This window comes from Thermobia domestica, chromosome 16 (assembly GCF_964235325.1).
Source record: "Thermobia domestica chromosome 16, izTheDome1.hap1.1, whole genome shotgun sequence".
NCBI classification, from domain to species: domain Eukaryota; kingdom Metazoa; phylum Arthropoda; class Insecta; order Zygentoma; family Lepismatidae; genus Thermobia; species Thermobia domestica.
The window spans coordinates 65,001,114-65,145,292 of NC_137469.1; the positions used below are offsets into that span (position 1 = coordinate 65,001,114).

Genomic DNA, 144,179 nt, shown 5'->3' on the forward strand with positions numbered 1-144,179 from the left:
TACGTACTCACGCAACGGCAAATATCATATGGCACCACTTTTTCTATGAAACAGTAATACATACAAAACCTTTACCAGGGTGTCCACATTCTGAAAAATAAGTGAAAGTCAGAGAAAGGTCAGGGAAGTAAAAATGTATCAGATGAAGTCAGGGAAATGGCAGATTGGCCACGGAAAGTCAGGAAAAAATCGATTTAGGTCCATTGTTAAATTACTGAATTTATGAAATAGGGTTGATTTCTTTACTGTTACTGGATGCAAAATGTGGCGTGCTTAATAAATGATATTCAGGGAGGCAGTGTTCTCTGATATAGTTGTTGAAACTAATTTTCTGCGAAAAACACATATCTAACTGCATCCTGGCATATTTGCTCAAAACGGTAGACGCATGGTGCCAAGAGGATATCTGGACAAATGGCTGAGAACGCGAAGAAATTGTATCTCCAGCTCACAGTGAAAGCTCAGACTGAAGAATTTAAGGAACACTCGAATGAATTCATAGCCAATGATAGAGATGGTATTGGACTTGATGAGTTTTTTACTTAGTCTTAGGAAATGGGAAGAACTTCGTTGACTTATGGTCAGTTTTGAAATTGTGTTTTATCTTCTTTCACGGAAACGCATTTTTTGAAAGTGGTTTCACAATAAATAAAATTCTCATTGTTGACAACTTACAAGAAGAATCTCTGATGGCTCAACGGATCATATATGATTCTGTGATGAGAATAGGTGGATCATCAGGATTAATAATTACAAGAAGTATGATAAATTCAGTGAGAAGTTCAATGGGACAATATCAGGTGTATTTGGAAAACGAGAAGAGGAGAGAGAAACGGAAGATTCAGCAACAACTAAATGAGCTGGAGGAAGAAGAAGAAAAAATTAAACTGCGGAGACAATAAGAAGGATATTCAAATCCATGAGAAGACAACTATGCGAGAAAGGATGAAAACAAATTTCTAAATGGGTTGCATTTTACAACTGCACCAGCAAAAGTGTGTGTTACATAATGTGTGTGTGTGTGTTTTTTTTTTTTTAATAATCAGTAAAATCATGTATGAACTGTTTATTACTATAGGCAATATTATGATGCTGTGTAATTGGTGTTATAATGTGTAAACATATATTGTGTAATTTCTTTTTTCATATCTTAAGTACTCTGTATACTGCACACTTTCGTTTGTAACTTTACATTTTGTGTAATATGTAGGCCTAATCAATATCGGCCTAATGCATATGTTTGTAAATTTACATTCCTGTGGAAAGAAAATTGAAAAAAAGAAAGAAACAGAAGAGGAAGAGAACAAGGCCAACTATGGGGAGTGTGGAGGCTGGAGGTTTTTTTTTTTTTTTCTATATTTTTAAGTTATTCAGGGGTTAGGGAAATCTGGAACTTTCGTCATGGAAAGTCAGGGAAAAGTCACAGATCTTTTCTCCAAATTGTGATTACACCCTGTTTACATTTCCAAATGAAATTATATAAATTAGGGCGTCACTTCAAAAAAGTAAGGGGGGCAACTGCCGCCTCTTACCCCCTAATCGCCGCCCATATATATATATATATATATATATATATATATATATATATATATATATATATATATATATATATATATATATATATATATATATATCTTCAGAAAATTACTTTTCTTATGCTTTCAGATAATGTACTATGTTAACATTAAGAATTTCGTCATATTACTCCTCGCACTTGCACATTTATAATAGTGCTACACAAAGGTAGGGGAGCGAGAGGGGTAAAACCGAACGGCGGGTAATTCCGAATACTGCAATTTCCAGGAACTGGCAGCGCTGCGAAGTGGACTGATGTGTTCATTTGTTTCTTCACGTGACGGATTTGTACGAGAAGTAGTTAAGTATGGGGACGCTTTGTACGTGTAGAAAAAAAAATTACAGTGGAGTAGGCGTAGATAAGTCAACAGTGAAGTACAAAGTCTGCACAATTGTAAATCTACTTGGACCTGTGCTGCTAAAAGAAATATATGTAGTAGTATCAGGGTAGGGCTACAGTGAACTAAAAGGTTTTCATACTTTGTCTGTTACAAACATTAGGGCAGCAGATATAGGCTTTTGTCAGTCATATTCATATTTTGTCAGTGGTATTTTGTCAATGTCATATTCTATACAGTCTCATTGTACAGCGTATAGTGTCATTTTCGGTAAATTACATTACTGTAAGTAGGTCGTACGGGACTTACCCGACTAGTGGGGTAAATCCGAATTTTGGTATGTCTTCTATAACTACTCATGTACTCTCTACTATTTAGAATAATGAACTAATATTATATGCGTTTAAAGCACAAGACATCATTATTTCATTTAACCTACAAAATTTTTGTTCGTGTTATACGGTCTTCCAGAAAAAGGTCGAAATTCTTAAGTGTTCGGTTTTCCCCCTCTCTCCCCTAATGATGGTATATGTACTGTTTTACATAAAATCAACTCGTAATATCTTTTATATTATTTTATTTGCGACTTTCCCTTTACTTAGTATTCCTGTACAACGAAAGGACCCTGCACTTTTCTTATATAAAAAAAAAGCTTCTGTTAAATTTCTTAAATGTACGATATTTCGATTCTTTCATATCTTTCTGAATGGGTACAATAACAAGAAAGCCCTTATTAAGGTCCAACTTTAATATGGTCGTTTCTAATTAAATTGCACTTTCACGGTATTCTATGGGGCAACAGTTCTAGGGGGCTGCTCCTCTTCACCCTCCAGTTATGCAATGGATCTATTTTTAATCGGAGTCTCGGATCACAAATTCAGTTTGTGTTGGAAGCTATGGTTTGTTAACAGATATGAGTCAAACGACATACAAGATTACGTCATTGAGAACTGCACAATCTGGTAGTCATATTGAATATGATATTCTCCATGTGTAACTAAGACAGGAAATTAAAGCAAACTAAGTAAAAGTTAGGGAAGCAGCAGATGGATACGTAGAGCGACAGCGAATGCACGATAAGATTCATTGTATGGCAACTGCTGGAATTTTCTTTTGGTGAGTCATGAGTTTGAACGTTTGCCATTGGTTTTCTTTGCAAATAAAGTATCTCGCTGGTCACTGACAAATAATACAGTTATTAATAAAATTAGTACCTCAATGGTCTGCGTGGTGTTACTAACAACAAAGGGTGTATGCTGAAAGAATAGCATAACGCTGTTCTTTTATCCACCGTTCCTTCGCTCTGTCACATATAGTTGTGTAACACCACTCAACACTGGCTCTGTCGAATTGAAGAAAGAAAAAAAAAAAAGGCTTGTGTTAACCTCAATAGAAAATTCTTATTTTTTTCTTAACATCCCACAATTATGCTCTGCAGCTAAGGGAGACGAAGATGATGATGATGAACGAAATGATGGCGTGAAAAAATAGAGGAAACAGGAAAAACACAAGCACATGGTGCTTGTCCAGCACAAAGCTCACTTGGTGTGAGCTGGAGTCGAACCATAAATTCTACGCACCACAGATGAGCGTTCTATCATTGAGCCACCGCTGCCCCTTGGATCCTACTAACACGCTAAAGTGGTAGTCATGCTAGGGCTACTGACCTGCGTTAAAATGGAGGTGTTTTAACACTATCATCTTTTGCCGTGGTCTTTCAAAATTTTTAATGACCCTTTTGTTTCAGGAGGGATACGTGGCTGAAAACGCTTCGTGCATGCAAGTCAACAATTTGATTCCATGTTCTTTTTTCTTTTTTTAAAAAAAAAGATCTACGTGAAATGCATATATTCTTTCTTCTTGAAATCGTATAAAAATACAACATATTTTCGCTCCATTTCCTAACTACATCTATCTGTATTCACCCAACCAAGTACTGCCCAATTTCTATATCCTTCCATAATTTGTACAAGGTCACCAAAAAAATTCTTGCCGTTTTAGACGTCCCATTATTCATGCGCTCATAGAGAGGAAACGAAATGATGTACGTGCCTGCCAAGCGATTGGGTGTTAGTCTCACCATAGACCTTCAGTAATTCAAGCACTTTGCACACACACAGCACTCATAACTCGTCCAGTGTCGAAGAGAAATGTAGGTATCAAAGCAACTTCTTCGCGTGTTCGTTGTTTCATCAAGTCGCCGCATATGCCAGGCATTTGTGGAGAATACCGTGAACGAATGTACTGCCAGACATTGGTTCCACAAATTCCATTCGAGAGATAATAAACTTTCGGATGAACCTCGCAGTGGACGATCACATATGTTGGATGACTAGGCCCTGAAAGCAGCCATCGAGGAGGACAGTGGTCTAATGTGTGATGAACCTGCGGAAAGATTCCATGTTTCCACTGAAACAGCCAGACTACACCTGGATGAGATAGGGAAGTCATACAAGCTAAGCATGTGGGTACCCCAACATTGTCGGCAACCAAGGAGCAACGACTGACAGTCTATTTGTCCTTGCTCATTCGGCACTTGAATACAACCATCTTTGATCGCTTACTCACCGGTGACGAAAAGTGGGTCCTCCATGACACTCCCAAGAGTACCATACATTAATTGTCGTCACGTGACCCTGTTCCTCACACCTGACGACTACCTCTGCACCCACAAGAGGTTATGCTCTCTATATGGTTGAACTGTTGGCAAGTAGTGAATTACGAGCTCCTTCCATCTGGTCAGAGCTCTACTCTCGACAGTTGCAAAGGATACACCGTGCATTGGGGCACAAGGAGCTGGAATTGGTGAATCGCAAGGGTGTGCTATTCCTGTGCGACAATGACCGTATGAGGCAAAGAGGACCCGGAAGATCTTTCAGCAACTTGGCTGGGAAACACTTTGCCAAGCACCATATTCATCGGACATTGTGCCAACAGATTACTACCTGTTTCATTTCCTTGACAACCACCTTTGTGGGAAATCTTTCGCAAATGAAGGAGACCTGCAGAACGCACTCACAGAAGTCTTTGCATCACGACCGCCGAGTTTTATCACCAGGATATTGTACAACTGTAGAAACGTTGGCAAAAGTGTTGGATGCTGATGGAGATTACTTCGAAACCTAAAGGTACGTACCATCCCACTGTATTGCTCTTTGTTTATCATTGCTCTAGAACGGCAAGAACTTTCTTGTTAACCTTGTAAAGCCATTTCTATAATGATCATGAAGTAATTACTGAAGTGAGGGAGAGAGTTTCCTTGGCGCCAAATCTTCGAATTTCTACGGAGCTGGTGAGATATATGCTGCCATTTTATGTGGATGTGGAAAAGATAGATGGAATTTGAGATCCTTAGCACATCTGTTCCGTATTCAGGGTAAAAATTCTTCGCTTTCTCTTGCACATATATATATATCCGCATTTTAATTCACTATGTCCATTTTTGGCGCTTTTACTTTTTTTAATCATATATTACTAAGTACAGATGGCTTATCAGTGTATACATCTCTCACGGAGCTAAACCTACTAGTTTCAAAGTTGTTACAGTTGTAAAAAGGCGGGTATCCGCTAAGAAGTTCAGAACTAGATTTTATCACAACCGCTCTTAGTGAACTAAGGTGTGGATATGTAAGAGGAGAGAGAGGGAGTTCAGAAAGCAGAAGGTTTTTAGAAGAAAATACTTATAATTAAAAAAAAAAGAAGTTATAGCTTTTTTGATGAAGGAAAGAAGGGAACACCAAAAGCAGATTGATTAAATACATAAAACTGAACAAAGCAGCGAGGGAGAAAATAAGAGTGTCCGTAAAAAGAATAGAATATAATCGTCGAAAATATAAACTTAAAGAGAACCGAGCAACAACTGATCATAGGAAAAACCAAATAGAAACGATTGAAGATGGAACTGAACATAATATCAGGTAGTCTTACACTATTGACCTTTTTGCGTACGAGATGGCGTTACTATCTCAAATCCTAAATGTTAGGGTATATGAGTTGCAGCAGGCCAGCCTTAACACATTTGATAGCTGAAAGGTGATAGATGTGTAAAACATATATTGGGAATCAAATATAAAGTATTGTGCCATGAAGATGAGTGAATTTTCCGCAAACCTACGCTACATTTTACAATTTTATTTCGATAAAGACACAAATAATACGCAGCCTCGTGAAGAAATTCATGCTGTTTATGGGCAAGACACATCAAAAGCAACACTCAAAAGATGGTTCAGTCGCTTTTGTTCAGGATGGCCAAGATGTTCCTCGAAGTAGACGATTAATCACAGAAAAAAAGTCAAGAAAGACCAGCATGGAAGCAACCACGACGTCACCAAGCACCTAACCATCCATGGCTAAACAGTGTTCAACTATTTGGATAAAGTTAGCTACAAAAAGAAGTTTGACGTTTGGGTGCCGCATGATCTTACTCAAAAACATTTACTCGATTGAATTTCTATCTGCGAATCTCTACTGAAACAACTAACTTGAGCCATTTCTGAAGTGATCGATCACGAGTAATGAAAAGTGGATAACCTAGAACAACAATGTGCAAAAACAAACGTGATCGAAGTGGGAAGAGGTTCTACAGTCTGTGGCAAAGCCCACATTGGCATTCAGAAAGATTAATAATGAGTTTGATAGACTCGGACTTGTATTGTCAATAATTAGTACAAGTAGCAGTTCATTACAAGTAGTTTGCAGTTATGTAACTCAGTTTCGGTAAAATTGATAGATGGTGAAGCCTGTCATGTATTACTGTATTACGCAATTAATTGTTTCTGCAAAGAATTGTTCGATTAATTGGTTGGAGTTTAGCATTCCTTTTCAGCACCGAGGTTATATGAGACGTGAACCTACAGTATAAAGTGAAATCCAAATCACCATGAAGCGTTCAATCCTTTCCCACCGGCAATCGAACCCCGGGACTTCGTGCACTAAAGGCACGCATCCTAGCCACTAGACAAGCGGAGAGGGTTAAACAAGAGAATTATTCGAACAATTATTCAAAGTTTCAATGTGCTAATTTTACCAACACTACTGTAAACAAGCCTTAACGCAGCGAAATACAAAATGCATGTTCAAGACAAGCTTAATACGGATCAACCAGCGGCGAAAACTACAACGAACACAAAACACATTAAGTTCTAAATGAGGGAGTGGTCAATCCACAAATCAGGTGCGTGTACAGGGTGTCTACTAAAATTCCAAAATGGAATTTCGTGACTATTTCGTGACTTTTTCGTGACCTTTTCTTCACCAAATCATAAAATTTCCTAACATTTTCAAGAGCAAATTTGGGTGCGAACTAGGCCAAATTTTCATCCATGCGATAGAAACGTACTTTGCTTGCGATTTGGTAGCGCCTAAAGCCAACCATAGACATTTTTGGTGGTGAATTTTGACGTTTTACAGAACGAAATTTTCCAATCTGTACTTCATTTGTACAGTAAAAAAAAAAAAAAAAAAAAAAAAAAAAAAAAAAAAAAAAAAAAACCAAAAGCTAAATTTCGTGTCTTTTTCGTGACTTTCATGACCGTGATTTCGTGACCGATAGACACCCTGGTGTACTACTAGTTATACACGCGAAGACGCTATACACACTTCTATACCAATATACAATAAAGCGAAAATTATATTTACTACGAAAAAGAATATTAATAACTAAGTTCGTACCGAATTTTAAAGTCCGGAATTTTCTACACATCAAGATATGGAACTAGATAAATTTAGGAATTCGCAACATTGTACGAATAACACTAAAGTTTAAAAATATTGGTATTCCTTCTAAAAAGATATTGGTGTTTCTAATTATATTTTATAATTTTTATTGTTTCTTCGTCATTATGTTAGAGCTTTACAACACTGAGTATAATAAGAGATAAAAGACCTGTTAGTGTATTTAAAAAGAACCAAGGCGCCAACACAGAATTGAAACATAAAAGAAGTTTTGGAAAAACACATTGATACAGTGATGACCGTAGCAACTGGAAATTTCTATGAATTTACTTGCCCAGATGATTGGATCAATTGAGTTCGATACTGAAATATAAGATACGAGTCAATCACAACGCATTAGTAGGTAAATATAATTTTCAGTTAATCATACCCAAACACAATTTTTGAAAACACAATTACTCAATAAGAAAAAGCCAAATAACGGTCCTTTCATCCAGTGGTGTTATTCTAGTTTTTTTAACAATCAATTTTATATATATATATATATATATATATAGAGAGAGAGAGAGAGAGAGAGAGAGAGAGAGAGAGAGAGGGGGGGGGGAGTAAGTAAATAGATATAACTCATATAACTCTCTTAGGAAACAAAGAAACAAACCATCCACGGTTGACAAAGAGCAAATTTTTTACTGGATACCACAAGTGACAAGTTGAGATCTACACAGTATCCTAAAACAAGGTGTTGTGACCAAATTAGGTATCAATGCGAATATCTTGGAAACGAATTATCCAAGATAGGTGGTTGTCGAAAAAATATCGGAAAGACCTTAATCCAGCAATGGATCGACAATTGTTGATAATGTATTGTATGTTGCCTTTCATCACTACACTCGTGTGACTGATATCTGAGCATTTGGGATTAAGAAATAAACGCTTATACCTTGTTCTGAGAGATCATATGTTTAACCCTGAAGCTGTGAGAACTTCAAAAACAAAGATAGTTAAACTAAAATTTACTGTTCCTGGGTATAACTGAGTAAAATTTACTGTTATGTTTGGATATAACAAACGGTTCTTCAAATTCGAAATATTTAAACCGGTGCGAACCGGCTGAATATCACCATTGCTTTTACCTAGCCAAAAGTACACGACTTTTCTTTTTTTCCTTTCTTTTAAACAAAACAAAAAAAAAAAGTTTTCTTTCTTTCATCTTTTTTCTTTCATTGGAAGTGGTGATAGCGCAGGTTGAAAACAATGGAAACTACACTTCAAACACTTCTGTATCTAGAAAAGTTACTTTATAAAATTGAAGTATCACATTCAAAACTCTCCATTTAAAAACATACGTCATGTAGTACGGATTGGTCGTTCTTGCTCTGAGCTATTCCCGTTAATATTAGCCAACAAAATTTTCAATTTTAGAACCATCGGTACAAAACTGGTTTCCATTGCAAGCACTTGTAAATAAATCAGTCAAATCACCAATTTAAAGAATCAATTTATTGTTAATATTGAACAATGTTTTTTCATGAAAAAATGTATTGGTTTTTAAAAACACCTTAAGAAAAAATGTCTTTCAGTAGTGAACAACACCAGATTTCAATTATCATTTGGAGTGAAAACCATATTTCAACACATATACGTTCCCAATCAATTGTTGTATTCCCAAAGCACGTCCAACCTGTAGATAGTTATAATTGGTCAAACACCATATAATCATAAGTCAATAATAAGATATATCCGTGCAATGACAGTACATGTAACACTTAATTCTTCTTTAAAATGGTCAATAAAGATTAAAACAAAAGGAATGGACACAATGAATGTACTTTCAGTTGAAAAACTAAGACCTAAAATAATTATATTGCGTAATATCTAAGTAAATATAAATATCTGAATATAACTTTACAGCTATTTAAAAAAAAAATTAAAAAAAACTTTTACATGATCACAGTTCTTTCCACATACGCGATTTGAACAGAGCATACGCAATTTATTGCCCCCATTTATATATCATTAACAATTAATTATACATCGTATAAGATATACAGCTTAAGAGCAACTAGTTTAAGTATTGCAAATTTAATCATTTAAATAATCGACACCTAATCATTTTTTGGTGTTAATTCAATGCTAAAATATATGTATTTTGTTCTTTAAAGTATCCCTTGAGTTTTGGCACAAGACACAATAAGGACAGGCAACAATCACAATTATCTCTGCCTTAAATTACTTGATAAAAATATTTTAAAAATACTTTTTTCTTCTTTTTGTAATATATATGTGCTATGTTGAACTAAGAAACATATTAAATACAGAATATGTATAAACAAAGTATATATGCAACAAAAACCTACGCGCGGAGTTTCACTAGGTGCACATGTAAGAACTACTTTCTGAAGCAACTTATCTTTGGCAAGCACTGAACTTCAGCTCACTTTCGACTAAAAATTCACAATCAAAGATTAACATTTCTTGAGAGAATCTAAAGCTGAAATTATCTATCAATGTGAATACTATATGTTTGAAAAACTCAAGAGTGGTCCATAAATCACGACAAAAGCTTTAAATCATTACAATTTATTTATTTACTTATTGCAACAGTTGGGACATTGAGAATTAAAAATTTCGTTACTGCAAATTTATTTGTAACTTACAACTGGTAATAAATCACAAAACTGAGTCGCAATGTCATATCACATTTAATATGATGTAGCTCTACTTTACACTGTTAAGAGCCATTTAGTGACAAAGCATCTTCGGTGGCATGGAATGTGAAATACATTATCATGTTCTTCTGACCTCGTCCTCATATGGAATTACCTTAGTGAAATATACACAATTATTAGCCTGAAACATTTCCTGAAAAACAATATCCGAATAGATGTTATGCCGATTAGAACAGAAGTAATAACAGTTATTATGGAAAACATGGGGAACAAACAGCATGAGACTTTGTGAGGCTGAAATTGAAAGGAATTTGTGTTGATTTTTCACATACACAGTAACATAACACCCCAGTTTTGTTGTCTGTTACATCGACAAAAAAATACCTACTTATAAATGTTATTAAAAGTTCAAATCCTTCCGTTACTTATGGACCACCCTGTATAATTGAATTTACATAATATACTAGTTTTGACTTATAGTGTGTTATAATTAATAATAATAATAATTTATTATATACATATATTCACATATAATAGTTTTCTCAAGATTCTACAACTCATTCTAAATCATTACAATATATCTTGATAATAATAATTTCAGAAAAATATCTGGAAAAAGACGTAACAACTACGCAGTAAAATATAATCAAAATGCAAGGACGTTTGACTCAAGACATTCCTTCATTAAAAACACAAAAGGAAAATATTCCACCTATTGAAACATTATTTATTTCTGAAAGTTTTTATAGTTCCCAAAGCCCATAGTTATGGGTGATAGTGAATAAAAATACTCTGTGCGGGAAAGATATATAAAAGAAATAAAAGACCAACGAAAATATGTATTTATCTGCGTCAGTATCTCATTAACAATACCGCAACGTACAATAATACAATCACTAGTTGTCGGTTTAAAAATCACACAGTATTATTCCTGAGGTGTCACAGACTGAAATCACCGTATGCTCAGGGCATTCCATTGGTTGGATTAACAGACGAGCTCAACCGCTCTGCGAAGCTTGGATCTGCAAATTAATTAAAGAACGAATATCAATAAAATTAAGAAAAATATACCTATTCGATCGGTATAAAAGTTTAAATTACTACAATTTACAAGAGGAGGCTGGAAAGTTCCTGGCTTTGTTTCCTTTAAACTGAGATAGACAAATAAAATTGTTGGCATATGAAAGCCTTATGTCTTAATATGTAATTGTGTCAAAATCAACTAAATCCTAATTGTACATCTGTCATTGCAGGTAGAGGGGGAGATGGAAGAGGCACGAGGAAGTTTCACGTCGTCGGAGCTGAGGACCGTTATGAAGTTCTTATGGATCCAGGGAAAGTGCAAAGGAAATTCATACGAAGAATTGTCAAACACTAGGGAAGAAATGTCCTTCATACAGCTGTGTAAAAACCTAGATATCACGTTTTAAGACTAGCCATTTCACGGTGGAAGATAAGCCCCGCAACGGACGCCTGTCAACCAACAGACCATCAAATATGCGATGCTGTCTATGCGCTGATTCTTGAAGACCGTCGAATATCCGCCAAAAAGATTGCCGGCTAGACTAATGACAGAGTATGAAACCTGGTTCCATATTTATGATCCCAAAGCCAAGGAACAGTCAAAGGAATGGCGCCATAGTGGTTCCCCACATCCCAAAAGGTCCGTACCCAGAAATCGGTTTAAAAAGTCCTGGCGTCCGTTTTCTGGGACAAAGATGGCATTATAATGGCATACTACCTACCGAATGGCGCCTTTATCACCGGAGAATATTATACTAACCTTCTCGACCAGCTGAGAGGCAATTGAGAGGAAACGCCGTGGAAAGCTCACAAAAAGGATCATGATGTTGCACGATAATGCACCCATCCACAAGTCCAACAATGCTGCTGTCGAATTGGGCACCCTGAGATTCCAATTGGTCCACCACCCTACTCATCAGACCTGGCCCCTTCTGACTTTTTTTATTTCCCAACTGAGAAAACACGTGACGGGTCACCCTTTTGAGGACATTTCTGACGTCACACAGGCTCCTGAGAGCTGGTTTGAGTTTTTTTTTTTTTCATGTGTTAGAAAAGCTTCAACAACGCTGTCGAAAGTGCATTGATCTCAATGGGGAATACATTGAATCAGGGGCGGATCCGGGGTTGTCCCCCCAGAAGAGGAAGCTTTCTTATTTTATACATATAAATAAAATCCATCCCAAAGTTTGGAGCCCTTAAAAGTAGCAGTATGACAACCCCCCCCCCCTTCCCAGAAGTCGGTCCTGGATCCGCTCCTGCGTTGCATAAATATGTAATTTCGGACTTCTGACACTTGTTTTCTTGGCAAAGCCAGGAACCTTTCAACATTCCCTCGTATATCTCATAAATTCAACAAAATCTTCATCTGATGATTTAACATAAATTATAGAGCTTTCATATGATTAAACATGATTTGTCTCATGCCACAAAATTGTATTTAGTTCTTTAATTTATGATTATTTTTAATCTGTTGCACATTTTTTTTACGAAAAACGAAACTCACAAGTCCACAGACACAACATTTTAACAACTAGCTTGTCATGAAGCTCTGAATATGATAATCGAAGTAAATATTTCAATAAATAAGATTTTTGGTATTAAATCTATAGTAAGACTGTCCATGGCTTTGGATTGATTATTTTACCAAAAGAAACACTGACCAAAGCTTAAAACATACTTTAAAAAATTAAAAGTCTGTATTTTCATTTATTTTCGACATTGTCTGAAGAAGGATATGTTAGATATCCGAAACCGTTATTATTATTATTTTTAAGTGTGTTTTAAGCTTTGGTCAATGTTTCTTTTGTTAAATTAAATCTATGTTTCATTTTTATTCGACTTAATGTTTCAAAGGCATCTGACTACCTTAATGATCAAAATTGTACTGCGAGGCTTGTCAGAAAAGTAGATACAAACACATTTGTACCTTAAGAGGAAAGTGTGTATCAAAGTTAGTAACCTGGCAGTAAACTTGATCCATACAACGAGGACTAGGAGTTATAAGTCAGTGCTGCGCTAAAATGAAAATGAAATTTTTGAGTTTAACGTTCCACGATTATGCTGGTTAGGTTAAGGGAGACGATGATTAAAGCAAGTGAATGATGATGGAATAAGTGGTGGAATGAGAAAATGGGAGGAAACGGGAGTACCTTGAGAAAACTCACGAGCACGATGTCGTCCACCACAAACTTACTTGGCCGAGGATCGAACCAGGGACCCCCATGCACCAGAGGTAAGCGCTCTACCACTGAGCTACCATGCCCCCAGTGCTGCGTTGAATCTTGTGCGAAGAACATGCGTTGAGAATGGCAGCAGTAATACCGAATCCCGCTAGGTATGTAATATGCAGCATTATCTACCCGTAAGTAGTATGCTGCAGGTTTCTGCCAGCACAAGGAAAACATTCGATCAGCCATACAGCCTTTACCTCGCATCCAGCGATTCTGTTCCTGTACCTAAAGAAACATCTTTGTGAAAAACACTTTCAAGACGTCGATGACGCCAGGAAATAAGTCACAACGAGGTTTCAAATGCAGGCGTCGCATTTTTACGATTCTGGGATGTAAAACCTAGTTCGGTTTTTTGAACAAACGTACGGACAATAGTGGTATTTATGTGGAGAAATAGCTTCTATACCGGTGTATCCAATGTAGATTTCTTTGCGTCCAACACATTTCCAGTACATCTTATTTTTCGCTTGTATCTTTACTTTCTTGACAAACCTTGTAATTTAGAGAACTGTTGATAATTATTCCATTTTGCTGCACCATTCTTCTGCTAAGTTGACCGAAGCGTACTGTTTGAGTGATATACTTCTAGCTCTGCATCTTCTCCAGCAATTGAAAAGTGCATTAAGAAGGACAGTGGCTGTGCAGAAAACTGATATATGTGGATATGTATGATGTACCTTAATAAAGTGATTATTTAACCTTACTTATTGTATTGTCCTCGTATAAAAATGTATTTGTCTCCATTTGAGAATGCTACTATTTTTTTTCAATATGTACTTCACAAATACTGAGAAAAGTAATGATACTCTGTTGATGACATGTCACAAAGTAACCGTGCCACGTCAAAGCAACTTTTAAAACTCTTCTCACTTCTGTAATTGTTATACTAACTGGCTTATTTCAATCGGCATGCAAATTTCACACAAAATAATGTTTAATGGACAGAATGAATACAGCATTCCCATACATCTATTCAGAATCCACTTCTACTTATAATACACACAATTAAAATGACATAAAAATCTTACCTTCCGGTGAAGACGTGTGTAAAGCTTCTGCAGGTATACTTGACTTCTCTGTACTGCTGGTTTCAGAAAAACTATTGACTGGCAAGGATTGAGTTGCATGAAGACTATGATTCAATTTTTCTACAAGTTCCATAATTTCAGTTTCATTCTTTTTTAACTCGTCGTAATGAGCTTCCAGCTGAGCTAACTGGAGATGAAGGTCATTCACTTGAGCATTTGTGCCTTCAACCTTAAAACAAAAAGAAAGATACAAAATATTCTATAAATCCAATACTTTGTTAAATAAATTATAAGACTTTTGCATTTTTGAAAATCATAAATATCTTTTAACATTTTAGAACTTTCCTTAGAAAATATTATATCAAATTGTACGTTTAGTGCTGATAGTAAGACTATTCATGGCTTTGGATTGACTATTTTAACAAAAGAGACACTGACCAAAGCTTAAAACCCATATATATATATTTTTTTAACTGTTTCGGACATCGTCTGTATTTTCATTTATTTTCGATAGTGTCTGAAGAAGGGTATGCTAGATATCCGAAACAGTTAAATATATATATATATATATATATATATATATATATATATATATATATATATATATATATATATAATTTAAAATAAAATGGGTTTTAAGCTTTGGTCAGTGTCTCTTTTGTTAAATTAGTGCTGATATATATAAATTATTTACTTTATAGTATATTTTTTGTTAAAAAACAGAAATAACACCTTAGCCCGAGAATTTTAGACCAAAAAAGTCGAATCGACCGAACAAGTTAGAAGGAAGTAGAGATTTGGTATATTTGTTTAGTAGCTCATACTAATGAAAATACTAAAAGTCCCCTAGAATCCAACTTGTGCTCCGGCCGCCGTCTTGGAAAATGGCGGCCAAATTTATATTTTTTAGGAGTTACTTGAAAACCGTTACAGATATCAAAAAATTCAAGAGACAAAAAATATTCTTCATGAAGAAACAAACATTTTTATATATAACATTTTTCTGTAGGATGAAAAATAAAAAAGTTACACAAGATTGAAGATCACCAATTTTGAATGTTATTGAGGATATGCAAAATTCAAATAGATTTTTCTAGTAGAATTATTATTATAAAATATATTTTTCTTATAAGGATAATTTAATCCTCAAAGGTATTAAATAACATTTCCAGTGATGAATTCTCACAATTTGTTCGTTGAAACTATCCACATATCGCTGAGCACAACAATCCTGAGTGTACACACTTGCGTCTTTTTGTGACTAACAGAATGTCATTTCAGGACTTCGATAGACTTATAACACAAGGTTACTTTTCCATAAGGCGGCCTGAGAGATTTTGGTCTGGAATTTCAACGAACATGTGCATTGAACAGATCTCAATGCGTGACTTTAAGGCTATTGGTGGACTTACACATGGCCGAGGAATCACAGATTCTACTCGTCAGAGATGGGTTTCATCAACTCCAGCCTGTACTGAAATAGCTGAAGCCTTAACATATTTCACTGGAATTAATGTAACAAGTATACATCATAACACATATTTAAAAAAATTTTGTCAGTTAAGTGATTCCAAAGATTTTCTGCAATTTTTAAGCTGGTTACGAGAATGTAACCCATTCGGTCGACCCACAGAACACTTGGTGAATCTTTCAAATGGGCTGGTAGCAGACTCATGGATAGGGCACTGGAGATTGGGACAAACACAATGAAATCACTTGTAGGAAGCAATGTTTGCGATATCTGTATGCAACAGAAGAAGAAAAAAAGTTCCTTTGTTGACACTGACACCAGGTACAAAAAAGCCATGAGACTATTATATTGAAATCCTCACGAGAACTCTTCCACAGAGTGGTATGTCTGGACAAAAGCAAAACAGAATGGAGAGTTTACTTTGAGTATGAAATGACAAGCTTGCCTGCATCATTATTCACTCTTACGAAAAGTCAACCACTCTTCCATTGTAAATGCTTTTCATGCACAAACTGAAACCTCAACTTTATCATGCAATTCCTTCTACGTTTTGATGGAGGAAATCTACATTGTGCGGTTTGGCCAAAACCAGCTACGTTTGGTGAAATATTTGACTTGTATGTAACATTATGCGCCATTATGGTAAAAATGTACAGTGGCGTTTAATGGCTATCCAGATAAAGAAACAACAAAAAGAGCAGAGCAAGACCGACGAGCAGCTAAACGATTTTCTCGAGATATCATTTTTGATGAACATACACCAACCAGTATATCACAGACAGAGTTTCTTGCAAACAAACAACAAACGAGCTCTCATTCAATTTGTGATGCATGCCTTGAAAGCCAAAGGCTACACTGTTCTACAGGCAGAGAATGATGCAGATACTCTCATTTTTAGGACTGCTCTGAATCAAGTCCATAGTAAAAAGACAACAGTTATTATTTGAGAGAATACAATCCACTTGTCCTTTTAACTGCTTTAGCGCCTGAAGATTTTGAAGAGCTATGGTTTCTTAAGGCAGGAAAATCCAACAACTTACCAAGTATCTTAACATCTCAATACAGAAGAGGAAAATTGGGGAGGATTGTGAAGTTCTACTGTTTGCTCATGTCATGACTGGATGCGACATAACATCAGCAATATATAATAAAAGTAAAGTTAGAGGACTCAGACTTCTTCAGAAGCATGAAGAATTAAGAAAAGCGATGAAAATACTCAACGAAGGAAATGTCAAAAAACAAGCTATCAAAACTGCTGGAGAAAAGTATTTAATAAAATTTTATGGATCAAAATCAAATACACTAGACGAGTTGCGATACTTCAGGTACAATCGTACCGCGGCAAAAAAAGCTAGATACATCTTTTCAACTGTCATGGTTTCCTCCAACAACGGAGCTGTAGAGCAACATTCCTACAGAGTATACTTACAGGATGGGGAACTATTTGGAACCGATCGATCAGGGTTGGAAAATGATAAGCGGATCACTCGGACCTATCCCTCCTAGAAAGAAAGCAGCTCCATTAGAACTGCTCAACCTCATTTCGTGCAACTGCAAGGTAGGATGTACAAAAGATGCAAGTGTGTACACTCAGGATTGTTGTGCTCAGCGATGTGTGGACAGTATCAGGGAACAAATTGTTAGAATTCATCACTGGAAACGCTATTTGATACCAAGCCGTTCCGTGGAAAATGAGCGCCCGGGGCGAGAATATACAACGGTGCCCCCGTACATATAAGTGAGGTCGACAGACCAGCCGCGAAGTGTCACTATGGCTGGCGCGAAGCGTAAGAAAATTTTCAAAAGTAAACCCTGCTCTTCCTTGATTTTGAGTACTTTTTATTACTCTTTTCCTTCTATTTTATAATTATGCACATGCATTTTCCTAACATGAGTAACATTATAGGATCGCTTCCTAAAGCAGGAAGAGGATTTAAATACATACTAGTTTGATACCGCTCTTGATCTAATTTCAAGTAATTTTTCCTCTCTCTTTTTTCTTTCCTTTTTCCTCCCGAATTTTGCGCCCCCATTACTTCGGCACCCTGGGCCGTCCACCCGCTCGCCTTCCCCCTTTCACGGCATGGCATTGTTTGATACCTCTAAGGACTAAATTATCCTGGCAGAAGAAGAAAGAGCTACCATCAACACCAAATAGCTTGCGTAGTTTTATTTATATATATTGTGGAATTGCTTGACTTTATGCAAGAATATACTTTATGTATATACAGCAGCTTATAAATACGTGGTGATTTGGAGAAACATTCTGGCAGTGCCCTTGTGTTGTGTAGTTTTCGAACAGTGCAAAATTCAGTTTCCAGTGAAATGTGACTTTCAGTTCGTTGTGCTTGAACGTAAGATTTACTCACCTGATAAGTTTAAATGTAGAAGTTTTTAACTGAACTCAAGATATGTGTGTTTCTATTTTTTATAGACGTACCGTAATAGTAGTTATCAAACTATTTAGTCACATTTCGTCACATTCGAATCTTATGCATGATTAGAGATACAATTTATTTTTTTGTGTTTGGATGTCCTTCTTTTACTGGACGAGAGCACCGCCATATTTCCTTCTTGTTGGTGCAGTATGGATAAAAATGTTGCCAGACATGCAAGTGTTGTTAGTCAATTCTCCGGAATCCACCAGACTGAACTTTAGAGGTTTCAAAGCACTGTCAAGTTTGATTATATTATTCTTTTATTTTTTCATGGTGCTACTAATTAAACAAATGTTACAGTTTCTGTTGAACGCTAGAAGTTTGGACATAGAAAGCTACTAACTTCAACTTACGGCATGGTAACCGACATCCGGCTTGTGTCCAGACGAAATACTTCAAAATCACTCACAGTTAAGAAATCCATATATCGTATTACCCATGTTCTGGTCTTAGTTGTTCTGAGTGGTGATCCTGGTCCTTTAGAATGCTCCTGTATTCTCGGCGTACTATCAGAGCTTATAAAGCGTTAAAAACAAACTGGCCGATTGCGCAATACATATAGGTGAATTAATTAGTGATGACTGCTTGACTTTTACTGAAACCTGGCTAAATGAAAGTGTTGATAACAGTGAACTTCCCATAATCCCATAATATAATATTTTAACATCTTTAGGAATGATAGAGGAAGTCGTGGTGGTGGTATTATGATTTGTATGAATACTAAATGGGAGTGTAAATTACGCAATGATTTAGCTACAAACTGTGAAATAATATGAGTTGAAATTAAACTTGCAACAGGAAAACAACTTTTGGTTGTTATTATAGACCGCAAAGAAACTCTCCTATTTCTGTGCTTGATCAAGAATTGTAAGGATTCTGTGCTTGCAGCCCTTAATGAATACGATATTGTTCTATTTGGTGATTTTAATTTATCAATAGACTGGATTAACTCCAGGACGGGTATAGGTAAATGTCCTAGTGACGACTGGTTTTTAGGTATGTTTATTCAAGGATTAGGGCTCAGTCAATTTAACCTATTTCCTACTCGACGCGAAAATATTCTTGATTATGTGCTCTACTCCCTTAATGAACGTGACATCACTTCACGTAAAAATTTGTTTCAATCGGATCATGAATCTTTGGACGTCAATATTCCTTTCTCTAGGCCATCATCATCGAAAAGCACAGCTTCGAGTCTAAACAGTTTATTATTTGGCTATGAAAGAAGGCACCGTGGGATAGTATACATCGTGCTCTTGATTTAATTCCCTGGTGTATACTGAATAATGGTAATATTAACGATAGTATCTCACTTTTTACGGATATTGTTTCTGTGGTTGTTAAAGACTTCGTCCCACGAAAACCAATACAGCCCCGTCAGTTTCCTCCGTGGTTTGATGCAGAACGTCGTTTTGTTCTTCGAAATAAACACCACGCTTAGATGTTGTGGAAGCAGTTTCCGAATGAACAAACCTATAGGTCTTTTTCGAACACTAGGGAAATTTGAAATATCTTCTCCGCACGAAATATAAGAAATATGTGGAAAATCTATCATGTCAATTCACTTCTGAACCAAATTGTTTTTGGACTCTCATAAATTTCCGTAGGCAACAACCCTGTATCCCGCAAAGAATGGACTACAACTCAAATAGTGTCGATGGGAAGCACAGATCTGCTGCTTTCAATAAGTACTTCTGCAATAGCTTTTCTAAGCTTGAGACACCCCCTCTTCAATCTGTGTTCACACTCACTGACTACAATTACCACTTCCTCTGATGAAGTGAAATCAACATTTTCCTCACCTATCTCCTCACCGTTCTTCTGGTCCAGACAATATCTGTACTATTTTTCTCTGTAACACAGCGCACTCACTTGCCTATCCTTTATCGTTGTTATTCAACAGATGTTTCTCGGAAGGCATCTTTCCCAATATGTGGAAGGCTGCTAATATTATACCCATCTTCAAATCTGGAGATAGAAAACAAGTTTTGTCTTATAGGCCTATTTCTCTTCTCTCTTCTGTATTGATTCTTTGTGAGAAAAGTTAAAGATAGTGTGTATGGCTTTGTCAGACCTTTTTTAAGTAGTTCTCAGCATGGTTTCCTACCTGAACGCTCGTGTCTTACAAATTTGTCAGTGCTAGTCACTCCTGCGGCGCAAACATTCACGGCTAACTCCCAGCTAGATGTAGTTTATTTTGATATATCAAAGGTATTTGACACCATAAGCACTAAGTTGCTTCTTTACAAACTCTCTAATAGATATAACATTCATGGTACGCTCCTCTCTTTCCTAGATTGTTATCTCTCACGGAGAGAACAACGTGTCACTCTGCCTGGATCCGTGTCTCCAATTAGTCCTGTCACGTCCGGAGTGCCTCAAAGAAGCGTGCTGGGTCCACTTTTGTTTTTATTGTATATGGATGATTTACCTAGCATATTCTCGACCTCTTCATTAAATATATTGCTTTTCGCTGATGACTGTAAACTCTTCAGAGTCATTAACACTGTAGACGATGCTTCTTCACTGCAAACTGACTTAAATATGTTATGTAATTGGCTCACCTGGAATCTGTCTCTAAATCAATATAAATGTACTAGAATCTCTGTTTCCTTAAAAAAGAATGTTCTTATAATGTTAACAATGTACATTCATGTTCAGAATTATTATCCATATCTATAACTGTCTTCTTGTAAGAATATAATAGTTAATGATTTTGCAGGGTACTTTTAATACTGATACTACGTGTATAATCGGGAAATTTATATTTGTGGAAAATTTCATAGAAAAAGAATTATAAATACGAAAATTAGAATGAGTAAAACAAACGTTGCTAAATGGACAAGAAAATTTTATTTTCGTTTTATTGTTCTTATTTACTGCTCTTTTCACATGAAATTTGCCACACACATGTCTTTGCCGATTATACACATACTAACATTATAAGAAATACCGGGCGAATTCGTTATCAAATTATATTCCTACAACAACACATTTATAGGCATGCGACAATAATTTTGGACATGAGTGTACCTATCAAACGCAGTTTCATCTGAAAAAGATTTAGGTATTATCTTTGATGAAAAATTCTCCTTTGCGGATCATGAAATGAATCTTTGAGTTTTACGTCCCACGGGTATGCCGGTTAGGCTAAAGGAGACGGTGATGATGAGTAATGAATGAAATGGTGGAATGACGAAAGTGGGAGGAAACGGGAGAACCCCGAGAAAACCCACGCACACGGTGTTTGTTCACCACAAAGTTCACTTGGCGGGGGCTGGGATCGAACCCGGGACCCCAAGCACCAGAGGTGAACGCTCTACCACTGAGCCACCGCGGCCCCTTCCTTTGCGGATCATATCAGTTGGATCTCATACTTGGCCTACTCTATAGATTTCCGGAAATACAAAGTCTTCCTGCTCTTACAATGTTTTATAAAGCTTTTATTTCTCCCATCACTGAATATTGTTCACCTGTATGGAACATGGCAGTACCTACTAATCTATCTCGCATTGAGTCTGTATTAAACTTTTTTCTTGTCATAGTTAGATTTAGAATTTCCATGTTACGTAATTACTCGAAACAAGAACTAATGTCTTTAATGAACTTACGTTCTCCTGACAAACGACGCCGTAGAGCTGATTTACTTTACTTGCGTCAGATCATCAATGGCAAAATTGATTCTGAATTTTTACTACCGCAGATTAACTTCCGTGTTCCTCAGCGGTGAACTCGCTCTCTCAACTTGCTAACTTATGAGACACCTACGTTATCGATTGTAAAGCGGTCCTCGTTTCACAGGCTAGCGCAAGATTATAATACAACGTCAACAGGATGTAACATTTGTACTTTTGAAAGAAACTTTAAAACTCAATTGATGAGAATTATGTACACTGAGAGTTGAATTTTTTTCTGTATTTTATTTTTTATTTTTGTTGTTGTTTCTCTTTTTGACTTTATGTTGTATAGTTTCAGTTAATAGGTATAGTGCTGTATGAAACTTTGTGAATAAATAAATAATTCTACTAGAGAAATCTATTTGAATTTTGCACAGCCTCACTAACATTCAAAATTGGTGATCTTCATCTGGTGTAACTTTTTTATTTTTCATTCTACAGAAAAATGTTACATATAAAAAATATATGTAACGGTTTTCAAGTAATTAAAAAAAAAAAAAAATTGGCCGCCATCTTCGGAAATGGCGGCCGGAGCACAAGTTGGATTCTAGAGGACTTTTACTATTTTCATTAGTATGAGCTACTAACCAAATATACCAAGTCTCTACTTCCTTCTAATTTGTTAGATCGATTTTCCTAAAATTCCTTGTCTACCTTACCCATTACGAAAATTCTTGTGGTGTACTAAAAATAGCTGGCACAGCTCAAAACCTGCTACAGTATATTTATTATCAAAGCATTGAAACACTCATTTTATCTTTCGGTATTGGTGGATCTATACGATTTTAGTATACAAATACATAATTTAATGTTGTTACTTATTTGACTGACTTCTACACTTTACCAACGGATAAAAATTCCAAGATTTTTAATTAATAACATACCGCTGTAAACGAAGTCACAAATAAAACCTGAGTTAGTAAAAACTCTTTCAAACAATTGTAAATACCTTTTCAGACAATTGGCTAAGATTTCCAAGAATTGCTAATTGCGCTGTAAGTTTCGCGCGCCCATCCTCTAACGTAGTTATTCGCGCACTCACATTCTGTGTCATATCTTGTAAGCTTTCTATTAATTTCTGCAAAGATAAAACATAAATGTCTATTAGCAGTAAACTTTAGATACATAAATGTGAACATTTCAACAATATATTACGCAGTCAGCTAAGTGAAATATAAGCAATGTTACCTATACCATATGTACGTAAAAATAATGTCTTTACCATTTTGACTGAAGAAAATCTACAGCCCTCACTCAAATAGCCTGCCACTACTATTGCTGTTTGTGAGTTCAAACCCCCTTACACTTTTATTTATTTGTAATCCGTTAAAAATATACATAAGTACGTCTCTCAGACAGAAAAAGATAAAGCGTTTTATGGTCACACAAAGAGAGAGGGCGTGCAGGTCTGTACATATTAAGAAACTTAAAAGAGATGAAAACTGCATCATTTGTTAGGTTTGGAATTAAAGGACTTTACTAGTGCTCGGTAAAAAAACTTCAGTGAAGGGAGGAATTTACTAGAAAGAAGCCTTCCTGAGTTATTCAGGGTATCTATGTACTCTCCAGCCCTCTAAGACACTCCAAACTGAGAGCTAATAAACCGCAAATTGATATAAAGTCAAGGTTCAGTTTGAGATAGATGCTCACGTGGGTACATACAACGTTAAACTAGTTCCACATCTCATATAGCGTCACATCTGCAAAAGATCATCAAATTTCACATAAATTGATATAAAGTCAAGGTTCAGTTTGAGATAGATGCTCACGTGGGTACATACAACGTTAAACTAGTTCCACATCTCATATAGCGTCACATCTGCAAAAGATCATCAAATTTCACATAAACTGATAAGATTGAAACCTAAAGCCTGATTTGTCTCCATATTCATAAACTTAGGGTTAATTGCCTGAAAAGTCGATTTTCCGGCAATTAATATCGAGAACCTAAATATTCTCTTGTTGCTCGAGACAGTTCCTAGACGGATCTCAATGGACGAATTATATTTAGTAAAAAAACTGTTGAAACATTAAAAAAGGACAAAAACTCATCCACGCCTGATTTGCTGGCAGGATTAAAATCAAATATTTACAGTGAGTATACTGATAGGAATCATCTGAGCAAACCAATTAAGATAAGAGGCGTAACGAGGAAATTATTAAAAATAACATACATTCTCACTATATATAACATTTAAAAATTTATATATATATATATTGTGTAGTATATGTCTACCGGTTGAACCAAAACAACTGCTGCCAAATATTACCTAACGTAATATTCTGTATTTCCTAGGGAAGTCTATAACAATGTTAACTAAGAAGACCAACTTCCGGAAGAAAACTATGGTGCTGAATTTAGGTATAGAAAACAATGTATTTTTTAATAAAATTGTTAATTAAAAAATTATATTTTTTAACTAAGTTTCCCTTGTCCAAATTCAGTGAAAAATTTCTGGTTCTTGTATAAAACGATTATTACACGCTTCTTTCTATGGAAGACGTCGTTTTATAAAAATACTAATTAATTAATTTTGTATTTACAAATACACAGATATTTATAAAATTCTAAGAGCTTTGCCTCCATCCCAGTATCCGTTAGATATTCGTTAATTTTAGTCCCTATATATCTATTTATGTAATACCATGACACTCACATTTAATCTTATAAATCATAAAGAAAAGAAATTCACTGAATTTGGACAAGCAGGGCCGAGTTATCATTAGACCCGAGTCTAGGGACGCAATGTTCTTAAGGGCGCATGTTGGGTGAAAACTAATTAAGCAGGACGAATAATATTGCAAAAGTTAAATAATAATAATAAGTTACTTTTGTTAACATCATTTATATATATATATATACACACAGTGAAACCTGTCAACTTGGCCACCTCTCTAAGTTGGCCACCTGTCTATCTTGGAAGTTGGCCACACTGAAGCAATGTTTACCCTATGATGATAATGATAAATTTACCTGCGTATCTTGGCCACGAAAAATACAGTTTTGTTATTTTTCTTAACTCTTTCGAATTCCCATATGAGAGGCAGATGTTCTGTATTTGTGACTGGACACAAAGAAGCATCAATTTGCACGATTTGTTCTTGGAGGTCAATGGCCAGAACACTAACCTCATAAAAGGGTGGTGAAGGAAGATGTGAATAAGAAAAAGCACGTACAGGAATTCAGGAAATGGTTGTGCGTATTTGTTTACCCTGTCTGTTTTGGTAAAACCATTAGCTATACCGGCTCCTTTCATCAGTGGGAAGCTCTAGTAATTCCGGAAAATTCTCAAGGTTAAAGCTCAATTGTCATTTGTTGGCACCTAACTGGATGTCAAAAGGTAGCGGAGGTTTTGAAATATGAATTCCCTCAAGATTTTCTCAAAACATCTTTTGCTCTGAGGGAAACACTTCTAGCTCATTAACAAGAGGTAGTTAACTACAATATTAGAATGTGCATATCTGCCAAAAAGAATAAAGCAAATATGTCTAGAATGAACCACCATTCAGTAACAACTGAAAAGAAGTAATATAAATTGCATATGAATTTCTCTCAATCTGAATAACTCAGTGTGCTATAATAGCAATTTCAATAAACTGCGTACATACACTTCTATTTCATGGTTGTTTGTGTTATTGTGTTTTCAATCCGAATAATCCAATGTACCAGACTAGTTTTCAGGAAGAGTAAGGTATGCATATATATTAAACATACCATACAGAGTGCCGATCCTGGGGGGACCGAGGGGGTCCGGGCCCCCCAAAGCTCATGTGACCCCTATTTTATTTACGAGTATACAATATTTGGTATAATTTGAGTGCAATTTGTCTTAAAATCTTCACATATATACCTTCTGCATCTGAATGCCCCCAAATTTACAGAGAAATCGGCGCTCTTGCATACTATAGTAATATTTTCTAGTACTGTATATTTTTATGATTACTCTATATACATTATTTATAAGTAGCTGTCGTGCCACTGCTTATTAAAATTTTACAATCAAGTAATACTAGAAATCCTACTCTAAAAATACACAAATCACACTTATTTTCTGTAAGTTGGCCACTTTCCGATGGAAATGTTGGTGGCCAACATAGACAGGTTTCACTGTATATATATATATATATATATATATATATATATATATATATATATATATATATCTGCAGTAATTTGGGGTATCTCCAAACCTGTGGTCTATCACGCTCATTGGCACGATAAACTGAATATGTCAATTAACGTTAAACTTCCTTGAGTAACCCCTTAGTGTTTTTCAACATATTAAATATTTAATACTATTTCCGCCTTCTACGAGAAAAATATATATATATATATCTACAAATTCTCCAGATGGGTGGAATGAACTCGGGATTGGCAATTTGCGTTTTACATGAGCAGTCCGCTGCACTCAAACTACTCGGTATATTGTGAGAAATTACAGAAGTTGAAACACTGATGTTACTTTGCAAGTTCGCTCATAACAACTTCAGGGCGCTTGGATGAGCAAATCGACTCACCGGCATTACGGGGACAAGCAGAAATCTGAAGGAGACTGACTGAATAAACGAATTCAATTAATTTAAAAATCAACGTATATTTCATAGACCTTAGGTCAGTAGTTCTCAACTTAATTCCTATTACGACCCATATTTTATCACATTCTATTGTCAGGGACCCCATTATAATTTCTGGTTTGTAATAAGCTTGTGTGGAATTTTTAATATACCTATTGCGGAGATCTCATGATATTCGTCTATTTCTACAATAACAGAATCCATTTTTTGCATATAGTAGATACAGTAACTACTAACTAAAGCGAATCGATTAAAACCAAATTTGGTCAGTTCATTCATATTACAAAACATCGAATCCGATCCGTCATACTATTTCAAAGTGGAAGCCGTTTGAAAATTTTAAAACTTCATAACGCTTAATTTTAGGTCATATGATAAAAAATAAAGTGATTCCCCAATTTTGATTAAAAAACCTCGACAGTTCTTATGACAGTTATTTAATATTTTAAATAACTTGATAATGTGCGTCACGAAGATTGAACAGGACATTGCCACATTAGTGAAATCACACCATGCTCAGGTATCTCATTAGCTTTGAATTTTAATTGTATTTCAGTATGCAGGTTTTGTTGCATTTGTATTTTTCTGGTATTTCAATATGTAGTTCTCATTAGTTTCATACCGTACGTCCTTTCATTTAAATTGATCTTAAACAACTCTGCACCTGTTGAAAATGTTTAGTAAACCTATTTTTTGTTTGTTCTCAACAGTATATATAAAAATAAAAATATGCCTATCAAAACAAAATTCAAAAATATTTTCCGGTATTAGATTCTAATTTTATTTATCTCTTCTGCTTATCTTTGCGGACCCCCAAATTGAGAAACCATGTCTTAGCTGAACGATAAAACTGAAAAAAAAATATAACCAGTGGTTACCTCCGATTGTTCTACGGAAGCTATTAGACATTAGATTTTAGTTTGTAATAGTAAATCCTAGTAGACAATACATGAATAAAAATGCATATTTTCTAAAATTAGCCTTAAAAACAGCAAGACAGCACATGTTAAATAAATAACAGTCATATAAGTTAATACATTACTTACATGATGTTTACTCAAGTCATCCTTAGCCCATTGCAACTTTTTACCAAGAGTTTCATTTGTTCTTGCTAAAGCATCTGAAAGTTGACTTAGCCCTGCTCTCAATGTTTCTCTTTCCGCATTACTTTGCTCTGTTACAATGGTCGGTTGCTGTGACACGTTCACCAACTTGTTAACCGTCTCCTGAAAAATACAAACAAACAAGTGAAATTCTTCAGAAAATAAAATAAAGGTTTGTTTTTAAAATATACACGCACAATATTTAATTTTATTTCTTACCTAGGTACAATGAAGTGAATTGCAAACGGCTTTACACTCTTGACAGTTTACCAGCATTAAAATTTTATTAATCGATCTATCGACCTTCATTAACCTTTACGTATGTCATGACCTATTATGTATTTAAATAACATAAGACGTCTAAATAAATCAGAATTTCCAGTTCTCCCTAGAATATCTTTGATATTACCAACGGGTATTAAGTATTATAGTCGCAGCTATAAAACCATGTCGACTGTATCACTAGAATTGTTCCAGTATGTAAATTAATTTAAAAGTTACAATATGAGCTGTAACCAAAATAGCCCGGCTATAAGGCCGAATAACAGCTTCTAAGTAAAACTGATAACACTGAATATTGCAATAAACAGCGAGGGGTAGTGGCGCCAGACAATTCATAAATTGTTCTAACTTAAAGATGGTATCAAACAAAAAACGCCTAAAAGTAAAAATTGTTTAAAAAGTGAAAAATTGAAAAAAAGTGCGAGTTTTGCACTTATGAGCTTATCTGTCTGAGAGCCATTTTGATACCCTCCTGACATACCAAGAACAAGTAATTACCCCATGCCGTAAGCGTCGGTGGACCACCGATGGGCAACTAGCAACATCTCGCCAAAAACTGGCGCCCTTGCAGCAATGATCCGCGGTGACTCCACTTCCGTTTTGAAAATTATACCACCAGCGGCAGAGATGTGACGAAACGCCAATCAATCACAAAATTATTTCCCCAAAATATGTTAAATCGCCTATATCCGTGATTTGTTTACTTCAAGGTGAATCTAAAAAACACTATTAAAAAAAAAGTACCCCGGGGTGGGCACAAACCACCAATCTTATGATTACTACGCGCGTGTTCTTCCGACTTCGTCACGGAGGCGATCAAGAAAATCTGGCGTAGTGGAATAAATCATTGAGGTCTTTCTAATTTGGTTAATAAGAATGCTTCTTTCGCCGTGTATATTCGACGATAACCGTTTGGGATCAGATAAAATGCGTTCGACATGTAATTTTATAACAAAATGACGCGCGCCTATTTACTTTATTTTATAGTTCTCCCATATTCACTTTCTAATGATCGGCGACAGTTACCATTTAAATTCATACAACTATATATATATATATATATATATATATATATATATATATATATATATATATATATATATATATATATAAAGCGAAAACATGCCTTGTTACATGATAGATCATCTCCCACTCGATTTCTCAACAATATTCTACTACCTGCTGAGACAAAAACTTACCTTAATACTAGTTACATTTTGTATTAGGGACTTCGATATTTCTTCTAACTTTTTAAGACTATTAACAGTTGCTGATAGATCTGTAATTTTGCTGCCAAATGCTGCTACAGAATCTTGGAGAGCCTTGAGATCTTGCGGTATATTGACTAGTTCAGGAGATGCCTTTAATCTTTCTTGAACACCTTGAAGTCCAGATCTTACACCTGTTAACTGTAAAAAAATACATACATTTTAAGCAGACTGGTAATCTGATTAGCGGTAAAATATTCTTAAACTAACTGCTGAATGTCTGTATTAATTAATGTTAATTTGAATTAACATAACAAGGGTACGGTGGCTCAGTGGTAGAACGATTGCCTCTGGTGCAAAATTTATTCTTTTGTCCAGATCATGTTACTTAATATACACTGGTTATACCAGTTAAGTAACAACCATTAAATGAAGGAATTATTTGCTTAACAGGGTACTGGACTGCTCTTGGCATTAAAAATATAGTTTTAATTCTCTTCGAAATGGACGGTTACAAATACTAGATGATGATTAGAAGAAGATTAACGCGTTCTTCATGCAGAAAATCTTCTAGGTTAGTGAGAGATTTTGATAGTAATGCCCTTTCTTTCTACTGTAAAAGAAAGCATTGGCTTATGAATAGTGTGTAATTTTGTTCTCATACTTGTTTGGAATTACTGTCTTGAAAGATGTAATCTCTTGCAAAAATGTCTGTGCCATTAAATGACCATGGTACCAGTTATCTTTTCTTTCAATGTGATAACAGAAACTAATATAAGACTATCTAATTACATTACTAACATCCACAACACTACAAGTAAAAAAGTCTAGATTGAATTGTACGTTTCAGTGGGTATTTGTAAACATATTCCACGGAGTTTGATATAGCTAATCTTTTATATATTTTCTTTTGATCAGTACCCTAAGCTTTGGGCGTGTACTACTATTATTGCCTTCGCCCTTTATGTTAATCTGGGTTGAGTTACACAAGATTACACCATGCAACTCTGCAATAAATATTTTGTTAATGCATTGTTTAAACTGAATCTCTGAATTCAAAACGTCTCTTGCCCACTTTTTTGGGGGAATGTTTCTTTTTTTTTCATTGCTTATGATTTCTTAACATCTAATGTTATCTAATTTATCCCATTTAATGTGTTCAGATATTTATTTTACATTTTACAAGACTTGTTTTGCTTATCTTTCAGATGCAGAAATTAAGATGGTAAAACAAACATGATTTCCCGAAAGTTTTATAAAGTGAACTAGATACGTTTTCCAGTTGAGAAACTCCACTGAAACTGGCTGGTTAGTGCGTTATATAGAAACAGTTGTAATTCCGTAGTGGTCACTGCCATCTTTAACAGTTTCCAGTATTCGTCGGAGTTGTGTTTCATCTTATTGACACCACTGTTTTTAATAGCCGATATTTTCCTTACAACACTATATACTGTCTTAACATTAGACAGTATCCGTCAGATACCTACAATAATCTTATAAATTATAGTACGACATCATGGCACGAAACATCGTATTATAGTACTACGATTTCCTATTGAGAAAAACATTCAGTCCTCGTTGATTTCCTAAGACCTTCATTAGAAATACACACTCCAATTACAACATTGGTAATCAATCATCTCATTACTTTCTTCACTCAAATTAACGTTTAACAAGAGATTTACTCCATATATTTTTTGTTCAAAATAGCAAATTTTCCCCTGAAAACTTTACTAAACATGAATTCTAATTTCTATGGCCCATAATTCAGGATCAAAATGCTGAATACCGTAGTACTGGTTGTGCTTACTAAGCTTGTTAACATGACAAGATCGGTCAAGCTTGGATGAGTTTTACCGATCGCGTAGTCTTAAATATATACAGGGTGTTTCAAAATAACATCAACGTTTGGGAGGTAATTCCTGACACCAAGATAAGACAAAAGTATAGACCCACCTGGGTGCACAAGCGTTTCCTTTCGGAGTTATAGGCTGCGAAAAACATGAAAAAATGAATTTTAAAGGTCCATAGCTCTAAAGCTAAGAGACCTATCGCAGCCGGGTCAATACTTCACTTTGGCATTAGTATGTGCCCTATCCAAAAATCCATATTTCAGAATCCTGCCATACTTCCGCAACAATTTTATAGAGGTAGTTGGTGAATACTTCAAATTATATGCCCCTAGCCAAACTCCCTCTATAAAAATTGTTTCGTGAGTATCTTAGGATTCTGAAACATGTATTTTTGGATAGCACATATACTAGTTCCTAAGTAAAGTCTTGACCCGACTACGGTAGGTCTCACTGTCTGAGAGCTATAGACCTTTAAAATTCATTTTTTCATGTTTTCGGCAGCCTATAACTCCGAAAGGAAGCATTTGTGCACCCAGGTTGGTCTGTTGGTCTATACTTTTCGTCTTATCTTGGTGTCAGGAATCACCTCTCAAACGTTGTCGATGTTGTTTTGAAACACCCTATATATATATATATATATATATATATATATATATATATATATATATATATATATACGAGGTTGGTTAAATAATTATTGTCCCTGACCTATAAGTATTATTATTTTTCCAAAAAGTTTCCTTTCATAGTAATGCACTTCTTCCACCTATGCTGTAAAGCCACTATGCCAGCTTCAAAGAAAGTCTCTGGCTGAGCCGTGAGCCATTCCTCCACAGCTTCAATAACAGCTGCATTTGAGTGAAACTTCTTTCCCTTGAGGTGTTCCTTTAACTTTGGGAACAAATGAAAGTAACTAGGGGCAAGGCCGGGTGAGTAGGGAGGATGTTCCAACACATCAAAACCAGCAGCATGGATTGCGGCACCAGTAAGATGGCTTTTGTGGGCCGGAGCATTATCTTGGTGAAACAGAACTGTTCGCTGCAACATCCCGCGCCGTTTTTCCTTGATTGCTTCGCGTAACTTAGGGATTAGGGCTGTATAATAGGCCCCCGTGATAGTATGTCCAACCTCCAGGTAGTCAATAAGGAGCACACCCTTCGCATCCCAAAAAATTGTGGCTATAACCTTGCATGCTGATCCTTGCACCCTGAACTGCTGTGCCGCCACTCCATGCTATGTCGTTTGGACTCGGGATCATAGTGGTGGAGCCACGTCTCATCCACTGTCACAAATCTATCACAGAACTGTTTCAGGTCTGCCCCCAACACCTCCAAACCAGCCCTTGAACATCGAACTCTGTCTTTCTGATGTTCACGAGATAACATTTTGGGTACCCATCGCGCTGACACCTTTCTGAATCCCAAATGTTCATGCACAATGGTTTCCACTGAGCCTACAGAGATGTGCATGATGTCTGCTAACTGTTGCACCGTGATTCGTCTGTCTGCTATAATCGTATCATGCACAGAACCAATGTTTTCTGGGGTGCATGCTGTTGTTGGAGGACCAGCACCAGGGGCCTGTTGACAGCTTTCCCTGCCGCAACGGAAGTCGCGGCACCAGTTCTTTACCATCTGGTAGGAAGGAGCCCCATCACCCAACACACTGATCATGTCCTCATGAATCTCCTTTGGGCTTAACCCCCTTTTCTGGATAAACATGATGACAGCTCGTTGTTCGGTTTTCTCCATTTTTCAAGCTAGTTGCCACCTTTCACCCCTGAAACGACAAAAAAGAATATTAATATAGCAGCTACGGTTCTGAAATTTAGCATATAGGAATCTAAGACATTAGGCTACAATATCCCCCATCAGCCATCTCAGCTCAAGCATTTTAAATATGCCGGGGACAATAATTATTGAACCTCCCTCGTGTATGTATATATGTCAAAACTTTTTAAATTCGATGGCCCAGAATTTTTCGGGAACCAAACGTCTGCTGCACACCGTAATATTTTGCAATCTTATATAGCAGGTCAAGGACTACCAACACACCAAGTTTGAATCAGAATGGGTATGTTCGTTTGAATTTGCACGATATATAATGTCCTTGTCATTAATCAAAAAGAAATAAAGAAAATGCACGCAAGAATGCGACAAGAACGTGCCATCTGAAAGAAAAATACGAATGGTAAGTAGAAGCCGTCCACATGATTTTGTCCAATCCAAAAATACATGTTTCAGAATCCTAAGGTACTCACGCAACAATTTTTATGAGTACTTCAAATTAAATATCCGTAGCCAAATTCCCTCTATAAAAATTGTTGTGTGAGTACCTTAGGATTCTGAAACATGTACCTTTGGATAGGGCACATATTACTTCCTAAGCTAAATCTTGACCCGACTACAATAGTTCCCATCGTTTTGGATCTATGGGTCCTTAAAGTTTATTTTTAATGTTTTAGGCAGCCTATAACTCCGAAAGAAAGCATTTGTACACCCAGGTTGGTCTATACTTTTTGTCTTACTTTGGTGTCGGGAATCACCTCCCAAACGTTGTCGGTGTTGTTTTGAAACACCCTGTATAAATTTATATTCGAAACTACAGATGGTGATCAGAAAAATGGAAACACCTGTAGTTGGCAACACGCCAGATGTATGGGTTGGCAGTGGTGTCGTGGCGCCCGCAGCGCCGGACCGCTGATGGTGATGTGTTAGGTCGGTCTCCATACTACGTCAGGCGCAGTGGAACAGCAGTGTCCAGTGGCTGCAGCAGACGGAGGTAGTGTAAAATGGGAGACCTCTCAGATTTTCAAAGAGGGCAAATTGTTGGTGCGCGGTTATGTGGAGTGAGTGTGACGGCAGTGCCTACTATGTTAGGTGTGTCGCGTGGGACAGTGTCGAAGGTGATGACGGCCTACACAACACACAGGAAAAACACATCGGGGAAGCGGAACAGTGGGCGGAAGAAAATCATGAGTGACAGGTCACGCCGGGTATTAAAACGCATTGTCACGCAGAACCGTCGTGCCACTGCGGAGCAAGTGACGGAGGAACTCAATCAGCACCTCCCCCATCCTGTTTCGACAATCACAGTCCGCCGCGAATTACATGACATGAACTTACGGGGTCGTGTTGCACGGGCCAAACCGCTCATCAGGGACCATAACGCTTTCGCACGCCGCAAATGGTGCCGCGACCATGTAACTTGGATCGTTGAGGACTGGAAACGTGTGATATGGTCGGATGAGTGATCCTTCACCCTATTCCCAACCACGGGCCGTGTTTATGTGTGGAGAACGCCCAAAGAAGCTTATGATCTGCAATGTCTCCGCCCAATTGTGAAACATGGCGGCAGCTCGGTGATGCTGTGGGCCGCCATATCATGGTTTTCATTGGGTCCTGTGGTCACACTTAGCGGACGAATCACTGCCAACGATTATGTCGCAATTTTAGGAGGCCACTTGCATCCTATGGTCCGGATGTTGTTCCCGGACAATGACGCCATCTTCCAGGATGATAATGCACCCATTTACACAGCTGGCGTTGTTGCAGCGTGGTTTGAGGAACATTGGGATGAAGTTCAACACTTCCCCTGGCCCGTCCAATCCCCAGATCTCAACATAATTGAACATCTGTGGTCCGTCTTGAAAACACGACTCCGGCGACGATTTCCACCTCCATCCTCTCTCACAGAACTGGCCGATGCCCTGCACGAGGAATGGTGTAAAATTCCACTTGCTACCATTCACGACCTCTATGCCTCCATCCCACGTCGCATCAAGGCTGTTCTGAAGGCGAAAGGTGGCCCGACACCATATTAATCTGATAAGTTGCAATTTCGTTCAGGTGTTTCCATTTTTCTGATCACCATCTATATGTTTTACATAATTTTAAGAACTACGTTAACGAAGAAATAAATTAACGATAGTGTGTACTGTATGTGTGTAAATACTCACCTCTTCGCTAAAATTACTAAGTTGTGATGTAAGATCGGCTAGCTGCTTAAATACTGAGCTCTGATTTCGTTGAAGATCCTGTAGTAAAGAATGATATTCATGAAGTGTTGACGGCATTCCTTCGCTTCCCGCTACCACTGAAAGTAAATAAAACAAAGACACATGAAACAGATAATATCCCTTCATTTCACTTCATTTCTGAAAAAAAAAAATGTAAACTGTCTGAACTGAACGAAAATAGTCGAAAGTTTACAAATGCTTATTATTGAAACTAGCACATTTTTTATTTCAAATCTTGTATACTCCATTTTTCATGAAACTCAGAATACTAAATTTTCACATATTTTAAAAGCAGAAATGAGCCCTGTCAAATTTACTTGGGAAAATATAATTTCTGATCTGAAAGCTAGAACGAAATAGGCTGGAACACTAGCATACAGCCTAAACAACAAAGTTCGTATGTTTCTGTTTCTGGCACCTAATTCGTCGTCAAAAGAATATATGACATAATTTGGTAACTTTTTCGCACTTCCAACAGAATTAGCGTGGATTGAATTAACATTATTGTTCATTAAAACAGATGTCTGATTCACCTAAACCTTGAAACCTCCAATATTTTCTAAGATTTGTTCTTTCGTCGGAACCATTTAGCTATTGGCGATTTCCCAAAATTTAGACTTTTGAACATAAAGATTCTGCTTTTAGCCCTATCTTTACAACAGCATAATCCATCACCCTGATTTAATATTAAATTCATGCATGAAGTCTTTATAAAACCATACAATATTTTTTTCCCCTTATATTTGTGTTGATGATGCATGTCTTTTCTCAAATCGACATTTAAGAGTCACAAATCCCTGTTTACACATACGCAAATCAACAAGTATTCTTCTAGAGACGAGGTTACTGCACTGAAAAATTTCACATTAATCAAATAATCACGCAATCACACTTCACCTTGAGAGTTTATATAGGATTGGTGTTTTCTTTGCAAATTTACTGACAGAAACGGAGAATATATATATATAACTAGGAAGCAACGATTGAAATACACTAGGGACCACACACTGTTGCCAGATGTAGCCGAAGGTTTTTTTTTTTTTTTTGCAAAACATGTAAATTGACTCAGAATTCATACGCATGGATGTTCTGTCGTTAATTTTCAGTTTGTTTAGTTAGAGTAGCTTGGAAACTGGAGCAGAAAAAAAGAATTTTTCATTTCCATCGATAACTAATCGGTTGAGGCGTCTGTAAGGAGGAACTACGGAAATCGTAGTTTTCATAAATTAACACTCTGAATTGGCACTATTGCTGATGTTTCAGTGCATCAAAAGGTGTGTTAAGGATCTATCTACATTATGCAGTTCCTGAAAACAATGAAAAAGAAACTTTGAAATTACCATGATAAAAGTTTTACTTATATGCACCCGGCAACACTGCTATTAATTTCTATGGGGCTACTTAAAGCAAAAGGTATACAAGAGCAATTCTCAAACTACACAAGACCTGGAAACGAACATTCGCAATGCCATTGAGAATATTAACACTTCTACTCTTCGAAAAGTTGCTGCCAACATGGTGAAACGTGTGAACTAGTGTGTGAATCAAAACAGAGGACACTACCAGCATCTGCTGTAGAGCTGATAACTCATTGCATGGTAGTAGCAGTGTTGCCGGGTGCATGTAAGTAAAAGTTTTATCATGATAATTTCAAAGTTTCTTTTTCATTGTTTTCAGGAATTGCATTTTACATTTTGTCCTAACGCTTGCGATAAACAAACAATAGGGTTGTCCGTCGGCGTTGTTTTTTAGAAAAGCTCATTCATATGTAATTGTTTGTCATACATATTTTATTTTTATTTTCCCTTAGGCCTATACATGTTAAGTTTTAAGTGTGAGTTACAAGAACAGTGTAATTTAGTGTACGATCAGGATCTTCCGAAACATTATATATAAGTAGCCTTACGTACGGTATTGTAATTACTGTATGTACTGTATAACCACTGTATCGATAAAAGAGCATACTGTACAGTATAATTAAGCCTAAATGGCATTTTCTTGGTCATTTTCGAAAATCCGAACAATTTGAAAATCCAAACTACCTGTTGTACCAATTAGTTCGGATTTTCAACTTCCTACTGTAGTGCGTTCAAGTCACCTTTATCTGTGAAGATATTAAAGGATTGACTACGTTAAGGGACATTCCATGTCAAAACAACAAGTCATCAGACTTGACCATCTCAGATTTTTGTAAAAATTGGTGCACAGCTTTATTACAATGGGAGGTGAAAAAATCCCAAATATTACCTCTCTCCTCCTGAAAGTGTCCCCATACAGGGTGTTCAAAAATGTCAAAAGAAAGGGCATTTTTCAGTTACAGTGATTATTAAAAATTGTCATAAAATGGTTAATATGTGCACTAGAGACATGAAACAAACACCATTTGAAAGCTTAAAGATTGCTCTACAAGTTGTATTATATTTAAAAAAAACTGTCAAATAAAAAATAACACTTCGAAAATTCAAATTCAAATTTGAATTTTGAATTTTGCATAGAAATGTCCCAAATGTCCCTCTGAATTTGTTCAAAATTGTTCAGATTCTAGCCTCATATGTGTGCCAAAACACCACAAAGTTTCGTTTTGGGAACTCAATGGGATCCGATTCAAAATTCAACATAAACCAAACATTGTGCGATATTTACCATGTGAATATTTGGGTTCAGATCGATAACCATTTGTCTGTAACTATTTACTTGCAGCATCAAAGGAATTTATATTCAATTCCATTTGTTTCTTGATGTATTCATTTGAATTTACACAATTATCCACCTTTCGAGTTATTTAGAGAGGTATTACGCTTCCGAACAGTACTCAATACAAGTCATTATTCTTGTTAGTCAGTGTGGATGTTTCTAAATTTATATTGGCTACATTGATACCTGTTATTTTCATTCATTTGTTTCAGGACTGCTGTCAAAGACATGTGAAAGTGCATAATTGAAATAGGAAAAGGAATTTATTGACTAATTGTTTGTGCTGAAAGTGTATGATGTGATTGTAAACAGTGTCACTGTGTTTCACAACGTATTTAACGCAAATATTGTGAAAGGGAGGGAAATATATTCCTCCCTTTCATAATAAGTTCTGTAACAGCAATCCTGAAACAAATGAATGCAAATAACATATATCAATGTAGCCAATATAAATTTAGAAACATCCATACTGACTAACAAGAATAATGACCTGTACTGAGTACTGTTCAGAAGCGTGATATCTCTCTAAATAACTCGAAGGGTGGATAATTGTGTAAATTCAAATGAATACATAAACAAAAAAATGAAACTGAATATAAATTCCTTTGATGCTGCAAGTAAATAGTTACAGACAAATGGTTATCGATCTGAACCCAGATATTTACATGATCAATGTCGTGCAATGCTTGGTTTATGTTGAATTTTGAATCGGACCCCACTGAGTGCCCAAAACGAAACTTTGTGGTGTTTTAGTACACATACGAGACTACGATCTGAACAATTTTAAACAAATTCAGAGGGATATTTCTATTCGAAATTCAAAATTCAAATTTGAATTTGAATTTTCGGTGTTATTTTTTATTTGACAGGTTTTTCTTTTTAATATAATACAACTTGTAGAGCAATCTTTAAGCTTTCTAATGGCGTTTGTTTCATGTCTCTAGTGCACATATTAACCATTTTGTGACAATTTTCAATAATCACTGTAACTGAAAAAATGCCCTTTCTTTTGACATTTTTGAACACCCTGTATGGGGGACACTTTCAGGAGGACAGAGGTAATATTTGGGACTTTTTCATCTCCCGTTATAATAAAGCTGTGCATCAATTTTTACAAAAATCTAAGATCGTCAGGTCAGATTTTGTCATTTCGTTGGTTGATTTCACATGGAATGTCCTTTAACAAACTCAGCCAAGATAATCGCTCTAGTTATCTATTGCAAAGAAAAGAAAAGAAAAAATAAAAAGAAACAATAAAAACACACTACAAAAATTAGCTTTCGTTCAACTTATCGTGTGAAGTAACGATCGGATAGATGGACAATCACGGACATACTAACATTACAATCGTGTAAAGTTCACTTATAATGATCCTAATAAATGGCAGCTAAATTTAGTCAACTGAGGGAAGTAACTTGTTATGATGGAAAATACCTGATAATAACAGCAACGGAAATACGCTAGTCGCCCGGGCAAGAACTCGCCTTAGCGCCCCCCTGACCAACCAAACCAAAACGCTCTCCGAAAAATTTGCCTAATTTTGCGCCCTTCCAATTCGGCGCCCGGGGCACAAGTCCCATTTGTCCTACTCTAGTTATGTCACTGAATAATAATGACGATGATATTCTAGTCAAAAATAAATTATAATCCGTAGATTACAACTATTCGTGTCACAATACGAATGTAAGTGAAAACTTACAGGGAAGGGAAGAAGGAAAAGCATAAAAAATTAACAGTAAATTAATTGTAGGTCATTTTCTTAGCTCCTATCCGCTTATTTCTTTACGAAGTATTCGATTATGAATAAATTAAATATGGATACATGGTAAGATGTATTGTTGCGCAGGACACATGGCTAGTTGTACTGTTGCGCATGAACTTCATTTCAAGCAAAATACACCTTATCAAAAGTAAATCAATTTTACCTTGGCCGCTTTTATGCAAGAGATTTACGCCGTCGTGTTTTTATGTCATTTACTGCATGCGACATTTGCCATTGAAACAGAAAAGCACAGAGAAGTATTGCCGTGCTCGTTTAGCAGACTCGAATATGGATTCGTGCATGCTGTATGTATATAACTACTAATGGCACAGAAGGGAGTGAAAAATGAACTGCGCATCCTACAAATGCTGTAAATAATATATATATATGGGGTATTTCGTAACCTGTATATAAAGTTAATGTACGACTGCTTCAAATTCTTTTTAACTACTTTATAATAGCAATACCATTGTTAAATGAGTCGGCGCTGAAATCCCAACGAATGATTCAAGTTATGCCAGGGTTTGGAAATCACTAGCCAAGATCAAATAATAAATCAATGAACTACAGATTTTGATTTTCTTTGCGGTGGTATGACTCTTCAATTCATTGAAGTTTCTTTCAATTTCTGTTGTTTGATGACAGACTCCAAATCTTTTTCTCTATCTTTTTTTTCTTTAATCTCATTTATAAACTGTTCGGTGTGTACGAAACCTATCTCCTGGCCTGACCAAAAATGTCCAAAGTTGCGATCCGAGGGATGGCAAGTCCTACTAAAGATAATATAACGAACGCAAGCCCACGAGCAATATTAAGGATAGCGGCTCGATGCAAAATGAACGTCTTTGTTACTTACTTCTCGTAGTATTTTTCTAATATCCTCATTATGAATTAAAAGTTTTGTTCCTTCGCTAGGAATCATTTTTGCATCGCTTGTAAACGCACCTTCAGCAATTAGGAGCCGATATATTCTAATAAATTAATACGGTATTCACTTCCATAGGAGATATAATTCATTAATTTTCCTCATTCAGAGACACTAGCATAAATCCATCCCTATTTCCCTTATAGATGATTTTTAATCGCTTGGAATCCTTTGTGTAATATTCTGCACGCATTTATCTTTTGTTAACAGGAACAAAGAAGATTGTATTTTATATTTTCATCCAACACTTTGCACACTTCGAGAGACCTCTCACGGCTATACACGCCTTAATCACGGACGACCAAGAGTTCGATCCCAATTGATTACCTGTCTCTTACTTAGGTAATATTACGTGCTGCTGGCGCCCTGGATTTTCTAGGGCACCATTACAAAACATCTGCAAAACTGAATGAAGTACCCCATTCGTTTAGCTGCTTTTAAAAATATCATGGCTCCTGCTGATGAGAGAACATCAGGAAAAAGTTTTAGTAATGGGATCTCACAAGGGAACCTTCCGAAAATGATAGTTGCAGTGAAAGATGTGACCTATGTCAATTGAAAGAGCTGTAACAGAGGTGTTCATTCCCCAAAAAATAGCTGCCCATAGCAATAGGTTCAAGAAATATAAGGGGTGGAAGTTCGGGAAACAGCAAGGTTGGACAAGGGGGAAAAGTGCAAATTCCGAAAAAAAGGGGGGCACGGCAAAATACAATGGTGACAAGTGATGTATAGAAAGAGGCTTGCCACAATAGGGAACAAATGAAGGCCACCAGTGGGTTAACAGTGTTGCCAACTGCAGCGAAAAGTACATGCTTTGCAAAGAGCACTATATGAAGTGAGTGCAATATTCAGTGTCAATCTGTCATGTAGAACATAAGATATGACGTGTATAATCAGTGGTACAATCTAACAAAAGAAAATATAAAAAACAGAAGTACGAAAAATACGGAAAAGACAGAGTTGGCCATAATGCGCCACATTTGATCACGAGCTGTGCATATTAGAATGAACAAAACAAGAAGCATCGACTATGCAGGAAACCGACGTATTTAGAGTCGAAAAGAAAAACGAGTTCCAAAGTTGGCAACACTGGCCATGAACATCCAGATAATTTTAATATAGTTAGGCCACTCGCTTCACAAAAGGAAAATTCCGACAACAGGCATCACTCGGAATGCATCAATGCTAGAGTGATTGAGGCAATGTCAAGTCGGGGAACATGAAATGGGTGGGTTGAGCCAACAACCGATAATAGAAGTAGTGAACATTATGTCATGGTTGCGTCGTATGTGGGAATATACAGGGTGTTCCACCAAACTTTGTGACCTGAAAGATTTGCGAAACGAACAAAAATGTGACGGATCCAGTTGTGCAGGAATGTACCAATGTCAGTGTTTGATAAAAGTCTGTGAGAAGCAAGTGCCCCCAGGATCCGCATCATAGGGCCCCAGGAACGAACTTCAAACTTTCAAATGGCAACAGGGACCGAGTGGTACCTCTCTCGATAGATCATGGAATGTGTAACAACACCTATAGGAAACATTTGCTATATGAAGCATGTTTTTTCAAAATGGCCACCACAAATATATGTTGTGTCTTAACATGGCATCGAACATTGTGATCTCAAATTGCTGCGAAGCGAAAAGAGATGTTTCAAATCCAATTGCACACGAATGTACTCATGTCGAGGGCCAAGAAAACTTTGTAAGAAGCATGTCGCCCAGGGCCCCCATCATAAGGCTCGAGGGGTCAACCGCAACATTTCAAATGGGAACAAGGGCGGATGATATTTCTCTGGATAGATACAACACCGCCTATAAGAAACATTTGCTATATGAAGCACGGGTTTCAAAATGGCAGCCGAAAGTGCACGCTGTTCTTGTCACCGTGCAGATATTTTTGGTGGCCATTTTGAAATCCCATGTAGTAAATATTACTGATATGCGTTGTTGCATATTCCAAGATTTATCGAAAGAAATATAACTCGACCGATGGTGCTATTTGAAATTTTGAAGTTGGCCCATGGGACCCTCTGATGGGGGACTTGGGGGCACTTGCGTCTCACAGAAGTTTGTCGCCCGCTGACATGGGTACATTCTTGCACAACTGGATGTGTCACATTATTTTCGCTTTGAAACTATTTCAGTCGCAGAGTTATGTGGGACACTCTGGATATATCATATAGGCGGTGATAGTACTGCAGACAGCAACACACAGCAGATCAAGCCTTTGATTATGTTTGCTTTCTACAGGTGTGGATATGTGATAGAAAGACCACCAAAGGTTCCGACACCTCTAGAGTACTGTTTCGAGACATTCACTGGCGATCATTTTACCATGTGTGACGGATTGGTAGTATTCCGCTGTGCTCACTGCTAAATGTATCTTCTGTTTGGACGATTGTCTCATCGAACAATTGCACGTACAATGTGGACGAGCATGTACAAATGATGCGAAGGCTAATGCCTGTTGCCGGAATTTTCTTTTTGTGAAGCGAGTGGCCTAACTATGTTAGAATTGTCTGGATTTTCATGGCCAGTGTTGCCAACTTTGGAACTCGTTTTTCTTTTCGACTCTAGGTACGTCGGTTTCCTGCATAGTTGGTGCTTTCTTGTTTTGTTCATTCTAATATGCACAGCTCGTGATCAAATGTGGCGCATTATGACCAACTTCGTCTTTTTTTTTCGTATTTTTCGTACTTCTGTTTATTTTTATTCTCTTTTGTTAGATTGTACCACTGATTATACACGTCATATCTTATGTTCTACATGACAGATTGACACTGAATATTGCACTCACTTCATATAGTGCTCTTTGCAAAACATGTACTTTTCATTGCAGTTGGCAACACTGTTAACCCACTGGTGGCCTTCATTTGTTCCCTATTGTGGCAAGCCTCTTTCTATACATCACTTGTCAGCATTGTACTTTGCCGTGCCCCCTAATTTTTGAGGAATTTGCACTTTTCCCCCCTTGTCCAACCTTGCTGTTTCCCGAACTTCCACCCCTTATATTTCTTGAACCTATTGCTATGGGCAGCTATTTTTTTGGGAATGAACACCTCTGTTACAGCTCTTTCAATTGGCATAGGTCACATCTTTCACTGCAACTATCATTTTCGGAAGGTTCCCTTGTCAGTTGCAAAACTTTTTCATTGGGTTTAGGATGTGGCGCGGCTATTTCAAGAATAATTATGATACACCTTGCATTACTAAAGTCCTTGATATAGGGCCGAGATATTTGGAATTTTGTAAAAGGTGACAGCGTTACAAACTTCTACAGCGCAAAATTCTCAGCTCAAAAATATATATAACTTATGATTGGACTCGCAGTTATGCTCCCGAAGAAGTGAGCGTTATATCACTATACTATCGCAGCTTCATTCCACGATCAAACCTGTTATCATTGTGGATTGCAAGTTATCATTTGAACTACTTTAACTACAACTTAAGTTCATAAACTAGATTTCACTAAAAATATTCTTTATTCTAATTTTTTCTCCTTGAACAAGCAAGAGTTCAGAATAATCCTGTAAAATCCAACGTTTCGCATCTGACTCGTATGACAATAACAATGGAAACTTACTCGAAGATATACAGTAAAGTAAATAGTTGATTGAACGAAGATATTGTATGCATTGATGTACCACTATCTACATTCTGATAGCTTCTGTACACAAACTTACAAACGATTTCAACACATCTTCGCGATCTGAGATAAGTCATCCATTTTAAGACAGATAAGGACACTTGTATAATTTTAAAAGTCGTATCTATTTTATATTTCTATCTACGTACAAAGATCCTGCAAACAATAGAACATTTCGGTCAAGATAGAGTCCAATCAACATTTTCTTAGTTCAGTAATTTCCGAGTCAAAGTGCAATTCCACAAACATTCCTTATCGCCAATTCCCAACACTTCCATGTTCGTAGCATCCTAACGAAGAGAAGAATGTTGGGTACTCTACGTTACAATACGAGGAGGTGTTGGAAAGTCTTTAGCTTTGCTCCTTTCTCATTGTATGATTTCAATAAATTTCGTTTTGTTTGAAAGCCACATGTGTATATATATGCGTCCCAAAATCAAAGCACTGGAACTAACGGACCTACAGGGGTTGGACAAAGAAATCTAAAACGTTTGTAAAAGCATGAAAATCATATCTAGTATGGTGTGGAGCCTTTTTTTGCATCCAAAACAGCTTGGATCCGACGTGGAAGGGACATATACAGCTCCTGAATCGTGGTCTGTGGAAATTTGTACCATTGTTCCTTCAAAACATGCTCCAGTTCCTTAACGGAAGCTGGTGGAGGGTAATGAGACCGAACACGCCTTTCTAACTCAGACCACAATGGCTCAATGATGTTCAGATCTAGTGATTGTGGGACCAGGGGAGGTGTGATAGCTCCTGGTCATGCTACTCAAACCATGATTTCACCGTTTTTGCAGCGTGACAGGGTGCCAAATTATCTTGGTAAATGCCATCACCATCAGGGAACAATATTTGGGCCATGGTTAGAACCTGGACCCCCAAAATGGCCTCATACGCCTTAGCATTCATCATTCCATGCAGGACTATGATGGGACCTGCAGCAAACCACGATATCACCCCCATGCTTTACAGTTGGGAGCAGACAGTCTGCATCATAGGCCTGCGACGGTGTTCTACATACATAACATGACCGGTTGTTGGAAACAAGAAGAAGGTCGATTCATCGGACCACATTACTTGTTTCCACTGCTCGTGAGTCTACGCCTTGCGGTCCTTGCACCACTGGATACACCTCTTCGCATTCCCTGCTGTGACCAGGGGTTTGGCGATAGCGGCCCTGCCATGAATTTTCATTTAATGAAATTCCCGTCGCACTGTTTTCGATGAAACCGGGTTGTGTAGACCGGAATTGAGTTCAGACTAATTTTCATTGCAGTGGTCTTTTTAGCTGCTACAATCCGTTTTAATGCCCTCCGGTCCCTATCTGACAGGATTGCCTTTCCACCACTGTTGTGCTTTGCAGACGTTGTTTGCCCATGAATTGTGTATTCCCTCGTGACATTGGACACAGTGCCTTTCGATACCCCCCCTCCCCAAATGTTCGCTACTGTTGCTACTGAAGCTCCAACCAGACGGGCACCATCGATCATGCCTGTTTATAAGTCTTTGTCAGGTCGCCCATTTTACCGCACCACTTTCACACCATGTCACTCACAGGTGAAACGGTTACTGCTGACGGAAGAGGGAAGTCCACATGACACATTGAAAACAAAAAACGATCGACAATCACAACACGTGTTGTACAGTGGAGGGCCAAACTTAGGTGTCCTGTATGAAGTGTTTATATATATATATATATATATATATATATATATATATATTTCTATCCCCTGTAGTTTTGTTACAGATGAGAAGCGAAGATGGCGGGTCAGCAAGTGGAATTCAATAATGTTGAAAACTAGAAATCATCAATTTTCTCTTACTTCTGCAAAGACCATCTATGATGAGAAGTGACAAACCCCGTGTTATGTCGCTGTTAAGAACTAAGCTATTAAATTTAGGACAGGATATTTTGTCACTGAAGATGAGCTACGTCCTGGAAGTCATTGTAATTGTGTCCGAAACAATTGAAATGGTGCCTGACATTATTCTGCGAGACCGATACTCCACTTTTTGAAAAAGAAAGAAAAGAAAAGAAAAAAGAGGAAATGAAATGAAATCTTTAAGTTTTACGTCCCACGGTTATGCCGGTTAGGCTAAAGGAGACGGTGATAATGAGAGATGAGTGAAATGGTGGAATGAAGAAAGTGGGAGGAAACGGGAGATCCCCGAGAAAACCCACGAGCGCGGTGTTTGTCCACCACAAAGTTCACTTGGCGGGGGCTGGGATCGAACCCGGGACCCCAAGCACCAGAGGTGAACGCTCTACCACTGAGCCACCGCGCCCCCCAAGAAAAAAGAGGATCTGCGCATCTCCCGCAAGAGACGATTTTGACAAAATTTTATGAGTGGGGGTTGACGACCAAGATACACTTTCACGTTCTATTGGGTGCTGACATTGGTAGATCTAGGTCAAGCTTCACGATCCGTTGTGATCACTTTAGTTTTCGTATCACAACAACACATTACTCTACACTGTACGAGGTTGTCATCTTATGTGACATATTTCTTGCCTGATAGCTAAAACAAAAATTTTAGAGTTACTGAGTTCAATGAACCACCATATATCAATTATTGTATGTACGTGTATCCTACCCGGAGTTATTAACGTTTATAATAACTTTATTGTGGTCCATGCTGTACAAGTTTGGGTATGCTGATGTTAAGTTTAACGTCCCGTTCAGCAGCGAGGCTATGTGAGAGGTGCATCTACTGATTAACTTGGAATCCAAACCACATGAGCTCCCGCCGGGAATCGAACTCGGGTCTCCCACGCCAAAGGCGTGTACGCTAACCGCTTAGCCACGGAGGAACTCTAAAATTTGAGTATGAGGAAGCGGTGATCTGCACATGTTCGTTAAATGTGTCTCGCTTTAGGCTTACTAAAAAAATGACAACCCTAATCAAGTGGGAGAAACTGTTTGATATACTCTGCAATATCATATCACCAGATTAACAGTGTTTTCAACCCGATATCATATCACCAGATTAACAGTGTTCTCAATCCGATAAAGTTTTTTTTTTTTTTTTTTTTAAAAAAAAGCACTACGTCTTATTACAAACACTAGTGTATGTAATAAGAAATCACATAAACTAGTGTTTCATTTGGGTCATCTGCAAATTGCCTGCAAGCTAGCAGCATATCTTGGCGTCAGGTAGCGACAACTAATAACCTGACTGAACTCATGGGCGTCATTTAGGGGGGCACGGAGGGGCAATTGCCTCCCTGTTTCACACATACACACACATACAATATATATATATATATATATATATATATATATATATATATATATATATATATATATATATATATATATATATATATATATATATATATATATATATACTGTATATACAATATGACAGATAAAATTTGTTGGAGAGAAAGAATATAATGGTCAACTTGAAATTCAAGAAATTTCTTGAGGTTTGTGGCAACTATTGCCCTCAAACCTATTTATCTCTATAGTTTTGCAGTTTCGTACTTAATACAATAGAACAAAAGTTCCTAGAATTGATAAATATGTTTTTGTCATGTTTTTTCGTATTATTTTTCTTATTTTCAATTATATTGCAATTATTTTGAATTCCATTGTTTCATAATTGAAACCTTTCATTATATATTTGAGATGGGTAATATTATTAGAAAACATATGGGGAAACATGGAAACAGTAAATATAGGCATACACTTCTATGATTTTCCATTTGTGCTCCACAATATGAATCATGGATGATATAATACACTTTAATGAATATATAGCCAATGCACGGATATAGCTTTAAAATGATTTGAAAATGTACAGCACTCAAAGATCAGAATGCAGATGAACTTAATATAAGAAAATATAAGAAATAATAAATATAAGAAAAGAAGTTTACAGTCATATGAATGGTGCAAGTGTTTTCTTCAAATATTTATTGTATCTAAATATTAGGTTAAATGATGTCTAGAGTATATATAAACGCTATAGGAACAAACGATCTAACAATTGTAGCATTCAATGTTCCCCTATTGGGGATCTATCGGAACCTTGTGCACGCGTGTACACTAGACTAATGGAGACGTACATCTATTTATCCATTTATCCCTCTCTCTCTCTCTCTCTCTCTCTAATCTTGCCCGACCCCAAGAAAAATCTGAAATGACATCCCTGACTAAACTATCTGGAGCATGAGTGAAGACTAAGCGTCTTGCTTTTATAATAAGGGTAATTATGTAACTGCAAAAATGTATAATTACGCGTATCAAAAACTATTGCTGTAATATTATGGATGTAAGGAAAAGAAACATTTTTTAAAAATCTTACAAATACATTATTTTAAGCAGTATACTACTCTAAATTCGTGTTTTTCATGTCTCTGGAACTGTTCGAGATATTACAGCGTTGTAAACGGTAACTTGATCTTTTAGTGTATTTAGAAAGCATCTACATTATTGGATGTGTTGCTTCCCTAAGCATTTATTCGAAATAAAACCCTTTGAAACGAGCCAAATTGTTACAATATAACTTTGTTCATATTTGTTCGAAGTACGTCACACTACTTTGGATGTATGTTGCTCCGTCTATCTCACTTGAATTATTACCGTTATAGAGGCCCAACGACGCAATTACGCTAGTTGTCGCCCGGGGTAAAAACTCACCTTAGCGCCTCCTGGCCATCCAAACAAAAACGCTCCCCAAATAATTGCCCAATTTTGCGCCCTCCCAATCGGCCGCCCGGGGCACAAGCCTCGTTTACCCCTCTAGTTACGTTACTGTAGGGGCCTCCAAAATTTGTATCTTTCTGATACTGTATCGTCTTTGGTTTGTAACATAAATGGATAATAAATGTAGTACTGTAAGTTTTTGTTTGATATGTAATAACCTGACATTATGCAATTTGAAAAATATTTTATGCTAGGTTGGCAATATTGTGGTATTGCAGAGTATGTTAAACGATTTTCTCACGTCGATATTTGAAACGTACTACAGCGTTTTTTATCTACTACTTAAAAAATTACAAGGATGTTAGAAGGTAAATGATCCGCCCTGTATATTCTAAGTACGGAAAATTATTAAGGATATACAAGAGTCGATAAATACATTTTATCGCATGAGAATAGGTATGTTTCTCTCTAGGGAGAATAAAACACGCTTCAATGACAAAAATATTTTCAGAACATTGCAGCACTGAGACCATTTTTGTTATACATAAATCATTGAAATAAAAGCTTGTAATGGTAGAAAACGTTAGACTGAAGTCGTAAAACGTCGCTGAATTACGAAATGCACTAACTCTGCTTTGTTAGTCGTTAAGTTCTGCTAGCATTCTTGTGATAAAATCCACGTCGTTACTAACACAAGCTACAGTATATAAATAACGGAAACGCTGAAGATCGTCATGTTTGAAGGGCTACTGCAGAAGAAATAAAATGTGCAGGTCACTCACTAAAGTCTGTCACTCCCACTTTTTAATTTGCATAAAAAACAACGTCATATCATAGTTATTACCAAAATATATAAACGCGGACTAAATTCTTGTAAGATTTTAGGAAAAAGTCTGTCCGAACGAAATTCAGCCATCAGTTAATTTTATTTATTTATTCTATTTTTTTTAGGTCCATATGCAACGCCAAAGTAGTGAAAGTAAAGACATATTATCAACATGGGCTCAGATTGTTTAACCCATTAGCTGCCGTAGTCCTCATGTGGGGATCACATACTTTAACCTGCCTAGTAACGTCATCTCTGTACCTAGGAGAAAACTAGCACGTTCACGTCTTTCACAGGATGTGGTGTGTAGCAGCGAACCTAAAATGATCACGTGTGTGCTTTCTGTTGAGGACACTTGCTCATTTTCCTGCTTCACTCACTTCATATCACAAACATGAAACGTGAATTTTAAAGGCAGATCAGGCGTTGCAGATCGAGTCTGGAAAACAATGTTCTAAATGCGATGTGGAACTACACATGGAATGTTTTGAGCATTAAAAATAGATGGTGTATGTCAAATTTGAAATTTCTCGGTGCTGCTGCAGTACTTGAAAATAGATGTTTTTTTTACTATTTGGATGTAAATGAATAGTAATAAAAGATTTTAAAAAAACTGTAATTAATGGGTTAAGTTTAGCGTCCTTTTTCAGCATCGAGCTATACGAGACATGAATTTACAATGTTAATATGGAATCCGAACTACCGTAAGGCATTCAGTGTTCACTCACCGGGAACTGAACCCGGGATCAAGTGCACCGAAGGTGAGCGCGCTAGCGTTTAAACCAGCACGGAATAGGGCTATGGGTTCCGAACGACGACGGAAGCTTACTTGAATACGGTGCGGTTGGTGGGTATACAGGCCATACAGGATTAACACGTCCTGTATAGGTCGTTTCCCCTACACTACCTCACCTCCATGAACTGGATTACAGAACCAAGCCACCGATTTCGGATCCATCAATCAAAGTACTTTTTTCCCATATTTTTTTAGTTTGTTGCGCCCAGCCTTACACCCGAAGTACATAAGTTAAAAATGTGCTTAATTAAAAGCTCTTATAGTTCACATTTAACAAATTTATTATTAATACCTGAACCTGCGCTCTCTATACAGGCATCACTCACATATGAGTATGAATCTCCTTGTTATTCTTCACAACATCTGTACACTCATGTCCAAAATTATCGTAGCATGTCTATAGATATGTTGTTGTAGGAATATAATTTGATAACGAATTCGCCCGGTACTTCTTATAATGTTAGTATGTGTGTAATCCGCAAAGACAAGTATGTGGAAAATTTCATGTCAAAAGAGCAGTAAATAAGAACAATAAAACTTTCTTGTCCATTTAGCAACATTTGTTTTAGTCATTCTAATTTTCGTATTTAAAATTCTTTCTCTATGAAATTTACCACAAATATACATTTCCCGATTATACACATAGTATCAGTATTTAAAGTACCCAGCAAAATCATTATCAAATTATATTCTTACAAGACGACAGTTATAGATATGCGACAATCATTTTGGACATGAGTGTGCATGTCTCTTTACAGATACAAGTAAAGGACGTCTTGATAAAAATCGGCAACGGGTATCATAAAGGGGAGACTTTTTCGATTATTTTTTTCAATATCTCGCACGGTTTGCAAGATTTAAGCCTACTTCCGGTTGGAGTTTCTACTTCATGTAGACCTATGATCAGTGTTCTCTTTCTTCTTGCATGCAGTATGTAATAAGCGAATACATTATACATACAATTAATTATACTATCGTGATATATGATGTTCATTGGGCAAAACACTCCAAACTATAAAAATTCATCTTAGACTGGAGAAATGGTTACCCTTCGTTGTTCGTTATCATTTGGCCATGAAACAAACGCCTGAGAGATATACAAGCCCTGTATACAAATGTGGAGTTGGAATGTATAATTCGTAGGATATGATTCTTTCCTTTTTTTTTAATTTCAACACTTCCACTGTGCCCCTATAACGTCTATGTTTTTTGAATATTCAATTAGAACTGAACAATCTACACAAAATTTGCAATCGATCAGTGAAAACAGCATCATTCTAGAGCCTATGGTATCCGAGAACTCACTGTCGAAAGGATGGGCCACAAACATATAAACGTCCACAAGCATGTAAACTTTTCTAGCATTTTAATATATAGGCTACTGAACCTGCGCTCTCTACACAGCGCATCATTCACATATGAGCATGAATCTCCTTGTTATTCCTCACAACATCTGTACCGTCTCCTTACAGACACAAGTGAAAGACGTCTTGGTAAAAAATAGGCAAGAGATACCGTAAGGGGAATTTTTTCGATTACTTTTTTCAATATCTCGCACCGTTTGCAAGATTTGAGCCTACTTCCGATCGGGGCTTTTAATTCATGTATGATCACTGTTTTCTTTCTTCTTGCATGCAGTACGTAATAAGCAAATACATTACACACACAATTAATTATAATGTCAGTGATATATGGCGTTTATTGGGCAAAACCTTCAAAAAATAAAGATTCATCTTAGACTGGAGAAATGGTTATCCATAATTTTTCATTAGTATAATTTAGCCACTCAACAAAACGCCTGACAGATATGCAACTCCTGTATGCAATTATGTGGTGTTGGAATGTATAATGAGTAGGATATGATGCTTTAGTTTGTTTTTAATTTCAACACTTCCAGTGTACCCGTAAAAATGTAATAAAGAAATAATGGTCATTTTTTTTAAATATTCAATTAGAACTGGACAAACTGCGCAAAATTTGCAATCGATCAGTGAAAACGTCATCTTTCTAGAGCCTGTAGTTTCCGAGATCTCATTGTCGAAAGGATTGATCACAAACATATAAACGTTCACAAACGTATAGTTTAAATGAACTTTAAAGATGGTGGCACAGCTCATTTGCATTGATTTTGAAGAAGGCTTATTAAAATACAGAGGCTTTAAACAATAGTTTTAAAACATGAACTTTATATATATAAAAAGATGTGTTTAAATAATTGATTTGAATTGAAGTACACATGCTTTAAAATATTGTCTTTTTTAAACGCGAAATCACAAATAACCGTAAATCAAAGGTTTGAAATCCAAAGTTAGAGGTTGGAGTTCATCCATTTTTATAGTGTTTGTAGCATTTTAATACATAGATTATTTTGAAATTCGTCACCAACCACTCCTGGCGTCTCTGGCGTGTAAAATTGGGGGGGGGGGGCATCAAAGAAAGTGATTTAAATGGCACTACCTAGCCCAATCTGTTTATTAACTTCGATTCCGTTTGTTACGTTTCTGCTTACCTTCACGGACCCCCTAAGGTACATCAAGAACTCGATTACAATCGTTTCACAGCCTGAATACTACATTCCAAATAAATATAATAATTATTATTTATGATATTCAGTCGTTAGTAAATAAATTAAATTAGAATAAAATATTGAATATTTTGTACTTCAAAATATTGGGGGACGCGTTCCCCCCCCCCCGTCAGAGACGCCCGTGCCAACCACTATAAACTCCATACCACATTATTTTTAACTATGCAATAAATCAAGGATTACGTTATTCATAATTCCGCAGGTAACAATTCATCTATCTGCGTGAGGCAGGCAAGTGATAACGTAGTAACAACGTCTACTAGATTGACTATTTACTATTAAAAATCAGTGTAACACACTAAGACGTTTGCCGCTTATTATGATACTAGCTGATGTGCCTGTTTTTCACATGGGAAAATAGGTTTATGAAACATCTTTGAATCCTTCCTCCTTCCTTATTTCTTATTATTGTAAATTATTATTGTAAACGCATTTCTGTCAATGAAACTGAAATTATAAAAATCCATAAGGTACTCCAGTTTCGTCATAAATTTTGAAACACCCTACCCTTTAAAATATGTCTTTTAATTTAAAGGGTGTTTCAAAAAAGAGACACGATAAAAACTCAGCTTGAGGTGAATAATAAGTTCCAAAAGTCATTTCAAACGAGTCAAACGGCTCGGCTCGACTTTGTATGTGGTACGTTATCTCTCGGTAACTACTGGCCGGATCTGAACCAAATTAAATATCGCTATATTTGATGGCTGGGCTCGGAAAGGGGAGGCTAAGCTCCGCTTCTTTGAGGGGGTCCCAAAAGAAACCGGACTGAAAGCGCGCGGCCGTTCCTAGGCGTAGTAGAGAGTATTCTCGCTACGTGAGTCTAATAAAGGTTTTCCCAAATCAGGTGCCCAAGCAACGTTTGCATAGGAGGCTAACATGTGATTGTAGTGTTGTTTCTCTCAACTGTTGTTGTTTGCCGCCTGCGAAATCGTTATGGCAAATTTAATGAAACAAAGAGTGTGTGACATTTTGTTTCCTCTTGAAAAATCGGCAACGGAAGCTTACCAAATACTTCAATAGGTTTTCAAGAAGAATACTATGAGCCGCACAAAAGTTTTCGAGTGGTCTGGGCGCTTTAAACGTGGTGAGATGAGTGTTGAACATCATACTCCTTCTGGATGCCCTTCATCGTCTCGAAAACAGAAAGAATCCGCCAAAAAAATAAATAAATAAATAAATAAATAAATAAATAAATAAAATAACGAGGATCGTCGTTTCACAATCGACGAAATTTCAGAACAGACGGGAGTGAGTTGGAGGACTTTGTGTCAGCGGATTTTGACTGAGGATTTGCAAATGAGACTTGTTGCCGCTAAGTTGTTCCTCGCCTGCTCACACAGGATTTTTTTTTAAAGTTTGAATTTGAGAAAGGGCTTGAAAAATCCTACTGAAAGTGGCCCAAACTTTTCAACGAAGGGATTTTTGACTTCTTTTTCCCCCCTTGGAATGAAGAGAAAAAAAGATGGAAGTGCTTTGTCGATGTAAAAAAAAAAAAAAAAAAAAAGCAGCTTCGCAGAGGGCACTGGACGATATCAAAGTTGAAGAGATCCAGAGGTAGTTTAAACAGTGGGAAAGAAGACTGGAGAAGTTCATCGCATCTAATGGAGAGTACTCTGAAAAAGACAAAGAATTTCGAAGAAAAGAAAAAAAGAACAAAAGTCTTTTCTTTTGGGATATTTTGTATGTGATTCTTCATTCCTCGGTAACCACTGGCCGGATTTGAACCAAATTTGTTAGGCAAATAGCCCATGGTCTAAGGAATAAAGATCGCTATATTTGATAGCCGACCTCGGCAAGAGACAGCCTGGCCACAGTTCGGCTCGGCTCGCCTTATATATGGTATTTTATTTCTCAGTAAGTACTGGCCGGATCTCAATCTGGTGGGCAAGTAGTCTACGGAACAAAGATCTCTATATTTGGTGGCCGGACTCGGCCAGGGATGAGCTGCGGTCGGCCTCTATGTGATACTTCAGTGCTCGATAACTATTATCTGAATTTGAACGGAACTTGTTGGACATGTACCCCATTCTGAGGAATAAACATCGCTATAATATTAGGTTACTGAACTCGGCCAGGAACAAGTTCGGCCCGGTTTGCATGTCGTATTTCATTTCTAAGTAACTACTGGCAGGATCTGAACCAAGAAAGATCGCTATATTTGGTGGTTGGGCTCGTCTAGGGACGAACTATGCTCAGCTTGTATGTGGTATTTATTTCTTGTTAAATACTGGCTGGATTTGAACCAAATTTCGTGGGCAAAAAGCCCATGGTCTGAGGAATAAACATTGCTATATTTGGTAGCTGAACTCGGCCAGGGACAAGCTCGGCCCAGCTTGCATGTGGCATTTCATTTCTGGGTAACTACTGGCAGGATCTAAACCAAATTTGGTGGGCAAGGAGCCCATTGTCTAAGGAAGAAAGATGGTGATTAGGCTCATCTAGAGACGGGCTATGCTCAGCTTGTATGTTGTATTTATCTCTTGATAACTACTTGTCGGACCTGAACCAAATTTGGTGGGCAAATAGACCATCGTTTGAGGGATAAAGATAGTTACATCTGGTAGTCGACCTCGGCCAAGGATAGGCTTGGCACGGCAACAGAGATTGTGCTCTACAGCTTCGCGCTTCGAGAACTTCTGAGCTCGGTTCACTTCGGCTTGTAGGATCATTCACTTTCAATTTTAATTTTTTCCTTAGCTTACACAGCAAAAGCATGGGGAGTAAAACTATGGATTTTCCTTTCTTTTCGCGACCTGATCAAAATATGGTACGAGACTGGATATTGTCATAAAGCAAAAAGTAAGTCAACCCCATACTACACGCCATTACATAGGATGGATCCATGAGCAAACTTCGAGTGAGACTTTTCAAGCAGTTGTCCGAATACTTTTGACGATATAGTGTATGCATTTAGCTTAGTTTTCCATTACATTTTCAAGGCAATTTTTAGGTTCCATTACATATGCAATGTTATTTTTGGGGGGGTGGGGGTTACGGAAGTACTTGTCTTACTTTAGTGCCCTTGCATACGTTCCGAATCTGAATCACAAAACTGCCACTTGCTATTTTAAAAATTCGATTTCCGGTCTACAGAGACCATTTCTACTCTCTGTTGAAAACTGCAAACGCCACCATTAAATCTGGAACAAGTAAATATGACCTATTATTATTATTATTCCTAATATTCCCTCTGATGTTATTATGGTCCAAAACAGTTTCTTCTGCATTGCAAGTCCCGTTCATTGAGGAGTTTTCTTGCTATCATGCACGCTGATAGTAGTACAGAATTTGCAATTTAACGATGAGAGTATGTTTAATATTTAGTTTGCACAATTTGATCTTTACAGTGCCTGGTAAAGTCCTGTGGCAGACATTAAGAGTTGTTACAGTTTCTTGTTTCCACATGTCATCAATTTCAATTGCTAGATCAGTGTACATTATTTTCCCCATATTTCATCTGCAGATTGTTATCCGGTGACATTGCAATACTATTACGATTGGTTACTAAAACATGCTATAGTTTTCTCTATGAAGATGGATTTGTCCCAGTATAGCTGGCGATATATGTAATATGTTAGTTTCTCTTATATCATTTTGCTTTGTGTTGCTACGGCTTAGTGCACAATTATTGTTCGTTATTGTCTTCCTCTATATTCAGTTGGTACTGGTTCTCACATTCTCCCAGGATATAATTGCTTTATTGTGTTATACTTGTTTCGACATCTTCTGTACATGTCTACTTTCACCATTAAGTCTTTAAGGATTCGTCTACAGTATGATTTTATCCTGGATTGCAACTGTATGTCCTTCTGCTTCAATAAACATCTCGCTGTTGACTTGCCATTTGTTTGTAGATTCCTTATGTACGTTTTGTCGCACGCATTCTGACCATGTGCTCTCCGTAAATAACATTTGTACAACATCTAGTGTTTTCTGTTTGATTGTTTGTACGTTTAAGTTACGCTAGAGCAGCGTGTTGTTAATTTCAACTAGGCCTATTACTCCATGCATTTCAGTTATAACTACTTCACAACTATTTTGATAAAAACATATTCCACACCGAATTATTAGAGATTATTAATGAAATAATATACACATTTATTAAATATGAACATTACCGTTATAACTCTTCTCCAAAAGCCTCTTTAAAAACAGCTTACCCCACTAATAAACTAATACTCCGGATTATTTCAAGACAAATACCGTCCCTATTTGCAGAATTGTAAATAGACCATTTATTCACAAAATATGAACAAAATTGCCTGAGCCCTTTTGGAAATAATCGCCCGAAAATCTCATCCCAGGAGTAAACTACCATTTTAGAATTTTTCCGTGAGGATTCGATGGTGCCATGATATAAGGTTATTAATAGAACATTTACTAACGAAATATAAATAATTATATAATAAGTCTGCCATACACTGGAAATAGTACTAATTTCTAATTCCAAGAAATAAACATTACGTATATATGTACCGTATAAAGAAATTGTATATATACACAGCATGTTCGAAAAAAAATACAACAAACTCTGAGAAATGACTCCACATACAAAAACATATTATATATATATATATATATATATACAGGGGTTGGACAAAAAAATCTAAAACGTTTGCAAAGTATGAAAATCATACCTAGTATGGTCCGGGGCCTCCAAAACAGCTTGGATCCGACGTGGAATGGACGTATACGGATCCTGAATCGTGGTCTGTGGAATTTTGTACCATTGTTCCTTCAAAACATGCTCCAGTTCCTTAAGGGATGCTAGTGGAGGGTAATGAGACCGAACACGCCTTTCTAACTCAGATCACAATGGCTCAATGATGTTCAGATCTGGTGATTGTGGGACCCAGGGGAGGTGTAATAGCTCCTGGTCATGCTACTCAAACGATGATTTCACCGTTTTTGCAGCGTGCCAGGGTGCCAAATCATCTTGCTAGATGCCATCACCATCAGGGAACAATATTTGGGCCATGGGTAGAACCTGGCCCCCCTAAATGGCCTCATACGCCTTAGCATTCATCATTCCATGCAGGGCTATGATGGGACCTGCAGCAAACCACGATATCACTGCCCATAGTGTAACAGAACCACCCCCATGCTTTACAGTTGGGAGCAGACAGTCTGTATCATAGGCCTGCGACGGTCTTCTCCATACATAAACATGACCGGAAGGTCGATTCATCGGACCTCATTACGTGTTTCCACTGCTCATGAGTCCACGCCTTGTGGTCCTTGCACCACTGGATACGCCTCTTCGCATTTACTGCTGTGACCAGGGATTTGGCGATAGCGGCCCTGCCATGAATTGTCATTTTATGAAGTTTTCGATGAAACCGGGTTCCTTAGGCCGGAATTGAGTTCAGAGGTAATTTTCATTGCAGTGGTCTTCTTTTTAGCTGCTACAAACTGTTTTAAAGCCCTCCGCTCCCTATTTGACAGGATTGTCTTTCGACCACCACTGTTGTGCTTTGCAGACGTCGTTTGCACACAGGGTGGAAAAAAATCATGATTTTTTTAATAAAAATCATTTTTGTTGATTTTTTTGATTTAAATCGATTTTTTTGATTTAAATCAAATCTTTCTCCTCGTATAATACAAGTCGCGAACTGGAGAAAAAACATTAGGAATTAATATTAAATGACAATTATGCCATTTAAGTGAAAGTATTTTGGTTTAATTTCGGATTAATCCTCAATCGTTAACCTATTTCAATCCGAAACAATATTTCTTAAGCATTAAGGAAAAAACGTACAGCAACGTTTATCAACATAACACTTTTCTTTTCACGAAAGTTCCTGATATTTGGCAGGAGTATATTTTTTAAAACATCGAAACTATCCAGCGGCACGAAATACATGTAAAGTACATAAATTTCGCCCAAAATTAACTGTATAACTCTATGGCCTATGGAACCCGGAGGTTCAATGCCGCGTTCACGGAAACGCTCCACTGACTTCTATCCTTAGCCAACTGGATCCAGTTTCTATTTTGTATTCCTATTTCTGCTGGATTCATCTTAATATTGTCATCCCATCTGCGCCTAGATCTTTCTAATGGTCGTTTTCCGATTGGTCTTCCAGTTAAGAATTTGAAAGTGTTCCTATTTTCTTCCATCCTGGCTACATGACCTGCCCACCTGAGTCTCCTAGACTTGATGACTCTAGCAATGTTTGATAAACCGTAAAAATTAAGTAATTCCTCGTTATGAAGTTTCCCCCATTCCCGCTTCTCTTGGGTCTGAATATTCGTCTAAATGTCGTCAGGATCTTGTTCTCAAATACTTTCAGTCTACGTTCTTCCCTCATAGTAAGCGACCATGTTTCACAACCATACAGAAGCAGGGTGTCTACCAGTCAGGGAAAGTCAGGGAATTTGCAGGGTCAGGGAAAATGTCAGGGAATTTCATTGTGTATCAGGAAAAAATCTTTCCCAGGCTGTGAGGGGTGAAGAAATGCCACTAAAATAGTCATAAATTACAGGTAAATGAATAGGTTCGTTTGTACGTCTGTACAATATTGTATAAGCATATAAACAATGGTGAAAACTTACAGTTCACTTTAAATATAAGTTGGGGGCGCGGTGGCTCACTGGTAGAGCGTTCACCTCTGGTGCTTGGGTTCCCTGGTTAGATCCCAGCTTGCACCGTGTGAACTTTGTGGTGGACAAACACCGTGGTCGTGGGTTTTCTCGGAGTTCTCCCGTTTCCTCCCGCTTTCTTCATTTCATTCATTACTCATCATCACCGTCTTCTTTAGCCTAACTGTCATAATCGTAGGACGTAAAACTGAAAGATTTCATTTTCATGATTTAAATATAAGTTACTTTTCATGAGTTACTAAGAAAAAAAGAATGACAGAGTCAGGGAAAATTATAATTTTGTCAGGGAAACTCAGGGAATTTGATTATGCTTCCTTCTAGACACCCTGAGAACAACAAGCATATATATTTTAATCTTCAAATTCCTGGACAGAATTCGTGACGACAAGAGATTTTGAACTGAATAATAACACGAATTCTCTGCTTTTAGTCGACATTTAATTTCTTTGTAGATATCGTTTTCGTCTGTTTCAAATATTGATCCTAGATATTTGAAAGAATCCACTTTATCAAAAGTATTATTCGATATTTTAACACATCCACAATTTGCCGTATTACGATCCCGAGGAACTTCGTTCTATGTATTTAGTACATAAATTTCGCCTAAAGTTTTATTTATTTATTTATTTATTGTTTCGGAAAGGGGATCGGGCCCCTCTAAATACGCCCCTATTATCTGGAAACAAACAAATAGACGTGGAAATAAAAGAATTTTTGTCTTAAATGTCGATGATGATTTCTCCGTTGGAATAGTTAACGATTTAAAAACCCTATGTTACGAAGAGAAGAAAGCAGGATTCTCCCGTTACCCGTTCAAAACGGGATTTTCCCTAATCATCCTCTGCATGATACTCGTTTTCATACTGTGTTGTACATACATTGGAGCAGTGGCGTATTTAGGGGGGGCTTCAGGGCTTAATCCCCCCCGAAATCTAATTTACTATAGTAAAGTATATGAAATATCTTGCAGAATATTCACATTTTCAGGCAAAGCCCCCCCAAAAGTTAGCAAAGCCCCTCCCGAAACAAAATCGTAAATACGCCACTGCATTGGAGTCTCATTGTATTATGAATATTATCTTCCATAATCGTAATAACAGAACAGAAACGGGGTTTTACTTATTTTCACTTTAAATTAATTTATTTCGAAATTTGATTTAAATCAACGATTTTTATTTAAAAAATCAAGTGATTTAAATCTTGATTAAAATCGTGATTTAAATCAGACTGATTTAAATCAATCCACCCTGTTTGCACATGAATTGTGTATGTCCTCGTGACATTGGGCACAGTGCCTTTCGATACCCTTACAATGTTCGCCACTGTTGCCACTGAAGCTCCAACCAGACGGGCACCAACTATCATGCCTCTTTGGAAGTCTGTCAGGTCGCCCATTTTACCGCACCACTTTCACACCACGGTACTCATATGTGAACTGGTTACTCCTGACGGAAGAGGAAGGTCCGCATGACACATTGTAAACAAAAAAGGATCGGCAACCGCAACCCGCGTTGTACAGTGGAGGGCCAAACTTACGTGTCCTTTATGAAGTGTTTTTAGATTTTTTTGTCTACCTCTGTATATATATATATATATATATATATATATATATATATATATATATATATATATATATATATATATATATATATATATATATATATACCATATATACGAATGTGGTTGCACAAATGCGAAATATTTTGGAGTTATATCCCACACCGTTGAAAGTTGGTCAGATTGATAAAATAAAAGTCATAATTCGAGATCCAAATGTCGGATCAAGGTCGGGTAATTTGACCCTATTTTATATTAGTAGAAGTGCCCCGCTTCGCACGAGAAGAATAATGTTCATGCGTAATATATGAAAATAAAGAACTGAGTAGAATAAATAAAGACAAGCAACGTCATCGGTGTTGTCCCAGTCAGAAAATAAAGAACTAAAAGGAATAAATAATGATGATCAATGCCTTTGGGGTTGCCCCTGTTAATTCCCGGGCCAGCTCGCAGGCACGTTCTTGACTAAACTTGGGTTTAAATTTCATCTGGAATATCACAAATCAACTTAGCGAACCCTTAAAATTATGAAGCGGTCATTTCAAACTTTTTATTTTCACCCATCTGACCCCCTGTGCCGATGGGAGCTGAACTTGGACCTAGATAGCACAAAAAGCGTCACTATTCATCTCAGCGACCCCCGAATTCGATACTAATATCAGTCATTTTGGATTATTTTTACACGTCACCCCTTCCCAACAGCCATAAATGCTAGGGATGTCTAACCCCCACAATATTTTCTTCCAGATTGTAAGTCATATGTCCACTTGTTTTAAAAATAAGATTACATACCGGGTTTAATCTTCGTAACACGAGGCGCTCATGAGATAATATATATTTTGGCATACATTTTAACTATCACTTCTCCATTGAATCTCCTCCTCCTCCCTTAAAATGTGCATCAGAAAATACTCAATAGCCTACAGCCTCATCAATACAGTTACTTTAAAGTACGCTAAGCAAACGGTGCGGATTTGTATATCGGACAAACACACACAAAAAAACAACATTTTTATCTATCTATCTATCTATCTATCTATCTATCTATCTATATATATATATATATATATATATATATATATATATATATATATATATATATATATATATATATATATATAACAAGAATTTTAGGAATGATAACAAAAATGGATTAAAAGATCCATCTTGACCAATAATTAGTTTTTGGATCAGGGTCCAAAAACTTTTGAACGACCTCTAAATCGAGTTTTCGTATTGTTTACGGAATAAGCACATCATAATGAGTTAAGTGATAATTTGGGTTTGGCTACACTATATGAAGTTCTCCAGATATAAGGTTTACAAGAACTTTTTGATTGAAATATATTGGAACTTTTGATCCAAAAATGAAAGTGACTATGTTTGTGACTTAATAACTCTTGAACCACCCGATTAATCTCGATCATATATTCAACATAGATGAGGTTCGGGTCTCTGAGAAGGTATTATCATTTCAGTTTGATGGTGCAACTTTGGGAGGAGAGAGGAATATATATATATATATATATATATATATATATATATATATATATATATATATATATATATATATATATATATATATATATCGAAAATGACCGATGTTAGTGTCGAATTCATAGTTTTTTTTTTGGGTCCCTCTGTTGTTTGGTGCCCTTTATGTCTAAAATGAAACGTATTCTCTGCTAGTATACACGATAAAATTAATACACCAGCGGATATGGAGTAAGGAATGTGATAAGGCTAGCATAGAAAGAAACTATTCATGAGGTATTTTACAGAGGAACATTGATAAATCAGAAGCTGTAAAATAGTACACACTCCATATCCACTGATAGAGATTGCAATACTGCTCAAAATGACATACTTGTGGGAATTTCTAAAAGTGGTTGTTGTTTCTATAACATTAGAGAAATAGTTTTTATTTGTCGTAATTACAAGTTTTCGCAACTATATAATTATACGCAAGGTTACAAACTTTACAAATCTTTATCATATATCCGGAACTGTTTCAGATATCAAACTCCTGTAAACGACATTATTATCTTTACGCATATTAAAATTACTGAAAACCATCTACGGGATAGGATGTAATATCTATCTATTATCTTTTTTTAAATAGTCTGTTGAAAGTAACTACGAACGAATTTATTCGAAATACATCATATTATAATAAATTATAGTACTCAACGCAAGTGAAATGGAAATGGCAATGCAAAACAAATTTGGATGTTTGTGATAGTGTAGAGTCCCTAGTTTATAAAAAACTGAATAATGAATGTAAAATTGTAAGTTTTCGTTTAACATGTAGATTTGAAATATATAATAACATAATCTAATTTTTAAAAAAATACAACTTTACGTTGGAAAAAATGAAATCTTTTGAGTTTTACGTCCCACGACTATGCCGGTTAGGCTAAAGGAGACGGTGATGATGAGAAATGAATGAAATGATGGAATAAAGAAAATGAGAGGAAACGGGAGAACCCCGAGGAAACCCACGCACACGGTTTGTCCTCCAGAAAGTTCACTTGGCGCGTGCTGGGATCGAAGTAGCGACCCCATGCACCAGAGGTGAACGCTCTACCACTGAGCCACCGCGGCCCCAACTTTACGTTGGGTCGTTGTTAATATGGTGATGTTACGGAGTATGTTGACAGTCCCGCAGTCGATATCCACATCGTACAAAATTTCAGTGTTTTTTTTATTTATTAGTTTAAGAGCTCCAAAAGCATTTCAAGATAAATGGTTCGTCCTGTAAATCGATACTACAATAGAATAATGAAATCTTTTGCTTTCTTTTAGTTTTCCTTCTACAGAAAATCATCCTTCCATCGAGACCATCTTCATCCATAACGATTGTCTCTTCTCTTCCTCTATCCCAGAATACTTTGTTGGAATCAAAGAATCAACCTAAAATCACTCCTACCTTTCCATACCATGCATTTCTTTTTAACCCTAAGTGAAATTGGTCGCTTAATGGATTTTATACAGGAACGCCCCCTCAAAGCTTCATAATTCGATACATATTTGTGCTTTCTAAATAAAATTATACTCGTTAGCAGAGTAATAATTGATGTAAACATAACGATTTGATCTTACACTTCATCTGTACTCTTTCTTTCCTTACAAAAACAATTTAGTTTTATAATTTTCCTGAGAATATGGGTGACAGTACTTAACAATTACTCATCAACTTTTCGGGTGCAGAATAACACAACTCCAAAGGTACATAAACATAGTGCCTTGTAGTGTTGGAGCCCTCCAAACAAAAACTTTATGGGAACGTGCCTGGTTGTATACTTATACAAACATTCATATACTAGTATTAGTTACATCTCTTTTCAATCCTAACAACTTCCAGTTTGGAACTTATAGGCGTGTACGGTAGAGCGTTTTGTGCATTCGAGGGATTCGCTTGAGGAGGGAGTTTCTCACAACGTAACTTTAATGCGACCAACATAAAATCCTCACCCAGGCGATTTGATGCTACGCTGTCTATCAATCAGAAGCTTCTATCAGTCACTTGCTTGCACCATTCATACAAAGAAAATAAGAACGATTTTCTGATTCTTTTCTTAATGGTGACAGAAATTTATTAGTAAGTGGCAATTCTTGAGGGAAGTCATATTGGTAACAAATTTTATCACTTATCAGCTACGGGGGAAAAATCTTTGTGCTGATACAGAAGAATTTATATTAGTTAAGTTTTCTTCCCTTAGCTTCTCGAAATAAAATTTAAACTTTTGTTCATGTAACTTCTCGAGTTTCCAGACATCCGTCTAAGAAGGAGCTGAATGGTGAATCTCCTTTGTTAAGGGAACCGGTTCGTTTTTGATCTTTTAAAGCTTAAAATTGAGCTCCCTCGTTGCTAAGCCGTTAGCATACGCACAGGGGCGTCATTTCAGACTTCGCTTGAGGGGGCAAGAGCATCACCGACATAAGATTTTCATGTTTTGTACTAGTATATTAGTAGACAATCGATTTAAGTATATGTATTCCTCAAACTCTTAGGAGGGCAATTGCCCCTCCTGCCCTCCCCCCTAAATGACGCCCCTGCATACGCACCTTTGGCACACTCGCTCCTGAAAGGGGCGCTAAACTCAAAACCAATTCAAAAACCTTAAAAACAGGAGTGTCCATCCTCCCCAAACGATTGGGCGCAATCTGCCAAGTTTATTTCCCCCCAAAATTACCACTCTGACCATAAATTTATCATTCTGCCCCAAAATACCTTTCTCCCCCCCCACACACACACCAATTTACCATTCTTCAGTTTAATTGTACCAGTTTCAATGAAAAATTATGCCCCCCCAATATCCTCGTGGGCACAATCTTCGTGGGGTAGGTCTGTGGGGTACCTATGTTTAAAAATAATTCAATTTGTGGAAAATTTCAAAATTTCATAGTAGGCCTACTATTTAAGAAAATAGTGTCATCTTCGAAGCTAAAATAAGTTATATCAGACACAGAAAAGCAGTCTCATTTTTAAGGAATACTCTTCTCCTACAAACTTTAAAAATTACAAAATAATGTCTCACATCTTTATACATATATCTGCAACCCTGAATAAGAGACAATATTTTCATTAATAAAATTTCTGACAATAGATACGAGAAACAGAGTCAATGTTGATAAAGTGATAGCAGAACAAAATATGGAATAGTGGTAATGATGATGACAGTCTGTTACACGTTTGCGTGCTACAATGTAGAACGAGTTTTTAAGTAACAAGAAGGTTATAATCGAAGTAGCTCAAAGTAACAAGAAATGACATTAAACTTTCTTTCTTTTGGTGAGTCACAAGTAGAGATAATTCACTCTTTGTAGCCCCGTGTAGCGTAATCGCTAACATTGTTCTCGTCTTTGGTGCAAACGGTCAAGGGTTCGATTTCCGATGGGGACACTCGGTCGAAAAGGTGTACGTTTTTTTCAGTCCAGCCATCCTGAGTGAGTTTTTTTTAAAGATTTTTCTCATTCATACCAGGCAAATGCCGGAATGGTACCTAACATAATGGTCGAAGGCAACTTCCTTCCCCATTCCTTTCTTCCTCTCCAATTCCCCGGCTGTCATCCCTCATATAAGACGGGCTAACATGGCCATAGATGGCAAAAGCCCAGAATTCTAATTCTCTCTTTGTATACATTTTGTTAATAAATAGTTCTTTTGTCTCATGCAATATAGGAACTAGTTACTGTAAACAAACTTAAGTATAGACAATTGCCGAGTGAAGCACTTACCAACTCTAGTGCGTGGAGTCCCTGGTTCGATCCCCGATCAAGTAAGTTTGTGGTGGACAACATCGTGTCTGTGAGTTTTCTCGGGGTACTCCCGTTTCCTTCCACTTTCTCATTCCACCAATTCTTTCATCATCATTCACTTATTTTAATCATCGTCTCTCTCAGCCTGACACGCATAAACATGGGACGTTAAACTCAAAAAAATTAACTTCATTTCAATTCCTGAGTGAAGTGACAGCTTCTGGTTCACATATTTTTGAATTTTACTTTTGCTCTTCGCACTACAATTTCATCTAATCTAAGTGTAACTGTCAAATTAATGGCAATTAAGTGAAAGAATAACACTAATATTTTTACCTTGATCTAGTTGTGTCCTAAGAGAAGTCACTTGATCTTTGATGTCTATAAACAACCACATAACACTTGCTGTGGCCACTATGCACGCAAAAATAAGGCATGCGGTGCATGCTCGAAGCACGGAATTGCAGGCTCGACGCACAAAACCTCGACTCGGTCCGCGTTTTGATAGCGCCACAGAATATTCATCCGGATCCGTCGAATCGGAATTCAAAACGTGAAGAAGATCCTGAGAACTGGAGGGCTTTTTTCGACACTTTCCGTTCGCAACCAATGCGTCTAATTCCTTGCGTTTCTTCATTTTCTTGCCGGTTCGAAGTGGAACATTCACTTGAACTGATTCCATAGTTTGCACGCCCACCCATTCACAATTACCAATCACCTCGTTTGCATACACAAAATAGGCGTGAAACGTGGTTTCATTGCTTTCTTTGCTTTCCAAGCACGATAACAGTAACGATCGGACACAGTTTAATTATTTCCCACCACAAAATACAAAACATTGAGAAAAAAATGTTCACGTCACAATGACGTCAGAATTCCGTACTAGTCATTCCGAAGCATAACTTTAGTTCAATATTTACTTTTGTTTTTTTCATTCTTTGATCGTTTTGGAGATGAACAAAGCAGATGATTTTTTTTTCTCAAAACAACGGTTGTTTTCCTCCCTCACAAAATAATCTGTTTGATACTTGCGTCTTATCTTAACGTTTTTCTGTGTCGTAATAGCCACCTGTCACGCACAGCAACTAACAGCATTGGCCTGATTACAATTCATTCATTGAATACCAATTTATGACGCGTCACTTCACTTAATTCTGTTCAACCAACATTAATGTAATTCCACTTTTTAAGAGCTTCGGAACCACTCAAGTTTTAATTCCATATCAACTGTTCTTTTCTTGCTTTGTATATGCCACACTGGCACTGACTATTTTTTTCTTCTTCAAAAACAATTTATACATAACATATAAAACGTTTATGAGTCATATCTGTATTGACTAATAACAAAAATATATACCACTACAACTACAAACAATCCACAATCACAATATGAATAGGAACTGTAGTGTGCTCGATGTATTTGTATGGCTCAAAGCAAAAATAAAGTCACCGCAACTATTTTCTTCTAGTTATGGATCTTGCATCTGCTGAATTGGCCTTTCGGGCTCGTCTATCTATAAATACAAGGTCACATGTCTGGAAGGTCATTTCTAACTCTAGGTCACACTTTCCTGATCAGCAACCTCTCCCCTCGCCTAAATGCAGACAAGCCCGCTTCACACGCGCTGAATGATCGATCTCAATATTTCACCAAGAGTCCGGTAGATGTCTCCCACCTAGTGTTGCTGTCGTGATCTGTAACTTCTCGCTTCTTTGTTTTCTTTCCTTTAGCCGTGCTTGTTAATGGCATTCAAGGAGAATACACAATACCTATATTATCTCACATGACAAGATTGCGAAGGTCATTATGCGACACAGCTAGACAACGTAAATAAGAACGAATATAATCCTGCTCTGTATTTCTTAACCTATTTGGTTGAGCTATCTCCTTGCTTCCATCTTCGGATATCCAAAGTCAATTAGTAATCCGTATTTTTAGTCTACATGCTATACATGTCTAATAATTACGAACAATCAAACGGAGAGTTCAAAGGCGTAACAAAGGGGGATTCCCAGTTTCAGACCTTTATTCCGTATCATAACGATAAATATTACAAATAACACTCTGGAAACAAAAATATACTTGAAAATTTTATATATATATATATATATATATATATATATATATATATATATATATATATATATATATATATATAGCTACGGCATAGAGCTTTTGAGTTTGTGTATATATGTTTTTTTTTTTTTTTTTTTTTACATTTTTATACAATACTAGGGTTTAGAGCTGCCAACTCTAGAAAATTAAAAAAAAAAAAAAAAACGGTACCCCTTCAAAATTCCCTATGGAGTCAATCCATTCTAAGTGATCAAGCATGTGCCGCTCGACCATCTCCAAAAAATCTAATTTTTTCATGAATGTTTATACTATATCAGTGTACTTCAAAACCATTATCATTGGATTTTTAAAACATCTCCTATAGAGATGCAAAAAAGCCGGCTTTTTTGAATCGATGGTTTTTTGCACATAAAAAGCCGGCTTTTTTTGGGGAAAAAACGAGAATTTAGGAAATTTTAGCTTTTTTCATTTTCATGATTTTTCTATTTGAATAGCTTTCTTATAGTATACTCTAAAGTTAAATAAGATTTCATTACCTAAATACCACATTTCGCTCTGGAATTCACCATCATGAGCACATGTTTTATAAATTAAACATACAGTACGTAGTATTTGAGGGCAATTGTAGAGGATATTTAACTTTATTTTAACTTCTGAGTTATCGACATTTTTTTCTTCTCTACGTCATTTCTGTTTTAGTCATCCGTGTTTTACTTCTTAGAGATTAGTAGGCCTATTCTAGCTTCTCTCACATAAGTTAAGCTATGTTTTTTCAATATATCCGTCAGAGCGTACGTTTGTCAGTATATCTGTCAGAGCGTACTTCCACATTATTGTTATACTGTAGCTGTGTAATGATTTGGCAATAATCTTCCGGATACAACCTTGAATACAGTTTTATGGAAATAATCAGTAGCGGGTGTGATAAGACAGCGAGTCACAACTAGACGAAAGAAACGAGCTTGAGAGCCTTGACTGGACTAACCATTCATCCTACTTTATTTTACTTCACAACGAGTTTCCAGTTGAATTTATGAACAAAACACCTCCTAGAATATGACGTCATTTTTTAATACTTTTAACTCCTGCTCAAAAACACAAAACACGCTGTTGTGTGTGTTATGGTATACTTAAGGAGTAACTATTCCCAAAGTTTCAGATTTTCTTATCCACGCCCATTGAAGATATTGGACAGTGAAATATGCCGAATTGGCATAATTCCCCAACTTTACGATTTTTTTCAGGCCTTTGCGAGCAGCTACAGGTCTGCAATTTTTTGTGTATAAACTTATGACCCCGTATTACATGCACACACAAATTCAGACCTCTACGTCAGTTTTTTCCTCTTCCCAAACGTGTCTTCAATGTCCAAAAATGTTGCTACTGTAGGCCCTAATTTCACCCCATTCAAGTGGTTTTAGGCAAAAATGTTAAGAGATCAAAATTCTAGCTCTGCACAAGTTGGAGAAGCCCAACGATTTTCAATTTGCTAGGACAAATACATGCTAAGATATTCAAAGCAACATAAACACCTAAAATCGAGAAAACGAAAAATGGCGGCAGTCGCTGAGTCGCCATTTAATGTTGTAAACAATAATTAATTGTGGTTTTGAAGTACTCTTATATCGACAACATTTCTGAACAAATTAGATTTTTCTTTGAAAAGATCGAGCGGTAATTTTTATTTTCTCTCGATCACTTAGCATGGATTGACCCTATGATGTAGTTCTAAGTGTGAAGCAGTCTTCCTTTCAGAAAAAAAAATCCGGAGAGGCACATTTAGTATTCGGAGGGGAACATATTTTCACACGGTACTATTCTGTTCATTATTATATTATAGACGTATTATTTTGGTTTCCTCCGGGAGCACTCTCAGAGCTGCAGGGGGAAAGTGTCCCTCCCAAAAAAAACATGTCTGGAAGAAACACTGGTGTGAAGTATCTGTTCGGACTCGGCCCATCCAGGGGAAGAAATGTACTATCGTGAACAAAAGAGCATTAGCACCTGTATTCTGCATATTCTTAGTACATTCACTAATAAGCTTAATAGATACATTGCGCTATGTGAGAAACTGAAATCGGTATTGATGATTTCATTATATTTACCAGTAACTGCCACTTCTTTAAAATTATCGAAACAGATGAACAAAAGTATACTAATCTTTACGTGACACTTTTGGATTTGGAAAATGAAATTTATTCTTTAAACTTATACTTTAACTACAACGAGATCTCGGAAACTACAGGCTTCAGAAAGATGACGTTTTCACTGATCAATTGCAAATTTTGCATAGATTGTCCCGTTCTAATTGAATATTTACAAACCATGGCCATTATTTCTTTATTACATTTTTACGGGTACACTGGAAGTGTTGAAATTTAAAAAAAAAAACCTAAAACATCATATCCTACGCATTATACGCTCCAACACCACATTGTTGTATATAAAGGTTGTATATGTATCAGGCGTTTGTTTCATGGATAAATAATAATGAAGGAAAGATAACCATTTACCCAGTCTAAGATGAATTATTATTTTAGGAGTGTCTTGCCCAATGAACGTCATATATAAGTTACATTATAATTAATTGTGCATGTAATATATTTGCTTATTACACACTGCATGAAAGAAGAAAGAAAACACTGACCATACATGAATTAGAAACTTCAACCGGAAGAAGGCTCAAATCTTGCAAACTGTGCGAAATATTGAAAAAAAATAATCGAAAAAATCTCCCCTTTATAGTACCCTTTGCCGATTTTTATCACGACGTCTTTAACTTTTGTCTGTAAAGGGACATGTATAAATGTTGTGAGGAATGGCAAGGAGAAACATGCTCATATGTGAATGATGCGCTGTGTAGAGAGCGCAGGTTCAGCTATTTATCTATTAAAATGCAACAATATCAATTAAGAGCAACTGAGCTCCAACCTATAACTTTAGTTTTCAAACCTTTGATTTGTTAGCGTACGCTCCTGTGGCATGGGATACCCGGGTTCGATTCCCGGCGGAGTTCATGTGGTTCGGATTCCACGTTAATCAGTAGGTCCACGTCTCATATAGCCTCGCTGCTGAACGGGACGTTAAACTCAAAATCAACTCAACTCAAACCTTTGATTTACGGTTATTTGTGATTTCACGTTTACAACAAAGACAAATATTTTTAAGAAGGTGTACTTTAAATAAATTACATAAAGAGATCTTTTTCACAAAGTTTATCCTTTTAAATTATTGTTCAAAGCCTTTCCATTTTAATAAGCCTTCTAAGAAATAAATGCAAAAGAAGTTGTGCTGCCATCTTTGAAGTTTTTTAAACTATACGTTTGTGGACGTTTATATGTATGTGACAAATCTTTTCGAGAGATCTCGGAAACTACAGGCTCTAGAAAGATGACGTTTTCACTGATCGATTCCAAATTTTGCGTATATTGTCCAGGCCTAACTCAATATTTAAAAAAAAAAAAAAAAAAAAAAAAAACATGGCCATTATTTATTTATTACATTTTTACGGGTACACTGGAAGTGTTGAAATTAAAAAAAAAAAAAACTAGAGCATCATATCCTACCTATTATACATTCCAACATCTTATAATTGTATATAGGGGCTGCATATCTTTCAGGTGTTTGTTTCACGGCTAAATTATAATTAAAAACGAAGGATAACCATTATTCCAGTTTAAGTTGAATCTTTATTGCTTGGAGTGTTTTGCCCAATGAACACCATATATCATTGACATTATAATTGATTGTCTGCGTAATGTATTAGTTTATTTTTAAATGTATAAAACGATAATCATGCCTGTTGTTCTGTATGGTTAAGAAATATGGTCTCTTACTCGGAACGAAGAACATAGATTGAAATGTATTTGAAAACAAGATCCTGAGACGAATATTCGGACCCAAGAGAAACGGGAATAGGGAATGGCGGAATCTTCATAACGAGGAACTACATAATTTATACGGTTTATCCAACATTGTTAGGGTCATCAAATCTAGGAGGCTCAGGTGGGCAGGTCTTGTAGCCAGGATGGAAGAAAGTAGGAACGCTTTCAAAATCTTAACTGGAAGACCAGCCGGAAGACGTAGGCGCAGATGGGAGGACGATATTAAGATGGATCTCGCAGAAATAGGAATACAAAGTAGAAACTGGATCCAATTGGCTAAGGATAAAAGTGAGTGGAGAGCTTTTGTGAACGCAACATTGAACCTCCGGGTTCCATAGGTCATGGAGTTACTTAGTTTATGTATTTGCTTATTACATACTACATGCAAGAAGAAAGAAAACACAGATCATACATGAATTAAAAACTCCAACCGGAAGTAGGCTCAAATCTTGCAAACGGTACGATATTGAAAAAGTAACCGAAAAAATCTCCCATTTACGGTATCTCTTGCCGATTTTTACCAAGACTTCTTTCACTTGTGTCTGTAAAGGAACATGCCCAGATGTGAGGAATAACAAGGAGATTCATGCTCATATATGAATGATACGCTGTGTAAAGAGCACAGGTTTAGCTAGTCTATATATTAAAATGCTAAGTTTATATGTTTGTCTCCAAAGAAAAGTTCATATGTTTGTCTCCAATCCTTTCGACAATGAGATCTCGAAAACCACAAGTGCTAGAAACGTGCCGTTTTCGCTGGTCGATTCCAAATTTTGTGTAGATTGTCCAGTTCTAATTGAATATTTAGAAAAAAAAACATGACCTTTATATCTATATTACATTTTTTTACGGGTACAATGGAAATGTTGAAATTTTAAAGCATCATATCCTACGAGTTATACATTCCAACACACCACAATTGTATACAGGGGTTGTATATCTATCAGGCGTTTTGTTTCATGGCCAAATTATGAAAGAGGAAGGATAACCATTTCTTTAGTATCCTTGACGATTTTTATCAAGACGTCTTTCACTTGTGTCTGTAAAGGGACAAGTACAGATGTTCTGAAGAAACACAAGGAGATTCATGCTCATACGTGAAAGATGCGCTTTTGTATTTTAGAAAGTGCAGGTTCAGCTAGTATAAATTAAAATTTCCTTAATTTTATATTGGTATTAACAGAATATATATATATATATATATATATATATATATATATATATATATATATATATATATATATATATATATATATATATATATATATATATATATATATATATATTCAAAAAATAATTTAGCGTTATTAAGAGTATTTTACCACATAATGGTATATCTATTAGAATTTGTATAATCTTTACCCTATTAAATTATAAATAATCCATTTTTTATATAATTATATTTGTTTGAGATTCTCAACTATAGTCTGTAATATGCAATTCGTTTGATTTTTTCTTTTTTCTTTCTTTTTGGTCTAATGTTCAATTTACGAGACCTCGAGAACAATAGCTGAGTAACGCTGCTTTAGGAGGGTAGTCTTCGAACTAATTTTAAAAAAATACAACTGATGTATGGACGCATAAAATTCCCCCTCTTTTACACACACACACAATAATTCAGCTTATGCTACTGCGAGAGTTCAACTTTAAAAAATCGCCAAATATGCAAAAAGCGTCAAATATGCGAGAACAGCAAAAGTATGCACAAGCAATTTTAAAAGAAAATTCTCATTGACATGACATTTGACAGTAATTTTCGATTGAATGAGTCGATTTAAGCGAATTTATTATTATAAATTAAAGTGAAAGCTATTACAGATAGAGAACTGGTAAACGAAAGAAACAACCTATTTTTCCTACCACTACATCTCAGTTGAGAACTCGGTAAAATTCATAAACTTAACTAGCTCAGTCATAAAAATAAAATCGTACATTTGACTTATTTTCATGTAATTTAGGAACCAAAAGTCGGACGACAATAATGTTCCACAAACTTGTATAGCAGATAAAGGTATCCACTATACCAAGTTTTATCCAGATACATTTGGTGTTTGTCGCATTTATACAATATATAATATTTTTGACTGATTTTTTTCTTTAGAGAAAATCGAATGAAAAGTTTGAGACTGGATCGACATTTTCAGCCTGAATTTCATGTGGATCCCAGGTTAAATTATTCAAGTACTATTGACAATGGTACGTTAAAACCATTTTAAATTACAAAAGTGCTACTTCATAGGCTTTATTTAGTACGGAAGACCGATCAATCTCTGGTTAAAGTATGTTTACTTTGGACCATATGACAAGCGGTCAGATCACGTTTCTTACATTCTTAACGATGTTGGATACATGCGCTATTTTTATTTAGAAGTCTATTGATTTATATAAGAAAATGTTCCTCTTTTTTCTATGGAATTAACTGGAATTTTAATGAAGTGATTTTACTGGTATTTTCTTCAAGTTTCGTTAAATGTCCCTTGCTTTGTAAAAATGAATTTGCTAATATTACTTACGTGAAATTTGACATTTATAACTAACTAAATCTATGGCCTATGGAGCTCAAAGGTTCAATGCCGGGTTCACAAAAACTCTCCATTGACTTCTCTCCTTAACCAACTGGATCTAGTTTCTACTTTGTATTCCTTTTTCTGCGAGATTCATCTTAATATTGTTCTCCCATCTGCGCCTAGGTCTTCCTAATGATCGTTTTCCGATTGGATTTCCAGATAAAACGTTGAAAGCGTTCCTACTTTCTTCCATTCTAGCTACATGACCCGCCCACCTAAGCCTCCTAAGACTTGATGATTCTAATGTTTGGTAAACTGTATAAATTATGTACTTCCTCGTTATGAAGTTTCCACCATTCCCGTTCCTCTTGGGTCCGAATATTAGTCTCAGGATCTTATTCCCAGATACTTTCAATCTACGTTCTTCCCTCCAAATAAGGAAGTATGTTTCGCAACCATACAGGACAAGAGGCATGAATTATCGTTTTATAAATTTTAAGTTTCAAATTTCTCGACAGAATTCGCGACGACAAAAGATTTCGAACTGAATAATAATGAGCATTAACAATAAACTTACATATGAAAGAGATATTTAAATAATTTGAAGGAATCAGTAAAACCAAACTATCAAAATTCCTTTCCTTTTTTTCCCCTAAAACTTCCTCATGTACAGTGTGTTAATCAAGTCCGTATCAACAATTTGGGACAACATCCTCTTCGCTATATGGTTAGCGTGCGTGCATTCGAAGCGGGAAACCCGGGTTCGATTCCCGGTGGGATCTCATGTGGTTCAGATCCCAAGTTATGCTGTAGATTCACGTCTCATAATTTATAGCACCGATGCTACACGCTATATATATATATATATATATATATATATATATATATATATATATATATATATATATTAACAGGACGCATAACTCTAAATCAACCAACCATACACTTGAGAGGCGATTCTGCACACAAAATACGCAAAGAATGTTCATATGAACATACGTCCTAAACCGCATACTTTCGAGCGAGAGGTTTCCGAATATGTGAAAAAAGAAAACATGCACAATGATTTTGCAAGGGATTCCCAAAAAGTCTCTGAAGTTAAAGTGGGTTGAAATAAGTATGGAAGGAAGTAAATATTATTAGGAAATAGGAATTTGTTATCGACAAGTGGATTCTGCAATCAGATTTAACATGGCGGGAGTTTTAGATGTTATGCGTGGTTTCATAATCAGGGGAAAAAATGAAATGAAATGAAATCTTTGAGTTTTACGTCCCACGGTTATACCGGTTAGGGTAAAGGAGACGGTGATAATGAGTAATGAATGAAATGGTGGAATGAAGAGTGGGAGGAAACGGGAGAACCCCGAGAAAACCCACGCACACGGTGTTTGTCCACCACAAAATTCACTTGGCGGGAGCTGAGATCGAACCCGGGACCCCAAGCACCAGAGGTGAGCGCTCTACCACTGAGCCACCGTGGCCCCAACATAATCAGAGGAAGAACTATGTAAAAATTAGTAATGGGCACGAACACCGGTTTGTGGAAAAAACAAAACCGGTCAAAAACCTGGTTTTCAAAGCCAAATCGGTTTCGCTTTTAAATTCGATTTGATATTTCCAGAACTCCTTGTTTCTTCGCTAATTTATTTGGAAATAAACTATAAGAGCAAGACAGGGTACCATTTTTGGCGAAAATCGCACTGATATATAAAGCACACAGTCATATAAAATCACATGAAATTATAGAAAAAAGTCACGTAATTCAGCCGGCATCCAAGCTAATATAAAAATTCTTCCGACAAACCTTTATTCAATAAATAATAATGATAATAATAATTGAAAATATATCGTAGAAAGTTACAAAATAGATTACGCCCTTCCAAATATATTAGGAAGTTCCAAGTTAAACAGACTTCAATCCACTGGAAAAAAATGTAAATAAAAGAATGGAAAAGGAACCATATTATAAGTTACTAAGATTGAGATTACACGTGTACAACGCAGCTGACCCCTACTCAATTGTACAAAATTAGTAGAGGAGATAACTACAAAATTAGTAGAGGAGATTAGTACAAAATTAGTAGAGGATCCTAACTGTTGGTGTAATGAGGCGATTGATAACGTACACCACGTTACATTCTAATGTGACGTGAAAAAATAGTTTGCTAGAACTTCTGCAGAAAGGCTCCTTGCTACGTCATGATGATGAATCTTGTGACATTGTTGATGACGAACAAATGTCTACTTTCGTGCGATTCTTGCATACTGAAAGTAAAACATTTAGGGAAGAATTGCTAGCAATATTGCCGTTTAAGGCATGATTTGTGGAGAAGATACATTCAAGACTTTTGATTACTTCATGACAAAATCAAACATTAGCCTAATTACGATAATGATGTCTCTTCAAATGACGGGGCCCCAGCGATGATCAGCAAAGAAAAGGGACTAGTAAAGAGAATCAAGGATAAAATGCTGAACTACTACCTTATCAGTGCATAATTCACGAGACAGTCCTTCGTGGAAAACTTAGTGCCACTCTGATAGAAGTCATAGACAGCTTGATCAAGTTGATCAATTTTATGAGGTTTCGTTCTGCTCTTCAGGACAGACAGTTCAAAGAATTTCTATCTGAGTGTGATTCGGTGCATTCTGACTTTTGCAATACAACAATATTCGTTGGCTAAGTAAAGGTAAACTGATTGATCGTTTTTGGCAAATAAAAGAAGTGCCTCCTTCTTCCACAACTTGGATACACAAGATATAAGGCAGCATCTGGAGTTCCTAGCAAATAAACGCAGTATGCTAGCTATGACTTTCCTGAAAGACATTCTGAAACATTTGAATGCGTTCAATACCGAGCTACAAGGAAATGGAAAATTCGCACCTAAAGTTACTTACTGACCCCTACTTTAATCAATACTCCATACCAACACGAATGTACGGCTTTTGGAATCGTGTTCGATTACAAACGGGGATTACTGATCCTAAACTGAGAAATACATAACCCGAGATATTTGTGTACTTCATTTGTAATTCTGTTTGTGTTGCTCAAGTATAAGAATGCTACTACATTACAGAGGAACTAAGTTGATAGAATAACTTCGTTTGAAAAAAATATTTCGTCTGCAGTATGTTACTTTCCACTTCTCACACGCTGATTGAACGAGTGAATTCAAGTTGATGCCCCTTCTTATCTCCCAAGTTGGTGGGCGTTTTGGTACTCCAAGTGAATTTCTCCTCAGCTGATAACACTATAATTATTTATTCGATACTGGACATTTTAGCACGAATCAAATACATTTTTATTGTAGGCAAGTTCTGTTACCAGATCGATTTGACTATCTAGTTGGGGATATTGTTTCTTCTAAAGAATTTTTTGAACAAAAAATTTGATCAAGATTTCTAAAGAACAACCATACTGTAGGCCTATATTTATTAAAGTCTGTGTGTGTTTCACTGGATGTGGAAAAGGAATATTGTAGTACTATATATAATAATTTTGCTTCAAGATACTGTATATTGTGTATAAGATAGTCACATACATGTTCCTTTTTTTTGGGGGGGGGGGGATTAAGTCGTAGCAATATTTTAAGAAATGCTGTGGCTTCTATTTCTAAGTATTTTTTCTGTGATTTCAATTTAACCTAGTTAGGACCTAAATATTTAATCATTTTAGATTGATTTCATAATCATTAATTCGTATCAGAATTATATATCATTTCCTTGAAAAGTCTGTAATATTCGTCTCAAGTTATAGATAATCCATTTGTTTTGTATTACAGTTTAAGAAAATGTTTTTTTTTTTTCTTGTCATACTATTTTTGTAGAAATTATGAGGTCATCTGCGTAAATAAGTGTATTAATCTGTATAACATGTAGGCTATATATTGAATAATGTTGGATTAGGAGCAATTTGCTTCCTGTGTAACTCCTCTGGGTGTTTGACGACGATTATTTACTTTGTTTCAAACATAATATATAAATTAAAGCTGTATTAATAAACAAGTAACTATGTAGTTGTTCATTAGGGCGTGTCATTTTTGAGGGTGAAATATACTTTTTGCAATTTTTCATGATGAGGGGTCTTAAAAGTATGTTTTTAGGTATGAGAAATTCAAATCCGTACTTAGTTTTGTGATTAAATAAATTCTAGCTAGGTAAATCAAGATTTGAATATAGCACAAGAGCAGTTTTCGGAATTTCATACTGAAATACTTTCGAGAATGCCATGCAATGCTATAAAATAAATTATTTTTCCGTATGAAACATTTTATTAATTATCAAACATATTAATAATGCTAGAGGTACAGTAAGAAAGAGTATATAACCAATACTTTGAGAAAACACTCAATAAAATTTCTTCATACATAGACCTACGTACTGAAATACTGTATTTAAACTTTATATTATTGCATTGCAGTTACTAAGAACAGAAAGCATTATTTTGGTTACGTACTATTATACTTTATAATTGTTTTAGTAAAAACATGTAACATTCTCCATGTTTGAAGTGTGTAGCTTCTGTTACAAATTTTCAGAAACACATTTTTTCATTGAGTTTAAAAATACCTTACTCAACCACATTGACGAACTACTAATTTTCAATTATAATGAATTATTTTGTAACTGCTGCATCATACAGTTTATACACTTCTTACATACTACTATAGTATTACTATATATACGTATATGCTACGTCTGTGTTACATTTTGTGATAAAGCTGTAATTGTTTTACTTAATATAAATTCAAAAAACAGCAACAAGTGAGCAATACTATTAACGCACAAGTTACTCACAAAACAAGTTTCATTATGTTCTGTTTTGATTCATTTTTGGTCATCATCTGTGGACTTGCTTCTTGAACTATCATGTATCCCTGACGTTTCCCATGCGTATAGACTATTGCTGCTGTCTCTGTGACTTGTTTCATACACCTTTCTATAGATTGAGCGTGATTTAGCCACTGTGGTACTTTCATCGGAACGTCTACAAATTTCTTTACTACTACTGTTGAAAGTTTTCATGTCAAGGCGGGTTCATAAACACCTTTAGACCAGTCGATCATCTCTAGCACGAACGAGGCGTTGGGGTCGATAGCAGGCGTTTTCCTTGGACTTACAGAGAGATTTTCTTGTACTGCCTCATTTCTCAAGTTAAGTATCTTTTGAAGTACAGCATCCACAACAATCTTCTTCTGCATATTAAGTCACTGCAGTTGAAACAAGATGTGGCGTGGCCCTTTTTCCCAGCAATGCTTGACTTTGATGTTGAACACGCAGGATAATAGACACTAACAATCAGTGGCGTGCCGTGACTTTTCTCACAGGGGACTAGGTTCGAAGAGAATGTGTGCTGTAGAGTGGAGGTCCTGAGTAATATTGTTGACACCAAATAACACAATTTATATGTTTCTGTAAACGCTTCTTGAACCAAGCCTCTTTCTTTCAAGAAATGGATAATTTCAGTCACAGTTTTATTTGAAAAATCTAAGAGTCTGTAAACCTATATTATTCACTCCGCAAATTGTTAAAATTAAAATAAAAAAAAAACTCCCGTAAATTGATTTAAGGGCCAAAAACAAGCAATCAGGAAATCGAGATTTCAAGCACTGAAAATTCTTTAAATCTAACAGCTCAAGAAATTGTAACTCACTGAGATCTTGAAATCACAGTATCAATAATGTCATTGAAGAGACGCACGTATTTAATTTCTGAATCTGTTGAGTCATCTACTTTACGTCTTTTATTAGAACGTTCCCATTGTCATCCAATTCTACTTTTCTATAAATCTTAAAAATCGTTTCTTGCATTTCTAAATTGAGATACCATCTTTTGTACTTTCTGGATGCAATATTTCACATCCAAGGTTTTACTTTAAAGAATGTTGAATAGTATATCCGTGTGCGAAAAAAAATGACAAAACTTTTAGTAGAAATGCAAAATCGAAATCCTTCAATGATAACTCACACATTTTTTTCTTTTTTTTCTTTTTTGTAGTCTTGAAAGCTTCGGTGTCGCAATTATCTGAATCTTCTACAATGTTCTTAGAACACCGTAAGAGTTCTATTTGATTTTCATTTACTGCATTCACAATTTTGGAATTGTAATTCCATCTTATAGTGACAACCGTTGGAAATCGCTTAGTTACTTCTGATTCAGCAAGCGCATTACAGCGTTTCGATGAATATTAAAAGAAATTTGGAATGCCACTTATTCTAAAATATATTGGAAAGCATGCTCACTTAGTGCAGTCGCAGTGCAATCATTAGTAACATCTGCAAAACAAACAAATCTTTCATGAATTGCCGTCTTTCACGTACCGATTGAATGTTGAGAGATCTTTGCAATGTCCGTAGTTTTGTCCAACGTTATTGCTGTAAGAAGTGTGTTGTTTATTTCTGACTTAATTTTATCCAGAATTACTCACCAACACATTTAATAATATAATTCTGAATTCTGCTTGATGTTCCTTTAAACACTCCCATGCTGTGAAGATGAGAAGTCAACATGGGCGCCCCAACGAAAGGGCAGGGTGGGGCCCGGACCTTCCTCTGGCTCACGAAAATGTATACGTAATACGGGAAACCACGTACATTAAATACCAGAAACACCAGACGCAACATAGCAACCATGGAGATGGGCCCCTCCCTAGAAAAATTTCTTCAGGCGCCCCTGCAAGTCCATTTAGTGTCGTATTTAGTAAGTAACTGAATTACTTCAATATAATTTCCCTAATTGACAGAATCTTCCTGTTTGTTATGACTTCTAAATGACAGCTCTTGTTTAGCCATAAAACAAGAGGAATAAATCAATCGGTTCATTAGTTCCCGGTTTGAATCAACTTCTGCATTGCTTGCTCAATTGAAAATCAATTCTGGTTTCCCGAAAGTTTTCAATTTAGTTATTGTGGACAGGTATGAATAACATTTTTCTTGGCGCAACTTGGGTTTGTGAAAATTGTTCATGTCACAAAAGCCATCATTCTTCCACACGTCCTTTTCTATGTGGAACAGAATACAAGGCCAGCAATTCAGTTTGTTTCTTGTCTTACATGCAGTTAACTATTTCGAACAAGCAAAATAATCCGTTTTGATATCATGTATATAATCTTTCATTTTTGTCTAAATGGAAATGCTTGGAGTTATTCTACCACTGGTTATTATTTGTTGCTTTTCTTGAAAATTAAGGAATCCAATTGATACCATGAATAATTGGTCCAGAATACAACACTGAAACGGCCGATTCCCACCCCTACTGTCCCCTATACCAATTGAAGTAATATCACTGCTTGCGCCATCGCTTTGCTGCAAGGGACTCGATTTCTCAAACGAGTCCCCTTCCATATTTTATTCTTTGAGTCATTTTCAAAATATATTGATAATCTAAAAAGTTCACACTTCATTAGATCTCTTAAAGTGTCAAGGTTAATACTGTAAATTTAATTGCGTTAAAACTATTAACTGTAAAAAGCAAACGAGCATTAAATTCGCTTACGACAGAACGCCCGTGCTTAGAGCTTAGACAACATAATATGAGGACTAGCTGGCTGGACCCTGTTCCCTTCCCCGAGAAAAGCCGATTAAAACCCGAGCGTTTCCGATCTCTACTTCGCTGTCGCACCCAGCACACGGGCGCTGACTATAGTTGTGCCAGAACAATTGAAATAGTGTTATTTTACGAAAATAGAGAAATACAAACAATGTTTTCGTTTTCTTTGGTATATATTTATCACAAAATACTTTAATTAAAACGCCAGGGGACTAGCCTAGTCCCCTAGTCCCCTTGACGGCACGCCGCTGCTAACAATGTATTTCACTATCTGCCTAAGACTTATGAGATATTTGACGTCCATCTTAAATGACTGACTGGACCAATTTCAAGAAGCCCCAGATCCCATGGAGGTTTTGCAGTGAGTAAGGCCTGTGTAACCTGATATCCGTATGCTTGATCTGTAGATAAATCTTTTACGATATTTTCACTCAGCGCAATAAGAGACTCTTCAATTGGGTTTTTGCTATGAAGGATCGATTTCAAGTCCAGTAACTGCGTCTAGCGTATCTCCAATAGTACCTTTCCACTGATTGCTAGACAAAATTATGCCATCCAATGTTATGATTAAGTGTCGCAAAGGTAAACCGCTGGTGTGAAGAGCACACACTAACCAATTTAGCTTACGACCGAGTTTGACTTCTACCCAATGCATAGTACGACCTTCCCAACCAGTGTTGACGTTAGTAGAATCGCCTCCAATTGCTTGTAAGATTTTATCAATGCCCTTCTAAAATCTTCAAGATTATCAGCAAAAATTTCAGCTTGCTTTTTATTATCACAATCTTTCTGAGGAGTGAAATGATAAAGATAACGTCCACCTGGCTCGCTGTAAACAGAATAGTGTTGTTGTCATATAATCCCAGGAACTGGTGATTTGAATTTTCTGCTACCAACATAATGTTCGTAATATATTCACGGCCGTCAAAGAAGATGCAGTCGATTATACCTTGCTGACAGATCTCATCAAATTCTTGGTCCACGGATTTCATTATTTTTTTCTTGTGCTCTCTTCACTTTATTGTGATCAATCACAAGCCTTTGGTCTTTGTCGGTCATCAAGCCAACATCCATAAGGGCGGCAGTAGATATGGCAGCTGTAGCACGCAAGCCGACATCATACCAAATGCTCTGCATGACAACATAGCTTAATGATGGGAAGTTCAGAGGGTAACAATTCACTGCCGGTTCCAATCAAATTACTCATAAAGTACGGGACAAGAATAAACGTCCAAAAATACCATTAAAACTAATGGCATTTTGGTCGTTTATTCTTGTCCCGTACTTTATGTGTAAATATATTACGTTTTATTTTTGTCTTAGAAGTCATTGTAAAGAAACATCAAGAAACCACGATGTTAATATAAGGACTAGTTGAAAAAGTTTACACACTCAAATTTGAAGCTCTCAAGCTTATACCCTTGGAGTTATTATTATAATAAATGTGAAAACTTTAGCACCCGTTTAAAATTGAAAATGTATCTAATTTAATAATTGTAGAATATAAATTTGACATAATATTAAAACTGTAACTCAGCAATGTGCAAATAGATAAAACTAATCTTAACAAGCATGTATTTCTGCTCAATAAATGAAATACAATGCTGGCGCCATCTATGAACAACAAAAGTAAATTTGTAAAAAAAGAACGAAAATGACAAAACTTTGGACTGATATTTACCTAGCAAAACAACATTATATCGAATTTGTAAATATATGCTTCGAAATACAATGTCAAGTCTCAACTTTTTAGCACCCCTCATTTTAGGATTTTGAAAATTGAAAAAATTGACACGCCCTATTGTTCATTATTGGAAGATAGTTTGCGTGAATGGTTGAAGTTGAAAATTGCTCACTGTATTAAGTACCGGTAATTGATTTTCAAGTGAATGAGAAACACCATGTAACTAGGATTGTGAAACGATGTTTTGTGTATTTATGAAATAAAAATATCTGGTGATAAAGTTACACGTGTATGTGAGAACAAACATGTCTTTATTCTCTAAACAGTTCCAACAAACTATTCCGATGATATTCGTCCTAATTAAAGTTCTGAGACTGAACTGAAAGCAAGGCTAGGGACAAGCGGCATTGATGTATTTGGAGACATAAATCCTAAATACTAAATACAGCATGTACGGCATAAAAATAATTTATTATAGGTAATTTAAACCCATAAATTTGGTTCGTTCCCCGTATATCCGCAGAACAAAATTCAAACCCGGGCAAGAGATCTGGGAAGCTTCGTCCTAATATTTATTTGGTTTATGTTAAGCTTTCGTCTTAAGCACCATCTTAAAGCTCTATAGTAAATCTCTTACATATGAATTTTAGCTAACTTTGAAAATTCATACCACGATGAGATCGAGACAGAAACTGCTTTAAGTGTTATCGCACTTTTTTAAAAGTCAATATTGCACTTGAACTACTGATTAAAAGCAGAGAATTGTAAGTAGTAAGTAACAATGATTCGTTTTCATGTTTCTTAAATATTTTACGGCTACAAAATATCAGGAACGAACGACAAAAAACCGGTAACAGTGTTACAAGTATATACTTTTGTAAACCTGAAATTATAATTGAATCCAAAAAAGACAAAAAGAAACTGCACTGGCGCAAATCCCGAGGGGATAAGGGGGACATGTCCCCTCCAATCTTGGAACTGGAGGGGACTGTCCCCCCAATAATCCGATTTGAATTTTTTTTTTTTTTTGCGGGGGGGATGTGATGATTTGTGTCCGATTGCCACAAAGGAAAGTGACATGACATTGATGTTCCCCCAGAATAAGCCTTAAGTCTACCGGCCTCCCAATGTTGAAGACAACTCTGCTCCCCCTGATCTTCCACAGGACTGTTTTTCACCTTCACAAATATTTTGAGCATCGCTTAACAAAAAAAAAAAAAAAAAAAAAAATACTTGTCCTCCCCAATGTTGAAGACAGATTTGCGCCGCTAAGAAACTGCATTCCATATTATTAGTGCTGGTATTATTATTATTATTATTATTATTATTATTATTATTATTTTAAAAATACGTTTACGTGATAAAAATATACTTGAATGATTAGTGATGTCCTCGTATTTGTAGCAGATTTCTCGATGTTGAGTATCTATAATCTTTATTATTGATCCCGCTAATTTATATAGGGATTTTTTTTCTTTTAAATGAACAGGAATCTGAATGAAGTGATTTTACTCATTTCTCTTTACGTCTGGTTACACGTCTCTTCCTTTTTCAATATGACTTTGCTTTAAACATAAATGTACATCTATCTATTAAAATGCTACAATAGCAATTAAAAGCGCCCGAGCTCCAACGTATAACTATGGCTTTCAAATCTTTCATTTACGGTTATGTGTGATTTCACGTTTAACAGAGGCAAACATTTTAAGTACGAGTACTTTAAATAAATCAGTTAACTAGATCTTTTTTCATAAAGTTTATGATATAAAATTGTTGTTCAAAGCCTTTGTATTTTAATAAGCCTTCTCTAAAATCAATGCACATGAATTGTGCTTCCATCTTCCGAGTTCTTTTAAACTATATGTTGTGGAAATTTATATGTTTGTGGCCAATCCTTTCGACAATGAGATCTCGGAAACTACAGCCTCTAGAAAGATGACGTTTTCACTGATCGATTGGAAACTTTGCATAGATTGTACAGTTCTAATTGAATATTTTAAAAACATGGCCGTTATTTCTTTATTACATATTTTAGGGTACGCATGGAAGCGTTGAAATAAAAAAAATCTAAAGCACCATATCCTACGCGTTATACATTCCAACAACACGCTGTTGTATATAAGGGTTGCATATGTCTCAGGCATTTATTTCATGGCCAAATAATGAAAAAGGAACGATAACCATTTCTCCAGTTTAACCAGTAAGATGAATCTTTATTTTTGGAGTGATTTGCCCAATGATCCCCATATATAACTGCGATTATAATTAATTGCGTATGTAATGTATTTGCTTATTACATACTGCATGGAAGAAGAAAGAAAACACTGGTCATGCATGAATTAGAAACTCCAACCGGAAGTAGACTCAAATCTTGCAAACGGTGTGAAATATTGAGGTCCCCTTTATGATACGCCTTGCCGATTTTTTTTTTCTTTTTAATCAAGACTTTTTTCACTTGTGTCTGTAAAGGAACTGTGAGGAATGAGAAGGGTATTTATGCTCATATGCGAATAATGTGCTGTGTAGAGAGCACTGGTTCAGCTAGTACAAAATTAAATTTTCACGAATTAAGGGACATTTAAGTACACATGGGTGGTTGGTTGGATAGGAGTTTAGTGTCCCTTTTCAGCACTGAGGCTATAAAAGACAAGGACCTGCCTATACTTTAAAATGGCATACGAATCACCATAATGCGTTCAAATTTAAGGTTCTCTTACCGGGAATCGAACCCGGGATCCTATCCATAAAAGGCGCGAGCGCGATAGCTATTACACCAGCGGGTGGGGCTTTAAACAGATTTGAAAAATAAATCAATAAAATGAAATAATTAAAATTCGAGTTAATTTCAAGCAAAACTATAACTCTCCATATAAATCAACGAGCTAAATATCAATGATCGCACAGGTATTCAACACTGTTAAATATATAATAAATCGGGTAACGGTCTCTACTACAGATGGACAAAAACTGGAAACCGATTTGTAGAAAATCCGACATTTCGTTGGTTTCGAAGCTGGTTCGGTTTTTCACCGAAACCAGCTTTTCATCGAAAACCAGACGTTCAACTTCTTTGACAAGAAATAAACAAGAAAGATGCCAATTTTAGGGGCGAGAAAGAAACAGTCCTGCTGGAATATGAAAGACCCAATAAAGAGGGTGGCCTTCATTCGAAAGAACATGAAAACATTTGAACGAGGCTACTGTATAACAGTAGCGCTTGGGGTTACCAGATTTTTCAGAAAGAAGTTAGCGCTTGGAAGTAAAGGGAGTTTTTTAGCGATGTTATATTCGAAATTTACACACAATGAGAAGCTATATGGCTTTACGGGGAAAATAAAACTATCAAATTTACGTGAAAAAATCCTAGCCTCTAATTCTATGAGAAATCTGGTAACCCTATTAGCTCCAAACATTACATTATATTCACAGAATAAATACAAATTATTTCGACACTTTTGTTGAACTGAGCCTTGTTACACAACGTGAGTACTGCTGAAGCGAGAAATAGTGCAATGTGTATAAAATGTTAAACATTAGTTTGGTGCGAATGAAATATCCATTTGATGTGTGATGTGAAACTCAGATCAGCAACACAGCACAGGGATGGACTAAGGTCACTCATCAATATGCAACTCAGTACACATCCAGCAAACAGACCCCAGATGGGGTACCAGGAGGCAGTGCATTGACAGCCAGGAGGCAGTGCGTTGTTCAACACTGTTGTATGATCAGAGCCTCTTTTTCGCTTAGGCACGTGCAAAAGATTAGGGCGCAAAAGATTTGGGAGCACAACAAATTGGAGGACAAAAAAGAGAAAAAAATAAAATACGCTAATGCAGAAAATGTCATTTCCGTTCCGGTTGAGCTACCTTGTTACAAACTAGATCTCAGCGACTATTGTAAATATGATACATATAATTTTACTTTTGTTAACTGAAAATAGAGATTTATATTACTTGACCAACAAGAATACTACAGAACAGTTGTCTGAGGATAACTCGGGGGTGAAAACAAACTATTAACTGTAGTAATATTAGAAAAAAAATACGTGTTTTCTGCTATTCGCAGACAAAAGCCAAGACTATGGAAATGATTTCCTTGTGTACTTTTTAATTATAATAGTAATTATAATTTAATTATACTATTAAATTAATTATAATTTTATTATAGGTAATTTCTTACGAGAAACCTATAAATGCAACCTCCGTCCATTTAAGAAATGAACAAAAGTGGCCAAACCATGATGCCACTATTCTTTCCTTACGGGTGCCCGTTGCCAGTCCGAGACACGGCGGGTCATAGGTGGTGGATAATGGAAAGACTCTCCAAACAGCAAAAACAAAGAAAGGGAAAAGAATAAGAGTTAAGGGAAAACCCCTCCCGAACCAAAACTGGCAAGGTAATAGCTGAAGGAGGGGAATGCTCTGGAAATAGTAAGGGTAACAATTTGAAGTGCCTAGGGCGCCGGGAGGTTAAAAACAGCCCTGTGTATGATACTGTAGAATGGATAGCACACAATTGCGAGTGATTTTTCTTTATGAATTCTAAGACACTTTGCACAACAAACCGGAAAGAAAAACAGTATATTTGGACCATGAACAGCGAACGAACTCACCATCCGTCCTGTGACGACGCCAGAGGGGACAAGAGTGGGTGCCCCCCTTGACAAGTTTTATTTTAATATAGATCAAGTAATATAAAACTATTCTTTTCCGTGTACAAGAAAACAGTTACCCACAAAAATGTATCTCCCCTCCGCTTGCCCCCCCCCAAAAAAAAACTGCAGCTGGTGCATCGTTTTTGTTTGTTGTTCGTTTGTCGAAATCATTCCAGAGATACAGCATTTGAAATGAATCCCATAGGCATGGACCAACATCATGTTCGGATACGCTCCTGAGAAACACCGTAGAAGCAAACTCTCGGAAAAGTGTTCGTGTCATTGCAGAAGAGTTACAGATACATCATACTAGTGAGAATGGGATGACATGTTGGGATGATCTCCCCCAAAAGATTTATAATCCCTCAATTTGAAAAAGTTTACAATCCCCGCCCCAATTTTGAAGATATGCATGTAGAATGTAGATTATGAAAATGCCTCCCCAGCTTTAGATTTCCCCCCGAAGTCGAGAAGACTGGATAAAACTACACATATCACTATCGTTCGGTGAATCCATGCAATAGGTGAGATGAAAAAGTTGGACTCATGATGCCGGACAAGAATTTCCGTCAGGACGTTCTCTGAGTTTAAGGAATAATCGGAATGTTTCCTGTATTGGATTGTCACTTGAAATGAAAATGGATATGCTAAGACATTCGTAAATGGTCATGGCCATGGCCATGTTGGATCATGATCAATGTCCAGACAGTTTCTTAAACCACATCTCCACACACAAGTGTTGTTGCTGGTATGGTTGTCTATGATGGGAATGATACTTCATGACTTTCTCAGGCGAGAAGAAACATCAATGCAAATCAATGATTACATCAGTGCTGAACTCCATTAAATGGAGCGCAAATTTTTAGGCAAACACCCAGCAATGGCCAAGAAATACGGTCTCATGTTGTACGACACTGCTCACCCACTTGCCGCTCAAAGAACGATGCAGCGTCTCCATGAGGTGCAGAATGAAACCCTTTTTCATCTACCGTGTTTTGCTAACATATCTCTCTTTGACTACCACCTCTTTCGGCATCTCGATCACTTCTTGGGAGAACCTTCCCTGGTGATTGAGTGGTGCAATGTGCGATTGAGGATTTCTTCTCATCACAAGTTCCGGGCCAGGGGCGTCATTTAGGGGGGCAGGAGGGGGCAATTGCCCCCCCAAGAGTTTGAAGAATACATATACTGTAATCGATTGTTTACTAATATACTAGTACAATACGTAAAAGTCTTATGTCGATGGTGCTCTTGCCCCCCTCAAGCGAAGTCTGAAATGACGCCTCTGTTCCAGTCTACTTTGCGTGATTGCAGACAGCAACTAGTTTGGTTAACTAGGTATTGCAGTTTTCACTTTTGGAAAACTATGAACACGATGCAAATGGGTATTTCATTTGCATCAATGTTTAAATTTACGTACACGCCTCCAAACACCAATATTTTCCTCACCAAGAATAGATATATTTTAAAACTTACAAAGAAATATCAGACTAATATGTTGCATGTTAAGAAAATCTTTAAGAACAGAAAAAAATCCGGATAGGTTTATTTTATACAAAGAAACAAAGGGAAATATTAGATCATAACTCCCAAAACTATCAATTTTGCATTGGAATAAAACTGCATTTTAGATTTTTGTACGTCCCTTGGTGTTTTGTTCGCTGTCTGTTAATACAATAATCCCATTTGAAAAATTTCTTCTGCTTACAACTCTAAAAGAAATCCTGAACTTTTTAAACTGCAGATTTCCACATACTAACAAAGGAACATAACAAAATATTGAATCACATTAGCAAAACGAAATATCTCTTAGATTCCTTTAAGTCTATCACCCCTTTAATCTAAAAACTATCGCCCATGAAATGAAGTTTAAAATTTTATGATCATGCAACGGCATCCATAAAGTCCATTCACTCGTCGAACTGGCGGAGACATGTCATTAGCAAAGGGAAATTCTACAAATAAAATATGAGGCTAACACGAACAATCCATTTGATATCGATCGGACAATAAAATGCTGTCAATCAACATCCTACGCGCTCTACATGGGATGCATTAATAATTTTATTTTCCAGGTGTTTTATTATAAAATCATTCTTTTAAGTTTAGAAAATAACTAGTAATAATAATAATAATAACATTGTTTCCAAAGCAGTTGTTTATCTAAAACAAACTGAGCTCTAAATATCTTGTACAGTCACTATAAAAAAAATGTATCTATCCCATTGTGTCTGCGAATCAATATTAAAAAAAAAATGTTTCAGGTGTATTGTAGAAACGATAGAAACACGAACACTACTGACCAATGGAATTCCCTCGTGACTATATGGTTAGCGTACCCGGGTTCGATTCCTAGTGGGAGCTCATGTGCTTCGGATTCCACGTTAAATTGTAGGTCCACTGCAGGGCTGGATTAACCATTAAGCAAAATAAACACGTGCTTAGCGCATCAAGAGAAGGTGGAACCATATAAAATTTCCCATTGCCGAATTTGCCACGGTCCTGGGCCATATGATGCAATACTGCAAATAATGAAGCTGAACCAGGATCCACAAAAGGGACACCAACATTATATGAAAATTATATATATGTAACATGAACGCTCAGAGTGTGAAGACCTGAATCAAGAGTCACAAAATCGAAGGGGAAAAACCCTCCCAGCCTAAATAAAAGCAGGAGAACTTTGTATGTAATATGTAGAATTTGTTACTTTCCGTACAACGTCAGTGGAAAACACACATATACTTCGTCAAAAATATAACTTCCTAATAATAATAATAATAATAATAATAATAATAATAATAATAATAATAATAATAATAATAATAATAGATATAATGATTGATAATAGTTATGAACGAAGATCTGATCAAAGACTCTGCAATTAGAAAATAGAGGAAAACTTAAAACATAAATAAAGTGGGAGTATGCATAAATAAACGTTATTTCCATCTTATAAGTTTTGTCTAATTTCAATAAATAAACTTTCATTTTATAGTTTATTATTGTTTATATTTTGAATTTACATATATATAGGTAACCAAGAAAGTTCTGTCGCTTTTTCACCATCACCTTCGAACATCGATATGTCACCTAACACGTACCTGGAAGATCAAAAATAATCCCCATCAGCATCGACGACCTTCTGCTAACGTTCTGGAAGGCCATGGATTCCATCGCGGTAGAACTTGGTGGGCCGTGAAACGAAGAAAGTATCAAGTGAATTTTGCACCTCTACTAAGAATTTGAAGTGGCGTCCTCTAAGGTGACTGTCCAAGGAACAGGTGATAATCGGACGGTGCAATGTCCAGAGAGTATGGCAGATGCAATAGTGTTTCCTATCCAAGGCGTAGAATGGTGTCCCGAGTCATCCTAACCATGTGGGGCTTAGCGTTGTCCTGTAACAGGAGGACCCCATTTGCGATTCAGAAGTGCTGGTTCCAGAGTTCTGATTTTTTCTTGAACACGGCTCAATTGCTGACAGTACACAGTTGCATTGATACTCTGATCAGTTGGTAGCAGTTCCCAACACATGATGTCGCGAGCAGTCCGCCAAACACACAGGAGGAAATTCTTCTGGTACAGTACTGGTTTCGGCTGTTTTGGAACCGGTTCATGGGCTGCTAACCAATGATGATGGTGCCGGCATGGGCTTCGAACAGAACCCACTTCTCATCACATGTTAATACCATGTCCAGAAATGGCTCCTTCCTCACAAGAAACAGCAAAGAAACACAAGGTGTCTGCTCGCGTTGCCCCGAGTCAAATCATGTGGGACCCATCGATCCAATTTGTAGTGCTTTCCAAGTTGATGGAGGTGCTGCCGACTGATTTCTCCACTCAGAGTTCCAGTTCCTCACATGTCTGGCTACTGTTGGCCTCAACTGTTGCCAGATCTTCATTTTATATATGTGCTGATCTTCCGCCACGGGGTGTGTCTTCGAGTGTTTCGTCACCGTCTTTAAGCTTGTGAAACCACCGCTGCATTTCCCGCGTAGTCACGACAACCTCACCAAAGGCTTGGCATATCTTCCGCCCCACTACAGTGGTGTTTGACCCCAGTGTGAACGCGTATAGCGTACATGCTCTTAGGACGCTCTGTGGAGGTCCCACGTTCACTCTATCTTGACGCAAGTTCACAGTGTAACTGAATTGCAACAACTAGGTAATATGTTGGATATACCCACACCAACAACGGACCTTCGCCTTATCTTCATTCGCATTCAACTCACGGTGTGAGGGCCACCACTTGAACAGATCTCCACAAAAAGAGACAGAAGTTTCTTGGTTACCTTTATATAATGAGGGTACCAAATCTTTTAAGTGCTTAGGACCTCTGCGGATCTTAATCCAGCTCTCCTGCCCACGTTTCACATAGCCTCGGTGCTGTACGAGACGTCAAATTTCAAGACAATCAAAAAAAAAAAAACTAACTATGCACAAGCGATAAAAATCCATTTGTCTCAAACAGAGACAAATACCTGAACTTTACTAAAGGTGTATAAACTATCCGCTGTTTGCTCATAGATGGCGCTCGTGCGCGTCTAAAGCTACTATGGGCATACCTTTTGTTTGTATGAGTTGGATATAGAGCAACACGAATCAGTGCACATTGTCAGCAAATGCAGACAACACACAGTGTTCCGTTGGTAAGCATGTCTAGTTTTGTGCCCGACAAAGAGCATATGCGGGAAGATCTGCTTTTCTGCTTCCAGATCGGCTGAAGAAATCGGCTGCCGAATTGCATCGAATGCTTGTGGAGGCCCATGGTGACAGTGCTATATGAGAAACAACGTGCCAAGATTGGTTTCGGCAGTGCAAAGACGGCAATTTGACGTGAGCGACAAGAAGCATGCAAATCGGCCGTAGAAGCTTGAGGACTATCAATTGCAGGCTCTTTTAAACGAGGACGATACCCAATCGCAAAAAAATGTTTGCCCAGCAATTGGGTGTTACTCAAGCATCCATTTCAATGCTTCTCCGTACCATAAGAAAGGTTCGAAAGATCGGAAAGTAGGTGCCGCATGAATTGATCGATCGGCAGCTGAGAGACGCCAAAACACATGCGAAATCTTCCTCGCCAGACAAAAACAGAAAAAATTGCTAATGCATCGGATTGTGACGAATGAAGAAAAGTGGATATCCTAAACGCACGAAATCGTTGGTTGATCATGGCCAACCCTCAACATCTTCCTCGAGACCAAATCGCTTCGGACGGTAAAGATGCTGTATGTTTGCTAGGATCAGCAGAGTAACGTCTACATTGAGCTCTTGAAACTTGGTGAAACTGTCAATGCCCACCCCTACCACCAACAACTGATCAAATTGCATCGTGCTCTGTGTGAAAAAGGGTCGGAGTATCAACAAAGTCATGACAAGCTGGTTGTCTTCCACGACAACATCTCATCGCACACGTCAACAGTGGTCCAAAACTATTTGGAGACACTCAACAGGGAAGTGCTACCGCTTACTCACCAGATATGGCCCCTTGTATCGAGCATACAAAATCATATTCAAATATATCTTTGCATATAAATATTTTCGTTTGCATATTTATATTTTTGTTTTTTGCATATAGGGTAATGACATGATTTGCATATAGATATTTTAATTATAGATATAGGTATTTAAAATAAAGGATTAGTTGTGGAAGCAATAATTTAGATTTAGATTGATTTATGCATGTGTTATTATGTTTTTAATGTATATGATAATTTCGTAAAGGATGTAAATTAGATAATACTTTATTAATGATGAATATTAATCCGAATATAGATTCAATGTAATATAATACGCTAACTAGAAATATTATTTCAAAACGTATATGAAGTTTCGAAACTCTCTCTCTCTCTCTCGTAAAGCGCAGCATAGAAAAAAAAGGAGTTTAGAGACAAGAGTCTTTGTCCTCTGCAAGAACAGTATTCTTGGTTTGAAACATATGGAACATAGTTGCTATCTGTAACAACCAAGTTATAAGTACATATGGCTGCATCTGAGATACATAAAGCAATACAGAAAGAATGGTTGACAATATTACTATGGTAGGAAACATTGTAACGTGGAGACCCGATGTCGCGAGCAGCTATTGTTACAAGAGTAGTGCAGGAACTCATGAATACATGCGAAACTCCTCAATACAAAGAAGTGTCAAAAAGTAAGAAACTGTCCAGTTTTCACACATATATCCACGCTAGCATTGGTTCGTAACGTTTTCTTTCGCCAGCAAGAGCGGATCTATAATTTTGAACTTCCAGGCTGCTTTGTATGAGAGTTGTAGAGAGGGAGCTATTCCTTCTAGAAGCCTTCACTCCTGTTTGTAAATATGCTTCCGCAAATAATTCTTTATTGATGTAAAAATTTTCTTGAATTTCCCGTTGTAGTAGCGAATAGTATAGGTCAGTCGTATTCTGTTATATTTTGATGTGTGCTACTTGTAATATCGACGGATGTCATGCCTAAGCAGACAGTGTCCTGGGTAGAAAACCAGCACTGAACACTATAAAATCATTAATAATTAATTAACGAGCAATGACAGAACTCCATATGATAATAATGTGTGTGTATATGTATATAGTTACTTTTATTAATGTGTCTCATGAAAACAAATGTTTAGTTTACCAAAAAAAACATTGAAAATCTTGGTAACAACTACAAATTACAAAACCCCTCATGCAGGTGAGATACCTTCCCTCACCAGGAGGCAGCACAGGCTAAGCCTGAAGAGAGAGCGCGGTCAACTGAATTACGAGAATTGTACATAGTGTTTTATTTTAATTTCTGTGTGGATATCAGTTAGAGCTACGGTTCAGTTTATTGATCTTGCTGTGTGATCAAGACATTTTCAGTAAAAACATTAAGCAACTTCTTCAGTGTTGTAACATGTGTGCTAAAGCTTAAACAGTTACGAAAGGAAACTGCAAGCGAAATTCGTGATAGTTCCGCTACTAACAAACGATAACAGTGTCACCTTCCTTTTATTATAAAGGGGATGAAGTTAGTTAGACGCATTTAAGCCATTTAACCAGGCTGAAGCGCGGTAGTTAGGACAATACGCGACTCGACTAGCATAACTAGAAAGATGATTTGCACCAAAGTAAAGAGCCTGGGAAAAGCAATAAGTTCCCGAAGTACTAGCTTCTTGCTGCAAGCACGACTCGTTACAGCAGTCAAAAGGCTATATTGCAGTGAAGGAGGTTGTTGTGAGATACCATATATCTAGCTTATGTCTTAATCAACAAGATACGTCTCGTTAACGGGAAGAGACGAGGCCAACGAGGGACACACGTCTCGTTAATGGGAAGAAGCGAGGCCAACGAGGGAAAACAGGAGATGGAATCGACACATTAGCGCTCAGGAACCAGGAAGAACAACCAATGTTGACAGCATCAGTTTATTAACGTGCACGAACATTTGAAAACAGAAAGACCTATATAAAAGATTTTCGGAAGTAATGTTTTAAAATTTCAACACAAAATTAATATATTTTTTTCTCTCTCTCTTACGTGTACAAGAAAGTGTGTAGAATATTAAAGTGTGCTTGAGAGTGAATTAAAGCTGTCAATCCAAATTAAACTCGTCTGAAAAAGTTTTAGTAACATGTTTCTCTTCCAGCTGTTTTTGGAGTTGTTATGAACCGGCAAGATATAATGCACAAAAACGATTATGTTGTTGGGTGTGAGCGATAGTATTGATTCTACAAACCTGAAGTAAAACCACAGGAGGACCCTGTAATTTAGAGTCTCATCTAAAATTTAATACTTTTAGTAAATTCATTTTGTTTTATTTATCAATTTATCACTTGTTTATAATTTTGCTCTACTGAATTTAATTTGCTCTACCGATTTTGCATAAGTCATACTACTATTTTACATAGTATTAAAATTAGTTCATTTGCATATATTATTTATTCATATTTTCTCTCATGCTCTACCACACCCCCACCATTCCATTTACAAAACGTGGCTTTCCCCGCGTGTGGCCACGTTCACTTCAGGTTTCAAAATTTTTCTTAACATTTTAAAGTTAGTAGGAACTCATCTAGAAATGTTAATACTTTTCAAAATTTTGCTTAACTTTGACAGTTGTTTGTTTTGATGAATCTGAGTAGTGAAAAGCTGAGGCAACGTGTAAATTTAAAGTGTTTAGTTCTCTATTGAGTCATATAAATTATAAATGTGTCATTTGAAATAAGCCTTTGCGTGTGTTAGGTTAATAATAATTTTCTTCTCTCGTAAATTCAAGAAAATTTAAAGTGTTTATTTTGGTGTTTTGTTGTTTATTGCTCTGTATACTTGTGGTTATCCCAATATTTGAATTTTGGAGGAGGATAAAAAATTGAATTAGAGTAATTAGGTCATTTATCAATTAGATAGTTAAGACGCGTAGCCAAACGTGAAAGATGGAAGAATTTAGAGGAGAAAATTTTAACCAGTTAGGCGAACTTGAGAACGAATTAGAAAACTACACGCAAGGTCAAGGAACTGAGGGCATGGATGGTTTTGTTGAGGACACACCCAGTGTAACACAAAATGCGTTAGCTGGAAACACTGGTGATATAACATCCAGAGAATCAGGGAGCGAGCGTGCTGTAGACCCAGTTCCGGGAACCTCGGCTCAAATCGCCGGCAATGCAACTGACCCGTGTCTCATCTCGTTATTCTCAATGTTGAAAGAAATGGCGGAAAAGCAAGAACTGGCTAGTCAGAAGTTACTGGAAAGTTTAGAGACTGCAGAGCGCGAAATAACGGTTAGTGTTAGGCAGGAATTAACTAGCAGTATTCAAGAGCTGAATGCACGGTTAGCCGCTACTCCAGAGAATATTAACGAGAAGTTAACTGTGAATTGTCAAGAGTTGAAGAATTCGACACAGATGAGGAAGTCCGTCAACTCGAGATAAGCTCTGGTAATCGGATTGAAAAGATCACTGAAGCATTAGGTTCGGACTTAGCAAAGGTAGACCGGGAAGTGGGTCACATACGAGATGTTGAGAGAGTAGGTGATCATATTACGGAAGTGACGACACAGGTCGAAGGTGTGAAATATAGCGTCGGAGTCCTAGTAGTCCGGTTAGATGGTGTTGAAGGTACTGTAGGTCAACTGTAGAATAACTTGAGACAGGTAGAAATTAATTGGAGGGAGCAGTTGATTCGAGTAAGGCGAGAAATCGGGCAAGAACAACTCGAAGTACGTTTTGAATGTCGTGAAGGAATTCACGAGATTCAAGAAAACGTAAACAACGTATGATCTAAATTAGAACGAGAGCTCGAATCGTTGTGAGAGACTGTTCGAGACAACAAGCGACGTAAACGTATCTGCATCCGTCTCGAACATAAGAGCGGTAGCTGGTCCGAGTCATTCGAGACAGACCTCTGAAGATTCGAGACGAGACGAACATGCAAAGCAGTTGTCCCTCCAATTGAAAATGTACCACAGCCCTGTCAGCTGGCCTCTGAGTTAGGCTTTCTACACCGAGCCCTGACTCTGACCACCTTCAATGGCACATAAAATGAGGTGCAAGCTCACAACTTTTTGATTGAACTGGAGAGCTATTTTGAGTTAACAGGGGTGCCTGAAGATAGAAAACTCGCGTTCAGCACGAGATGCTTTAAGAGTATATCCAGGCTATGGGACCAGGTCACTTCGGTGAAATGTAAGAACTACAAAGAGCTTGTAGGACACTTCCGGGCTACCTATCTGAGTGAAGAGAAGTTAGCGAACCTACATGCATCGATCTTGACCGCGAGATTTGAGCCACGGGGTAACAAGAAGCCGACGGAATATTTGTTGGAACTGCTTCACTGCCACAACAGGTTTTGCTTCGCGTGCTTCCGAGACAACTGCCGTTTTCAATATACAGATGCATTGTCTCGTCGAAGCCACATACCATCGAAGAGCTCCTCGGGATTGTTGGGGAACTTCAGAGTACGTACCAACCCCAGAATAACAATGACAACGGTAGAAGGGGGATAAAAATGCTCTCACTAGAAGAAGTAGGGCAAACGCCTCCTTCCAATAGGAACAATAGGCCGAGTAACCTCTCCCGTGTACGCAGAAGGGCGCACCATAATCGTGCTCCTTCAGTCAGAGGGTCGGAGAGGCAACCAAAATCACCACAACAATGAAAGGGTTGGAAACGCTGAGAACTGGCAACAGCGCAATCGAGGTTGACAAACGCGAGACAGCACGGCGTCTCGAGGATCAAATGGTAGTAAGCGTGGTCAGAGACGAAGGAATTCAGGTCGAAACAGTGAGAACGAATGCACATAGGAGAGAAATGAATTAAGCATGCAGGAGCAGAGGGCAGGTCAGTCGACGAGACCGCAGCTATCTCGTAACCGTTCGAGACCTAATAGCCCGACTAATGCGAGAAACTGAGGTTTTTCCGCGCGTTTTTGGGAAGGCGCAGAGAAAGAGTGTTTACTGAATATTCTGTCAAAGCCTACGAACTTAATAACTGAGAGCGTGCGTTATGAGAATGGAAATTGCAAGACTCATGGAAAAGATTGCGAGACAATTGTGAAAGAAATTGAAGAATCTAGAAAAATAAGTAACAGTAGTTACTGTAAGGAAATTATAGAGAAACACTTTTCCCGTGGAGAAAACAACGTAGTTCTTTAGCAAGAGATTTGTTTACTTTTAAGAAATGGAAAAGAAATTAGATAAAGAGAAATTTGACGAAACGAACGCGATATTTCGAGACCTTTTGGACACTAGTGTGGAAAACTGCCCACAATTAATGTAATCACCTTACCAGAAGTAGAGGTAGTCCTTTTTGGAGAGAAAATTTTAGTGTTACTGGATAGCTGCGCTAAGATCAGTGCTCTGTCTGAGCAGTTGTGGGAAAATGTAAACCAGTGTGAGGCTTTAGAGGCAAACCACTCATCAAGCCATTTGAGGACGTCTGAAAACGAATCGAAGTGCTCCTCAGTGAGTAGCCAATCGACGCAAACAAATTGTAGTCGGAAGAGTGTAAATGGAATGGTGGGGGTGTGGTAGAGCATGAGAAAATATGAATAAATAATATATGCAAATAAACTAATTTTAATACTATGTAAAATAGTAGTATGACTTATGCAAAATCGGTAGAGCAAATTAAATTCGGTACAGCAAAATTATAAACAAGTGATAAATTGATAAATAAAACAAAATGAATTTACTAAAAGTATTAAATTTTAGATGAGACTCTAAATTACAGGGTCCTCCTGTGGTTTTACATCAGGTTTGTAGAATCAATACTATCGCTCACACCCAACAACATAATCGTTATTGTGCATCATATTTTGCCGGTTTATAACAACTTCAAAAACAGCTGGAAGAAAAACACGTTACTAAAACTTTTTACATACCTGACAAGATCTCCTGAAGTAGAAAGAGCGCAGACGAGTTTCATTTGGATTGACAGCTTTAATTCACTCTCAAGCACACTTTAATATTCTACACACTTTCTTGTACACGTAAGAGAGAGAGAGACAAATTATATTAATTTTGTGTTGAAATTTTAAAACATTACTTCCGAAAATCTTTTATATAGGTCTTTTTGTTTTCAAATGTTCGTGCACGTTAATAAACTGATGCTGTCAACATTGGTTGTTCTTCCTGGTTCCTGGGCGCTACTGTGTCGATTCCATCTCCTGTTTTCCCTCGTTGGCCTCGCTTCTTCCCATTAACGAGACGTGTGTCCCTCGTTGGCCTCGTCTCTTCCCGTTAACGAGACGTATCTTGTTGATTAAGACATAAGCTAGATATATGGTATCTCACAACAACCTCCTTCACTGCAATATAGCCTTTTCACTGCTGTAACGAGTCGTCCTTGAAGCAAGAAGCTATTACTTCGGGAACTTATTGCTTTTCCCAGGTTCTTTACTTTGGTGCAAATCATCTTTCTAGTTATGGTAGTCGAGTCGCGTATTGTCCTAACTACCGCGCTCCAGCCTGGTTAAATGGCTTAAATGCGTCTAACTAACTTCATCCCCTTTATAATAAAAGGAAGATGACACTGTTATCGTTTGTTAGTAGCGGAACTATCACGAATTTCGCTTGCAGTTTCCTTTCGTAACTTTTTAAGCTTTAGCACACATGTTACAACACTGAAAAAGCTGCTTAAAGTTTTTACTGAAAATGTCTTGATCACACAGCAAGATCAATACACTGAAGCTATCAGTTAACCGTAGTTCTAACTGATATCCAGCACATAATGGCTGTAGTTACTATAGTTTTGTACACCGAGAACCGAGGACGAAGAGTACCACTTCAAGTCTCGAAGTCACAATAGCGAATCTCCCAGTCATTGTCTTTTTAACACAACACTTGTTGTCGTCAAAGTTTGGGCTCGCCTCAAAGCTGGCTCCTTCCTTACGACGGAGGTGTTTCGGTGAGAGGAGGTTTTCATCACAGGTCGTTGGCCTGCTTGACCTAGTTACAACACTTTGTTCGCTTTACACGTTAATAACATAAAAATGCAACTTTATATTTGAATTTCAACACTTTCACCATTTTCTGAAAGGATTAACCTTTCTATTGATATGCAACATTTCCTATATTTTGATTAAATAAACACAGAAATTAAAATAAAACACTATGTACAATTCTCGTAATTCAGTTGACCGCGCTCTCTCTTCAGGTTTATCCTGTGCTACCTCCTGGTAAGGAAAGGTATCTCACCTGCATGAGGGGTTTTGTAATTTGTAGTTGTTACCAAGATTTTCAATGTTTTTTTGGTAAACTAAACATTTGTTTCCATGAGACACATTAATAAAAGTAACTATATACATATATACACACATTATTATCATATGGAGTTCTGTCATTGCGTCGTTAATTAATTATTAATGATTTTATAGTGTTCAGTGCTGGTTTTCTACCCAGGACACTGTCTGCTTAGGCATGACATCCGTCGATATTACAAGTAGCACACATCAAAATATAACAATACGACTGACCTATACTACTCGCTACTACAACGGGAAATTCAAGAAAATTTTTACATCAATAAAGAATTATTTGCGGAAGCATATTTATAAACAGGAGTGAAGGCTTCTAAAAGGAATAGCTCCCTCCCTACAACTCTCATACAAAGCAGCCTGGAAGTTCAAAATTATAGATCCGCTCTTGCTGGCGAAAGAAAACGTTACGAACCAACGCGAGCGTGGATATGTGTGTGAAAACTGGACAGTTTCTTTACTTTTTGACACTTCTTTGTATTGAGGAGTTTCGCATGTATTCATGAATTCCTGCACTACTCTTGTAACAATAGCTGCTCGCGACATCGGGTCTCCACGTTACAATGTTTCCTACCATAGTAATATTGTCAACCATTCTTGCTGTATTGCTTTATGTATCCCAGATGCAGCCATATGTACTTATAACTTGGTTGTTACAGATAGCAACTATGCTCCATTGTTTCAAACCAAGAATACTGTTCTTGCAGAGGACAAAGACTCTTGTCTTTAAACTCCTTTTTTCTATGCTGCGCTTTCCGAGAGAGAGAGTTTCGAAACTTCATATACGTTTTGAGATAGTATTTCTAGTTAGCGTATTATATTACATTGAATCTATATTCGGATTAATATTCATCATCAATAAAGTTATCTTATTTACATCTTTTACGAAATTATCATATACATTAAAAACATAACACATACATAAATCAACCTAAATCTAAATTATTGCTTCCACAACTAATCCTTTATTTTAAATACCTATATCTATAATTAAAATATCTATATGCAAATTATGTCATTACCCTATATGAAAATAACAAAAATATAAATATGCAAACGAAAATATTTATATGCAAAAATATATTTGAATATGATTTTGTATGCTCGATACAACATCCCCCTCCGAGGAATATGCAATGTTATTTCTATGAGCACTGCATTTTCTTCCTAATTTACTTATATTTAGTAACACACACAATAATAATTCTGAGGAAAAATGAAAGATACATAGGCAAATAGACGCCCAATAATATATAAAATACACTCAAACTATATACACATTAACTCGTTCTGTACTCTCATCTACCTGCTGTGAGGTACGAACCAATTCGGTTTAGAAGGGACCTTTGGACAATATTAACTCTCGCCGCTCGAGTGTAAAAGAGATCACTAGACCGTGTTGTTCTAGCGGGTACGCGAAAATTGATCTGACTTCCTTTCTGCACTTTCGCTATACAATTCATTACATGTACAGAAAACCTGGTTTCTGGTTTGAAATGCAAATTTCCTTTCAGCATCAAGGCTATATGAGAGACGAATTACAGCATAACGTGAAATTCGAACCACATCAGCTCACAGTGACACTTGAATCTTGTTTCCTGCATCGAAGTCACATAATTTGAACATATAACCACGTGAAATTCAATAAGAAATTATAACTACTTCGTACAGCAACTCTTGTAATCGGTTAAATGATCCCTATGTTCCTACCTGTTATAACTTCCACTAGTTCCGAAACATCTAAACAGTTTTTCTTAATGATTAGCGCTACTAAAATATAGAACTACTATCCATTTTGTCACCCAATTTTTTTTTTGGGGGGGGAGGGGGAGCAGAAATCTTTTTAACCTATTTTCTAAAATTTGTGGCGCGCCCCGATCCTTTAATTAAAAATTGAAATTATACTAACTGAAGCACCCAACAACTAACCTCAGTGGCAGAGTCAATTCTGACGTGGGGTTCGTAGTTCGATCCTAGCTCCCCTTAAGTGGGTTTTGTGAAGGGTAAACACTGTCTGTGTGGTTTTCTCGTTTCCTCTCACTCTCGTCATTCCACCACTATTACCCACCTTACCATCATCGTCTCCCTTAGCCTCGGTAACTAATCATATGACGCTAAACTAAACAACACGCAATTAAATCATTTGAAGGTTTCAATTAGTATATGACGTTAAACAAAACAACACGCAATTGAATCATTTGAAAGTTTCAATTAGTATATTTTAATTTTTAAATAGTAATATGCATCTTATTACCCTATTTCACAACCATTTCCCCCATGAAACTCATCTCCACTCTTCTTTTATCTTTTCGAAGTAAATAAACAGTAGTTCATGAAAGAAGAGTCTTCCAAGTTTTAGCCTTTACCTGGAACAGCTGTAGATTCAAAACGCAAGAACATTATGCCACAGCTCGTTTACTGTACACTTTTCTGCGACATGTTATTTTGTTATTTTTTCTGTATATTAATAAATCAAGAATATTAAATGGGTCGTTTCTTATCTTTTTCTGCTGTGACATAAGTCTTAAAACATATTCTATTAAATAAACAAATGTATTTTCCAAAGAAATTAATTCATTTTTATAAGTAAAGGGTATTTTTAAGATTTTTTTTTTTTTTTTTTTTTTTTTTTCGTTTTTCGTCCTTATACCAAAGTTACCAAAGGTAGGACCTACTATTAACGTGGGCTTCCGAACCGTGGCTTAAATTTGGTACTGTTGCTAGGTACACACACCATCATGTAAGATCGACCTTCACAGTATAGGCCGTTTTACACCACATTATTCGCATCTACGGTATCTCCGGATTACACAACCATACCACGGTCCGGGTTTATATTAAAATATACACTATCTAAAAAGAGAAGCTAGCAGTGAAAATAGCAACACTTTCCAAAACTTTCTGCCGTCATATTTCCGTTTGGGGCTTGAAAGAAATTAGAGCTTTACAAAAGCAATAGTTTAAGTCGATTTTCTAAAGGTTGAAGGAAAAGGATTCACCAAGCAAAACAATATAACATTTCTCAAGTATGGAACAAAACAGAAGCCAGGAGGAGAGAACAACATCGTTTTCCTGCATAACACTTGCGACCCTCTTTTAAAATGCTCTTCTCTGTTCTATACATAAGCGTTGTCAAGGGTAAAGAATATTGTCGCATTGCGCTTTGAAGAGTTTCAGTGTGATTAGCTATTTCGGGAATTATTGGTGCACCCTCTCAGACGATCCTGGATCCGACCCATATATTTGTAAAGTAACCAAAATTGAAACATGTATTTTGGAATTTATTTTGGTTATTGTAAAACGAGGAAACGATAATCAAACTATTTGTTTAATAAAATAAAAACAAATATACCACAATTAGGTATAGAAAGTTTTTTTTTTTTTTTTTTTTTCCTCTACGGAAATAAATTAAGGCATTTCATAAGTAAACCTGAGCTAAGCTCTACGCTGCAACCAGGAAGCGTCGAAATCCTGAAAAAGCGTTGTGCTGGTTAAGTACGGAAAGTTAACTGGGAAGTTAGAATTAAGATCAGAAAGTAAAAGCACATCAATTGGAGATCTTCAAAGGTGAATTAATCAGTAAGTATTTCATCTATTTACGATGTTGGATAGCCATAATGGTAAAGTTTCTGTGCCAATATGATTTAGTAAACTTTTATATAATTAAAACCATTTTGAGTCCTGATAGCTTGTGGTGTGACGTCGAAAATATCCAAAAGAAATTGATTTTTCATTTCTTATCCTCAAGAAATTCGTAAAATTCATCCTTGAGTTGCCTTAATATACGGTGTTACAAATTTCAGATCAGCTACACTCTGCCCCTAATCATAAAAATTTCTAAAATACTAACAGGGAACGGACATGAACATGTCATCCGGACATCCGAATCAAACCTAGTTCATTCGATAAACATAAAAAAGATATGTTCATGCGCAAAAAATTAGGTACTATGGACAATGAAGTAAGTCCTTGGGGTCCATTAACCCTGTTAGTGTAAAGAAAATTGTAGACTCGGAGTGAAATAGCTATTGCATCAACACTGTTTATTGGAAAGTCATGGTTTATAGTTCATTCTCTTCAGCATGAAACAAGCTTTCCAGAAGTGCTATGTATTGGGGCCCATAGTGTACTTGAACAGGGGAAATTAGGGGAATGTCGGAAAAATTTCCTCCAGAAATCCCTCCCATCAATTTTGGCCCCGGGCAAAAGCACATAATTCAAATGTATCTCGAAAAATACTATAGGGGATAAGAAATGTGTGTACCAAGGTTTGTTTTGATAGACAGAATAGATATGAGGGGAAAAGTTATGTACCAATACGCTCCGTACATACAAAACTGAACCTATGACGTGACCTATAAAGAGAACATAATGTAAAAAACATAAACGCAGTACTATTTATAATGATATCAAGATTTGTACCATTCTCTGTAATATGAAGCAAGCGTTTCAATAGTTATTACGCATATTGTTCCGTGACATGTGGAGAAGGAAATTGGGAGATAAGTCACAAAGAGTCTTCTTTCAAAACAGCTCTATTGAAATTGTGTGTCCTCTACAGCTACACCGGAGCCGGTAGGAGTCAGTGTGCGAATTAAAGGACATTTTAAGAGGGAATAAAGCGCACATCCAAGAAATTTTACATGGGGAAGTTTAAAACTTCTGGGAGGCATCCAATTCTTCAGAGAGGGATTTCCCCCTCATCCTCCCTAGTAAGTCGCACACTGGTAGGAGTACACAATTAAAAATATACCTTGAAAAATACTACGAGGTATACGGATAGGAAGTATATCCTCAAAACGAGAAAAAATGAAATGAAATCTTTATGTTTAACGTCCCACGATTATGCCGGTTAGGCTAAAGGAGACGGTGATAATGAGAAATGAGTGAAATGGTGGAATGAAGAAAGTGGGAGGAAACGGGAGAACCCCGAGAAAACCCACGAGCACGGTCTCAAAACGAGAGAGAAAATACAGTACGGCACAGTAAGAACGGAATATAGAACAAAAGAGCACGAATGAGGGGGTTGATGGATAACGTGGGTTCATCCCGATACAATTATAGCACAGTTGTTCTTTAAAACGCTTGCTTCAATCTACAAAGAATGTTGTATAAATCTTGATATCAGGATAAAGAGTACTGCGTTTATAATTTTTATACAGTATTATGTTTTCTTTATAGGTCAGGTCATAGATTCGGTTTTGTATGTACAAAGCGTATTGGTATACAACCTTTCCCCTCATACCTATTTTATCAAAACAAAACTTGTTACACACATTTCTTATCCCCTATAGTATTTTTTGAGGTACACTTGGATCGTGTGCTTTTACCGGGGGCCACTCCAGAAAGGGCAAATTTGATGTGAGGGATTTCTGGAGGGAATTTTACTGACATTATCTCAATTTTCCCTGTTCAAGACGTTATTGGCCCCAATACATACCACCTCTGGAAAGCTTGTTTCATGGTGAAGAGAATAAACTATAAACCATAACTTTCCATGAACAGTGTTGATGCAATAGCTATTTCACTCCGAGTCTACAATTTTCTTTATACTAAGTGTTAATGGGCCCCTTACTCCGTTGTCCATGGGACCTAATGTTTTGTGCATGAATATATCTCTGTTATGTTTATCGAATGGACTAGGATTCGGATGACACGTTAATGTCCGTTCCTTGTAAGCTGTTTCAGTTTGAAATTTGTAGGACACGTTATGGTGGAAGCATCAGGTTTCACTCATTTATGATCTTGCTATGAAAAATCTGCCCTCCTCGATTTTTGAAAAAATAAATAAATATAATAATAATAAAATCTGACACCAATTCGAAACAGCATTTCTAACAAAAATGGCTTAATATTTGCCAAATGTTACATAGGTATATTTCGAATTGGTGTGAGTTTTTATATATATATTTTATATATGGAGAGTGAATTTTCCATAGCAAGATCAACAGTTAAAAGCATTCCTTGTCCTTAAGTTCGAAGTAATTAACAGGCTTCCAATATCTAAATAATTTTGTCACTCTCATATACAGGTTCTTTGTCATTGGATAAGCATGTTTTGTACATATTGTTCCCGGCATTTTAGTAAAGAGCAATTATTTTGCAAAGAAGGCTGTTTTACAAAACTGTCTCCCTGGACATAGCAGACATACGTTCTCACTTCCGTTACACGTAGCAGATCAACGTGTAAAAAAGTTTCAATGTGAAAAGTTGTGGATAAGCAAACACTGCTGTTAACAGTAACTAGAAATAACAATGAGCACTTACCTCCCTGAACGTTTTTATGTAACACTGATAATTCTTTATGCATAGCTAATGCAAGCCAGGACAATATAATGAGCCAACACATCAAAACCAAACCAGCTGATATTAATCCAATGGTTTGGCCTTTTATACCATAAAATACAACAGGTGACTGCCGTGTGGAATTCCGTCGCAACCGTCTGGAAAAAAGAAAGAGTGTACAAATGAGTGTAATTACACTATGGTACTGTAATATAAGATACTTTGCAATATTCACTCGAAAAACATTTGGAACTTTAATATGAGAAATGTATAATGAAACTAAATTAAATCTACAGTTTCTTATCTCACATTATAGTTTTAGAATGAATATATTCTACCTATTCACTCTATTTACAGAGGGCACGGTGGCATCACATGAAGGTACAAGAATGCGCTCATCCCTTGTAGAAGGTAATTCATGGTTCGGTCACATATCATTTGAGTTAGTAGTGCACAACAGTTTACCTGGGGGATCTTCCATTTCGTTACGCCATCTTCATACCTCGAACTTTTAACTTATAATGCAATTAACATCCAACTCCTGTTGCCTATATGGCGTATACATGGGACGATAAACTAAAAGAATAATTTAATTTCGCTTTCTATATTCTCTTCTAGAACTTTGTACAATATCCAAACCAAACCACTTAGCGCAACAGCCCCTTTTTTATACGTCTGAGCCGCTGTAACGCCATCTATTAGCGACCGGCTGAACTACGTCCAGCCTAGCGACGAGCGGCCTTGTCCTGTCTCTAAGACCTAGAGATGGGATGGGATTTTAGATTTCTGGGCTTTCGGCATCAAAGGGCATTTAGCCCTTCACGTTTTTTAGGGATGACGTCCCTCGACGAGCACACAATCCGGGGAAAGGGAAGGAAAAAAGGATTAGGGAACGAAGGAAGCAGCCTGAGACCTATAAGATAGGTACCACCCCGACATTTGCCTGGTGTGAATGAGGAAAACCTCATTCAGGGTGGCTGGCCTGAAAAAGAGTTTTACACTATTCGACCAAGTGCCTCCACCGGGAATCGACCCCGGGAAGACATAGTGGCTGCCATATCTTTTATTCACGTGACTATGAGAAATATACCAATCGATTACCAAAAGAACTAAATAGCTGAACAAAGTAATATACGTGAGTGTAAAAAAAGTTCATGCGTAGTTTTCGAGAAAATATAGGAAAACTAATTCCTTCGTAAATCTAAAAAGTGATGCTGTACGAACTATGCAACTTATTAAAGTGAAACTGGCACTGAAATAAAACCACATTAAGCTCTTCATTATAACATTGCCACGACGACAATACATAGTACGGTTAATGTAGTATAGCCAAAAATTATGATTCACTCTTGTACTTTATTTCTTGTGTAACTACAATATTGTCCAACAATAAGTTTTAATCGATATATCACATCGAGATTAACAAAATTAGATACTTGTGGATAAATTCTCCATGTAGTATCGACATAAAAAAAAAAAAAACCTAACCTAACATTTGTAGCCCAAAAAAATTGTCTTCCTTGGCTATAATAATTGAGTTTCTATTTTGCTGGAAGAAATTATTATTTATTTATTGCATATGTTCCAAGTCCCACTGTTAACTAACAAATTGCATGAAAGGAACATTATGATTAGGGAGTGCTTATGAGCACAAAGTAAATAAAATGTATATATATATTGGTGTATTAAAGCGGATTGTCAGCACATCAGAAGGAATGCTCTACCACGCATGTGAATGTAAAACAGTGTCTGAACTGTAGTCGCTAAAATATCCTAATTCAGAAAAACTACCGACAAATTTCATGCCTAGTCAAGATCACGATCAAACTCAACAGGAATTGCTCTAATCCGTAAATGTAGATCCATCTCAACCAATTTTCGAAAGAAGACCGCGAAGGTAATGATACACGAAGAGTTAAAAAAAAAAAAAAAAAAAAATGCACAACTGAACCGCGATTCAAAGCCAAATCCCCGGCTTACTATTCAAACGCGTTAACCACTACACTAAAAACCCCTAATGTGGTTCGATGAGCCACGTTTTGTTTGCAGTCAAATGACGGAAGGCGTCGAGTGCATCGTAAGTCTAATAAGCATTTCAATCACAGTGTACGGAGGGTGAAATTCAAGATGGAAGTGGCTCTGTGATTCATTTTCCGTACCTTGACTTTGGCCCTCTTAACGCATATCATCTGGTACATTTCGTTAAAATTAATCAACAGTCACCTATAATGTGCTTTGGAAAACCTAAAAGGATTATTTATATTCCTAGCATAATTTCAGCACCTAGGGATGCGTTCGAGTCGAGTAGAGACAGAATTTTCCTGACAAAATTCGAGTCGAGACACAGCTTTTCCAATAGAAAAATATATATTTTTCGAGTCGAGACATCACTTTTACAGCACATTTTCGAGTCGAGACAGTCTCAAATCTTGTCTCGTGCGCATCCCTATCAGCACCCAATCCTGTTGTCTTCGACGGCTAGTCAGTAATAACAACTTTGGTTTTACACTTTTTTAACGTTTTATTCAACTTAGTCCTTTTTCTACCCAAAACATTAAAATTAGCAACAAATTATTAAAATTTTCGTGACTACACACACTTAGAATCAATACAGGGCAAGTTAAAATGATAGACCCAATTTCAGAAATTCACTCTGTGAAATCTAATAAAACATGTTATTTTGAGACGTGTGTTAAGAACAATAAACTGTCAAAGTTAGCTAGCTTCAAATATGTCAAAAGTGTTCTATGTGATCATGTCGCGTAACACAGCACACTTCAAGCCTATATCCTGTCAAATCTTTTGTAGCATGTTGCGATCAATATTAGCAATTTATTTCATGCTCGCTGCTGACTCTTAGCGGTAAAAAGTGGAAACTAAATCTTGAAAGTTAATTTTTTGTAGCGCAAGTTTCACCATAACAGATCTTTATTAGATTTCACACAATACATTTCTGAAACCGGGTCCATCATTTTGACTTGCCCTGTATCCTCAAAACATGTTTCATAAAATATGAAAAATTCCTTATTTCAAGGACTATTGAATAAAATGTTAACAAAATATCTGTGAAGCCGATAGCCTTTATTACTGACTAGCCATCGAAGGTAACAAGATTGATTGCCAAATTACACTATGAGTATAAAATTCCTTTTAGGATTCCAAGGGCATATGATAGGTGAGTGTTAGTTAACGAATTAACATGTTTATTGAGTTCTCTCAGTGATCAGCGGCTGTCATTTCTCCAATCTTCATGATGAATATGCACTGGACACTCCCATCACTCAAGGTGGCAGCAGTAATGCTCAAAGTGAAGCTATGATATCTACTAATGAGTGACTGGAATCACATCGATGTGACAACTTGCAGCATCTTGTTGAGTCACTTCCAAACAGAATCTAGGTTTGTTTTACGGAGGGACTAGTCTCTCGTCCGGTGTGCTGTTTTACGGAGGGATTAGTCTCTCGTCCGGTGTGTTGTGTTTAAGTCTGGTTGCGTTAAGTAACGGTACAAAAAACATATGTAGAAACTTCACTGCAGATTGTCTGCTGTGCAAAATTATTTTCACATGTAACTTTCGATTGCTTACACGAAACTTTCTTTTTAATACGAAGTAGTTGAATGCATTATCTAAAACGTACACAAAAATCCATCAATTCTGATAAGGCAATCGACAGTTAGATCAGAAAATATTACTGTACACCGCACAATCTTTAGTGATATGATTGTATAATTACTTCATTAAAATTATCTTACTGATTTATAATTTTTTAGAGTACATATTATGGATACAAAAATCTGATTTCTATTCCTACAAATACTCTATTTGTGAATTTCCATTCAATTAAGATGACTGAACGAAATTTGTTTTATAACCCATTGGAAACAGTAGGAGACCTACAAAACCGAAGATAGGAGAATGGCACACTTTAAAGTCATTATGAGTTAAAATAGGATATGCTAGTGTGTGTGCAGTTTTTTCCCTCTATTTTATGGAGGATTACATAATAGCTGAGTTTATATTATTAACATTCTATCTCAATACTTTAGTTACAGATATATGTAAAATATATATATATATATATATATATATATATATATATATATTCCTTATACATTCGGCTTTCTGTTAAATTAATAGAAAGGTACGTATTCCCCCTCCCCCTTTATGTTGGGACAATCTTAATCTGCACGAAAATTATACTTAAGTGTACTTTACAGAAAATTCTTACAAATCAACCTACTTATCACAAACCACTACCTTGAAATATCTTCGATCTCTGTTAACTAAGGTTCTTAACGGCAACCCCTTTATGATTTTTGGTTCCAAGCCAAACCCTATATTCACAGAAAAATGAATTTCGGTTCCAGAGTCACAACCGATTTTCTCAGAAAATTAATTTTGGTTCCCGACCAGAACCGTCCTCCTACAAAAATAAATAAAATAAAATAAAAATAAACCACTTTTTTAAAAATTAAAAACTTTCGCACCCAGAGCAGATCTCCAAGAAACTTAAGAATCAAATTACTTTATCTGTACTGTCATAGATGGACGTATTGCACTGAGATTGCTCGGGCTCGGTATCACTTCTCTCACTTGCATTCGGGCTCACTTCTCACAAACAGGCTCACGCTCAGCTCACGGATCTCAATTGAGCTCCGCCTCGGGATCACTTCTCACAATTACGTATGCGCTCACGCTACGGCTAGCTTCTCTCAATTGGGCTCGCGCTCACTCCGGTTCGCTTTCAATAATGTTAATTGACATTGCGTTCGGAATCACTTCTTTTAATTGGGGTCATTCTCCCTAATCTGAATTGGCCTCGCGTTCACTCAGGCTAGCTCTTAATCCTGCTTGGTCTCATTTCTCACAATTGGGCTTGCGCTCATTTCTCTTATCTAAGCTCGCGCACACTCGCCTCTATCTCATTCTCCCAACTGAGTTCACACTCAGGTTCATTTCTTTCAACTGGGCTCACGTTTGGGTTCAATTCTCTCAAACTGGCTCGCGCACACTTTTCTCAATTGGTCCCCCGCCATTCCCACTTTGGTTCACTTACACTAATCTCAACTGACTTCGCGCTCACCTCTCTCAAATGAAATAATACTCTCTAAGCTGAACTGGGCTGGCCCTCACTAATCCCAGTTGAGCTTGTATTCACTCCCATTCGGCCTCACTTCTCTCAATTGGGCCTGTGCTTATAGAAGCTCGCAATCATTTTTCTCAAGTGGGCTCACGCTAATTCAGGCTCGGGTTCACTTCTATCAATTGGACTCTCGCTCACTAATCTCAATTGGACTCGCTTTGATTTGCACAGGCTCCTTTCAATTCGGCTCGGGTTCAATAGCGCTCGATGTATTTGGTTCGATTCCAGCTTGCTTCAAGTGTGCTTTATGCGCGCAAACACCGTCCTTGAGAGTTTTCTCGGACTCATCACACTTCCTCCCTCTATTTCAACCATTATTATCACCTTCTCCCTTAGCATTGGTTAAAACATCGAACTACAAATTTCATTTTTCTCTACTTCATTGTCTTCAACGGGATTTTGCAGACGTGTCTAAACTCGCTAGCTCAGCGCTTACCCGTGTGGGATTCGTGTTCAACCATAGTTGGGCTCAATAACTGAACGGGAACCCGAACCATATTGATGACTGCGAACCCGAGTGAACGCGAGCCTAATTAAGGAGTGCAAACCTGAGCATGAGTGAGCAAGACCTTCAGTAATATTAGTGAGCGCGAGCCCAATTAAGGAAAGAAGCCTGAGCCCAACTGAAGTTAATAAGTGCAAGCCTGAATCCCAGATAAATAGGTGAACTTGAACCTAACAGAGAAATGAGTCTAAGAGCAAGTGAATTCGAACCCAATTCAGATGATGATTTTGAGTTCAGCTTCTCTTTCAGCAGCGAGGCTATATGAGATGTGGGCCTACAGCTTAGCGTGGATCCGAACTACATGAGCTCACGCCAAAGCGCACACACTAACCGCTCTGTCACGAGGAAGCTCTAAATTCAATTGAGAGAATGAGTCTGAACGAGAGGCCAATTGAAATTAATGACCACAAGTCTGTGTGAACTCGATCCCAGTTGAGGAAAGTGGGCTCAAGCGCGAGTGAATGCGGTCCAACTAAAAACGTGAGTTCGAACGAAAGGGAGCATAAGCGCACTTCAGAAAAATAAGCGAGAGCACAGACCCAGCGCCAAGAGCACAGACCAAGCCCCAATGAGCACAGACCAAATTAAGAGCCTGAGGTGAGTGAACGCGAGCCTAACAGCAAGAAATAATCCCGAGCGCGAGCTCTATTGGCAGAAGTGAGTCCCAGTGCGAGTGGGCGCAAGTCCAATTGCGAGAAGCGAGACAGAACGCGAACCTACTTGAAATTAGTGACAGCGAGCTCAACTGAGATTAATGAGCTCTAGCGTAAGTGCGAACCCAGATGAGAGAAGTGATCCCGAACGCAATTAGAATCGAAAGAAGTTACCGTGAGCGCAAGTAAATGCGAGCCCATTTGGAAGAAGTTACGCTAAGAGCAATTGAAAGCAGTGAGCCTAAGCAGGAGAGCGAGCCCCTTTTAAATTAGTGCGCGCTAGACAAACTGAGACAAGTGAGTTCAAGCACGAGTGTCCGCAAGGTGGATTGAGAGTAGTGAGATCGGGTCACATTAAGAAATAAGCGCGTATCCGAGCGACCTCAATGCAAAACGGTCGTCTAGGTTTCCGAAAATTGGTTCTGGGCAAAGAACCAAAATTCTTTTGACACAAACGGTTCTGGGTGGAACCGAAACTATTTTTTCCGAGAAAATCAGTTCTGGAACAGTAATTAATTTTGGATGGCATTTAGTATCTCCCCCAAATCCACACATAAGGTAACTTAAGTGTTTTATGCCATATACTGTGTTTTGGGGTTAAGTTCTGAAGGTGGTCGTCCGTTTCTAGCAAAAGTTTTGAAATTTACCGGGAAGAAATTAATAATTTGCTTGTTTGTATGCTTGATAATGTATAAGGAGAGCGAAAGTTGTATTTAGTTTCTTATATAAACGGTTCTAAACATTGAACTATTTGGCAAGCGGAGGGAACTATTTGGCGCAAGGTTTCTTCATGTTAGGATTATGGGAAGGTAATGAACATTTGTTTTGTAAACATGGCTGGTGATATTCAAAAAAAAACCTATTGAAAGTAAGTAAAAGTCATGGCTTAGTAAACCTAAAAATAAATTGTAGAAAATGCAGTAAGCAAATAACTGTAAAGAAACATGGAGAAAATCATACTTTTCAATGTAGCCGGTAACATTAACAACATGGCGGCAAGGTACTAGAAGACAGGTCCCTCTTCCCATTTAGGTTTAATAAGGACAGAAAACAAAATGCCCTGCGGGACTCTAAACCGCCTTCCCTCGCTCGGCAATGTAATGGTATGTGAATTAAATATTAAACTTTGGTACACAAAGAAAACAATCATTACTCTTTTAGCCAAAAATTAGGCGGACGACTAACTTCCGAATAAATGCCATGTTTTGCGCTATCCTTGTTTGTGTAAGCACCGTCGCTGCTGCGCCTGCTCCCTACAGACGCAAGCCCTCGCAGCCGCTCGGGTCCCCTGCTGCTCTCCTGCCCTGACTCAGTGAAATGGCATTTGTGCTTTTTAGTGGCCACCTAGCACAAGGTGGTTAGTCTTTCGCACAACAGTTCTTTTTAACGTAAGTATACTGAAGTCCTCCGAAAGTGAGTCCGCACAGAGGAATAGAGGTCTAATCTCTCATCGACGGCTCCGGAACCGATACTTGGGCCAGAGTCACTACCAAATGATTTGGTGGAGATACTAAATAATTCCTATTCAGTTTTCTGTGGATATAGGTTTCGGATTGAAACCGAAATTCATAAAATGGTTACCGTTAACAACCCTAGTTTTAACCATTCCAACATAAATCTCTGATCTGTTCGGAGAAACAGGTTCATAATATAATTGTTTAATCTGAATTGATATAAAATATTCTGTATTCTCCAAACCGTTAATAGCAACTGCAAAATATATGCTATAATGAACCTTTCGATATGTATTTCTTTTTTCAAGTACAAGAGTAAATTTCAAAATGATCGTTTTCGATAAGACAGATTTCTTGTACAAATAATATACAGCAAGCTATATTGCACCAAGATCATAACTGAGCTACTACGTGAAGATACGTGAGTGACGCTTTAATACCTTTTCATTTTCTTTCTTTTAGGAGGAACTACAAACTCCGGAACATCTGAATCTGAGTCACTGCCACTTCCGGACATCCCCAACAACTTGAGAGATTCTTTATTGTTATTTTCCATTTCCAACGAACTACAACAGCTTTCTCAACCATGTCAAACTCTGATTCTGCGTATTGCTTCACTATAACATGCAGCAAAGTTTACCTGTGGACGGACTCTACAAAAATATACACAAATGCAAGAAATGTTCATGCCACTGAATTGTATTGTCCTTTGCAAATCACCCAAATGGCACTACGTGATTGACTTATAAATCGTGTTCACTGAAATTAGAGTAGAATTTCTACTCAAATCCATCATTAAGCTACAAAATAACACGTTTGATGTGGATATCCAACTATCCATATTACTTTATACATTTGTTTTACGCTTTATATGTAGTGCATGCTGTGTTTTGGTTCACCATAGTATAGTCCCTGTGCACCTGACAAATCTCACCAAGTAGACATTGCGCTCAAAACGTTTCGTTGTTCACTTGTTTCACTTTTTAAATTCAATAATAGATTAATAGATGGCAGGAAGATGGAGTTCATGTTCTCAACAATGTAGCTTGTTTATGGAATCAGTGATGCCAACCTGTGATAAAAGTCACGTTTCGTGGGATTTTTGACTGTTTTTCCCGGAAAGGAATAAAGGAGAACATACATGCAGTGGTCGAAGTGAGACGGTATGCGGTGGTATAACATACCGCCTCTGTGTTTTCAATAATGAGGACATACTGTGTCTGTTTTTTCAGTGATCAAGACAATATTTAAATAACCAGCATGTTGAGTCAAAATCATAAAATATATCGCCTGTTTTTTTTTTTTTTTTTTTTCACTTCGAACTCTGTACATATGAGATAATCCACATAACCAATAACATTCTTTAAGGCCGGGAAGTGGAAAAATGAGATGAAATATTTCAGTTTAACGTCCCACGATTATGATCTTTAGGGTAAGGGGCTCTATTACATTAGGGAAATGCTTGGGCTACCGGTGGTGCAACTGGTGGCGACACCACACTCTCGTGTATCGTCCACCAGTGGTGCAACCAAAACAAGATGAATATTTTCATGAGAAAATGTCTTCAGTGAGTGAGAACATGCTTCTCCTTCCCCTCTTGATAAAAAAAAAGAGGAGGTGAAGAAAGAACAAAGTGTACGTACGGGTACACTCAACATTGATGACAAGTCAAGATAAAGGTCTATATTGCACACTATTCGATGATCTTTGTGCGGATGACACTGTTTTTTAATTACAAATAAAATCCTCAGTGTTCACTTTATAGTCTATTCCTTTAAAAATCCGGCTTTTTTTTTTTTTTTTTTTTAAGGTAAATTATACACTTTCAGTCAAGCAGCTATTGCATCTTCCCTATTTATCGTAGGATCATGGTTCATTCCTCGTTTTTTTTTTTTTTTTCATAATAGAGCAACCTTTTAAACGGTGCTATTTACATTTCCGTATCATGTCCCTGAGGTGTGAAATTTTGAGAGAAATCGGGATTTTTCTCTGGAAAAAATTTAAATTTTCAGCCCTCCTGGACACCCCTGTGTAAACCAGACATCTGAAAATCAACTTAAAAATACCAAGGTGTGTACTAAATATGTGTTTGAATAGTAAGGGCAGGAAAAATATTTACCAATGATCCTCATAATGCCCCAGATTTCCGCAAAAGACCCTGATCTCAGATTTAAAAAAAAAAAAAAAAAAAAAAACTAACTTCCTGAGACTCCTATTATTCTAGGGTCATGCTTTGTACCTCATTCTCTTTAGAATAGAACAGCCTTTCAAACGATACTATTCACATGTCTCCATCATGTAAATGAAGCGGGAAAATATAGAAAAAGTGGAATTTTTGGTTAAAATATCTCTTTTCTTTATATTTTTACCCTTCTTAACCATCCTACGCAGAGATCTAAAAAATAATAAATAAATAAATGCTATTTGGTGGCTTAATATTTGTGGAAAATTTCAATCTATTAAGTGCAAAAGTAAGCCTTCCATAAAATAATAAAAAATAGGCCTAACAAAAAGTATTTTTTTTTTAAAGTTAAGACGTCATCACCTCTTATGTCTCGACGCAGAAAGGCGTGAAACCATACGTAATGTGTTATACAATGCCTCTAGTCTAGAGGCTCTAGAATCGAAAAAGTAGACGAAAAACAAAGTAAAAAAGCTTTATTGGTTCTTTTTTTAATCGAATAATGAAGACACTACTTCAGTACCTAAAAATAGATACTAGAACTTCAAAGGATTATCAGTTTGCCTAAGGCCTACTTTTTGTCTTGGGAACCGGTCAAAACCCCCACACTCAAGAAATGTCAAAACGCCCACACAAACGGTCATAACCCCCACACAAATGGACAAATCTCCCAAACGCACGAATGGGCAAAACCCCCACAGCCAAAACCCCCACACTGAAGAAATGTCAAAACGCCCACACGATCGGTCATAACCCCCACACAAATGAACAAATCTCCCAAATACACGAACGGTCATAAACCCCACAGCCAAAACCCCCACACTGGTAGTCGGTCATAACCCCCAACGGTCATAACTACCACACAAATGGACAAAACAGCCACACATAGCAACGGTCACAATCCCCACATAAATGGACAAAACCCCCACACAAATGGACAAAACTCCCACATGCAGAAATAGTCACAACTGCCACACAAATGGACAAAACCCCCACACAATCGGACAAATCTCCCACACTCTGAAATGATCCTGGTTGAATGTCTTGCCCTTGTACTTTTTAATAACATTTTTTATTCCACTTAAAGTGATGTTGCAACTATTCTTCTTGGGCGTCATAAAGAACCGCAACAAAGACGTGAAATGACGATCATTTCAGAGTGTGGGGGATTTGTCCGATTTTGTGGGGGTTTTGTCCATTTGTGTGGCAGTTGTGACAATTTCTGCATGTGGGAGTTTTGACCATTTGTGTGGGAGTTTTGTCCATTTATGTGGGGACTATCACCATTGCTATGTGTGGCTGTTTTGTCCATTTGTGTGGGCGTTTTGACATTTCTTGAGTGTGGGGATTTTGGCTGTGGGGGTTTTGACCTAGACCCTTTGTCTTCTCCTCTAGTTTTCTTCATTGCATTTCCGCCACCACCTTCATTGTCACTTGCCATTTTCTCGCGAATCAAAGAAGAACACTACACAGAGTGACAATATATTGCGGTCTGATGAGTCACAGAGCGAGCGCCGATTATCAAACAAACAACTCTTGTACCTACTACTGGTGGCGCGACCAGTGGCCTAGTGTAATACGCTATGTTAAAAACAATGACCCAAATGCATTCCGCGCCACCAATGGTTGCTCGGGCAGTTTGCTGAGCTCGGCGACCAACGGTCCACCGATTTGTTGGTGGCGCCACCATTTGCCCTAGTGTAATAGGCTCTATATTTCAATGCCCCGCCACGTGCTCCGCCCACTGGTTGCTCCACCAGTTACGCAACCAGTGGCCTAATGTAATAGAGCGCTAAGGCAAGTTAATTATAATGGAAGGATTAGTGGAATGAGAAAGTAGGAAGAAACGGGAGTACCCCGAGAAAACCCACGGATACGATGTTGTCCAACACAAACGTACTTAGGCCGGGATCGAACCAGGAACCCCACGCAACAGAGGCAAGCACTCTACCACTCAGCCAGAGATGACGTGGGTCAATGAAAATTTGACCTACCACCCATTGTGATCCACGACCCACCGTGACCCACTCCGACCCTCCATGAACCACTCTGATCCACCAATACCCATCGTCATCAACTCTAACCCATGATCCACACCCTCTTCCCCACTGTTTAAAGAATTTACACTTGTAATAAAACAAGGCTGTGGAATTATCACTAATCAGAGTTTTCAATCGCTCAAGCACCGCTCTGTTACAATACCGGTGGATCTGACCTTCACGATATAAAATAGTAAAATGTTTGTCATAGGCCAAATTACAATGAATTTCAATTTATTTATAATATATAATTATTTTCTTGTTGAATTACAGGTACTTTTCAGTGAAATTTGAGAATCTCAAATCAAGGTATAGTAGACCAACGTAAATGGGAGAAAGTGTAAAATGTTCCATATAATTAAGCATATCATAGAAACTTAAAATTTCTATGTGATTTCTATGTAATTAAGCTTACAGTACAAATTTTATGTCTATTTTTCTCACAACTTTATGGCTTGATTGCCTTGTGCTCTGAACGCTCCATATAATAAACACAAGCTTCAGCAAAGAGAGCAGTGGATATATAATGCGAAGCACTGTTTTCTCTCTCTCTCTCTCTCTCTCTCTCTCTCTCTCTCTCTCTATGAATAATTGTTTCTTGTTTCTTGATTTGTTTCTCAACTAATATCAACTGTTTACAAATCAACCAACTACCAATTTCCCATACATAGAAAATGCCCCCTCCCATAAAAGAATTTAAAAGATGTTAGAACACGTTCTGTTTATTTTTAACAAAGAGTTAATATACTGAATCTCAGCTCCGTAAGTTAAACGGCTTGTGAGATACTCATTTTTTCGTAAAAAATCGGACTCTCACTCCCTCCTTAGTATGTGTATTATAATGAAAACAATATGATAACGTCCCGGCTAAGATCGGGGTCTAACTAGATAACAAAAGTGGTTTCATTTGGCTTTGCAATTTGGCCGTGATGATCACGCACACATATTTACATTTTTTTAATATAATAATTCCTACATTACAGCCTATTTTTTAAAAAATCTAGTAGTTAGCTCCTCTAAAAACTCACATACTATATCTTGAAAGCCAAATAGTAAGTCTTATTGATATTATTACAATTACAAATATCAATATCCAGAAGTGCCGGAAGTTCTTTTTTTCACTTAGTTAGATATATTCATCTCAGATAAGTAAACAGAAACAAACAAAAAAAAAGGAAGAAAAATGGAGGCCTTGAAAGTAAAATGTAGACAAATTCATCAGTGTTCAGAAGATGCTGTATACAATGGACTGAAAAGAGTGGGTCGGTGGGTCCTAGTGAGTCGGTGGGTCGCAGTGGGTCACGTCCTATTAACCCACGACGCACGGACCCACTCACAAATCTTGACTTACTTGAACCAGGGGCGGACCCAGGGTGTGGCGATTGGGGCAATCGCCACCCCCAGAAGAGGAAACTTTCTTATTTTATATATAAATAAAAATAATAATCCCAGAGTTTGGAGCTCTTAAAAGTAGCTCTAAGTAGCAGCATTACAATCCACCGCCTCCCCCCACCCAGAAGTCCGTCCTGGATCCGCCCCTGACTTGAACACAGAACCACTCCATTTCTGCACTCCCGCGGGATGTGGACGTAATGAGTCATCTATAAAGGTGAATTCAATGTTTGTTATCAAATTTTGGTTCTAAGTCTTTTCTTGGTTATCTGGAAATTGCATGCAATTGCAAAAGTGTTTTGTGGAGCGATTTAATTGTGTGTGTCTCAAAAATTAAGAACCAAAGGAATACCAAATTGAGCTCTGGTATTTAGAAAAAGAAAAAGAAGAAAAACAAAATGAATGAATGAAAGAACGAAGGAACCAAAGTAAAATATCAAACGAGAGACAAATCAACTTACAAACGATCTACATAAAACAAATGGAGAATGAAGCTTTTCTAGTAAATATTAAGGGATGACACAAAGGCATGATGTAGATGCCTTTGCATTTCCGAGCCGAGAAAGGATTTTTTGCCTGGGATTTTTTTTTTTTTTTTTTTTAATATATCGGACCTTATGCAGAGTCGTTTTGACGTAAGTTTAGCGTCATAGTAAAGACTTGACTACTGCAGGAAACATACATATGTTAGTCAAACTGTTTAGCATGGCACCAGAACCGTAGTGAGACATTTCAGGAAGTAGAATTCGGTGGTCGTAAAGAGAAACAACTTTTGTTGTTACACTACACTGAATTTTTATCTAGCTGCTTAGACAGACCATTACAACAGCCAAAAGTGATAATTATGTATTCTTTTACAAATAAGAGCTGTTTTCAAGAGACTTATTTTGGCCTTTTATTTATTTATTTATTTATTTATTTATTTATTGAAACAGAACACAACAGGTATTATACCCAATTACAGTGTTTATCTTTCATGAAATAATATATTTACAATTTCCCTTTTAAACCTTGTGAGATAATCAGCATGAATATCTATCTATCTATCTATCTATCTATCTATCTATCTATCTATCTATCTATCTATCTATCTATCTATCTATCTATATATCTATCTATCTATCTATCTATCTATATCTATATATATATATATATATATATATATATATATATATATATATATATATATATATATATTTAAGAGTCTGTTGTAGGTTGCACTAATCCTCCATGTTTGCGATTTATTTAGAATATTCGTTCTTGCTTTTGCACAATAAAAGAAGGTATAGTTTTCTGGACGTGTTTTTCTACCTGGTACGTTTTTTTGAAAGCTCGAAAGCAAATCGTTGCAGTCTAGCTTATTATTAAGTATCTTGTATAAAAATATCATGTCAGATAACGTTCTTCTTTGTTTGAAGGTTAGAGTTTCAAAATTCCTATTTAATGAATTAGAGTTTTCAGTGCTTGGGAAAATGTTTGTTTCCTTATATACAAGATATCTAAGAAATTTGGACTGGATTTTTTTCTATTTTTAGTGTGTTAATTTTTGTATCTGGGTTCCATACTAGCGTCGCATATTCGAGTTTAGATCGAACGTAAGTTTGATACAATTTTTGAAGCGTGGCAGGTTTACGAAACTCCCAACTAATTCTTAGAATAAACCCAAGATTTCTGTTCGCTTCATTTACGTACTATGTTATCAATATGATATTCAAATGTAAATTTCGTATCATACATTACTCCTAAATCATTGACAGTACTTACAACGGGTAGTTGAGTCTCATTAATTGAATATTTAAATTGCACTGTTCTTTTACGTTTTGTAATACTCATGATTTTACATTTACTAATATTTACATTCAATAAATTACTCTGACACCATTTCACAACTGAATGTATATCTTTTTGTTAAACTTAACGAAACTATCTTTTGTTGGTATCAGATTCATTTGGAGAAGTTATCGAAATTTATAGTTAACTATTTACATCAATACTATCGATAAGAAATAAAATTTCAATACATTAGAAACTATATGATTTTAAAATTTTCGAAATCCAGTAATATTTGTAAATTTCTGTAATTTTATTCTGCATGTGACCACACAAATAGCATTTTCATTTCGATTCTTTTACGGTAAAAAAATATTTTGTGAAATGTAACGGAAATTCAGAAGAAGCCTTCTTTGCGAATTTTTCAAAGCCTTCATTCTCACTGTCGTGATTAATCCGGTTGGGCAGAAAAGCGTAATTATCTAAGCAAACTCATAACCATCAAAACCCCAAAAACGTATTTCAGACTTTGGTGATTTCTAATTTTGAAAACGGTCCTGCGTACGCTATAAGTCATTATTCGGCACTTTGTATATGATTACATTATCATTAGTAGGGCCCGGAAGCTGAGGAAAAGTCCTCTTTTATACGCCTACCCGAAGACGAGGCTTAACATAATATATGTTCATTTTGGGTGAATGTAGGCCTGAAAATTGTGAATTTTATTTGTCCTTTTTTGCCCTTTTGGCGTTTTCTTGTTTATTGGTCTTTTTTTTTAAGGTTTTCATAGGTCTTAACGCACTGGTGCCCACCCCCCTTATGTCCATGACGCACCCCCCAATTGTCTGTCCGTAGGTGTTCTTCCATGAGAAAATCTTCTTTTCGATTAATTTTTACACCCCCTCAAACATATTTATATAGATTTTAACCCCCCCAAATATTTGAATGACGCAGTTTGCGTCATAGCCCCCTTTGTGAGCACCCCTGCTTAACGTCTTTTTTTGTACTTCATCTTTCAACAATAAATTTACTGGCCATTAACTCGAATCGCCATCACATCTTAAACATCTATTCTTTAGTAAAGAAAATTCAAAAGATAAGACATTTTCAACGACTGGACTGATAAGACCAGATCTGCAACAATCACAAGTCAGATAAGGAGGCGTAACAATGTCCTCCAGCGAGGGAGAGTGAGAGTGGGGAAGTTTTCTTATTTTAGTTTGAACTTCAGTTTGTGGAAGAAGGAGAGACCGTTAACCTACCAGAAGCTTATATTTCTTAAGCATTATATTCATTAAATATGTAATTCTAATTAAATTGGGTCTTATGTTTAGTCCTTATTTCCAGTTTTTAGGTCCTTTTTTAAAGATATTTTTAGGTCTTTTTAGGCAATTTTTAGGTCTTCAACTTCCGAGCCCTAGTCATTAGCAAATCATATATTATAACTTTTTAAGATAATACGTAAAACTTGTGACTCTTATTGAAATAATTGGGCTTAGCGGAGCGAGCAAGAAAATTTTTAAGTAATTTATTTCTTTACAAACCGACGATATTGATTTAATAGTGGCGCCAATATGTTTTTGGGGCGATGCGTCGTTTACTAATTTTCAAAACTTTTTTCTTTCGTCTTGCTCGTTCGGAGCCCTCTTGCTATCAGTGCTCGGGGCAACCGCCCCGCTCGCCCCATCTAGGTAGCTACGGCTCTGCATGTCAATAATCACGTGTCAGAATGACTCTGCATAAGGCCCATCAAATTTAATGGGTAGATAACGAACAATATGTTCGACCTTGATTTTCTCATTTAAAAAAATATAATAATAATAATTACTGCATTTTAAAGAGAAAATTCTGAATAAAAGAAACTCGGTTATTCGATAGAGTAGAAAAAGAGTAGATCAATGAACGTATCCCAGTTCCAATGAATTATTTACAGAGCTATTAAATAAACGTTCCAGGGCAAAAATGTTTTACTAAAAAGTTTAAAAAGTGGGGTTAGCAATAGCTTTTCTGACACCATGACCGCTGCACCATCCTTTGAGCGGCAAATGGGTGAGCATTTATACAACTGTCCTAATAATAAATAGTAAAACATGTGTTCATGTTCAGTATCATTACATTTAAAAACAATAATTATTTTTTAACATTTAAAAAATATTAAAACCCGAGCTGAAATACACATTCTTCGCATGGGTCAGAAAAATTTCTATGTAAACAAACTGAACAACGAAAGAAAATAAAATATTGGTCATTTTCTACTACTTTTACATATCCCGGTAAACGCCCCCTAAGACTCTCTGATTCTATTTTTTTTAATGCCTCTGTCCCCAGTCGATGGGGGCTGTTTTTGGAAGTCAATGTCTGTGGGAGTGTCACCATTCATCTCAGTGCCTGCGAAAATTATGGATTTGACACTAATATCGGTCATTTTGGATTACTTTTAAATGTCTCGGTATCCCCCCCCCGCGCTGACCTCCAGCCGACATACAATGGAAGCTGAATTTGAAGTCGTCGCTAATGGAAGTGTCACCATTGATCTCAGCGACAGCGGAAACTATGGAATTGACACTAATATCGGTCATTTAGGATTATTTTTACATTTCTCGGTATTCTCCACCCCCGGTGATCCTCGGCCGGCAATCGAAGGGGTGAATTTGGAAGTTAATGCAATCGGAGTTTCACCATTGATCTCAGCGACCGCAAAAACCCTGAATTCGACACTAATGTCGGTCATTTTCTACTACTTTTACACGTCTCGGTAAACGCTCCCCCCTCCCCTGAGACTCCTGGTTCGAATTTTGAAAAACGCTTAGTGTTAGTCTGGGAGTTGGACCAAGGTACCGTGACCAAAATTTGGTAACTCTCGGTCCACTTGTCTGGTCTCTAGTCCGCACACAGACACACAAACAAACTTTTTATTTTATTCATATTAGATTACGGTTTTAAGTTGCAATATAAACGTCACAAAAGTTTTAAATGGGATCTTTTCGTGTATGCTAGCGACATCTATTAGCGCCAGACATCGACATCTATTAGGGCGGATTTTCATACAAGCGTCCATTGCGTTCGTTGCTTGCGCTTTCTATGTATAGCCAATAGAAAGTTGTGTTACACGTAGAACCGTATTTAAAAACTTTCTGAATTGGCTTTTCAGCCAAATCGGCCAATAGAAAAAAATATATATTAGCGTGAACCGAAAAAATTCAAAATGTTTCTTTCATGTTGTACTACGGAGGAAAAGTTATGAATTGGGAAAACTAAAAAGGAGTTTAAAAAATCGGTTTATACCTTCTGGTCGTGCATGTGCTCCAAAATTTGCCAAAATTTGGAACAAAATCACATTTTTATGATAATATCTACAATATATATATATATATATATATATATATATATATATATATATATATATATATATATATATATATATATATATATATATATATATATATATATATATATATACTGTTTAAATTTTAAATTTTTCGGCTTAGACAGCTTGTCATAGTCATTCAGGACTTATTTTATATGGAGATATATTTCTGTATATATTTAAAAAATGACATAAATTAACATAATTTATGTTCGGCTACTATAATGCATATATAATATATAAACTGTTCATGTAATATATAATTTTGCTTTAGTAATTTAAATAACCTAAGTTAAACTTGAGACAACTAAATAGAGTGAAAACTGAGTGCACAATATTATCAACTATGGTGGGGACAAAGAAAGATTTTAAAATGATTTGGAAGCTCGTGGTAGCAGGATATAATATGTCATCATATAACAAGAAGAAGAGAGAGAAAAAAGGAAAACAAAGGTATATATTGTTTCCCTTGGACGTATTTGGCAACAATGAAACACACTCTCAGTTATTTCAATTGGGAGACATTTGAATGCTACTGGAGTATCTGAAAGCGTTGATGTCACATCCGGTCGTGTCCAGGATGGGAAGAGAAAGAATCCTGACGTCAGGTGTTTTTTTTTTTTTTTCTTTCTTCAATAGAGAGAACACAGAACACTAGAGAATGTCATCTCAGGTTTGTGGTCGTGGCATCAAAAAAACTGCCTGTGTACCGTATGGAATATAAATCGCATTCGATACCGCTCGACAGCAAGTGATAGAAAAGAAATCGAAGCTACAAAAGTGGGTACAAGAGGGTGGAACATAAAAACTCGAATTTTTAAATTTTATTTCTAATTATGAGGTTAAGTTGTCTTTTGATGTAAATAATAGAAAAAAATAGGGTAACCTAAGTATGCTTTGAGATGCCGAAGGACAATAAAGTTTCACAAATATGACATTTCTTATTCCAGTTCTTTCACCGGCCTTTTATTTGCACTATATATATATAAAAAAATTGATTGTACTTGTCATTTCTCATTATTGAAGAAATAAACTTTTGGGGGGAACAAAGAGGAATAAAGAGTAACAATTCTGTATTCGAATACAGCAATGTTTCGTTTTAAAAATATGTTTTTTGCTCATTTTTGTCTTATGAGTTATTTTTTTAAACTTCATCATAAATTTAAATCGCTTCACCTCCCCACTCCCAGAAGTTTGTTTCATCAATAAATAAATATATCTAATACAATAAAGGTTTTTATAGTGCAAATAAAAGAGCGAAAGAGATTGAAATAGTACACGAAATTTTAAATTTACTAGCTGACCCTGCGCTCTCTACACAGCGCATCATTCACATATGAGCATGGATCTCCTTGTCATTTCTCACAACATCCGTACATGTCCCTTTACAGATACAAGTGAAATACGTCTTAATAATAATAATAATAATAATAATAATAATAATAATAATAATAATAATAATAATAATAATAATAATAATAATAAAAATCGGCAAGGGGTACCATAAAGGGGAGATTTTTTCGATTATATTTTCAATATTCCGCACCGTTTGCCAAATTGAGCCTACTTCCGGTTGGGGTTTCTAATTCATGTATGATGAGTGTTTTCTTTCTTTTTGCATGCGGTATGTAATAAGTAAATACGTTACATAGAAATTAATTATAATGTCAGTGATATATGGTGTTCATTGGAAAAAATACTCCAAACAATTAAGATTCATCTTAGCCTGGAGAAATGGTTATCTTTTTTTCGCATTATCATTTGGCAATGAAACAAACGCCTGAGAGATATACAACTCTTGCATACAACTATATTGTGTTGGAACGTATAACTCGTAAGATATGATATTTTTTTTTTCTAAAATTCAGGACTTCCAGCGTACTCCTAAAAATATAATAAAGAAATAACGGCCACGTTTTTTTTTTAATATTCAATTAGAACTGGACAATCTACACAAAATTTGGAATCGACCAGTGAAAATGATACGTTTCTAGCACTTGTGGTTTTCGAGATCATATTGTCGAAAGGATTGCGGACAAACATATAAATCTAGCATTTTAATACATAGACTAGCTGAATCTGCGCTCTCTACTCAGCGCATCGTTCTATTATGACTGAATCTCCTTCCCACTGTGGGTGTCTCCTTACTCACACAAGTAAATGATGGGATACTCAGAAAGGAAGTGAATTGCTACATATAGATGTTGGAATGAGTTTGTAGCAAATTTGTAGAAGTAACACGATATGAGGTGGATTTTTTTTCTAATAAACCCATATCCGTCCGATATACCTCATGGCGTCTCTTGAAGCCTTTGAAGTTGCCAGCATGCAACAGGTTTTGCCATTCAGATTTAAGCAAAGCGCCTGCAATGTCCGTCAACCCGCCATACGTAACTTCTCTATCAGTTGCCTAACACCATAGTTTCGGTTGCAACAATGTTAATCTTATAGGCTCAAAACGGCCCCTAAAATGTTGAATAGAACAATAAGGACACGGCTTTTAAAGATTTGAATGAGAACTGGACAATCTACATAAAATTTGGAATCGACCAGCGAAAAGGCAAGTTTTTAGCACGTGTGATTTTCGAGATCTCATTGTCGAACGGATTGGAGATAAATATATAAACCTAGCATTTTAATATATAGACTAGCTGAACCTGCGCTCTCTACACAGCGCATCATTCACATATGAGCATGAATCTCCTTGTTATTCCTCACATCTGTACAGTGGCGTCGGAAGTATTTTTCAGCTGGGGGGGGGGGGACAAACTGCTGTCTTGAAAATAGACACAGGAATGTAACATAGGTAAGATAATACGAATATATGTTTGTAATGTAACAATAATTTGATTTGATTGGTTAATAATAATAATAATAATAATAATAATAATAATAATAATAATAATAATAATAATAATAATAATAATATAATGAAGCTGTAAAAAGTTTTGTGAGAGTGAAATTTCCATCTGTGAGAGACATCTTAGTTTACATCTTTAAATTAATTAATCCCGTGTCAGTTTTGTGCTGGATTTTGGTCTGGTGCAGAAATTTTCAACCACTGAGATCAGAATTAAAGACATATAAAATTGTAAAATTTGTATGCTCACAATGACTATTTGTAAGTACAATTTTTACCATTTTATATACTGGTACATATTTTTTAACTGTATTGGACGTGGTCACACGGACACTATTAAAGAATCTTAAAGCTACTTAAATCACTTGGAAACGAGGAAAAAAAATTATATTTTTTAAAAATCCAGTTCTAGTGTTGCAGTACACTGTAATATTAGAAATTGCTATTTAGAACTAAAAACATTGTGGCACTTTGTAGTAGAAAGTAACTTGAACATTGTAAAACAGGCTACATAATCAAGTAAATAATAAGAAAATATATTTTTTTTTCTGCCTACTTGACTGTGTGCCAGAAATGGAAAAATGGAATTTTCACTAAAGACTTCATAAAATTTATATAGAAAATTCAATTACACTAATTATCCAGAGTTATTTGTATTTTTTACTACACTTACTTCAGTATATCCAATTTGTTATTAGATTCACCTCTCTTCCTAATCTCATTATATTCACTTCACTTCACACTAATAAAGTACGACCCAATTAATAAGGAATAATTCAAGTTTATATTGAATTTTAAGTGCTATTTTGTAATTTAAATAATTGATTATATAACGCATAACATTATCACTTACGTAATTCTACTCTCATTCCTTTTCAAAATTGACCAAAAGTATCTTTTCTTTCGCTTGTCTTTGATATGAATTCTCTTACAATGGTGTTTAAATCTAAGTCTGGTCGCTACATATGCAACAACAACAGATGAGCCAATCTTTCCTGCGCCTCAAATATGTCTTTAGATGACGCAAATAGCTGAATGATTTTTCGCAAATGCTCAAGAACGGAAGTCCCTAGACCAGGGCCGGATCTAGGGGGGGGGAGATCAATTCGGGGCATTTGACCCGGGGCACAGCTGGTTGAGAGTATGTAGGGGGCGCCATTTCGATGCAAAATTGGGAGAAATTAGGACAGATAGACGTCTTTGCCCCGGGCGCAAAATTTCTTAGATCCGGCCCTGCCCTAGACAAACACCTTGGTCGAGAAGGCTGCGAACAGCGGGGTTTCAGCACTAATAGTTTTTAATATTCTGGTGGTCATCAGCGACTCAGTCGTCATCAAAGTAGGTGGAAGCAGCCTGAGCTGAGCTCAAAATCTATTCAGGTTAAAATCCGACGCATGAACTCCCAATTTCTACTTCAAATAATCTCTTGAGAGAGGCCCACCACCACATATAACTCCTTCACAAAGTATCTTCTAGAGTTTTATGAGTTGTTTGAGGCCTGGCTGATTGAAACGACGCTACACTGCATTCAACAAATAGTCAATGATTTCGAAGTACATTTTTGGAAGATCTGATACAGGTTGTAGGGTAGGTGATATAGAAGGATTATCAGTCTGCTCCAACCTAATTGGTGTTCTGTTTGATCTTGATGAAGTGGGCAACTTTAAGTGTAGTCTGTCTGCATTTTACTTTGCTTCCTTATAGATGTTTTCAAATGCACTGTCCGTTCGTAGGTTTCTCAAAGTATCTTCTAGATAGAATTGCTGCTGCTCTTTTAGCTCCAGAAGCAGAAGCTTCAGAATTTTAAAGCACTTTCGCCAGTTGTCAGCAAGGTACAAAAGCACGTATACTGACTATCAGAAAAAATATCATTCCGAATTTGTTCATTCTTTTCAAATACCCTTTTAGAATTACTTTTTGATCATCATTTGGACCACTTATACTACTGATGATTCTTTTCCAACGTGATTTGAATTCGTTTGTAGTAGATTGAAATCTGATTAGAGATTTTCGCCTAACACACCAGCGAGTAGGACAAAGAGGCAGCAAATGTTTAGGATTACTTTCGTTGATAGTTTTACAGGGTTCAAGAACAATGTCGGCGTATGTTGTCTATCGTTTTGCAGAATCCAGGTTGATGTTTCAAACGTCTTTCACTATGGCCCGTACGTTACACAAAGATTCGCATTTTCGTGCTACTGCCTGTAATGGAAGATCTAATGCATGATTATTGCAATGAATGTATACAGCTTTCGGATGTTGAGTCAAAATTATCTTCTGCACACCATTCACTCGTCCTGACATAATAGCTGCACCATCATGACACTATTCGCGTATATTTTCTGCATTTAGGTTAAGTTTCGTTAGAATATCTTTGATCGTGAGTTCTGTTTGTGCCATGTGGGGTGATCATTCCCATAAATATTTTGTTGGGTTTGATGAATCAGAGTCAATACAGCGCACACAGAGACAACTGTTCTTTCTTTGAATTATCAGTCGTGGAGTCGGCTATGATTGCATAAAATGGAGACTCTTTATCTTCTGCTATCAAGTCTCTCTATATTGCATGTCCCATAATCTTTAAAATTTCATTCTTTCAATCACCACTAAGCCAGTTATCCCGTCGATTAATCCATTGATTGAGAACAGGCACATCCATTTTTCTTTCATCCAGGATCGACATCAAATTACTCGTACTATGGAAATGTCCACTGATTGTTTGACCACTGTGAGCTAAATATCTAAGACTACTAGTTATTATAAGCAGTGACTCTCTTCCTTATTCTTGTTTACGAACTTGGTCTGAAAGAAGAGCTGAAACAGGTGTTCTGTTTCTGCACTCATATCTTAACCCTTTCACTACCACTGGAACATATGTGTCCCACGATACATTCCCAGAGGACCCGTGGTAATTTACAGCATGTTATTGCTATGAATCGATGTTCCAGAATTGTTATGAACATTATCAAATAGACAATAGTGGAAGTGAACGCGAACAATGAAAGTGAGGAACAATGTGCTAGTGATAAAGCAGTGGTTACATGTTCTGTCATTTGGAAAAGGATACCGAAATGTAAAATATTTGTAATCATATATACGACCCAATCGTTTTATGACAATATACGTATCATAATTGATATATATATATATATATATATATATATATATATATATATATATATATATATATATATATATATATATATATATATATATATATATATATATATATATCAATTGTCGAGCATAAATGTATTAAAATGCAGAATAAGCGCATAGACACATGATATAATAAACATAAAAGTTGCTTCTTCCAAATAAGTAGTTTATGATAGGAGAGAAGTAAAAAATAATAATAATAATAATAATAATAATAATAATAATAATAATAATAATATCAACAATAATTAAGTTACCATACTTCGTATTTATAATGGAGAACTTACTGAATGTAAAAATACAAATCTGCATATTCAACATCTGCAACAGTTTTCAACATCTGTAACCTGCCTAAAACTAAACTACTTCTGGTGATTAAAGATTATGGTCAGGCATACAGCTCTTACTTGGGTGTCAGGGCCTTGATTTTCATTGTCGTTATTTCTACTTAACAGACTGGATTTCGATACCTCTTAATTCAAATGTCTCCTCGATTCTTTCACGATCCTGGATCAGCACAAAATAATTCTGCAGTAAACGAAAGGAGATTGAAACGAAATGGATTTTGACAATTATATTCATGTAGAAATTGGAAGAAAGAAATCAAAATAAGGAATTAGATTTAGGCAACCATTAAAAACTGTCCCACGATTATGCCACTATGCTATAAAAAAAATCATACGTAAATTTACAAAAAGAAAAAAAAGAAAAAAGAAAGAAAGAAAAGAAACGGTGGCAATCTGTTTGCCACTTCTCTATGTAAATCAATTTAGACATATAAAGTAAAATTATTAAAAATGAAATGAAATCTTTGAGTTTTACGTCCCACGTTTATGCCGGTTAGGCTAAAGGATACGGTGATTATGAGAAATGAATGAAATGGTGGAATGAAGAAAGTGGGAGAACCCCGAGAAAACCCACGCACACAGTTCATTTGGCGGGAGTAGGGTTTGAACCCAGGACCGCATGCACCAGAGGTAAACGCTCTACCACTGAGCCACCGCAGCCCCTAAAATTATTAATATGAAATGGTGTACAATTACATTTTTATCAATAAAAATACCATATTTTCTTATAAATTTACTCTAAATTTGTAAAAAAAAAAAAAAAAAAAAAAGCAAATTTGTAATTCAATATAGGGAAATGTAAATCAACTTATAAAATGAAGGGTAAATGATTTTACATTGATGTTTTGCAATTTAATTACGATTTTTTTTTCAGTGTAGGCTCAAGCAGACGGTGATAATGAGAAATGAATGGAATGAAAAAAGTTCGAGGAAACAGGAGAATCCCGAGGAAACTCACGCACACGCTGTTCGTCCACCACAAAACTCATTTGGCGCGAGCTGGAATCGAACCAAGGATCCCATGTACTAGAGCTGAACGAAAAGACTTAGCAGAATCAAGTATAGACTACAACACTTGAAGAAGTTTCATTTGTATCCGTGATATTTTTTAATTCGTATTGAAATCGGAAAGGGTAGTAGATTTCTACCACTTCTGGTTTTCGTAGAGAGATTAGAGTGGAGACTGAACATGTTTTGGGGATGCTTGGTTGATTGCAGGAAACCACTTCTCGTTATCTATTACCGTTTCTACTCTACAGCGACCAATATCAAAACCGGAAGTGGCCAATTTCTGTCATTTACGGTTTGAACATAAGAAAAATAATATCTACTAGCTGAACCTGAGTTCTCTACACAGCGCATCATTCGAATGTGAACTTAAATCTCCTTCTCATTTCTCACAACATATGTACATGTCCCTTTAAAGACACAAGTGAAAGGTGTCTTGATTTTAAAAAAAATCGGCAAGGGGTATCATAAAGGGGAGATTTTTTCGATTATTTTTTCTCAATATCTCGCACCGTTTGCAAGATTTGAACCTATTTCCGGTTGGAGTTTCTAATTCATGTATGACCAGTGTTTTCTTTCTTCTTGCATGCAGTATGTAAAAAGCAAATACATTACATATACAATTAATTATAATGTCAGTTATATATGCTGTTCATTGGGCAAAACACTCAAAAAATAAAGATTTATCTTAGGCTCAAGAAATGGTTATCCTTCCTTTTTCACTATTATTTGGCCATGGAACAAACGCCTGAGACATATACAAACCCAATATATAACATTATGGTGTTGGAATGTATAACGCAAAGGATATGATGCTTTAGTTTTTTTTTTTAAATTTTAACGTTTCCAGTGTACCCTAAAAATGTAATAAAGAAATAATAGCCATGTTTTTTTTTAAATATTCAATTAGAACTGGACAATCTACGCAAAATTTCCAATCGATCAGTGAAAACATCATCTTTCTAGAGCCTGTAGTTTCCGAGATCTCATTGTCGAAAGGATTGACCACAAACATATAAACATAGTTTAAAAGAACTCGAAAGATGGAAGCACAATTCACATGCATTGATTTTAGAGAAGGTTTATTAAAATACAAAGGCTTTGAATAATAATTTTATATCATAAACTTTATGGAAAAGATATAGTTAACTAATTTAGACTATTTAAAGTACAAATACTCAAAATGTTTGTATCGTGAAATCTATATATATAAAAGAGAACGTACAAATCCTTTGTCCGCTCATCACGCTAATACGGCTGAACCAATTTCTTTCATTTTTGGGGGGTTATTAGGATTTGGACCCTAGATGGTTTTTATCATATCACTTTAATTTTCAATTACCAGTGTCTTGAGATAATTGACCATTCAGGTGTCCACAAATCCTTTGTTAGTTCATCATAGGTAAAAATAAACGTATTTATATGCAACCCACATGACCGTGTCACTCGGCGGGTTAACATAAATGACAGGCGTTATAATGGTTTTTATCATATCACTTGAAAGCGAAAAAGTAAAAATTATCTAAGTAACAAAGTTTATTGCGTTCGGGGGTGACCGCAGCGAAGCGGGGCGGGTTAACATAAATGACAGGCGATATAATGTTAACATTTACTGCAATCTTCTATGGTTTTTATCATATCACTTGAAAGCGAAAAAGTAAAAATTATCTAAGTAACAAAGTTTATTGCGTTCCGGGGTGACCGCAGCGAAGCGGGGTGAACGCTGCTAGTCACACATAACCGTAAATGAAAGATTTGAAAGCCAAAGTTATAGGTTGGGGCTCAGGCGCTTTTAATTGCTATTGTAGTATTTTAATAGATAGATTCTTAAAGCGCTAGACGATTTAAAAAAATACTTTTCGTTTTCTCTTATTGTTTTTGCTCTATATAGGTAAGAATTGAAAGCGGAAGTTATAGTATACAGTGTGGCCCAAAAGTAGGTATACAGCCCTGCATTGATCAAGTATAATGTTCTAGTTTATGGATTTATTTGCTTCGGCTCTTCCGAGCTTAAGATATAAGTAAAAACACATTAAGAACAAATAAATAATGAAACTAAGTCTACCTGAGTGATAAGAATGATATAAAAAGCAATGAGTTGATCAGTACAGTACTCTATACCTATTTTTGGGCCACCCTGTATTTGTTTCAGTTTCCAGTTTTAGCAGAGTATAATGGAGATGATAGTATTCTCGGGACGGTTATCGATTGCAGGAAACCGGTTCTCCCTATTTATTATCTTTCTTGCTCTCATATAGTGATCAGATGAACCGGTTAAAACCGGAAATTATCGATTTCTATCATTTCTGGCTTGATTATCACTTTCGCCAACAAATTCGATTTCTACCTCTACAGCTTGGCCAAAATTGATGGTGGTCCATCAAATACGTCTACAGATTTTGTTGTTTCCCGGGAAGCCAAACCAAAGGTAAACCAAACTCCTTAAAACGAAATAAATATTGTATTAAGGAAGATGTAAACTGTAAATGGAAAATGAAAACAAGATAGGAATGGCGAAAATAACCTTGTTTGGGAAGAAGAAAAGTAAGTTACATTGTAGCTGTCTCAATCAACCCTACTGTAATATAGTTAGAGTGCGAATGAGTAATGTCTATGTGTGTGTATGACTTTGATTACTTAATTGTATTATGTTTAACGTCCCCTTTAGCACCAAGGCTATATCACACATGGACCTACAATTTAACGTGGTATCAGAATTATTTGAGCCCTTCCCGCTGGTTTATTGGGGTCTAGGTCAAAATCCCCACAGCCAAAACCCCCACACTCAAGAAATGTCAAAACGCCCACACGATCGGTCACAACTCCCACACAAATGGACAAATCCCCCAAACGCACGAACGGTCAAAGCCCCCACAGCCAAAACCCCCACACTCAAGGAATGTCAAAACGCCCACACGATCGGTCATAACCCCCACACAAATGGACAAATCCCCCAAACGCACGAACGGTCAAAACCCCCACAGCCAAAACCCCCGCACTCAAGAAATGTCAAAACGCCCACACGATCGGTCAAAACTCCCACACAAATGGACAAAACTCCCACACATAGCAACGGTCACAATCTCCACATAAATGGACAAAACCCCCACACAAATGGACAAAACCCCCACACAATCGGACAAATCCCCCTCACTCTGAAAATATCGTGATTGCACGTCTTTGTTGCGGCTCTTTACGACGCCCACTTTAGTGTTTCTGTCATTACAAAACAGTGCAAGAAGAATAGTTGCAACATCGGTTTAAGTGGAATAAAAAATGTTATTAAAAAGTACAAGGGCAAGACATACAACCAGGATCATTTCAGAGTGTGGGAGATTTGACCGATTGTGTGGGAGTTTTGTCCATTTGTGTGGGGGTTTTGTCCATTTATGTGGGGATTGTGACCGTTGCTATGTGTGGCTGTTTTGTCCATTTGTGTGGGAGTTACGACCGTTGGAGGTTATGACCGATTACCAGTGTGGGGGTTTTGGCTGTGGGGGTTATGACCGTTCGTGTATTTGGGAGATTTGTCCATTTGTGTGGGGGTTATGACCGATCGTGTGGGCGTTTTGACATTTCTTGAGTGTGGAGGTTTTGGCTGTGGGGGTTATGACCGTTCGTGTGTTTGGGAGATTTGTCCATTTGTGTGGGGGTTATGACCGTTTGTGTGGGCGTTTTGACATTTCTTGAGTGTGGGTGTTTTGGCTGTGGGGGTTTTGACCGGTTCCCGTTTATTGACTAACGCGTGCCTTTGGTGAACATGGTCCCACGTTCAATTCCCGGTTGGAGAGCATTAAAAAATTGAACGCATTATGGTGATTCGGATTCCACCTTAATTTGTGCGTCCACGTATCATATAGCCTCGGTACTGAAGAAGGGCGCTGAACTTCAACAAGGAAACAAACAAACAAAGATAACCGAAACACATGAGCAGGGACGTACGCAGGGGGGAGTCACGGGGGTCCGGACACCCCCCGAAATTTCTACTTTTTAAAAATTTAGCCTAATTTTAGGGGCAATTTTAGGAATTTGTATATAAAATACCTTCATATTTAGTTTGGACCCCCCGAAATAAATTCCTGGGTACGCTACTGCACATGAGCTCCCACTAAGAATCAAAGCCGTATCTTCATATAACCACGAGGAACTTCGTATGGATGGATTTGTTTAATTAAATCAAAACCATTTGAGTTATTTTTATTAAATCTTCAGTACTGATGGTTGTAGTTTACCTACAATTACGTTAGATTGCAGAAAGATAAATAAGAATGCAGCAGTGAATCAAGCTATGAGAAAAACTTAACAGTAACTAATCTCTTCCTTTTAATTATTTTAAATGTCCAATATTTTCTTTAAAATGGGATGAATATGAATCTCCTGCTTTTTGGATGCGAGAAAGCGATTTAGCTAGATCACAACTTTGAGAAAAGCCTATTGTGATTCGAAAAATAGATTCCTAGTGAGGGGGAAAGGGAAAATTTCTTGAAAATTTCCTTTAAATTCAGGTAATTTAGCGTTGTTGAGTGTGAAAAAACGATTTTGCTTTGGAGAAAGTCACTTAGAGACGACTTTCGTGGGTGCGTTTCTGGAATCTCGGTAAATTCAAACTCGCTATCTGTGATAGCATTTAAAGAAATGTTTCACATATATACTCCATTAATCATATATTACCAAGAGAAGAATGTCGCTTCAGTTACTTCTAAATATACATAGTAACTTTAATTTCCTTAATTAATTTTCTTTTGAATTAAAATAATAATACTTTGTCTTGTTCTTTTCCAACCATAGTATATACATTTTCTCGGCATTTAGTAATCACTCTGTGTATATATACATAAAAGTCTTGACAAACATAGACTGCATCTATAAACCCCTCCTTGTTGTCGCCAAGAGTTAGCGGAGAAAAGGGCGGGAAAAGAAATTTCTATTACGTGAAGAGTGCGGTGTGGTTACCACACCCGCGGTGACACTATAAGCTGTCGGACAGTATGAACACGTCATCAGCTACTCACTCAGGTGGCCGATGCAAACCAAGTGAAGTTCTTTTAGCTTTGCAGGTGCTCGGCTCGGAGGCTTCCACTGGCTGGTACGGCAACAACACAACAGTGATAGTTGAGCTAACAGACGAAGAAGGATTACTGGATACCACTTGCTGTTCTGTGTTTAGGATCAAGGAGCGTAATTCATTTTTTTGTATTATCAGTTAATACTGAAGAAAACCCACAAAGTAATTTATCAAGGAATTGACAAAAGGTAAGTTCATCTCTATTATTATTACCTTTTTTAAAAACAGTTCTTAGAAAATTATCTTTTGTTTATTGCTCTTCCCCACAAGGGCGGAACAATTGAAGTTAGAAAGAAAATATTTATTTTAATTTTTATATGCTTATTAAGTATGTTCCAAATACAGATGCTAAAACAATCTTGAAAAAGGAAAGAAAAGGAAAAATGATTATTAAAAAGAGAGAGAGAGAGAGAACCAAATCAATCAGAAAATATATTTTCAGCGCTAAATACTAGCACTTCACTGATCCGACTGAAAAGAAATCTTCAGATAGGATAACTTGGCTGCGGGATTCAAAAAAGTTCCCTTAGCAAGATTTTCTAATTGTTCCTCTATTTATTTTCACAAGTACATAGTTTCCCATTTTTTGTTTATTTATTTTTCGTAAGTTGTTCATATATAAAATGTAAGCAAGTATAAACAGATTATCTTAACTAATTATTATTACTATTGGTGTGAAACATTAATGCTGTTGATTACTCAATTGAATGTAAATAATAAACTCGAAGTATTCGAAACTTTCCTGCGTACTATACAGTCGTGAAGTTACTCTTAGAATAAATTAATACGTAGTGGTGATTTTAACCTTTATTCAATGAAGTAAGGCTTCAAATGTTGATAGTAATATTGCACGTTGTTGCATTCATGATAATTTTTATTTTCAAATGGAGAATCTTTCTTGGTTGGGTCGTAAAGTGTAGCAACCAAGGAAATCAGTCCTTAGAAGCAAGTCCACAGATTTACTGTTAAAAAATAAATTAAAAAAAAACATAGTAAACCAGTTGAGAATGCTCCAAGAGCATTGCCAGAACGAAGTCAAGAAGAAATAATCTTTTCGAAATTTATATGAGAGTGTATATGATATTTACTTGATTAAATTCAATAGATAATATACTTACATACTTGGAACCTGCGTAGGCTATTAGGGTATCTAATGAAGTAACTATTTGAGCTGTCACTTTTCATCACCGTATATATACTGAAAATGCAGATATAACAAGTGGCCACCGGCTACTATTTGGTACCAAAATGTTCACCATCCTCTTAGGTATTGATCAACACCAATATCATCTCTCTATGAGTTATAGTTCCCGAGATGTGGCTCCTTAAATCTTCCGATATCGGCACTTTTTTGGCCAATATCTCGGGAATGGTAACCGTGACGCGAAAAATTCTATCACTTCTCAGATAGTTTTTGATGCTCTACCGAATGGAGAGCTCAAAATTGAAAAATTCGCAAATAACAGCACGCACACAGAGAGAATTCAGTAACGAACTCTTAAGTTCATTGAAAAATAAAAAGAAAGAAAAAAATACAAGGAACAAAATCAAATTCCAGAAAATTATAACGGACAAAACACAGTCATACATATATTACAATGATTTAAAAAAAATAAAAACGAATAGCATTTAAGTAAAAGAGCGTTATTGATAAAGCGAGGAATGTAATAGTCTTACATATGTCATGCTCCTATCTTTCTTTTCTTTCCGTTAAATCCTTGTTCTTATCAGGTACATTTAATAGAAAAACCTAACCTCTAATGCACTTACGGCGATACAAGTCGAAGAATTAAATTTTGGGCCTACACATGCTGCATTCTTCAAATACTGTACATTGATGCTGGAATAAATTAAGTTCTTAATCGCTGTTATTCACTGTTAACATTTGTTGATAAATTTACTCTATATTAATAAGTCGTTCGTAACGGTGACACTAGCACTTATAATCTTTAGTCGTGAGATTGTGTAGTTTACGCCATATGTATTTTGGATCACTGCTGATACATCGATTTCACGAGTATACATTCAAACTGAGGCTAAATATGATTATAATTTTGAATAAAGAATATGAGCTATATTTCCAGATCGGTAGCCAGCCCAAAAATTTAGGGGGCCCGGTAGAAGTTAGGGGGGCGATCCAACCATACTATAGTTGATCACCATATTACAGTTCATTTGCAAGTCTACCGTGAAAATTTTGGGGGGCGGTAAATATTTAGGGGGCCCGGCCCCCCTAGGCCTCCCCTTGGATATGGGCCTGGCTGTTTCCTCCCAGTGTATTATTCTTCTTACTTATTCCACTGTTATTAGTTTTTTTTTTTAAATTTTACTCTTTACCATATAGAACATAAAAAAAAGATATTTAATTTCACTTCCGGTGCAGATTTTTGCACTTAAATCTAGGTAGCGTAACATTGTCTCTGTGGTAAACAAACACCATTATTTCATTTAAGAATTAGTTTTAATGAATCCTCAAATCGAGATTAGAGAAAATTTTACCTAGCATACTACATAATGCGTTCTAGGCTAAATTTTGTTTGATTTTAAAAGCAATGCACCAGCCAGGTTCGATTAGGGAGCTTATCTGATTCAGGTTCCACGTTAAAGCTGTAGATTTACCACAAATCTACAACTGTATATAGCGATGTACAATTCAAATATTGAATATTATGGTGTACATGGTACTGAGTTCGATTCCTAGTGGGAGAGCACAAATGTAATTTCATAATCATTCACTTTATAATCAATCTCCTTTAGCCTAACTAGCATTATCGAGGGACGTTAAACTTAAAATTTTCATTTCAATATGAATGATATGACATTGCAATCTTTCAGTTATTACTATTTAAGGTCAGTGGTGAAGTCGGTTTTACTTTTGTGGGAGGGCAAGCAGAGAGTCAGAGATATTTTTAGAGGGGGCAGCTATTTTTTGTATTCCGAAAATGATAGTTTTATATTATGATTTGATTTAAATTAAAATATATAATGTCTCGGAGTCAGTCGGGCGCCAGAGTTAGCCTCGGGGGTGCGGGGTGGAAGTTAGCGTCGTCATTGTTTAAAGTTTAAGTCTCTTGTTATACCAAAAACAAAGAAGTTGTGAATGGATTGGAGTAAAAATCCTATCACATATGCAACCACTTTAAACTCTTATGTAATGTTGGTTGGTAGAATTACAAGGCGCAAGTTACCTTTTACCTACTTCTTTTCTTCCCTACAGATAAGATCAAGAACTAATACATGTGCATGTGCATCAATAAAATACATAAATGCGTTAACCAATCAAATGAAGCAATCCTGCTGTATAAATTAATATGTAACCTACTAAGAAAATGCATTAACTTTTTGCGGCACGGTGTTTCAAAAACGCTTTCTAAAAGCTGGTATAATATAAATACCACCGTGCTTCAGAGAGTTAATCTTTTTAAGTATTTCCAATTGTCGCGCCTAGTTTAATACCTGGCCATCCCTTTTTTGAAGTGGTTCATTGCATAAACATATACAAACTACTACCAGATCGCTATATAGTGGGAGATAACAATTTTCTTTGACTTTAAAAAGTTGTTACGGCTTATATAGCTTATGAAGGCTTTAATAATACGTAGAAAAGAAATCACAATATGGCACCCTGGCCGAGCGTTCGTGTCTATGCACAAAGTTTAAAAATTCGAAGCTTGAATATGTCCGAAACCGTGTCTATATAGGAAGAAATAGGGTCTGAATTCTCTAAATTTTAATATTTAAAGAGGATTAAATTGCATTTTAATTCTCTCTGATGGATTTTTTTTTTCAAATTGTGTCGTAATTCGTTTTTGAACATGGCATTTGGCTTTTATATTGAACACACTATGGGAAGATTTATCTATATTATCATTTACCTATACATAATCTTAGTATTAATATTGATAAGCGTTTATCGAATGTTTTAACATGAAAGAAGTTTGAAAAAACTTGAAGTCAGTGGCGGCAATGGAGTATCAAAACTGGAAGAGAAGAAAAGTGTTTTCCATTTAAAAAAGTGAATTATGACCGAATACTGAACGTGCAATGTTCACCACGTATCTTCTTCCACTTCGATGGATACTACAAAAAGCACAGAAATCAAATTTAATTCAATAAGCAAAAAGCAATGCGAAATCATGATTGTGGCCTCATATATATTCTTACAAAACAAATTCGTAAAAGTTTATACTTAGCAATAACATAATTATTATTTAATGTTATTGAATTTTCGATTACATTTACCGCAGGGGTGGATCCAGGACGGACTTTTGGGGGAGGGGGCGGTGGGTTGTAATACTGCTACTTAGAGCTACTTTTAAGAGCGCCAAAAAATAAACTATATATTTTATTTATATATAAAATAAAAAAGTTTCCTCTTCTGGGGGGGCGATCGGGGCAATCGCCCCCCCTGAATCCGCCCCTGATTTACCGTAAGATATGAAAGAAAAATTTCCTTTTTCTTGAACCCAAAGTTTAGCATTAAGGAGTCATAGTGCGGGAGGAACAATATCCAATAACCCTAATTCCACTACTGATTAAAGTTAAGAAGTCTATTTCCGTACATTCATTTTTTTAAATGTGTATTCTCACCATAAAGGAAAGGAGAAAGCAGTGGCGTATTTAGGGGGAGCTTCCGGGCTTAAGCCCCCCTCCAAAATCTCACTTACTATAGTAAAGTATATGAAATATCTTGCAGAATTTTCACATTTTCAGGCAAAGCCCCTCCCGAAAGTTAGCAAAGCCCCCCTCGAAACAAAATCGTAAATATGCCACTGGGAGAAAGACTATCAAACTTTGGGCTTCAAAACGACCTAGCCTTAGAAAGTATTCCGAAAAAAAAGGGGGTCAATGTTTTCAATGTTTTTACATTATATCGTATTTATCCAGACTTAGCCACAATTTTGCGTCTCGTCTCGAAAATGAGACAAGAATCGATATGAAAAGAATATTTCTAAATTCGAGATGAAATGAGAAATTTGTGGAGTCTCGTAGGTAACAATATTTATACTTTTAAAAGGTCAGAAGTTTACTTTCGAAAATTTGTCTTGTTAAAAATCAGTTAAATAATGGTTCTGTATTGTGAAGCGACTTTTATGTTTATTTGGGTATTGACATTGATTATGGAACCTGGATGATATGTATATTCTTTTCTGTTTGTCAACAGTTAGCTCTATATACCATTTAAATTTTTCTATTACTAAGTGCAAAATTCTACCGAAAGTACTTCCAAAACTCAACTATATAAATTCACAAAACGAGACGACACAAGACGAGAAAGAATTCTCTCGAGAATCGAGATGAGATGGGATTTCTACAAAATTTATGAGATGAAACGAGAACACTTTATTTCTTGTCTCGTGAACAACGGTGACTATAAGTTGATAGTGAAACGAACC

General features: G+C 36.6%; 1 protein-coding gene across 2 annotated transcripts; it reads right to left on the reverse strand.

Annotated features, from left to right (window-relative positions):
• Nucleotides 1-9,064: 9,064 nt before the first annotated feature.
• On the reverse strand, nt 9,065-116,544 carry LOC145673117 (uncharacterized). 2 transcript variants are annotated; one of them, XM_081742501.1, is made up of 8 exons: nt 116,035-116,544; nt 107,821-107,996; nt 35,103-35,239; nt 29,283-29,492; nt 27,745-27,924; nt 23,073-23,201; nt 14,538-14,766; nt 9,065-11,277 (listed from the first exon to the last, which is right to left on the reverse strand). In XM_081742501.1, exons 1-8 carry the CDS (start codon nt 116,148-116,150, stop codon nt 11,219-11,221), a joined length of 1,236 nt encoding a protein of 411 aa, XP_081598627.1. In that variant the 5' UTR covers nt 116,151-116,544; the 3' UTR covers nt 9,065-11,218. The 2 variants fall into 2 exon arrangements, with proteins under 2 accessions (XP_081598627.1, XP_081598626.1); XM_081742500.1 differs by lacking the exons at nt 107,821-107,996; nt 116,035-116,544 and adding an exon at nt 66,814-68,096.
• Nucleotides 116,545-144,179: the final 27,635 nt, after the last annotated feature.

What these genes read in the sequence shown, in the direction of transcription:
- LOC145673117 (XM_081742500.1), bottom strand. Translation starts at nt 67,159, where the DNA reads ATGGAATCAGTTCAAGTGAATGTTCCACTTCGAACCGGCAAGAAAATG. An exon ending in ATGACTTGAGTAAACATCAT is followed by an intron (nt 23,202 to 27,744) that starts GTAAGTAATGTA and finishes TTATCTTTGCAG; the next exon opens with AAATTAATAGAAAGCTTACA. An exon ending in ACACACGTCTTCACCGGAAG is followed by an intron (nt 11,278 to 14,537) that starts GTAAGATTTTTA and finishes ATTAATTTGCAG; the next exon opens with ATCCAAGCTTCGCAGAGCGG.